The sequence below is a fragment of the Anoplolepis gracilipes genome, chromosome 3, assembly GCF_047496725.1.
Source record: "Anoplolepis gracilipes chromosome 3, ASM4749672v1, whole genome shotgun sequence".
In the NCBI taxonomy this organism is placed as follows: domain Eukaryota; kingdom Metazoa; phylum Arthropoda; class Insecta; order Hymenoptera; family Formicidae; genus Anoplolepis; species Anoplolepis gracilipes.
The window spans coordinates 12,920,735-13,042,630 of NC_132972.1; the positions used below are offsets into that span (position 1 = coordinate 12,920,735).

Genomic DNA, 121,896 nt, shown 5'->3' on the forward strand with positions numbered 1-121,896 from the left:
TCAGGATCTGGACATACCGGAGTTGAGGAACTTACTGTACAAGAGTCCGAGTATCGAGCGAAGTCTTTACGAAGTACAGGATCTCCTTTACGCCGATGGCATCGTTCCAGCCATCACCAAAAAAAAATCCATGTCTCTCGATTCAGATGAAGAAGAGGAGGAGGAAGACGAAGAAAATGAAGTCGAAGAGGAAGAAGTATGGGTAGGGCAAAATATAACAATCAAAGATAACGACGATCAAGACGGAAATGCGAGCGCGCCTCTGCTAACTGGCTCGAACGAAGAATCTTCGGATACAACCAACGTTGACGAACATAATCCCTCGAGATCGATCAGCGATCACCGCGTCGACTGGAACGACGAATCAAACGTTTTACGAGAAGAATCGAAAAATTTCCAGATATGTTCGGAAAAGACGATGAACTTTGTACCTAACAGTCTCAGCAAAACTTTACCTAGAAAAATCGTTCTGGATGAAGTTAAGGAAAACATTAGGCTATGTTCGTCGGAACCAGAAGAGTCTATGATTACAATCGATTACAATCTGAATAGCGCATGCGCCGAGAAAAAATCCCTCTTCCGTGACAAGTGGCACAGCAGAACAAATTCGTTAGACGAAAATTCGATTTTCCAGAATACGGAACCTGGCGACAAGGAGAACAAAAAATTCTCTTTGCAAGATATTTTTCTTGAAGCCACGGGGTCTCGTCGCTTGGCAATTAATGCGAAAGCACAATCAGAAGGCACGTTACAAACAGATCGACAGAAACGATGTGACAGAAGAGGTTCTCACGAGGAAATACTTCTGCAAGCCGTTGAAGCGACAGCGGAGGATTTTCGGAAGAAGCTCGAGAGTTTCGCATCACAGCGACGATCCATGCTGGACAGACAGAAGAAAACGACGCCGAAATTAACCAAGGAAATATCGGACAATACGGTATCGCGATCGCAAGAGAAGCGCGCGACAACGACCGCGTCTAAGATGCAGGATAAGGACAACAGTGTCGGGAAGAATCCTGGTTACGATAAGCGAAAGAAGAAGAAAACGTCGGGGAAAAATCAAAGTGTCTCGGAAAACGCTCTAGTACCCAGTAAACTGATTTCGCTCTCGTTATCGCTGCTTCTCGCGGCCCTGCTACAGGCTGTCAGATGCTTGACAGACCTCGTCGAGGATGCCTTCCGATCAGTCAGCTACGATAAAAGCGGATTGTTACAATAAGTATTGCAAAACTTTTCCAAGAAAAATATTCAAGTCGACAGTGCGACGAATATCTCGCTTTATATCGTAAATTCCATTGACGGATACATAATGAATGTATCATAGATGATCAACCACGTAAATAATCAATCTCGTAATTCAAGAGTTACATCCAATATCTGTGATATATACGCTATGCTTAGGATTCTCAATGAAATTGCGTTACTCTCTACTTCCAAAATACTACAACCAATCTCGAAATTTATCTCATTAAGAATGGAAAAATTTTAAACGATTTTTAAAAAAAGAACTTTAAAACTTAAGAAAAGATTATATTTGTTGTAAACGTAATTGACTGACGAGCAAATTAATTTCGACAATTGCAGTTTGAGGCTCTTCCGAAACGTAAGAATGATAAAAGTTACTTGACAGAGATAAAATAACACGAGATAAAATAAATTACGATAGTAATAAATCTGACGCGATAAATCTGGATAACTCATCGATGGTGCTGAATAAGGGCTAAGTACATATAAACAATTAATATTATGTATATATGACAAAAGTGCCTAAAAAACCATCGCGTATCACATACGAGATGTAGTACACGATACACTATAATATTAATAACGCTATTTATGTCTACCTATGTATAAATCTCCTTTTTCAAGATGTAAAAGCATTGAAAGAAAATAAAGCAAAGCAAAAGACGAGATGCTTGAAACGTAAAAGCATTCTCGCGCGTAAGTCACTATTCCCTGCTGTAACCATCCTCTTTACGATTCAAAGTACATAAATCTGGAAATGCTAATATTGTGCTTTTCAAGTGTTCGACTTGAGAGAAACCTCTTATTAAAGCAAGCGCAGATAAATCAATAGAATTCTATTATAAATTCATTATTTATCGGATAATGAGATAAAATGAAGATGTTCCTCGCAAATTATATTTTTGAATTCATCTAAAATTCGGTCAAAATATATTTACGGCAAAATATTGACTCGGGTTTTATTATAGCGTGAATAACAGCGTTGAATAACGTAACGAAAATAAATCGTTAATTTCAGTTTGCTGTCATTTCAATAGAAAAGCAGATATTTTCTTCTGTATTCTTTCAAAATTAAGGAATAAAAGATATATTTAAATTAAAAAATCGTATTACAATCATATAAATAATAATAAATTAACTTTCTACATCTATATTTCTAATTCACGAATTATGAATGACTGTTACATTACAATTACGTTGCTTCACAAATTTCTTTTTTGACGGTTTATTTATTTTTTGACGGGCGTTCTGCTCATTATCGATTTTCTGCCTCGTAAATCAATATAAGATAACTTATATGTTTACATTTTACGCACGAAATGTTATGTGAGGAATGAGAGCAGAATTCGGATCGATGTTCTGGGCTTGTCACGCATCAAAGGGGCGACATAGAGTAATGCGACACCGAATTATTCCGACAGAATTGTTCGTTTCGAATTTCTCACCTTACAATCAGTTAAACAAAGTCTCGAGTTTCCCAAGTCAATGTTATCGTTCACAAAGCTTGCTCCGAAGATAGTTACTTCCTTCTTCGTTTACATACCATCGATCACAATTGACATTTTGCCGTTAATAGAAAAAATTACATGTGAATAACGATATCCTTTTACAAGATCAAAGATTATTTAAAATAAAATAAAAAAAAATTTGAAAAGTTGCTTGTAATAGTTTAAAAATCTATGTCATTTGTGTAAATATATATACATCAAATGGAAAGTTTTTTATCTTTAATTTGAACAAAAATCTTTCGTAGGAGATCTCTCCTAGGACATTTTGAATAAAAATGAAAGTAAAAGAAATCGCGAAACGACGTTATTATTATTGCAACATTTATCACTATATAATAAACGCGAATAGATAGCGCGGTCGGGTAAGTTCACTTTCCAGTACATCAATCGTTTACGAACGACATTGCTCGTATTCTCCTCTACGGGAGAACCCGTTCGTCCAGCTAGCAATGCTAACATAAAAACGCCATTACGAAGATGGAGAGCTAGACATCGAGTGAGTCTTCGGAGACTTAATACTGAAATATACCCTCATGTGAAAACGAAATTCGAACGCTCGGTTAAATCGCGTCTGCTCCCGCCAAAAGAAAATGCTCTCGTCCTTCTTGAGAGACTCGAATTTCACGAATGTTCTTCAGCACTTCCCGTGGAATGCATCTTGAAGATACCGCGTCTCATTCCTTATAAATACTAACCGTCACGCGTTATACGAATAAACACCATAAAGGACCAACGCATACCGGTATGCAAAACATGTCGCTACTGCTACGTTAACGCGCATCAGAATGCGCTTCAATCTCTCCGTAATTCTAGTAAACACTGCCATGTCGTTATATTTATGCATTCCTAACTCCAACAGCAGAGAACTAATACAACTATTTCTCAACTAACACAACACACGCATAAATCTCATGCTATGAACAAAATGCGGGTAGAGCACTTCGTCAAAGTTTAGAGCCTTCTTAGAGTGAAATCTAAAATTTGATAATACCAAGCATGCCTGCAAAATAACTTTATATACGTGTATTTATGATAAAAAAAAAATAAAAATCTGAGATAAATAAACAAAAGAATTAAAAATTATTTATTATTGAAAGGCTCAAATATATATGTATATATCAGTTGGTAGTAAGAAAGGTCAAAGAGAATTAAAAACTATTGTAATCCAAAAATTTCTATAAAAAATCAACGTTATGTATTAATTTTCAAATCTGTTTAGTTTTTTTATTGTTTATCAAATTTATATTTTTTTATTATAACCTTGTTATAATTTTTAAATGTATTTTACAAGTAGCTATTTATTATTGTGTAACTTATTTTATACCAGTAATTTCTAAATTTTTGCTTTACGCTTTAAACTTCAAACGCTTTAAACAAACTGATAAAGCTACTATAAACGGAAATTCTCAGAATAATATGAATAAATTATGTGTATTTACGGAGTTAATATAATACATCTAGTTTCACCAGAAAGTATTTCCTGTTCTCTTTCATAGCTATCGTCTAAATAATATAATTATTATTCAACATTCTCATTTCTAGTATATTAAACAACGAGCATACTAACGAACAAGTTAATATAGTATTCTGTTAATTATAAAATTGACGAAATATCTCTTTCTTTTTTCTCTCTCTGTCTCTCTACAGAATATATTTTTGTTAGATTTACATTCTACTTAACGTTTTAACTTAGAAGCCTCATTTAACTTTCATAATCCTTTGAAGCGCAAGAAACTGATGATCTTGTTCTTCTAATTTTCCCCTTGTTACTTACGACACAAAGAACTGAATAAAAAAGTACATTACATACCTTGGAAAAACATACTATATATTTGCATCCTGCATTTCGCAATGTTTCGTCATGAGAGTAGATAGCTTTTATTTGATTTAATGGAAATTGTGAAATTTATTAAATCAACTAAAATTTTTTTAACAAACTAGGTAGGACTAATTGTCTCAATCTCTATTTAATTATGCAAACAAGCAAGGATGAGACAAAAACGCTAAAAACACACAGAAACAGTAAAATAAAAAATTAGCTTAATTTTATTAATTTTACATTTTACATTTAATTATTTAGTGAATAATGGAACGTAGAATACATATAACAGAAAAAATCGCTAAATTTAAATCATGAAACATTTATTTTGCACTTCCGCAGTTTTTAATAAAAAAAAAGCTAAAATGTGCGGAAAATTGTATGTAACTGCATGAAAAGCCCGAGTTCACGTAATTTCCGCAATTTTTGAATGCATTCGACGAATCGTGCAGTGAAAGCTTTAAAAGCTGAGACTGAGATAAAATATTTCGAATACGGTTTTTATAAAAATAATGACTAAAATTTCTTTCTATTGTTTTCGATTTCAAAAGATTTTTACTATGATTGAAACACAATTTGAATAGATTATTGTATACAATTACATGCTGTCCAATTGTATGCCCATTTGTCTCACAATCAAAAATTAAATCTTTGAAAAGAAATTTAAAAAAAAATATAATTAAAGTAAAAAGATTTTTCGAATGTACATTTAAAGTAAGAGTTATTATATTTTAATACCTAAAGAAAATAAATATGCTTACTATACCCAAATATACTTGATAATTTAATCATTAAATACCTACGTATACTTGCAAATTGCTATTCATTTTGTAATTATGTCTTCCATATGTTCCGGTAAATTAAAAATAACGATGTTACGCAATTTGTAGGAAATAAGATTACAGCTTTGCGACGGAATTCGCTTAGAAGTTAATAGAGAGAAAAATTGTCGAAGAGCAAAGTTTAAACTGTACCACGAGCGGTATCTGTAACCCGTGATAATCCTCGGTGGATCGTGGTAGATCACGATAAACGACGATAGAAGTTCGTTCTTGATGAATTTATTTTCCTCGTTGCTCCCGCCGAGCAGCGTCGTTTAATTTTTATAGCGCTATGAACTTCTTGGTTTATCTTTTTTTCGCGCCTGCCGTGACATAATAACGAAAATCTTCTAACAAATTTTCATCGATCACTGTAGAAACAAATGTTCTTTTTTTTTTGTAGACACGTTACTAGATTGGAAACGTGTTTGCGAGCAGATTCGAAACAAACATCTGTCGATTGACGCACATCAAGTTGATGTCGTCGCTTGCTATTTAATTTCGATCAACCTATATGTATTCACTTTTTCAATATTATGTCATTCAATATTCGATAGTTATTAATGTTATTTTTTTAAAGAAAAATTTTTATTTAAAAAGACACGTTTTCCAAGATTATTGAAACAAGAATGCTTTTTAAGCTTTTAGCATTATTTTATAATACAATTTTAAAATACAAAGTCTATTAGGAATGCGAACAAACAAAGAGATCGAATTTAATTTTCATAACAATTAGAGATAAAAATTTTATATTAAAAATTTAAAAAAAAAACTTAAAAAGAGATCAAATTAAGAGCGAACGCTCCACCAAATATGTCACATGTAATTAAAAAAGAAAGCAAAGCATATGGTATAACTGATAATATAATTTTCATTACGTAATAAAACAAACAATTAAAGTTAACAATCAAAGCGTCGCACCAGCCATCGTTGCAGGAAATTGAAATTTTCCACATAGCCGCATAAATCAATTTACCGGCTAAAGTTATAGCTGAATTTTAATTATGATATAAATTTTCGGAAGTTAACGCGAGGGAGAAAAACACGCAGTCCGATTAAAATAAATATTCGACGGATTTGTAATCCCATTTTCAGCGCCCAATACTCAATCGCGTCAACAATTGTTCGTTAATGAATCTCCGAAACTTTTTCCAATTATCTGTTCCAATTACCGCAAGCGTGACGAATAGGGCCGCCACTTTGCGCCAAGCATGATATGTGCATTACTCCTGGGATACTCTCGGTATACTCATGCACATTCATGGATATTGCGGCACCAACTGTGGCAATAATGAATACACGTCCGTACATATGTATGTAGATCGTGCATAGTTCTTGCAAAAGACAAATCTCATTTATAATAACATTCTACCCTACAGCTATACCATGTTCGACAAAACGAAATTCGAAAATTCCGTTTAATTAAAACACCTAACTATTCCTGTTTGAATAGAAAAATGAAAAAAATTATACACCTTTTATAGTTGATTTAAAAAAAGCAATAATCAACATGTATAAAATACGTATAAAATACATATAAAATACGTTATTTTCAATTAAATTTTCAATGCAACGAATTGTTATTTTGACTAAATTTAATTGCTATTCCATTTTCAGCTACAATATTGCTTTTAAACGCTTTTCTCATATGTAAATTTTGATTTTTAGTTGCAATTTTATCTTCGTATTTTTATAAACTAGTTTTATTTTAACAAATTCTTTTCAATAGGGCACTTTCCTTTAAAATATTATTTTTTTTTAAATTAAGATATAATTTAAATATATATATAATATATTAAATATATATATGTATAATATATATATATATATATATATATATATATATATATATATTATACAATATAATATATATATGGTTAAAAACATGGCAGTATTAATTTATTTCTTATAAAATTAATTTGTGAGTATGTGTGTTTACGCATTCAGCATATATTGGTATAGATACGTCACGAACTTAATGACAAAGAGTTCTGATTTCCACTTTCCAAAGAAAAATAGTTATTTTCAAAAACTATCTACTCTATGCCGGATGCCAGAGCATAAACAGAGTTGTATACGATTGACTTATATTGCCATTCGCGGTTAAACATATATGAAGTACTTGAAATATTAATATTATCTCTGGGAAACTTCTAGAAATAAAATCGATGCACATTCGTGATTCGAGAACGAGGTTAGATAAAAAATAAATCAACTTTTAATAACGTATTAATTGATAAATAAATTATAATCTAATTAAATTCTCTCTCTCTCTCTCTCTCTCCTCCCCTTTCTCTCTCTCTCTCTCTCTCCCCCTCTCTTCCTCTCTCTCTCTTTCTCTCTCTTCATATATATATATATGTTATATATATATATATATATATATATATATATATATGCATATATTAGTTTTACATCAGATTATGTTATGTTTTTTTATTTAAAAAGTTAATAAATATGAAAATTAAAAAATAATATGTATAATATGCATAAAATATTAAAAAATAAAAAGCCTTAATTTTTCCTTTTCTTTTAAATTATTATTTTAATAAAGAAATTCAATGAAGCTATTTAAATATGTTTAAAAATAAACACTATACATATAAAAAAAAGAGAAAAAGATTTATTTAACCAAAGCTAGCTTTAACAATAAGTAATGTTAGCATACTTCGGCTTTAACATTCATTTAAAAAAAGATTTTAACATATTATGAAATAAAATATCACTAGATGAGTTTAAATCTAATTTTGTAACTTGTAAACTAATATAACATAGGAAATAAATATCACATTTAGCCATATATCTCAGATGGAATATACCGTCATGATGGGGACGATAAATCTTGAATTTGCGTCACATTACGAAAGTTCGAAAGAGACATGTATATATCAAGGTGTACACGCATATATATATATATGCCAATCTGCAGGTACATGTACACGCGTAAACAGGCCAGAAAATGCATTTCAGTGAAATTTAATAATAGATATGGAATGTATTGGAAATCGTATGCATTGTATCAGCATTTTATTCGATCGTCAAAAATATATTTGAGGTAATATGACCATCGAAAGGATGATAGTTCGTGCAACTTCGTTAAATTCTTTCTGAATATTAGATGAATTTCAAATTTGCCGATGCGCATGGAAACACGACGCTCACCGGAAATTGAAACTAACTTGCGCAAGGAGAAATAATGCGACCTCGGTAGGACAGAATCAGCTTTATACAATGCGACCCATTAAAACTCAACTACGCGCAACGGAAATGAGAGATGTATGAGAAATGTGAAACGCAGCTTGAAATTGGAGCTACGATAAATTTTGTTGGATCAACAAAATAGAAATTTTATTCAATGTTAATAAATAAGTTTATATCAATGTCGCTTTAATTCATTGTTTGTAAAAAAAGATATAATTACCGAATCTCTAGTGATAACCAAATTAAATGGAAAATTAAGACACTAAAATTAAAAATTAAGACACTAAAAATTATTCTCGCTCGTAAAATTACGACCTTGCTACATTAATATTTGTGAAGTTACAAGTTTCTTGGCCAACTTTTCGTTGAAACTTCTCACTCTTGACTACACAGCGCGAACAAACTTTTCCGTGATAGATGTCCGACGGAGTAGAATATCTCACGATAGTTTGAAGAAATGAGAGTTAGCACGAGTTCAATAACGGATTGGTTCGAAAAAGAAGAGATGTATCAAGATGTTAGGTCATGGCGAATAAATGTGAGATTCTGGAGGGATCACTAATGCAAATGAATTCGTAAAGGACACTGACGCAATCGTCAGATGTTACGTAAAAGTGAGACTATACGTTTCATCGAGGAATTGCTCGACTTTCACGTTTAGACATGTCTTACAATATCTTACCTTGCCTTAAAATTAACATGCGAACATGTTTTCCCTTGAAAATATATCCGAATCTACCTTGAACTTATTTAATTAATATTGGCCCACATATCAACGGAAATAATTTAGTTGTTATCGTAACAAGTGAATAATTAATAAAACAAAGCTCAAAATTGGAAGCGATGAAATCACGATAAAATTCACTGTATTTTATTAAAGAGTTTATCTTGAATGCATAGTACTTTTTGATTGTTTTAGTAATTAGAGTCAAACAAAGGCATATTCATTCTAAAATTTATTTCACGCTATTCAACTCCCATAATATATTTCCCATAATTTCCAATAATGGCTTATAAATTTTAATCAACAAGTGGTATTTCGAAATTATGTGTGATTGATTAACATAACTATCGTGCTTGAAATAAATATTTGATTCTTTACAATTATATGTATTTTAATTAAAATTGATCTACCAATATTATTTTACGAAACAATAGTACAGTTGAAATACAAAACTTATAAAATTTTATTCTCATATAATATCAAATATCTACTTTTTTTTACAAAAAAGCTATGATTACAATTAATACACGGTTTTTTTTTACAATATTAATAATTAAAAATAATATTAAAATAATGTAGCATATAGATTATTGCATATTATAAACTCTAGATTACTATAATATATATAATCAAAATCACGTATAATTAATCAATCAATCTATATATATATATATATATATATATATATATCTGACAAATTTTATGTAATTTTATGTTATTCTATACCTATGTAACTATATCCTACATGATTACATATGTATACAGTTTTGCTAATAAATTTTGAGTAAATGTCTTCTTAAATACATCGCTAATTTTGAAATAATAAATTTATTTTCAATAATATAAAAAAAGAACTTTAAGTTTAACTTTAAATAGAGCAAGATAATGTTTATTTTTTGAAAAATGGATAAAATGGAAAGAAAGGACAAAGAAAGTGATAAAAGAAAGAGATTTGAAAAGAAATTTATCAGAAGACACTCTTATTTGCTCTATAGTTGCTCTGACACGGCAGAGATAGACACGCACTTGCGTCATCATCATCGATCATGGTTGAATACTCTAGAGAAAAATTTCTACTCAAGATATCCATTCAATGTATTCTACCCTATATCTCTACAATGCGTAAAATCTAGTGCTAAGAACTACGAACGACACAGGCTTAACGGATATTGAAGGAGAAAAAAATCATACAACAATCCGCGAACAAAACACAACAGTGAAATATCAATAATCGACAATATTCTGATATCGCAAATATATCCCCTTGTGCTTATTATCTCCCTCTTTCTTCCTCTTTCTTTCGCTTTCTTTAGCTTATACTTATAATCATTCCTGTGATGTTTTTTCAGCATTCTTTTTAGTTATTAACTTTATTATTCGCATATGGGTATATAAGTATTATGCGTACATATTGTCATTTCTCTCCCCTTTGCAAAGGGGATAATATGCATTTTGCTTAAAAAATAAGGACAATGCTTTGATTCAGTCTTTTATTCGTTTTGTTTTTAAACGAACTAAATATAATTATAAATCTGGGAAAGTGTGGCGATACGAGTCAGTCGTAGTTGGTGAGGCGCAAAAAATTTCTTTAATCAGTATTAAAATCAAACAAACAAATTTATATGTATTTAAATTTGTTTGTTTGGTTTTAATACTGATTAAAGAAATTTTTTGCGCCTCACCAACAGCGACTGACTCGTATCGCCACACTTTCCCAGATTTATAATTCTATTTTTAACGAGTCTTATTATTATTGTGATCGAACTAAATATTTTAGCGAGCCTGCATACCAAATAATGGAAAATTAATGGAATAATAGCACGTAATAGAAAAATATCCTTGTTTTGCAAGAATTTTAATTTATACATAGAATTTTGATTTATGATTTATTTATCGGAATATTTACTATATAATATTATACAATATTTAAAAGTCTGAAAAATATTAAAATTTAAACAAATTTTTAAAAATATTAACTTACTAATATAAACGAATCTGCATATGAAATGATGTTGATGTTTTATTCAAAATTATTTTATATAGAAATTTTATATAATAATTTCAAATTTCCTAATCTTCTACATCTTTCTGAGACTAAATGTCACGCATAAAACTCTTGGCGCGTAATGATATTATCTTGATTTGTACGCGAATTAATTGTATAAAATATGACAGGTTTCCTGTAACTTGGTCATTTCTAAACGATTTTAAGAATTGAATTGTTATTAAATTAGCTGTACACATACAACATAACACACACACAAATATATATACATATATATAATTTTTATTTATTTTATTATACCAAATAAATTATTCATATATATAATCATCATTAATTATCACCTCCATATCTCTTCATTAAGCTATATAAATACAGCTACAAATATAACATATAAATTCAAGAAAATTTTTATAATATAATAAAAATACGAGATTTTACAAATTCTACTCTCATAAAATATCAAACATACATCATATACGTTTATAAAAAAAGTCTGATCAATTCTGTTTGAATTTTTGCAATATAAAAATAAAACCAGCAAAATTTAACCGTAATGTTATTTCAATGAAATCACATATTATGATTATAAATAATATTGATAAATATAGTGGCTTTTGACTAATGTTGAAGTTTTCTTTTTTAGCAAATGTTTTACTTCATTATCGGCGGTTTTTTTATATTTCAAGAAAAAGTAGTAAGTTATCAAACACAAACAATATTCCGCTTAGGTTTTGTTAAAATAAAATGGCTTTGATTCTTTGCTGAATTAAATTTTACTATGCTCTGAATCATATTCCCTACCAAAACTCAATTATAATTCTGCCTGTTACCTCGTATATCGTTACTTTTGTTTTTATCTCTTTTGTGTTTAACCGCTTAGTTGTTTCGCATTCTATGCATACCAAGATAAAATATAGCTTTGGTGTTTTGCGACTGCCATTATACTGTTATTTATCTACAACTTCCCCCGAATCGTATAAGAAGAACGGAAACTCACCGCACGGGCGGTCACGTTCAGCAATGTAAAATGTAAGGAATGCCGCTGCGTGCATTATTTCGTGAACACATTCGCTCGCAGCATGTATTGTGTGAGACGCATTCGTTCTTCCCTCGTTCCCATTTCCCTGCTTTTCGCAAACAGGTGCATTTCCTGAAATACTTATTAGATCGTGCACTCCGCTACCGGAAAACGTCGTTCACCTACTAGACTATGTTAAATCGCGTTCCCCAAAATTCCGAAAATTCAGCACGGAGAACTGTCTTTTCCACGCTGAACAGTCGATCGTGCGATTCACTCTCCTAACCGAGACAACGACAAATAAAAGCACGCAAAACAAGGCGTCCGCCACAAAGAGAGTAATGCACGGGCGGTAATAGAACAACGCCGGCATTGCGTTAGAACTGTCTGCAGCAGAACGTTCCTTTACAATAGACCAATACAACCAGATTTAAATAATCACCGATGCAAAATTCATCAATCTCGTTATAGATAGTCGCGTTTTGGTTATTTAAACACTTTTTTCTAATTTAAAAAAAATAATGTTTAATTTGGTATAAAGAAACTAAGAAAGAGAGAGAAAGAAAGAAAGTTGCATATATCAAATTAATTATATCAAATTAATCCAAACTTGAAGCAAATATTATTTTTATAAAATTTGGTTAACTTTCAAATTATGAATATATATTAATAACAAATCTTTTGATACATCAATTTAAAAATAACAACATTAATAACAAATCTTCTAGTATATACAAAATATTAATTAAAACTTTTTTATATTAAGATGAGTAATATTTGAAAAAAGAAATATTTACAAGATTTGATATATCTTCTTTCTTTAAATACACTCTTTAAATGAAAGTACTGATAAATGCGCTAAAATTTAATTACGCGTTAGTATTTCTCAATATTGTCAGTAATTAAAACTTTGACGTATAAAACTAAGAAAATTATTTCATCTGTAACACGCATAGATCAAATAGATAATTTATACGAAGCCATTAACGAATAGCTAGAAATCAAAATTGCTAATTTATAAATAATATACGTATAATGCAAACTTAATATGCAAATAAACATGTTACAATACGTGAGAGAGAAAGAAAAATAAATATGTGTGTAATTTTCGGAAATAATTTTCAAAGAAAAAATATGTATATGATTAGTCTAATACATATTTAACAACTCTATGAACTAATTTTATTATCAAATTTTTAAAAGTTTAATGTTACTGGCTGAATTAATCGTAAATACTGATAACTATGAAAGAAATGCAAGAACAAATGAAAAATATCAGAATAATAAGTGTTGTATCGCCAAATTTTGCAACAATTTTCAGAATATTAATAATAAAAGAAGAAATGTAAAAGTAGAACTAAGCGATAAAACTAACTTGCGATAAAAATGATGGAATGCTTAATTAGTAAAGTTACGCAACTTCCTCGAGAAAAGTCTTTTTTCTTCGTTTACATCGGTCTTACTCTTTCAATCATTTCTGACAGGTCAAAAATTCCATTTTGTTATTTTATGCTCGTAAATCTATTGATACCATTCTGAAGTCTCCTTTTATGTCAGAAAGAAGGATCAATGTGCACTTTACGAACATCGAGAGCAAAAAAAAAATCACTAAAAAAGACTACTAAAAGATAGAGGGAAGCAAATGGAAAGATTCGCGATAATAGATGTAAAGAAACTGAATTTGACAGATGGATTTGATGAACCGAGCTGGCAAATGAGAACGTTCTTCTGAGATTATATATCCGTCTTTTCTGTAAAATTATATTTAATATATAGTATGTGCATATTTGTGCGTTTCTATATAAGATGAATCATTTATAATATATATATAATAAAAAATTATTAGTATTTTATATTTAAAAAAAAATATATTAAAAATTAGTACCTATGGAGTAATAGATGTATACATTAACATCTGCTTAAATATGTGCTTTTTATTACACTATTGTAAAATTTCATGTGTTGACGCATTTGCAAATGGCTAGATAATAATATATCATAAAAAAGATATTCTTAATCACAGGTAATATACGCACTTGATGTCATTGCAACGAAAGCATTGCATTAATTTATCTACTCTATGTTCTCGTCAATCATCTATCAAATCCTTCAGTTTATTCCGTGAAATACCGCTCATGTGATTAATCGCACCGATATTAGCTGTTTATAAAAAGATTACATAAATTTTCATAAATATAACTTTATATTAGTAATATTAAAAAGAAATCACATAATATAAAATCACCTAATATTATAAATAAAATCATTTTTTGAATAATTGACTAGATAATATATTTTAGCTTATTATTCACCTTTATTCTTTATAGATATTTAAGTAGTAATTATATCCAAAGTTTCAAATTATATAATTATATGTCAAATTTTATAATCGTACGTTATTTTTGCCAGACATAAATTTATTTGTTCTAAACTATAATTTATTTTTTTATTTTTAAATCAAATAATATTTTATATTTTATCTTACTTTACTTCAATAAAATTCTTATCAAATTATCTCTACGAATTGTAAGAATACTTAATTATGATCTCAACATGAAGAATGTAATTAATGAATAATTCTATGTCTTATTAACATTATCTTCGCGGAAAATAAAAATAATAAAATAACTGAAAAGATTCATTATCTCAGATGTGATTTTTTTCTTACTACAACTTTTAAAGAATATATAATAAGACACACACACACATACGTTCATTTTGAAAAAATATATCTTCTCTAAATTAGCGTACTTTTTAATTATACGTATCCCATATATTTTTTAATTTTCTGTACATATAAAACCTCAAAGGTTTATTGATTAATGTAGACCAACTAAGAAGCATGTTTCCGAATATATCAAAGGTAATTGGAAAATGCATCTCGCATTTACGAATGCATCATAAACTAAAGTAGGTCATCACAAATGCTTGCTTTTAAAAGTTCCCACTATTTTTTCTGCTATGTGCGCGTAGATGAATACCACAATGAATACTCACACAATGCCGTTTTCGCATTTGCCAAGAATGCGACGCACATACGATTTACTACAATAGATCGCACATCGCTATATGATGGTGAATGCACTAGCGTTTGCTTATAAAACGATGTAAAAATTGATTGTATTTCATATTTACATTGGTTTTACAGGTCTAGCTTTTTTGCTTCGACCATTTAAACTATCGATGATTACGTTCTTTTACAAACAACTTGTAACGAGTGTCATTTTAAAGCAAACGAGAAGATAATGGATATTACTCCTGCACGTAATTACTCTAAAATTGATTTTTTCACCAGTGCGTGCTTGTTCCCATCAGAATATTCACATTAAATTATCTCTGCTCTGATCATCCATTATTAAGTAACGTAGATAGAAAATGTAAACGTTAATAGTTGAAAATCTCAAAATACTTAAATTAAAATATTAAAATTTATAAATATATTTACATAAATTTGTTTATTTATTATTATAATTATTATAATTATTTTCTATTTTATGAATAGTGTCAATTTTAAAAAGAAAGATTATATTAAAAATCTAAAAACTTTTTAAAAATTATTTGTTATATGTTTTTTTATATTAAACAAAAAAGATTTTTTATTATAATATAAGATTAAAATTGTATATAATGTGTTTTTCTTCATTATTAGATTTTAAATAATACTATATATTTTATTTTATAAACGTCACTTAATTTTACTTTATTAGATAATGCGATACTAAAATTCGTTTTATGATTATATATCATGGTTGACAAGATAAATTAATATTAAAAATAAATTTCTTTTTTATTCACTGCGCTTAAAAATGTTTATAAATTTTTAACAAAACGAAAATATATTAGAAAAATATTTATGTATCATGTGTAAAACATTAATGTGACAATAATGTGAGTATTATCCGTTTATTGATTACGAGACCGCAATGTTTTAAACCATTATCCACAATATTGTATTGCATTATATTTTCTACTTACCATATGTAATTGTAAAAAAGTATCTGATTTAATGTATGATACGGAAAACACGCAACCACGCAATATACAACGTGCAAAAAAATTCATTGTTTAGATTGTAGTAAGAAACACCGATAACTTTGTTATTTTTAACGTATGAAATTAAACGTGCGGTTAACATAATAAAAATACCACGTAAGAATTAATTTTACGTGACATCATTAAGATTATCTAGCTTTATTGCCGATTCTTGAGGTTGTTATCGCGAAAATTAAACAAAGATTAACGGTACCTTTTATCGCACACAAACTTGAGTAAATTTGCTCAATAGACAATGAGCAAATTCATTAACCATTAATCATATTTCTCTTAAACTAATGTAAGCTTAGTCTTGTAATAAAACAATATGATAATTCAACTTGGATTTTTCTATAAATATTTTCAAAAAATTGTGTGTGTTTATACTGATATATTTAATATATATATATATTATATATATTTTGTCTTTTTATATTAGAAAAAATATTTCTGTATAGTTTTCATTGCAATATTAAGATTATATATAATGTCTTTCTTCATTATTAGATTTTAAATAATACGGTTAGTTTTATTTTACAAACGTCATTTAATTTTACTTTATTAGATAATGCGATACTAAAATTCGTTCTCTACTCGACATTCTTTCTTTATGTAATTCTAATCTGATAGTTATTATGACACGCAATATAAATCAATAAGGTAACAAAGGTACGAAAAAAGACTATTATAGTCCGTAATGGATGAAAATACTGTGATGGTTCCTGTGTAAACATGCCGACAGAAAGTTTCTCGTTTCAGAATAAAAAAATATATATAAAACGTACACGTTATTGAAAATCACAGGGGTTGGATTTTGCTTCGTTGGAGCGCAACACTGGCTTAAAGGTCGAGGGCGTGTGTTACACAAGGCTATCATCTTTTTATATATATCTCAAGGGAATTACGTACGTAGAGATAAATATGAAAAAGCAAGAAATTTAAGCCATAATGCCCCAATATAATGTTTCCAATTACCATGACAGAGTAATATAATAGATAAATCAGACGTATTTTCATTATATGAATGTATTGATTTTTCGTAACTATAAATAATAACTTCAAAAATATTCATCTAATGCGAGTATAATATTCATCAAAAACTGGATATGGTACGTACTAATCTGATTAAAGAAACTACAACAGAATAGCTGCAAAATTACCTCGTTGAGGTACTACTTGTGTATGTATGTATGATGTCGTTTCTCCAGTTAAGTTATTAAATTACAAAACATCATATATACTCTTATAAAATAATAAAATGTATGCAGAGAATATTATATAATTTATATCCATCCATGTAATGAGATTCGTTGACTAATTGTAGTTTTATTTTTAGAATTTAATTTAGAATCAACTTTCAGATTATAAAATTTAATACATCACATCTTTTACTCCGCAAAATTTTCAATATTTAATCACAATTAAGCTTAAATATTTAATCCAAAATTAAGCTTTACATTAACATTTTATGTAAAAATCCATTCAAACTTACGCAAGTAAGTAAGACTAATATTTTTTTGTTGAATAACATTGTGTTTTAAAAGCTTAAGTCAGAATAATTTTTTTATTTTAAAATGCTTATAATTTCAAAAACTATTACTGTTCGACAAACAAATAAATAAGAACTCTAAATCAATCAGTCGTATGTAAATATTGTGAATAAACATAGGACGGAAAATCTAGGACATGCATAAACATTTATGCTTAGCATTATATACATCTTTAAATGTAAATATTCGACACCAATGCAGATTTTCAGACTGCTCGTATAAACCGGAATTTTAATATCGAAAAACAATCGAGATACCGAATGGACAGATCCGCGGATCTGACGCGGGGCCAACGAGCAAAAATCCGGAAATTTCTGTTACTCCGAGATCGAAGCTCTAGCCCTTTCAACTCCGCTTCAGCCGAGCGCAGGATTACCCAAAGGGTCAACAGAGCGGAGAACGAATAATGCGAGATTGAATTCTGTGCATTTGATCGCGCGCAGGGTCGAAATACATTTGTTTGAGATAATTCAGCACTGATATAATCGTCACTTTAACACTTTGTCACCGATTTGTTGACTCCTATGTCATGAAATTTGAACAACACAATAAATGACCAATTATTTTTTACTATGTTAAATTTATCTGTAAATATTCTATATTTTCATACATGCATTACAAAAATGCGGTTAACATGTGTATAAAGTTTTGCACGCACATAATTCGATCTTAATTTTAATAATAAATAATCTCATAAAATTAAAAACATAATTTCTCTTTAGCAAAAATGTCAAGCGTCAACTGAATTTCTGACAAGTTATAAATGAATCAAAGAGAACTATTTGCCAAACATTAAAGCACAAACAGAACAAAATTAACTTTTCTTTAATTAATTACTCTTTAATTAATTGCAATATTTTGCTTTAATAGAATATTAATTAACATTTAGTTACACAGAATATTAAACATGCAAAAATTTTTAAATAAATATTTTTGTTGAAAAAAGATCGACTCCAGATTCCAGAGTCACAGCATCATTTCAATTGAGACCAGAAGTTATAGGACACGTATATTGACTGCATATATGATAATTTAGTAAAATTGAAAAGAATGTATAAGCAAAGAAGAAATAAACATTTGTTATCTGTTTTCCAATAAAAAATCGACAAAAAATATCAATGAAAATTTATGAGAAGTTGTATCGGAGGAAATTTTATTTGCATCATCTCTCGCGGGATCGCAAAATGGTACAGAATGCAATACGCAATGTCGACGACGAGACAAGCAGAAGAGAATCGCGCGACATGGTTGTAGTCGCATAGGATAACAAAACAAAACGTTATCTCTCGAACCAGTAATTTGATCCCGAAGACCATCGGGATCGTAAACCCGGAGCTTCGGTGATGAGAAAGGCTTATCATCCTAGAATGATCGAAGGTTCCCCTGTTGACACCGATACGATTACGCCCCGGATGATAAGTGCATTCCGTTTGACAAATACGTCATTTCTTCATTTTTCAAATGTATCGCTCGAATATCGATCAAAGTAACATGTATAATCTCATAACTTAATCCCTTTACTCTATCAAGAGGGATAATAAAGTTACTTTGATGGACCAGTTTTTCTATTACATTTTTTTAATAAATAATTTTTATAGCAAAAAAAAGGCTGAAAAAGATCTTTTTCTTATTATGTTTAAGATAAAAAGCAATAAAAAATTAAAAATATCATTCTTAAAGATTTGCGAATGAGAAAGCTTCAGTCCTTAATTGGCAGAATATCTTTTTTTCTTGAAACTTTTCTTGAAATATAATAGCCAATTAAAATGTATCACAGCGAGAAGAATCATCTTTCTTTCTACTATATATGTATACATCTTTTTAGACGCTTCTCTCAATCTGTTTTTCTTGCCATCTACCTGTTTCCGATCAGATGTGGACAGGAAAGCGAGAGAGCCTCGTGTTTCCATTTACCGAGGACGCCTGCGCGCTGCTTGTATTGATCAAACTGTGAGAACATTCAGTCCGGTTCGACCCATCGAACCAGACAGATCTGAGAATCCGAAATATGATTGTGAAATGTTCGTATCAATATTGATTTGTGACTGCGGTTCCTTTACCGGATCCTTATCAGAATTTTTCAATCCTGCGAGCGTAATTCTCGTGCACAGACATCTTGATTTTCCTTCTTCCCTTTTTCTTTATTTTAACAATAAAGCAAATAGTAGATCTGATTGAAATAATACAAACTTGAAGAAATGTACAATTCATTCTAGTAAACAAAATTTATAATAGCAATTCATGAGAGAAAAAGAAAGAAAAATGTCATTATTAATAGTTGAGATAGAACTGTTAGTTACAAATATGTCAATATGTACAAAAAAAAAATATATACTTGAAACTGATAATTTGCTACTTAAATTAATAATATTCAATATGATGTATATATTGTATAACGACAAATTAATGCTAAATAACTTTGCGCTCGTGATGACATATTTTAAATTAATAATATTCAATATAATGTATATATTGTATAACGACAAATTAATGCTAAATAACTTTGCGCTCGTGATGACATATTTTTTGTTAGATTATAGTTATTCAAATTAACAGTAATATTTATAAGAAGATAATTTTATACAACATTTTTTTTGCAAGAAAAGTAACATATTTTATATTAATTATTTTTAACGTATTTAAATGATTGCCAAAATCTAAATTTGATTGATATATTATCATGTATATCCGAGATAACAGAAAGCTCAAAATCAGATATTTACATTCAATCTTAAATACAAACATTCCGAATCAATCATGTTAATGCATGAGAGATATTGATTTTATCTGAAATAATTTCTATCCATTTCTAGAACACTGACTTGTATTATAATACCGGATATTAATTTCTTTACCAAGTGGGACTGCTTTCTATATTTATGCATTTCTAATATCAAAAAAGAATTATTTTAAATATATTTTTTATAGAAATAAAATAATATGTGTAAAAATATTATTCAAGAACTTTTTCTATATTGTACACGTAGTACATAATATATACTTTTTATAATCTATCAACTAAGAGAAAAAAATAAATTTAATATTCTTACAGGTATAAAAATATCTTGATATTGTTAGATTAAAGAGTAATAATTATAAAAAAAAACATGGATGAAGGATGTTAGAAAAAAAAATCCTTTCTGTGTGTGTGTGTGTGTGTGTCGTATAAAAAGTTACTATGGCGCAAAATAGAGATTTCAAAAAAATTTTAATTGTTTCCGATTCATTAGAGGCTTCCCGAGATCCCTCGCGGCTACTCATGATTGCTGCCGCAAACGACGTAACTCAATCTTGATCACTTACCGGGAAAATGCGGTCGCCGTGAGCGACGTCGTCGACGTCCGCGGAATCCACATCGAACGGCTCTCGAATACGAAATACTATTACGCGCACATCACGATAGAGCGATCATCCTTTATAACGGAGATATTCGAATAGAGCATTTTCAGAGGTATCGTCGTGATAAGCTTTATATTTACCTCTATAGTGAATTTCAAGAAGCAATTTATTTTTCCGAGTTTCTTATCATGTATAATTAAACTTTCCAATAAAAATATTCGAATAACATCATCAGATAGATTGTGAAACATTCATACATTTTACATACATATAATCTGGCAATGTAACGTTTTTCAAGGTTCAAAGCAACATTTATCATTTTGATGTAGCAATACAATTATGCCCTTAAAAAATAAAATAATCTTGTTTTGCAGTACATACAATACTGCGTAAAAAAATTGACTGTCACACAGAGATTTTGCGTGATAAAAAAAAAATAAAAACGAGTCTATCTCTAAATCTAAATTTCGCTGAATTTTTTTAGAAAAAAAACACATTTTTTTCGTTTGTGTAACAAAACTTCGTTTTCTATTGTAATTTAGTTGCTCACGCAACATGTATTCTAAACGTCATCGCGAATCTTTTTTCCCTGTGCATATTCCATCTGAAAATAAATTTCCGTGCAATATCCGTATAAAAAATAATAATACGAGATTACTTATATATATATATATATATGTGTATATATATGAATACATGTGCAAGAACTGTGCAAAATTATCAGCGACAAATCCAGGACAAGGACATCGTTTAAATAGCTCTTAATTTTCCTATATTCTGTAAAACCGCCTTTAAGAAAACTGTAATTTATGAGAAATTTTAATTATTATTTGATAGCTTGTTAATAATTTTCTGATAATTAAATACAAACTTATTTTCTCGCAAAAATCATGCTGATACAAGATTAATTTTGTATCTTTACTGATACAACATGGCGTTTTTCTTCACCTAATTAAATTGCTCGCACATAAAATACATAAATTACAATTACGCAAATATTGTTATTAAAATATCGCAGATACCTGAATACTGTTTATTATTCTTGAAGGATCTTAATCACATCTCCTGTTTAAAAAATCATGTTCAAATATTAATATATATTCTTCTACAAATTTCCCACACAATGTTTCCCCTCTTTCTTATTTTATTTTTAATGTAAACATGGGCGACTATATTATATCCCTCTTATCACGTTAAATTGAAATAGCTTACCATAGAAAAAAGGGATTTCTTTAATATAAAACTTTAGTTGAATTTTAATGGCTTCGAAGCCCTGTAAGACGTTATAACACGTTACTGTAATCTGAAACTGAGAAAAATTTTTTTTCTTCATGATCAAACTTTCTAGGCTTGTTTCGCGACTACCAAACTTTAGGATAACATATAAAAACTTTTTTGGGCAAGAAGTAACTTTTATCAATGTTTTAAAAAATAAATTTCAAATCTCGAGAAGAATATATCAAGATAAAATTGCTAAACACATCGTATAAATATAAATTTTTGCATTTTATGAAAAGCCTACAATACGTAGTAGATAATAGAATAAAACGTAGAAACAAACACACGAATAATGTTCCTTTTCGTATTAACTTAAACTTTCCATTAAGCAAAAATACATATTTTTTAAATATTTAATTACCCAATAAATATTTATTTTAAAATAAAAGGAGATTTGATACGCAGGAAAGAGTAAATATTCTCGTTACTTCATTAACAGCTTCTACAAGATGACCCCGTAGATCTTCATAAGGTGCCATAGTAAACAGTATTCAATGCGAGTCCCTATCTGAAAATTATATTCGTCGTCGGGGGAAATTGCTGGCACCTCGAGTATCCGAAATTCGCCAACGAGCACGAGATTGAAATTCTCACTCCGGCCACCGCTCCTCGTCGTCGTCGTCGTCGTCCTTCGAACCGCAGCACCGGCCGCAGTGTTATAATTATCCGATTCGATCGATGCCGGGACGAGAGACGCGGAGGCGGTGGAAACATAGGTCGAGAGAGATAATTATGAGTTAATCGGGAAAATTTGTACGGCAATGATAATACACGCAGCAAATGGAAATTCGAATAAACGGACGGCTTTGCACGAAAGCGACCATCGCTTTATTTGCACCGGAATGACACGACAAATGGCTCGAAAAATTGATAAACCGCCAAACGAAAGGCAGACTACAGAGCAATCTGAAAAAAATGCTGCAACTGAAATATTCAAACTTTAACTAGAAAATATGTTTTTCATGTTAATTCTTTTAACATATTTATTTTTTAACTACTTATTTAGTTACACTTTTTATTATAACTGTCGCTTATATATTTGTTTATTGTTATTTGCGTTTTTACATTTTTTTCTATATAAGGGAATTTAAAAATTCTGGATAAAAAATTTGAAAAATCTTATTTAAATTACTTCATCTAAGATTAAAATTTATACACTCATATATTTCACTATAAAAAAAATTCAATTAAATTAAATTAATTAATATTAATATTAATCTTTTTACTTAAACTAAATAAATTTATTTTTATTTTAAGTTTAGCCGCAATTGCTGGTACTTTATCTATATTAATAATTAAATAATTTTCTATTAATAAAAAATTTAAATATATGATAAATTAAAGTCTTAATAATAAATATAAATAATAAAATATAAAAACTTCAGTTCCAGATAGGATTATTATATTTGTATATTATATTGCAATTTGCAAAAAAAGAGACAATAAAATTAAAAGTTATAGAAGTTACATGATTTAATTCCAATATTTCACGAATATGAAAAATATGGATTATCAAATGCTATTTCCACAAAACAGAAAGAATTCTCTTACATATGATGAAATTGCTGCCTATCATTTTTATTTACTATGAATTAAAACAAAACAATAGATTTAAACATATAATAAACGTAACCAATAAACAAAAAAAAATTAAAGAAATATACGATTGATCACGATTACTAAATAACGATCATTTTAGCACTAGCGCGCTATTTATCTCGTGATTCACTCATCACTCCGGAAATTCATTTGATTCGTTTGATTCATTTTCGATGTTCAACAAACTCAATAAACACGAAACGACGATGTGCTGTCAGAAATGAAATATATAGGAAGTATATATACAATCAGAGTGAGATATCGAATTTTTTAATTGACAACAGAATAACTGTTTGTTTTGGTCGCGTGCAGTGTTCCTTTTTACATTTCAATTCCCAATTTGTGCACACTTTTAGATGAAGGTCAAATTACAGATCGATTTCTCACCTCAGATAAGAACACTGCATCTGTACAGCTTAATGTGTTTGCAATTCATACAAAAAATCACCCACACTTTTCACTTTTAAAAATATTCTCTTCCGTCTAAAGCTAAATTTATATCTGACATTTATCGTATAACATTTCTCATTAGCATATTCTTTATTGTTGTACAAGGAAATAATATTTCTCTGTTTAACAGAAATTTTTTTCTTGCATTTTGTATCTATACTATTCTCAGCTACATGCTAAACGTTACGTGTAAACCTAATTTTAAAAATGTAAAATATAGTATGTACAACGATAATCATGATAACTGTCTATTTCATATATAATAATATAAAAATACTTTAATCCAGTTAAGTAAAATTATGATAATGCAGCATTTATTATAATATATGATTATTATTTTAATATTGTAAATATATAATAGTGCTAAAAAAAGTAATAATAAGTAATAAGTAAAAATAATAAGTAATTTGCATTTATCTCTCAATATATTTTTGCATTTTATTTAATTTTATAGTATATATTTTATGATTATTTGCTCTATATTTTTTTCACAAATTATATATGAGCATTATTGTTTAATCTATTCGTCTAATATGATGTGAAATTTTCAAAATATTGCCAAAAAAAGAAAAATATGTAATATCATTTAATTTAACCTATTAATATTTTATGCTAGTGACACAAATATAAAATGTAAAATGTATTATTCAAATATTTGTTAGGAAAACAATTACAAATATAACTATATAAAAAATATATATTTGTCGAATTTACGTTTTATTCTAATTATATAGTCATTATATTTTTTGAATGAATCCGTAGTGTAACAATTATATAGGATTTAAATTAATTATACGTATAATATGCATTGTTGTCATATTATCCAATAGACATATAGCACAGCAATTATGCAGGATTTGTATAATTAATATAAATCCTGAATAATTGCTTCGCCTCTGCTTGATAATATGATACGATATAGAACGATACAAAATATAAATTCATGTGACGCAATAATAACGTGTCGTTATTAACATTATTAAGGTTATCGAAGTTGATAAATTAAACCTCGTATTTAGCTCGATGCTTGAAAAGTCAGAAGAAATGCTCAAGAATCTCGCTTTATTAAGAAAATTCAATAAAATCGATAGGAGAACTCACGTCGAATTTTATAGTAGAGATGATACACGTATAAATAAAACAAATAATATCTGATCTTTTGCTATAAGAATTTAAAAAAAAAATGTGAGATGTATCGAATACACGCCGCACTGCACATTATATATTGTTTCTTCCTGCACAATTTTCTTTAGATTCGGATGTCAAACTTTTTTAAATTAAATTAATCTTATTGTTAGTAAACACATGTTCTTAAAATAAGTCTTAAAAAATAACTTAAAAACGTTTTATTGCTTTTTATTTTTAAAATGTCATTCAGCTTTCTTGTACTGTCTGGAATGTTTGACGAGGGTGTATTTAATTTGGATTAATTGATTTTTATTTGAGCGAATATACGTACGCACGTAATAAATGTATATTAAAAACTGTAAAAAATAAAATTTAACTCAGGACCGTCTCAAATATTATTCTGGTCTTTTGTAATTTTGCATTCTGTATTAGATAAGGAAATTAAAATCTCGAATAGGAACATGTTATGTCGACTTACATGCAATAGTAAAAATAGAATATTTCCATAAAACAAAGAGAGGACAATAATACAACATAGTATAATAAAATGGCAAGATAAAAACTATAGTCCATAGTCAAGAAGAAAAAAAGATTGTATCATAAATAGCTCAGTTCAAATAAATATGTGAGGACAAAGAAGGATATAATAAAGTAAGTGCACCACTTTGTCAAATGGTAAATACTGCGAAAAATAATGTGCAAAATAAATGGAAAAAGATAAACATATATGTTGAAGGAAGAAAATACACAGAAATGTAAGAAGGTTTTTTAATTCAGTTAAAAGATCAATCAAAGTTAAAATCAAGTTGTAAATAAGAGTTAAATATTATAGCAAACTATTCATAGAAAACCAAAAAAAATATACAAATTTTATAAATGTACCTAAAATAAAAATCCTGAAGTAAAAATAAAGCTACTTATTTTTAAATTTAATTCACTTTGTATGTAATATTCAAAAAAATAAAACATGTAATATATTTTAAAAGATTATTGTTATTGTACATATACTCTCTTGTTCTTATTATGCCAGATTGTTAAAACAATTAATATTTTATGAAAAAATTATTTCTATTTTACACAACCGATATATATTGTTATACATATATTGTATATACACATATATATATATATATATATATATACTAACATACACATCGTTTTTTTCGGAAGTATATCCTTAAGCTCTACCTGCATTGCACATGCATCAAGGTGCTCCGGCACATATTTTCGCGAGAATAAACCGACATTTTTAGAATCCATAGAATATTTATACATACGGGAAAAAGGGAAATGCGCGCCTGACCAATAATCGATATTTCCTGCCAGAATGGCGTTATGAACAAAATCTCACTGTAAAGAGAAACGCCCTCAATGAAATTTTCTAACCGAAGAATTCCTTGATCTTTTTTTATCTATCCATATCTGAACAATCTAGCAAAAAAAATATTTTTCAATATTTAAAGTACAATATCTAGAATTAAAAATTCTTATATATAAGAATATAGAGTAAATACATTTATTTATTTTTTTAAATACTCTTTATAATAATAAATTTGTTAGTTTAATACGTTTATCAGTTTATTTGTCAAGAAGCTATGTGATTTAAAGTTAAAATAACGTATGATGTATGCGTACTTTCTTTCTTTTACATTGATTTCTATGAATAAATAAAACTTATTCATAAATTTATTCGATTATCATCAATTAATTATCATTGAACTAATTTCGAACTCATAAGTTGTAGTTTCGATCGATTAAAAATGTAATTATAAATTGCTCTTTTTATTATATTTATAACAATGTTTTCATAATTCTACATTTCTAAAATCTGTTTTTTTTTCTTCAAAATATTTCATAAATTATTTTATAGAAAACATCAAATCTTCCTTATTTCCATTAAAATCTTGCAACTATATAAAGAATATATATGTATGTATATATACATATAAATCTTTGAAACACTCCCTATCTGTATATAAATAATATTATCTCTTATAAGAAAAAAATTTTGTTCATAGGAGTGTTTTGCATATTATGTTGTCATCAAAAACTTCAAAGAAAATGATAAAAACAACGTCGCGTTATTCGCGTCTTCAACGAGGCGTTGTCGAAAAGGAACTCGACCTCGATTTTACTTACGTCTCGTTGATGACGTTTACTCTTTCTTTCTCGTTCTCTCGCTTTCCTCTATCGTTGGTGGATGAAAACTCAGCAACAGATTGCTCCCCTATGTAGCGCAGCTCCGCTACATCTCCAAGACGAGCTGGGCGTCCGCGTTCGTGTAAGTACGACAGTTCATTCAAATAGGCAATCGAGTTTGCATCCACCATCTTCCGACGCTTCGTTCGTTAACACGCAATCTCCTCCTCAACGGAGGAACTATCATGCGAGAAGAATCGCTTCTTCCTTTTCTCGATTGACAACAAAACGATCCCGTCTTGTTGCAATTAATTTGACATTGCATATTGCATCCGTTGTAATCTTTCCGAATATTTCCTCTGGAGTTAATGAAAATTTCATAGCCCGACATTTTTGGACCAACAACTTTCATCTCTAAGATATTCAAGATTCAAAATTATTTCGAATGACATTCATGTTAATGGCATAAAATTTGCCAAGATGAATTTTGCAGAAGAGCTATAATTTGAATATATCTCTTTTAAGAAGAGCTACAATTTGAATATATCTCATATTTATCTCAAAATAGTAAACCCATGAATAATAATTTAATAAAAACTACTAAATTTATAATATTTATAATTTTTATTATTTTAGAAAAAATATATAAATTTTAATAATGTTACTACAATTTTGTGTTTGTGCTACTTGTTATTTTTGTCATCAAAAACTAATTTTATTATCTCTAGTTTTTCACTTTAGTTTTTTTTTTAATTTCAAGCAATTAAGGATAAAACTGGAATGAATCAGCTATGTCAAAAGTTAATAAATTTAATACATTTCGAGATTCATGAATTTGACATTACGCAAAGCACTTTTAGTCTTTTAAAATATAAAATTAATAATTAATTTCTGAATTAAAGTAAACATTTGTTCTGTAAAATGTAATTTAATCTCAAAATTGTAAATATTATCATATATCGAATTAACTTTTTTATAGTGACTGCACGCGATTATAACTATACACAAAAATTTATGAAAATAAAAATTTTAATTTTACAGGGCAAATCTTTACTTTAACTGAAAAATTAATTATTAATATTATAGTATAAAAGGCTAAAAGTGTTTTGCGCAATATCAAATTTATGAATCTTGAAACTCGAAATATATTAGATTTAGTAACTTTTGACATAACTGATCCGTCTCGTTACTCCTTAATTTCATCTTATAGATTATCATCCCTTATGCATTTCAACGTAGAACGAAAATTAGACACTTTACTTGATTCACATACAGCAGAAAAACTATTCTGGAGTAATATCATTTCTTTCCTCCATAATGGAAAGCTTAAAGGGAAACGTGCGCTACTATCTCTACTAAATTTCGATAAGTCTAGAATATATTGTAGAGCAACGCAGAATGTAAAAAATGTTTTATATTTATATACGTGTTATTGCAGATTTAAATATTTTCTTTTAATAAGTCGATATATTTTAAAAGATTATGTATATAAAATATATGAAAAAAATTTGTTTTAACCAAAAGTTTTATGATATATAAAACTATTTTATATATTATATATATATATATTTATATATATAAACTATATTTAAGTTTCCCACAAATAGAAATTAAAATTACAAAAATTCTAAATTGTAAATTCTAAACATAACAACATTATATAATAAATAATATTATATAACATATTTTTATAATATATTTTTATTTTCAGTAGCAGTATTATTTATAAAATTAAGTAAAAATTAATCTTAATTTAAATTGTATATCAGGCAATATTATGATTTAATATCTCCTAAACAATAAATCTAGTAATACTTTCTTAAAAAAAAAAAAAAAAAAAAAAAAAAAAAAAAAAACTTTGAAAAATGGATCTTGTACAGAGTAAAGACATGAAAATTTTCATGGTTTTATAAATAAGGGGCGTAATATCGTAATTGCAACTTTACAGAAATATACGTATGTCAATTAAAAAAAAAATGAGATATTAAGGCATATGCCTTACATCTCAATAAAGCTGCGTACTAACTAATCTAATAATTATGAAAATAAATACAGAAATATTTATTTATTCCTGTGTATTAAATGCTAATTTTAAATCGTTTTTCTCATTTCTGTAAAGTTGCAATTTTGATATTACACCTTAATATTTCAGTTTTCAAAAAATTAGGAATACGTTATGAAACCGTTAACATATAACATTTAATCACCAATTCCATTAAAAAAATAACTTGAAAATGTACTTGTTTAGACCAAATAAAAGAGGACATTTATTAAAAAAGATAAATTTTCTAGATTGTGTTTTATAAATTCAGCTATAATATTCTATAATATTCTATAATGTTCATAGTATATAATGTATTCATTTGTATATGTGTGAATTTCCCTACTTGCCTAACTGGAATACAAAAGAAAAAAAAGTGTAGCAAAGAAAACTTAATATAAGGACCAAGATAGACCAGAAATCACGAGATATGTGGATCCAGGATTACCATAATCACATTCTTATATCATCTCATTCTTTTATTTCTCCTCTTTTTATACTTAGATATACGTATATACATATACAATAATTTCATATCGCGTCACAGTCTTACATGCTATCTAACACCGTTCAGATTCTACTCGTTAAATTCTCTCCAATAAACGGGTTCCGAGTCTCGAATATCGGAATCAAATGTTTCCGCAACGCGCGTTGCAACTTTTAGTCGAACTATTTCTCAAAGAATGTCAAACCATGTGCAATGCGCTGGAAAAAAACCTTTTTTCTCTCTCATCTCTCTCTCTCTTCAATCCATAAATATATGTATTATATATTAATACATAAAGTATTTTATACATATATATATATATACCTACATTCGATTGGTCAAGATGTCTCCTAATTGAATTAAAAGAAATACTTTGATAAATTACTTCATCGTTATAAATAGCACAAAGATGTCTTCTAATATATTATAGATATCATTTGAAAAGAAAATGATCAGATTATAAGCAACTACATATTATTTTTTCTACCTTGTGTTTCCTATACTCTCTATTATCTTACAAATAAAATTGGGAATGCCATCAACTTTAAACTTTTCTCCGGTATTTACAGAAACTTTATGTTAAAGAAAAAATTTCACAGAAAGTTTATAAGAAATATATTTAATTAAAATGAAAATGTTTTAATCAAGATTTGAAAAGTTCAAATCGTATACTGAACATAGTATAGCGAAGAAGAATTTGAAGATAATGTAAAATATTCTTCATTATTTTCTAGATATTTCATATAAACATTCATAGAAAACATTGAAGAATAGTGCTAACAGAAATAATACTGCTAATTGCTAAGCAAAGATATGTGAACAATCGAAAGATTTCGATAAAATTCGAAATTCTGCGTTAAAATCTGATAGAACTCAAAAAGCTTTGAGTTTTATCAAATTTATTCACTCGAGACTCGCTCCCTTTCGCGGCGAGTTATAGTACTGCTTCTAATTTACGAAATAGAGCCTCTATATCACGAATCATAATCGACATATCGTCGATCTCGATGTTCTCCACATAATACACTGGTGCAGGGAAATAAACAATCTTACACATATCCGAAAGTAATATATCTTCTAAGGCTCACAACACATAAGTACATTTTATATAATATTTGCATAAATAAATATACGCAAAAAAATATATATAAATGCAACTCAAAGAAAGATTTTGCGAAAACCTGAATATAATTAAAAAGAAACATATATCAATATATATAAATATTGATATTTCAAAGAGTTTAATATATTAACGCACATGTGTGAATATGTTTATATACCTTTTTACTGCATCTGAAAATCGATCCCAGTGTATCTTAGAAATCAATATATATTAATCAGAAAATAGTTTAATTCTATTTGACAGTATATAGACGAACGCATATGGTAATCAGTCATTGTAATGTTAACGACTACAAAGACTCAATGTGAAATAATGAATAACTTTTTCAATAATAACAACTTTTTTCAATAAACTTTATACATTGCAATAAATATTTGTTTGGGCTTAATTTTGCATGTATATTGTGAAATTAATATGAAATTACATCATAAATTGAGAAATTCGATAAATGGTTACGTTGAGTGTTTGTTAAATGAGAAAGTACATAAAAAATAAATATCTGAATTATATATATGTATACTTTGGAAAAGGATTAAAAATTTGTGCAATCGTAAAATAAGTTGAAAGTTTATAGTCGCTCTACGTGAGACTCTCTTAGATTAATATCTTGCAACATCCGTCTACTATCTTACAAGTTTGATTTACCTGAATGTCTTTATTTGTACAGAGTAAATGGAAGTAGGCGATTTACTAATGTAATCGCAAAACGATTACGGTACACACACCACCACCTCACATTAATGGAATCTCCCAGCTAGCAAGATTTGACACGCTGCTCATTGCAATCGTCATCATCGTGATCAGTTGCATATAATACTTCAAAGCTGGTCTTTCGTAAGAGGCAAATTTGAAAAAATCGAAAATGTCGTTCATTCGTTTCACTGTGATATATCATATGATATCTTCATTCAATACATGAAATATTATTTTAGGAATTTTAGCAATTAACACCATTTGTCTCAGTTACAAAAAATTAGCTGTTTCAATGAAAGACGCAATATAGATGAATTAAATTTTATCAAACACACATTGGGCTATCTCGTTACATTATATAACGCTTTATGCTGACACACATAATTTACACCCGAGAATATAACGTCATTATAAATCAATCTACTGTGGACGCAGATAGAATAACATATAACACACTAACAATAACAGTTACGATTCGCATCATCGCATCGCCCCAAAATTTTTTCCGACGGCCGTAAAGGAAAGGTATAAGCCATAAAGCGGTAAATTTTTATCTCTTGGAATTTCAACAGCAATAAATTTTCCCAATATATAATTTCAGTGCCTACTAAAAAGTTATAAAAGCGAAATGTGTGTGCTTTTTATTAAAGCTGAGAGCTAATTCATCATCTGTCTAATACTAATAAATGTCACCTCGTAACAATATTAAGAAAATCTGTTACGACATGAGAATTATAATATTGCGTTATCTCGATCATTCTCAAAAAAAAGTCTTCGACATTGTATACTTTCATGATAACGAAAAATTAATGCGCCGGCAAAACTCAATATCTATCTCGTCTGTTCAGTGCCGTCGGTACTCTTTCAGACAATCGCTAAACATTGTCCGTTACATGATAACCTGTTGCAACAAAGATTATAATCAAGATAAATTTCTCGAATCTTTCAACAATTGAATATGCAAATAATTATTATTAATATTAATAAAAAAACAAATAATTGTTGCGTGTGTGCGCATATATAATAATCGAAGAATTTAAAATCTAATAGTTTCTATTTTAAATAATTCTACTTACAGCATATAATAAAAAAGGTTAAAAAATTAATGCTTAATTATATAAAGTAAGTTAAACTTTAAATTCAAGTATGTGCGCACAGAAATTTTATTTAAAAGTAACAATAATTTAGTATTAATTTGTTTAGGTGTAATAAATATTTTCAAAGTTCTTTTATATCTTCCATTTCTTCCTTAAGAAAAATCTTTTTCTTTCTTTCTCTTGAAACTTTTTTTATCAGACATTTAGTCTTTTATTCAGCAAGAAACAATTATATATAGAAAAGAAAAATACTTGGGGTTTGCTCTTAGTTGAATAATTTTGCAAATGCATTTCTTTTGTAACTTACGAAATAGGACTCATTGTAAATTCATAACACTTTGCTTTCATCATATTTCAACGAATCTTTCTTTCCTTCTTTGGAAGTCGATAGATTGAAAACAATGCGAACTGGCTAGCATATTTACGCTGCACAAAAAATGCTTTACAAAAAAAAGAACACAAGAAAGAATTAAGAGAAAAAATTTAAGACACAAGAAAAAAATATTACCTTGTACGTGCTCTTAAGGACTTGATAAAGAATTGTTAGAAGAGACGAGTATCCAGCGTTCCGTTGTTTGAATAGCGCGTTTGACATCGTGTCGGGTTGTAAGTACACGCATTCAACAAGACTGTCCGGCCATCGAGAATAGAATTAGTAACCTGTTTAAGTTAAATTTGTCAAAAGGCTAATTCACCAAACTTTTGAATATTTATAGCATTCTCTTGAATATTTGCAAGAAAAATCACATTTTTTATGAATATTTTCTATTCCAAAAAATATCTGTTTCTTGTACACCGTTAATTAATTTGATCCAATTAGTGATGAACAAAATAAGTATTCGGTCTGGTCCATACTCTAGTAGTGACTACCTATTATTTTTATTCACTAATACTATTTACCAATTTATTTACAAATACTATTTGATAGTACTGGAGACTTTTTTTTTAAATAATCTCGATAATTGAAATTTTGTATTAATTTTCTTTTATGTCAGACGCGATAAGAAAGACGCAAAACGTTATTGTGGGTCATCTGCGCGTTCGATCTTTCTAATTTTAAGATACTCTCATTCGTCAAGTCTGTTTCCTTACATTTTATCGTCCGTCGCTTCCGACAATATTTATCACTGACATGTACTCTGACACTGTTGCCCTTTTAAATGGTCAAGTCGCGTACGTTCGCAGATATTTCAACATCACTAAGTCCTCGCCCCAATCCGCTTTCCTCCACCGCCTTTCATTCACCGTCTTCCTTTACGTCCACTACCAATGAAAAACGTCCGACATTGGCGTCTTTCATCTTGTGGATTTATGTGAGACTACTTTTTAATAAACGTCTCTTCCTTGCAACAACCTTTAAGAGTGAGTTAGATTTTTGTCAGGAACAGCAATTTTAGACGCTGCCGTCGGTACGTTCTGATTACAGAAAACATTAACACGTCGTGTTCAGAGTAATTTATGGCTCAATTTGTTCAATTGTTAATCAAATTCATATAGAATTAAATATTTAATTATATGTAAAAGGTATGTAAACGATATGATGAAATGAATTCAAATGAAATTTCATTGATTTAAAACATTTTCGGGCTGTTATAATTCGACTTGCTGTTCAAATTGTTAATTTTGTATTACGCAATTTTAACAAAATTATCAACATATGATATTTAAAAATCCAACATAATTGACGAGTTAATAATTATCTTTTAATATATTTTTAATTTCTCGTTATCATTATTAATAAAGCATCAATATTTCAAATAAGAATTCTAATTCAAAAATCTATCTTTGCCTTATCCTCCCTACTTTGATGAAAAAGCCGATTAAAGTGAAAAGATTTCAAGAATTAATGCTTCAGAAAAAGTTGAGAATGTTGATACTCTCGGAAATAGAAACGTCCCAAATTCCTAGTTATGTCGACATTGATTGATTATAATGTGATAACTTTGGGAAAATTTCTAACGAGACTAAATTAATTAAGAACCTCGCGAAACGAACGTTCGACGCTTTCGTACGAACTTTTGCTAAATCCGATATTATATATCGATCTCATCATGTATCCAATCAACGAGATAGTCTCATATTTATCGCGCATTATACTCTCACACGTTAAACACACGTGTTCTCACATTTCTTCATTTTCGCTTCTGCTCCTGAACCCTTTCAAGTACCTGAGGAAGTCTTTTTCTCTGTGTCCCTCTTCGCACGTTTAGAAGCTGCAAAGAAGTCATCGATGACAATCAGATCAGTAGTAGCCGAAGTACACTTTACTCGCGATTATCGGAAGATATTGGCCGCTAATGAAACTCTTTAATCGCGCACGAAGACGAATTCATTATAGTGATTCCAGCGATTCTCCTCGGAATCCACGCCAGGTTTCAGCTGGTCGGAGTTGCTGCCGGCAGTGCCAGAACCGCAACTACCCGCCAACCTGAAGCCCTGCTCCTGCAGCATGTCGAAGGCCTGCTCGATGACGCTGTGTTTCAGGAAGAAGCGCGACGTGTAACGATCGGACATGCCGTGGTCAGGATCGCGACTCTCGTTAAGCGTCTCGCCGAAGACGTCCCGGCAGAGTGCCACGCGGCCACATACGAGGATCCTCGAGAGCTTGCGAAACTTGACGTCGGCCAGGCCTTCGCGGCCGAAGGCGAAGCTGCCCCGGTAGCCGATAGTGATGTATCCTGGCGCGCGTTTGCTGACCGCGCCGCCGATTTGCCCGCCAGAATCGGTGTTCTCCACAATGGCCTTTTCTAAACCAGGAAGACCATAGAAATTAGCCTCCTGCTTGAGCCTCTCGCGTTCACGAAAGCCCTCGGGCAAGACCAACGCTTGATTGCGCAGGAAGTCCAAGACGTAACGGAAGAGCACACCGTCGCGATCCAGGAAGTATTTGCCCTTGGCGTCTTTTTCCACGGTGGATTTGCCCGTGAAGAGTGTCGCCAGATGCGAATCACTCTCACGAGTCAGCGTGGTCAAGGCAGTGGTATAGAAGACGCCGCCCACATTCAATTCCACCACGCTCGGTAGTGTTTCCTGTTGCTCCTGGTCCCCCATGCTGCTTCCGGTTAACGTGACGCAAGAGAGAAAGAGAGAGAGAAAGTGAGAGAGAGGGAGAGGAAAACTATGATCAATTGGTCGCGTGGACCAACGGGCACGAGTTGTCTTCACCGATGAAATGTTCAGAGTCGTGTGCGGAGGACACTAGCGGTTGGAAAATTTCCACGGAGGATTAAAAACAACAAAGAGGATCACGAGACGGAACTGCACTCCGCTCGATGAAACTCTACACGACACTCGCGCAAGACGACCACAGGTCGACGACCCAGCGAATCCCAGAGTCAATCGTGATACGTTGAAGAAGATCGCTCTCCGAGGATTTCGACTGACGAAAAGTAACAGATTTTAAAAGTCACTCGTGTGTATTCGCACGTGAGAACACCTTTGATGATGCTCTCTCAAAAGATGAACTGACCGAATCCTGGTTGCCTTAGAAGCACGTCGTTATTCGAGGCCGATTTGAGCACGATGTTGATACTCATTCGACTACTATTTGCTCGAAGAAATGAACGCGACGGCGAAGAGGGATAAACTGCGTCTACGTCGGAGCGATGACGAAAGCCGAGCTCGGTTCTCTCGGCTGCGCGCTTTCTCACCTAAGCGGTTGGCGCGCGTCAGGACGCACTCTCCGCTCGCTCCTCCGTGTCGCGAGGGTAACGTGATGGTAAATGCTGCGCTGCCGACGCAACGAGAGCCCGCGCCGTGTGTCAACGCGCAGCCACCGATATCGCGCAACAATCCCCTCGACACGCGCGCGCAACCCCCGAGAAGTCGCCACTCGATTCTCATCCTTGGAAGAGGCTACGTGTTGTGATAAGAGTTTTTCCAGGTTGTACTCACCTCCAAGTCTATCCAAGCCGAACTGCACTCCATATCGTTTCCGCGATTGGGTTTTCTGCAACTCCTTCCGACAACGTATCCCAGCATCCGGATTCCGCTGCAACCTAGATTACCTCCGATCCATATTCTGCTTTATGTCCTGATGCAACTCAAACTGGACCTAATCCAAATAATGAAATTTGTGATTCTAAATGTGTATTTCAGACGAAAACTATAAACTACAAATGTGATGGAAAAATTGGAGTGCATATTTAAGATTACATAATATTTAAGATTACCTCTTGTCCGGGTTTCCACGGATCGATGCTCCGTTACATTGCAACATACAGTCGGTCTCTTACTGCATTGTATCTCTCATCCGATATCTCATCGTTGTCTATCTGCAAATATTGAATAGGTAGCAATGTCAATGTACAATGCGATTAATGTTGGCGTATAGACAACTATACATTATTCAAACAATTGCACACTTGTTTTATTCTATTGTTAGAATTTACATACGGTTTATCTCTTTATATTATTATAAACATTGTTGATGATTTGAATTGAATAACATAACTTTGTCATATAGACGGAAAAGGATGTTTCTTATTTGACGTTCTGATTGTATAAAATCTTATTTTATTTCAGTTTATAAAATTCTCTTTTTATATTATATTTCATAAGTAAAAAAGAAAAAAGTTGATTTGTTTAAAAAAAATGTAAGTAAAGACAAACCAAACAAACACATTATGTAAGTAATTATAAAATAAAAAAATGTAATTATTGCATGAATTATCTGTGTGGTTACCGATTCATATTATATATAATATGAATCGAAAACTATACAGATAATCTTTGCAATAATTACATTTTTTATTTCATAATTACTCAACTTTTAGATTAGATCATATTTAATTTTTTATGTTAATACTCAAACTTTAAATTAAATTTTTATATTTATATTTTGATGATTATTCTGATTATTAATAAATCAGTTTTATTATTTTTGCGACAATGCATAAAAAAATATATAGAAAAGATAAAAAAAGATAAAAAATGTAGAAAAGATAAAATATAAAAACGATAAAAAAACACAAAAAAGTAAACTGTAGCTCATTTTCTTAGAAAGATGATAATATTAAGATTTTAACACCATTTTATTTATATTAAAAAAAAATATATATTTTACAAACTAAAGAAACATTTTCAAAACCAAGTTTAACAAATAAATTATAATTTTTCTTTTTAATTAAAAAGATATGTATCCTTTTCTTTCAATATATTTATTCATTTATATATTTTTATTATTCAAAAATATTTATTAAGAAATTATATTTATCACTACTTGTACTTTTTTCACAACGATGTTATTTATCTTTATCTTAAATAGTATTTTAAACGAGCAAATAAACAGATAAAAAATGCACAGAGTAAAATTATATAATACAAAACACAAATCTTTATAAAATGCCTTATTTTCTTTTATTGCGTAATATTGTAGTGCCGTGATATTTTTTCTTGAAAAATGCATTTTGTTGAAAAGTGCGTATATATCACAATAAGGTAGTACAAATCTTTACGAGAAGACACATTAAAAACGCATTATATCACGTTTAAGGGGATACCTACACTATAATATCTCGCCATAAGGATCAAACTCTAATAAAAAATGAAATGAATCATTAAATTCTTTCACGGAAAAATCTCAAATTGTTTAATGAAAATTAATGTAATATTTATCATAGCTCGGTCCCTTCTTGAATCCGTACTCGAAGCCGTAAATGAAATCAATTAACCAACATCCAATAAATGAAATCAATTATCGAAAAACAATATTGTTCAACCTATCTATTGTACCGATGTTACCGATTGTGAAAGAGATAAATTGTGAAAGAGAGAAAATTAAAAGAAACTATTAGAGAAGGAAAATATAAATAAAATCAAAGTAGATGTAAACTTACACTTGATGCCACGATGTCGATGTATGTCTTCACATTCAAAATGAAGTACTTCCGGAAAGTATCATGTTTATAGATTAGATATCGTATATATAGATTTTGTCATAGATAATGCATCATATCCAAAGTTATACCTATAACAATTTCAAAGCTCTATTTGATGATTGTAAATATTTATAAATACATATAAAACTTAAGAATAAAATAATTTATATACACGATACCAATTTTGAATATAATTTTATAATATATCGATACAATTAGTTTTCATCAGATAAGGACGCGCAAGTACATATAGCGATATCTGGAGGAATTTAATCGCGATCATCCTGACCACGTGACCTACCTCTTTACAGACTCGTGCAACGTAAAGAGTTTTTGGGGTCCACATAGATTTTTAAAATGCATACTTTCTTACATTAATAATATATAAAATATTATAATACTACACTTACATTTCTTATATTGAGCATATAGATAAATGTTAATAATTTATAATAATAATAAAACTTAATTTTTTAGAAATTATGTCTCTTATTTCTTTTCTACGATATGGTGGCCCTAAAAATACCATTTATTTCAATAAAATACGTACGCTGTTTAGAGTCACGTGATATTTGCTTACTACTGCGCATATGCCGTAGAATCCCTCCATCTGACGTCGTTCTACGTCACGTCTTCTAGCGTCATCATTCTTTTCTATCACTGACAGCCAATCGGTGACGCGCGTCGATCAGTCAAACTCGGTCTTTGCATCGAGGTGGATGGCATGCGATGGCTAATTTGGGATCGTCGCATCTGTTAATTACGTGCTACGCTCTGGTACGTGATATTTAAGGTTGTTTTGCACGTGTGGGGCAAAATATTATTTTCTTACGCATTGTTATACAGATCTACGCATGTGAACAGCTGGATGTTTCATTACCAGTCGGAGAGTGGGACGACAACGGCTCTGCAGGATAGAAAGCTGCTCGTTTGTTGACGTTTTTTATTTGAGCTCGCTTATCGATTCAGTGATATATCAGAATCTTAAAGAATGGAGGAAAGTCCAACACGTAAAAGAATCCACGAGGATACCTTTGTGGGAAATAAGCTACAAAACCACACCTGGAGCCACGGCGACGAGAGTGAGGAGGAAATCGCCAGCGAGAATGCGTTGCTGACCGAAGGCAACGAACCCAGGTTTGTGCATAAACGAGTGAGTTTATGTTGAAATTATTTGCCGATCGAAGATTATGCATACGCATAATTATCGCGAGAGCCGTTAAATCACGTCAATAATTAAACGAATCGCGCGCGTTTCTATTCTTGGTATCGTTATGTTTCTTTGTTGCGGTTCAACCGAGTGGACTCTGTTCGCTCATATTAAAATATATTGATAGCATTGCGCTCGACTGTTTCTGACGTTTCAATATAACATTTCATTCTGATAATCAGTAACGGTGACAGTAACGGTGCTTGATAGATAGCGTGCAGTTAATAAAAAACTCAAAAAAGATTATATGTTTCGCAACATTGATTAATTGAACAAAAGTCATCAATTTTATATAATTATCAATAAAAATATAAATGAATTTTTATATATATATATATATTCTTTTGTGATTATTATAACAGAATTTTACTTGTAATCCAAAATAATTAAATTCTAATATTATATTTAAAAAATTCTATGATAATAAAATAAAATATAAAATAATCTCTTGTGCATTATAGGCAATCTCATTCTACTCCAATGAGAAGAAAAACTTGCGTGATCACAACACTTGCGGAGGAAAAGATGCGTCGCAAACTGCGATTCTTCTTTATGAATCCAGTTGAGAAGTGGCAAGCAAAACGGCGTTTCCCATACAAATTTGTCGTCCAAGTCATCAAGATAATCCTTGTGACAGTGCAGCTTTGTTTATTCGCGCACAACAATTACATGCATGTAAATTACACTTGGGACAATCGAATTACATTCTCTCATCTCTTTTTAATGGGATGGGACTCTACTCAAGAGGTATATAGTTCGATCATATATAAATGATATTACTCAAAAAATGCTATAAAAATAGTATAATGAAAATAGTATATATATATATATATATATATAAAACTATACTTTAAGTATACAGCATGCATTAAACATTCTTATTTAAAAGTCATCTAAGTAATTACTGTGTTGCCTTTGCTTGCAAACTAACTTTTTGCATTTTAGTTTCTCATAAATGCTTTATTACTGCTACTGCAATTATGGTGTAATAAAAAAATAAATTCTTCACTTTGATAACTATTTCTCATGCTATAAATGGCATAATAATTTTAAATGACATTTCAGGTACCTGCATATCCGCCTGCTGCAGGACCATTGGCCATCTACAAACGAAGCAATTTCTACGATGCTATTGATTACGCTCTGCATGGTTTCTACAACGTCGACGACGCCATTGGTTCGTACTCTTATATCGCCGAGGACAATTCTATCGGACCTGTAGTTTTGTGTCTTTATCAATACAAAGAAGGCGTCATATTTGGCTTCAACGAGAGTTACGTATTCGACAGCGAGATTGTGGAAACCTGTGTAAACATCAGTCTTGAGATTTTCAACACATTTAATACGTCGCACAATTTTCTGCAGGATAGAAACATAAACGTTAAGTTTCCCGCGCTAGTACGCGCTCATCTCAAGTTTGCTTTAAAAACGGTAAATTTGAAAGCAGCTGGACCGATGACACCGCCCGATTGTTATCGTTTCAACATCAAAATCGACTTTGACAATCGCGATTTTGATGGACAGATGCTCCTCTCCTTAGACGCTGAGGCAAGAAAATTACAATGCAAGGGTGACACTCGCTATATCACGGATAATCGCATCGAATCGGCGCTAAGGACTCTGTTAAATTTGTTTGTCATACTAATTTGCGCGATTTCTTTGCTGTTGTGCTCGCGAGCAATATATAGGGCACAGATGCTAAAATTCGAGACGATTAACTTCTTCAAGAAGACATACGGTACAACGCTGAGTTTCGAAGGCAAACTAGAATTCTTAAATTTCTGGTACATTATGATAATCGTCAATGATCTATTAATTATTATTGGCACTATCATGAAAGAGCAAATTGAGCGGAAACATTCCGAGACTGATCATTGGAATATCTGCAGCATATTTCTCGGCACCGGCAATCTGCTGGTATGGTTTGGCGTGTTGCGTTATCTCGGCTTCTTCAAGACATATAACGTTGTCATTTTGACTCTGAAAAAGGCGACACCGAAAGTTGCAAGATTCCTTATATGCGCCATTCTCATTTATGCTGGCTTCACATTCTGTGGCTGGTTGGTGCTCGGTCCGTATAACATGAAATTTCGTTCCCTCGCGACTACCTCCGAGTGCTTGTTCGCGTTGATCAATGGCGATGATATGTTTGCCACGTTTTCTATCACGTCTTCCAAATCATCAGCAGTACTGTGGTGGTTCTCTAGAATCTATTTATATTCGTTCATTTCGTTGTATATTTATGTCGTTTTAAGTCTGTTCATTTCTGTGATAATGGATGCGTATGATACAATCAAGATCTATTATCGTGAGGGCTTCCCGAGAAACGACCTGCAGACATTTATTGCTCCATGTACGGAAGAAGCGTCGAGCGGTATTTTCAGGGATGACTCCGAAACTAGCGATCTGACGGAGTTGTTTGATCGATTCTGTTGTTGTCGAAAAAGGCCCTTTTATGGATCTTTCTCGGAATCAGTCACGGATCCCTCGACCAAGTCCGAACAAGTGTATGGTGGAGGCATCTGCATCTAGTGCATTAATGGAAAATACCTTGAGATGTTATGGTGCAACTATAGATACGCGGTATAACACTAGGATGATTACATCAACGTCTTTAGTTTAATAATCTCTTGGTCGATAATTTTTTTTTTTTCTCCTGAAGAAAGAAAAATTATATGCAATGTGATTTCATAGCTTAACACAATTCTTAGAAGTCTCTCCTTATGTAACTTATATAAGAAATTATGTTTCTAGAGTGAAAATTATAATTATGTTTTAAAGAAAACATTTTTCTTTAAAAGCAGAAAGGTGATCAATTTTTTATAATTAATTAAAGTATGATAAAAATAAAATAGCTTTTATATTGCTAATATATAATCATTTCTGCTAAAAAAAACAAGTTACCAAATAACAATCAGACAAAAATCTAATTGATGTTGGTGCAATCAAATACATTGTCAATGTATTTGTTCACTAATGTTGATTTGTAGCAAACATTTGTGCTACATGCATACAGTTACCGCGATATTTTTATTACTGCCATCTAAGCTTAGTTCCAATGTAACATTTTAGAAAAACCTTTATTTTATTACGTACAAAATGTATAAATTCATTTATTTTAATTCTTATAATACAAATCAAATAATTGGTTGCAGAGAAATGGCAACTTTATAATATAGTTAAACAGTTCTACTAAACATCTTCTAGTAATCCCTTTAACTTCCAACATGTTGATTAAACAGAGTCAATTTTTTCAGTGTATCAAGTACACTTATATATTATAAGCGTAACGCTATAATATATAAGTGTATATTTGCTATAAAATAGTAAATGCGATAAAAAAACGCATTTGGCAGAAAGCTTTAAATTGTTGACAGAACGAGATAAAACGCTAATATAATGCCAAGTTCTGTTGAAATATGACTACTATTTTATCAACATGTTGAAAACTTAAGTACAGTATTTTATTTTAACAATCACGTATACAATGTATATTTGTGTCTATTATAACATGCTATATATTTATTATTGTACTTCATAACTGTAAATATGTTTGTCTCTAACATGTCACAAAATTATAAAGATTACACTGCTTTTATACGTACACAATATCAAATAAGAAAGCAAAGCAAGTAGAAACCTTGTACAAGTGTTGCAGCTTCGTTGTTACATAAAACATGATGCAGTGTTATGTACCAAAGTTATTATATAAAAAATATGTATAATACATAACTAAAGAAAAAAATCTGAATTGATTGAACTATAATGTATTATAGTTTAGGCAATTGATTATATTAATGATGAATTGATTATATTAATCAAATGATCATATTAATTAATCAAATAATGTAAGCTATTGAAATTATGAATTACATAATTATAATACTCATAATTCTTCCTTTATGATGCATATTGTATTATATTAAAAAGCATGGTCTTTGTTTGGGATCTTATGTTTGTACATATATAGACCATGTACATTTTCATAGGACAAACCTGTACAAAAGCATTATATATCCAAAGAAATATATTTATATATTTACATTGAAGTACAATAAAAACGTCTTATACTTATTTATAATTATTCTGTACTCTGTATATTTAAATGTAATTTAAAAAATGAAACATTTTGTTTTAATTGTTCAAGTAAGAAATATTGTGCCATTAAATATAGTATTAATAAATATATGACTGTTTTGTAATTTAAAAAATTTTTTTAAATTAGATAAGAGCCTTGAAGGGGGTTGGGGAGGGAGCCTTTCTCGATAGTAATTTAATGTTTTCTAATACTCAAAACTTGGGCTACATATGTAACGCCCAATAGATAAATGACCTTATATTCTATGTTCCTTCAAAATACGTATAATTAATATCTCGATATAAAAAATATCAATACAGCATATATGTATTATATGGGAGAGAGGGGAGAGGAGTAAAGAGCAAGTTGAAGAGAGGGAGTTCGTGCGGTTTCGTGCGTTCTCGTATCCTCACAGCTGGCGGCTGTATACACTCGGCTCTTTGTTTATTTTCATGCGATGTACGGGTGTCAGACAGCGAACGATCTTGGCCAACTATTGCTGAGCGACTAGCAGTAGCCAGTAGCAGCATAGTAGGTAGTAGGTAGGTAGCATCAGTCAGTGCCGAGTGCACTGACCCATGGAATGAATAACGGTCATTGACCGTGATTGAGGATCTATTGTTTACATCTCAGGGCGCACTGGTATCCTGAAAAACGACGTCCCGTGTCTTTGGTGGTCCTTCCGATCGTTCTCGCGACGATCACGGATGAAAATGTCATCGTCGAAAGTAGCGGGAAGCTCTTCCGCGAAACCCACGAACAATAAAGGCGAACAACAGGAATTTTCGCTGGGCCTCGATAAGGACGCTAGCGAACATAGCATCTCCAGTATGATGTCGTGCGTATCCATTTCACCGAAGCATGCAGAGAGCAGCCTCCGGATGATGGAAAGTTATTTGCACAAGCAACAACTGACAGACGTTACGTTGATCGCAGGTGAGCGGATCGTGAACCGGACGCTTTGTTTAATGACAGCATGATATTGAGATATTGAGTGTTGATGCGTTAACTTTGCTAAGATGATTTAGATTCATGTAATAATAGTTAATAGTAAAATATATATCTTTATTAATAAGTAAGAGATATTATTATATTCATACTTTTTTTACTTTTTAATAGATTAATTTTTTTTAAGAATAAAAACTTTTATTGATACATATATGTATATACATATAATTGTTAAAAATTGGTAATAATTTAATTTTAATATTGTTGATAATTTGCAGCTATTGTTATTGTTGATGATACGTTCTAAATTTTTAATTAATACCAAAGGAGAAAAGCATATTTTATATGAAAAAATCCTTGATTTTATTTATGTTCTATTTGAAAATGCATTGAATATTTAATTTAAAATATTTCTTTAAAATTATAGTATTTTTTATTTTCTAATCTATGTTTTCTTTAGGAAATAAGCGGGTTCCGGCTCATCGATTAGTATTAAGTGCTGGTTCAGAATATTTTGCTGCCATGTTCACAAGCTCTTTACGAGAATCAGTACAAAATGAAATAGAATTAATGGATGTAGATGGAGATGCATTATGGGCTTTGGTTCTTTATTGTTACACAGGTAATTCTGTGTGATATACTCTTGTTCTAAAAGAACATTTTTTTAAGAATATTAATATTATATTGAAAAAAATATATATCTAAGAATTCTAATTTTTTTAAGCCATTTTTACTAATGTTAATATATTTTTATGTCTATATACAGGTTGCATAGAATTACAGGAAGATAGTGTAGAGACCCTTCTTGCAACTGCATGCTTGTTACAATTAAACCCTGTTATTAAAGCATGCTGCCAATTTCTTGTCAAACAGCTTCATCCAAGTAATTGCCTTGGCATACGAATGTTTGCTAATACACAGGGTTGTACAGAATTATTTGAGCATGCACATGCATATACTACTAAACATTTCATGGAAGTTACAAGAAATCAAGAATTTTTACTCCTATCTGCTAATGAAGTCGCAAAATTACTCGAATCCGAGGATCTTAATGTTCCTTCAGAAGAAACTGTCTTCCATGTAAGATTGACCTTTATATAAACTACTTTATAATATATAATATTATAAATGCAAAACAATATCTTAAGAAAATGAATAAACTTTGAAATTTTGTGTAAAATATTAAAAAATATATATAATATTGATTGTAATTTAAGTATGCTTTTAATTATGTAGATATACTATAAGTAAACATCTCACTTTTCATGCAATTTAAATAGATAAGTTTCAATCTACAGAATAACTGTACAAACAACTATTATTACTATCACAATGTTATTTCAGGCTCTTATAATTTGGCTGGAACATGATCCAGAAAACAGGAGCAAAGACGCTAGTGAATTATTAGGTCTAGTCAAATTACCATTATTATCACCTGCGGTGAGTTCATCGACAGCTTAATCGTTTTACTCAATAAAACTATATTGTAGCTGAACTAATAAATTAAAACAGTTTATAGCTGACAATATTGAGAGCAATGAAATGTTCAAAGACCAAAGAATGGCGCAGGAATTAGTAATGGAAGCATTAAAGTATCATTTGTTGCCTGAACGAAGACCTCTACTTCAATCAGGAAGAACGAAACCGAGAAAAGCTACTGTGGGTACATTGTTAGCTGTCGGAGGAATGGACGCTAATAAAGGTAATTTGTGTTATATACAAAATCATTTATAATAATTTTGATTGTGATTAAAGTAAATGCAATATTATTATATATTTCAGTTATAGTATTTTAACAAAAATAACTTTCAGGTGCTACATCTATAGATGCATTTTCATTACGCGATAACGCTTGGAAATCTCTAGCTGCCATGAGTGGCAGAAGATTGCAGTTTGGTGCTGTAGTAGTCGATAAGAAATTAATCGTTGCAGGCGGTAGAGACGGTTTAAAAACGCTGAACACGGTGGAATGCTTCGATTTTTCCACTCTTACCTGGAGTACATTACCACCCATGAATGTGCATCGTCATGGCTTAGGTATACATTGATATAAAAGAATTTGCGAAACTGATATGCGTGATAATTATTCATAATTTGGCAAATAATATTTCTTATACAGGAGTGGCAGTCTTAGGTGGACCTTTGTATGCTGTTGGTGGACACGATGGTTGGAGTTTTCTCGATACAGTAGAGAGATGGGATCCAGCAACGCGTCAATGGAGTTCGATATGCCCTATGTCCATACAAAGATCTACAGTTGGTGTAGCTGTGTTAAATGATAAGTAAGTTTTTAACCTTTAGAAATTGAGAGCAACCTTTTTTTTTATTAAAAATTTTCAAATATATGCCAAAATAATATTTTAAAAAGAACTTTTAGAAAGATCAATCTAGAACCAGTTTATCGATTTTTAAAAGTTAATTTTACTGTTATATTTATTATTCAATGCAAATTTCATACAAATAATTATTTAAACTCAAAAATTCTTTTTAATAATCATATTTAATATTGTATATATATAAGATAAATTTTTAATGCAACTTTTAAACTTATGACATTTTGACAGATTATACGCTGTAGGAGGAAGGGATATCAGTTCTTGTTTAAATACTGTAGAATGCTACGATCCGCACACTAATAAATGGACACCATGTGCGCCTATGTCCAAGAGACGAGGAGGTGTAGGCGTGGGAGTAGTAAATGGTTGCCTTTACGCACTTGGTGGTCACGATGCTCCGGCCAGTAACCCTAACGCTAGCAGATTCGACTGTGTAGAGAGGTAAAGCTACTATTACATTGTATGTTAAATGCATTTAAAGTTTTCCAATTTGTAATAATGAAATGTGATATTAGATATGATCCTAAAACTGATACCTGGACAATGGTTGCGCCAATGAGTGTACCTCGGGATGCGGTTGGTGTATGTGTGCTAGGTGACAGACTTATAGCTGTGGGAGGCTATGACGGTCAGCAATATCTTACATTAGTAGAAGCCTATGATCCACATCTCAATGAATGGGAATCCGTAAGTGTACGAACTGTTCTTGTAATTTATTAAAAAAATAATTTTATATGTACACTTTATATATTATGAAATTTGAACATGTTTGTATATTTAAAGGTTGCTCCTCTTAAAGCTGGCCGCGCGGGACCTTGTGTTGTTGTCAAAAATTTAGCTACTGGCATTTAAATCATTTTTACTATCAACAATTAATAAGACTTATTTCTACATGACTCTATATTCGTAATTACATGAATTAGGCATTTCAGAACTATAACGCAATCTGCTCTCTTGTGATATTGTGTATATGTTAAATTAATTACAGTGTTATTTTTCTGAAATAATTTTATAGAAATAACTTTATTTATAAATATTAAATTTCTGGTTATTATATAAACAACTTTTATAGGATTTTTACACGTTTTTATATTATTATATTATATATTAAAGAAATTCCAATCATTCTAACTGCCATACGTTTATTTTCGAATTTGTACATATTACTGTGATTTTATATAAATTTTCAGTGTAATAATGATTTTGCTAATGACAATGATAGTAATTTGTATCTATTACATAATTAAAAATAAGCCAAGTTTTTTGATAAAATATGTAAATTATTCTCTCTCAAAGAGTATAACACAAGTAATACTGCTTCTCATAAATATTTAAAAATTGTTCTAAAATGTGTGTATGATAAATTATTGATTAATTTTTGCTATAAATAAGTGATATAAAATAAGTGCTGAGAGAAATGGAAAAATAAGTATTATAGATATAGATACTTCAATAATGTGTATATGTTGTGTATTAAATTACATTAATAACTTAATAGAAATTAAAATTTTGCAAGTTTAAATTTCGACAAATGAAAAAAATTTATATATATAAGAACAATTTTATTTTTCTCATCAAGCTAAATGTCTTTATTTACACATGTATGATGTATGTGTCTATATTTGATGATTATAACTTTTCTTGAAATAAATAAAATCGTCACATTAACTAATTAAGAAAAAACCCTTCACATCATTTAATAAGTTCACAGTACAATAGTTTTTTAATTATTTTCTTAACAAGCCGGAAAAGTCCTAAAATAATCATAACAACAAATTACACATCTTTTACAAATTATAAATAAAAATTTTTTAAATTATTAAAAATCTAAAAAATGTTTGCTTTATCTCTTCACAAATAATTTTACAAAAGATCTATCTATTAAATTCTAAATACGGAAAACAGAGAGTATATTTTGGCTTACCGTGGAAAATCCGAGGCTGGCTCTGCAAACTTATGTCTAACCATAAAAGTAGCAATAGCTTCTGCTACCTTATCTGGGACGTCTTCGTGAACAGCATGACCACATGCAGGTAATACTTGCATTTGGAATTTACCTATTTTTTAAATAAATAAATAACTTTATTAGAAAATACTAAAAGCTATGTCATAGTATACATATACCTTGCATTTGTCCGACAGTAAGTTCACGATCTAATCTATCGACTCCTGCTAATAACAACATTTTTGGAACTGGAACATTCAAAAATGCCGTTGATAAGCCTTTAAACCAGCCAAACCAGTGCTGTTCCGTCTTTGCCAAATCTATTCTCCACATATATTTTCTGTTAGGAAAGATAGCGGAAGACGTAGGTGGTGGTGGTGGCATATTGAATGACTCTTCCTCTTGGATAATATCATCTCGTGGTATAACTGGTTCTGATTCTGGATTAGATTCACATGTGTTGTATTGGGTTGGCAATGAGTCAATATCATGAGTTGCTAATTTGCTAGTTTCAATGCTGAAATGGCATATGTGTAGCACATAACTCGACTTATTTTAATATGAAGATATTAGAAAAGCTTAAATATTTTTAAAAACTCACTAACTTCTTTATCTGTCCAGGAACTGAAACTTTCGCAGACTGTATATTGCGAATTTGTCCACTACGAACACTGAAAAATGATGATTACTTAAATTTTATTTTTAAATTTTACTTAGATAGATAAGCAAAGCTGTATGAATTAATAATTACATTGTTATTTTTAAAGAACAAATTATAGAACATTTTTGTCATAATACAATGATTAATATATATAAAAGTACATTGGTTACTAACCACCATTCTATAGCTTGAGATATAGTGTTAAAACTAGAGGGCCGAGATCTTAAGAAACTCTGCATAGAAGCTAATGCATCCATTGCTGTACCCTCTACAACATCTATAACTCCTAATCCATATAAATTTGGAATTAATGAAGCTGCTTTCACAGCTACCGCGCCACCCATGCTATGGCCGACAAGAATTATTGGAGTATCATGTGCAAGTGTCTCTATAATAGCTGCAACATCCCTAGATAAAAAGATAAGTAATTCATTAAACATAAAAAAAGTTTCTTAAGATTTTATTTTATAATATTAATAGCATAACGTTTATAAAATGAATGAAATATTTAAACACTGTACTTTGTATAGTTTCCAATTGTAGATACATATAATCCCATGGTACTTTTTGCATTCATAGTAAAGAATTTTCAGTTTCATATAATCATTATCTTTCTTGTTTAAAAAATACAGATATATAAAAAGTCTATAATTAAAATAAATATGATACATTTCACTTACGATGCTAAAGTATCTGCGGATAAATCCTCATCATCTGTAGTATGAGTATCTCCGTGACCTCTGAGATCAATGGCCATGACGCTACACAATACCATTGTCATAATCGATTTCTAAAATTCATACCGTATATTAATTTTTTCTCTTTATGCGTGGAGTTAAAAATTTTGCAAGTGATGCCTACTGTAAGTTCTGCCCATGTTAAACCACTGTAACCACCACCATGTAATAAAACTAATAATGGCCCTTCAGTGCCTTTGATGTAAACATGAAATGTATTCTGTCCTATTGGCACATCCTTGGAATGATCAAAATATGGATTCCATTGCACTGGATCATAGTCTCTCTTTCGCTGGGATCTCTTAAGTCTAAAAAAAAAGATGTACTCTTGCATGATTTTGTAACAATGCAAAATGTATTTGACTCCATCTTTTAAATAATCAATCTTATACACAATTTCGCAGAAAACTACACAAACCTGGAATTCAATGCCGAAAAATTGACAGCAGATGGTGGCAACCTGGATTTCAAAATTGACTTTTGAAGAGCAGACATGTTGATGTATCGTATACGTCAGTGGCACTGTATCGGAAATGTTGCTTATGATTTATGATTTATGCTTGTAGTTACACAAATGCAAAAAACATACTCCGCAAGATATAGATTATGCGTACTGAGATAGCGGATAAAAACAGCGCGAAAAAATATATATGTATGACATTAACGAATACCACCGGCGAAAAGATTGTCAAGAATGTCAGACTCACGCACAAACTCCAAACTATCACACATCGACGATCGACGTGATGAGCCGCAAATAGCGTACACTATCGACTATCGACGTACAAACAGATGTTTTTTTTTATTATATATTATGCTTGTTTTTCTAATAGCAACAATGCAACGGTGCGAGAAAAGGAAAAATCTCAGTTTTCAGAGAAATATTGGAAATATTAAGAAATATTAGAATAAAATGCATAAGGAAAACAATATGGCGTAACCAATCAGATTTGTTATCTCATCCTACTTTCCATTTGAAAATATTATCTATGTATATTTATATATATATATATATATATATATAATATTAATAAAATTCATTTATAGTTTTATTTGAAAATATTATATATAATTTATTCTATACTCTAGTAATCTGATAAAAAATATATACTTAACGCGAGACGCTAGAACCGTCTCTTATATTGATATAAGTATAAATAATAAGTTAACAAGATAAACTATAAAGACAGACAAAAAAATTAAATTTCCGATCTAACAAATCTTAATATCCATTAAAACAATTTTTTTCTATTTTAGATATCGTACAGATTCGAAATATCAGGATAACAAAACAGAATTTCGTGATCATTATAAAAATAATGGGTAAAGCATATTATTTATTTATTTATTGAAGAAGAAACAACTCTAATTTATTTTAAGGCAACATTTACTTTAAAGTAATAAAAAACAATTAAAAAATAATTTTTATATAAATTAAATAATTTAGATTTTTTTGAAAAATAAATTTCTGCTATGTTTCAGAAGAAGCATAAACAAGCACAGATAATATATAAAGAACAATATACAGAAAGAGATGCACAAAAATACAGTACTGATTGTTCGTTAAAATAATCGGTAAAACCATTTGTTGATTCGTGTTCGTGCTAAATTCATAATTATATATATTCGTATATATTCATTTGTTCAACTGTGTATTGTTTAATATAACCAAATATATTTAAAGTTATGAAAACATAAAATACAATCGGTTTTATTGTTATATAATAATAAAATTATACAAAATAATTAAAGAAAAAACATTTTTTATAAAAACATGTGGGCTGGAGAAGTAAAGAAAGATGTTGTACCTTTGGTAGTTCATACATATCCATTGTGTAAAGTAAATTGAAATAATTTATAATATGATTTTATTTCAAATGTTACAATTTTAATCACAATAAAGATTTTTTTTCTAGTATAGCGACATGCCAGAGGAAATAAAACAAGAGGCTATAGAAACGTGCGTCACTGCTGTGGAAAAATATCCAGAAAATTATGAACATGCAGCTCGTATGATCAAAGATAATCTGGATAAAAAATTTGGACCACCTTTCCAAGTAATTGTTGGAGAAGCTTATGCATGTGCAATTACACATCAAGAGAAATCACTATTGTACTTGTTTATTGGAGGTAATACAGCAGTTTTTGTATGGAGGACAGTTACAGGTTTTTGATGTATTTTTGACTAAAAATCTAAATTATAATATACTCTATACACTATCATGTATATAAAATTTTTAAATATATATTTTACTTATATGTTCTTACAAAAGAATATACATCATTTCAATGTTGAATCTTTTTATATATACGATAGCATATACATATTAATTCTCCTATTATATAGTAATAACAAACATGATTCAATAAATACTAGAGGAAAGGAAATATTTAATATATTATAGTTCGATTAGTTTGTTATGTTTTATGCATCTAGATATATCTGCTTATAATGTTTCCAGTCTGTAATTTTATTTAATAATTATATGATTATTATTTATTTAATAATTATTATATAAATATTCAACGTAAATATTGATTGGACCCGGCATGTATTTATGAAACACAAAAAATATTCCTTTCTTATATATCGTTGTCATAGTTATATGTTAATACAAACACCTTTACACACATTTACAAATATTTCGAGTGAATTCACACATATATAATCTGCTAAAAATAAGTGTATTATAATTATCAAAGTTATTCTATGCAGATTTCCAAATGCATATCGCTAAATTACCGGCGCAATACATATAAAGAAGGTGTTTCAATTGATATGTTATTTCAAAACCATAGCCTTCTCCAACGACAGTATGCCATGATGCACCAAATTTCTTATCCATTGTTTCCTTAATCATTCGAGACACACTCTCATAGTTATCGGCATACTTCTCTGCTGCAGTCACGCATAATTCCATCGCTTCTTGCTTCATCTCATCTGACATATCACATTTCTGTAAATAAATGTCAAAATAAATATATAATCACAAAAACTAACATAATATACAGTAACATTTTATTTTATATAATAATAAATTATTTTATTAATTTTAATAATTTACATACAAATATATTTTATTTCAACTGGCTATATAATATAATTCATGCAATGTATATAGTTATAATTTTTCTCCAAAATATATGTATAACAATAAAATAATAGATTATTTTAAATTATGTATATAATATTAATAAAATAAATCTTTAAAAAAATTTAAAAGAAAATAATCTTAAATTTAAAGAGAAATAAAAAATGGTTTTTTAAATATTGATAAATGGTTTGCACGTATAATTTTTAAAATAATATACATATATATATACATATATATATATATATATTATGTTAAGTCAAATTTGATATATTGATTAACATGTATTTAATTATATATTTAAAAGTATTTATTTAGAAGTCGATAAAAAAAATCTATATACTTACTCTCAATGGGTTCAAATTCGATTAAACAAATACAAATATAATGTAGCAAAATGCTTCTCATCCTTTTATTGATCAATTATTGTCACATTCACATCTATATTTATTCAGGAAAATTTTTTGTAGAATAAATTAGAAACAAAAAATACATTTTACTTACTCTACAAAGTGGGTAGGTGTGAAGAATTTTTACAATATCGTCCTTTCTAACTTCGGTCATTATTGTTATTTTATAAGCGAATAGCACCCTTGATGATGCTTACACGAGTACTCCGCACAATGGAATGGTTGCGATGTCTCAGGCGCAAGTCAATGAGTCATATGGCATGTGGAATGGGAAGACAGATTGCGTTGATCAAAAATAAGGAGAAAAATCTTTCATATTAGAATTTGATGAAAATATTCCTTACTTTTTTTTGCTATATAAAAATTGTTATCATTATTTTTAGTGTATGTATCGTAATACAGAAAGTGTTCACTTATAGAGTTGTAAATTTTTTAATGAGTCATGTATGTGCCTCAAAAGTAATGAGGAGGTTATATACACAGTATTTTTGATTATAATGACATACATATTATGACATATTACACATTAAAATATTTATTACATATATAATACTAAGCATTTTTTGTCCTTTTTTTTAACATATGATTTTACAGAAAATAATATGTATGTACTATATAGATAGAGATATGTAATAATGTATCCATTATTATTCTTTTTAAATTTATTTTTTATATGGAAAAGTGATTCCTTGTAATATATCAGTTTTCTCTTCTATATAAATTATATCTTAACAGATAATATTTGCATAAGAGTCAAACTACAAGAAGTCAAATTTGAACAAAAATGGCATCACGATTTAGTGGAGCATTGCAGATTACAAATCTGGATGATTTTATCACTCCATCACAGGTACATAATAATTAATATCATCTTCTGGATTATCTACGATCAAATTATGCTGATTTAAGTTATGTTACATTGTTACAGGAATGTATTAAACCTATAGAAATGCAATCAAACAAAAGCAAAACAGGTGCAAAAATAAAAATACAATCTGATAATTTGGCGCTTAATGAAGTAAATATTCTTAACATTTATTTATTTATACTAAAAAGAAATTGTAACTTAGAACTATTTTATTAAAGTTTATTTTATAATGTAGATTAAACAGCCTGAAAAATTACAAAAAGTTGAAATCACACTCGCAGATTGTTTAGCATGCAGTGGTTGCATTACATCTGCTGAGAGTGTGTTAGTTACTCAACAAAGTCAAGAAGAACTGCTCAGAGTATTTCAAGAAAAGATAACTCAACAAGTGAGTAACAAATATGTATCATTATGACATGTAAATATTAAGTCAGGATTAGAGATAAATTTTTTTTTTAATATAAATATAATTTAACATTATAAAACCTTAGGAATATTTACAATATTGTCTTTTGATAGTAAAATAATAACATTATGGCCTATATGTTTAATTTGTGTTTTTTAATTATGATCTTTTGTATTTATGCAGAATATGGGAAATACAGATCTCAAATATATAGTAGTGAGCTTATCAGTGCAACCTGTATTGTCACTAGCACAACGTTATGAACTTACACCTGAGCAAACTCTCTGTAAATTAGCAGGTTTCTTCTATAAATTGGGAGCTGATACAGTACTAGATATGACTGTAGCTGATGATTTTGTTTTATTAGAAGCTGCAAAAGAATTCGTTGAACGTTATAAAGCTAATAAGGAGGGTGTAAAAAATCAATTACCAATGCTATCCTCTTCTTGTCCAGGTGAAACAAATGCTTTAATAAAAATACATATTGATCATTTCTAAAACTTTAAAAACTTTAATTTTTAAAACAGGTTGGGTATGTTATGCAGAGAAAACTCATGGAAATTTTATATTGCCATATATAAGTGTCACAAAATCACCTCAACAAGTTATGGGATCTTTAGTAAAATATTATTTAGCTGATAATATGGGTCTTTCACCAGAACAAATATATCATGTAACTCTAATGCCTTGTTATGACAAAAAATTGGAAGCTTCCAGGGAAGACTTTTATAATCAGCAAAGAAAAACGAGAGACGTAGATTGTGTTATAACGTCAAGTATGTATATATTAATTTCCAATTAATATCAAATTGTTTAGAAATTATATATATATATATATATATATATATATATATTTATATTTATAGTTTATATTATTTTTCAGTTGAATTGGAACAAATGTTCAGTGAAGATGGTTTAGTATTGAACGAAATAGACGAAGGTGAAATCAAACAACCATTTGGTTCCTATAGTAAAGAAATCGAGAACAAATTGTGGGGTCACAGTGGATCAGGATCAGGTGGTTACGCGGATTTTATTTTCCGTTATGCAGCAAAGAATCTTTTTGACGAGGAAGATGTTGTGGTAGATTTTAAAAATCTTAGAAATCCCGACTTCAAAGAAGCGGAACTGAAAAAAAATGATCAGGTGTTATTAAAGTTTGCTATCATTAATGGATTCAGAAATATACAAAATATAGTTCAGAAAATGAAAAGAGGCAAATGCGTTTACGATTATGTGGAAATTATGGCATGCCCATGTGGTAACTATCGCTTTATTTAAAACAGTTCGTTAATGTTGTGCATGTTAAATAATTCAAAATATCTTAATGCCAATGTTAGGTTGCTTAAATGGTGGAGCACAAATAAGACCTGAAGGAAATGTCCAACCACGAGAACTTGCGTCGATATTAGAAAATGCTTATCACAAACTTCCGCTGAGTAAACCCGAGGAAAACAAAGTGGTACAGAATTTGTATAAAACTTGGCTGGGAGGAGAACATACAGAGAAAGTAAGCGCATATTTCAGTACTCAATATCATGAAATACAAAAGATGAATACAGCGCTCGCAATAAAATGGTAACATAATAATAACAGTTATATGATTATGCTTTGTACAATGTGTATGTGTATTTTATATAATAGGTTTACATTAGCTAAGATTTTGACTTATTTTTACGACTGTATAATAATAAAAATAAAAATTAATTAGTGATCAAATTTTGGTATGGATGTTGATCCAATATTTGGAGTTTCATATAAAAACTAAGACTAAAACTTTCAGCAAATTCTTTTTTTTTTCAAGTCAAATAGTTGAACAGGATTTACTCTCTTGTATGTTATATCAGATTTTCTTATTAATTGCCTTATTAATTCAAGTTTTGATATTTTTTAGAGCTTAAGCTGATTTATCTTCTGTTTTCCCAAGTTTACTTATACAAAAAAATTATGAGAAAAAGAATATTCGCTTTGTTAGGTTGTTCAAAAGCATTGATAAAGGTTTTCAGATATACAAAAATGCAGAAAATTTATATCTGAACACATAAATATCGATCCTATATTACATGTCTCAGATAAAGTAAATAATTACTCAGAAATAATAGCAGTTATTTATTGTTAATCAATTATTAGAAAGATGCTTTCAAAATCATAATTTAATCATTCAAAATTATCTTAATTTAAATATACATAATATTGATAATAAAAATAAAAATTATGCTCTTATAAATAATAAAATCTACATATATAGATTAATATGATTTATTCTTTATGTGAATATATATAATATATATATAATATATATATATATATATATATATATATATATAGATACATACATATTGTATATAAAGAATAAATTACATTACAAAACAAATTATAAGCATATCCATTGTGTAAGAGTTGTATGATTGTACCTAAAATGTATCATAATAATTTTATATTATATAAGTGTGTTTATTTACACAAGCCATAAAATAACAGATACATGATTATCACAATAAATAATATCACGATACGTGTACATATAAATACTCTTTCACAATTCATGTAAATAGTTGTAATTTAAATGAGTTATTTTCTTATACACGTTACTTTTAATAAAGCAACATATTTTTCATTTTTAATAAATATCTAAACACTACCTATCTTACATGTTATTTTTTAAATTGCATTGTCTCACATAAAATGTGTTGTGTAAATACATGATACATCATGTGATATATACGCAATGTGATATATACGCGCCAATGACTTTCTTATGAAAAATAAATAAATAAAAGAAATTATATTTGCATTATGTGGAATGGAAATATTACTTTAAAACACTTTCAGTGAAACACTCAATATACATAATTTTCCTTATTTGCTTTTTTTTTTGTTGGCTTTATAATTCTGAGTCTTTGTAACAACTATAGCCACCTTTTACTTAAAATTGTAACAATGAATAAATAAACAATTAAGTGGAACATGATGGTTCCAATTATCTAGAATTTTTATTATCTAGAAATTCTTCGTTTTCATTCATCTCTTTGGATTCTGATTTCTTCAAGTCTAAATCTGGATATCCGTCCTCGATGTACCTAATGGAATCATGATCCATGTTATTGTCATCTTTGTTTTCACATGTATCTATTAACCAGCCTTGATTGCTATCAATTTCTCTAGAAACAACAAGGAATAGTTCCTTTTCCTTGCTATCTATCTGGTCCTTTAGATATATGAGTAAATCGTTGTCCTGATATAAGAAAATATATATATGTATATATATATATATATTTAATATATATATAATTAATATTATACATATGTATATATTTGTCTTGACAAAATTAATTTTGTATTTAATGACCTTTCCTATTAATTGTGGTGAGTCCAGTTTTGAATCAAGATTATAAAAGGCACCATGAATCTTTTTTAGAGCAATCCAGTGACGTCGTTTCAAAGGAAGTAACACAAAACCTAGTTTGTATTCAGTTGGAACATTAAGTATAAAACCCTCAATGTTGTCTAAACAAAGACACTTAGGGTCCCTAGAAAATAAAAATTCTTTAATGTTCATAATTGTAATCATATGTATATATATATATATATATATAATCATTTTCTGATACAAAAATACAGACCTACGTTTGTCAAACCAGACAGCCTCGCGTCCTCTTCTTTGAAGAGCAGCCATAATAACATTAATATCATAGTTGCCAAGTCCTAATAATGACTTATGGGGATTAATCCATACATCAGGACTTAAACTGTAACAAATCTGATCCAATTCTTGTTTGCTAAAGCCACGCTCTTGAAACAAATTGTTTAATGCGTGTAATGCACATAGCTCTTTCACCTATAATTTAATTTGTAATCTCATTTAAATTAATATGTATTTAATGCACACATATATATATATATATATATATATATATATATATATATAGATCAATTTTAAAAAAGTATTTGTTTCATAACTCTATTAATTTCTGTAAAAAACACTTTTTTACATATTTTTGATGTAACAATAATCTATAAAGAATATACAATAACATTCAAATCTTACTTGTCGCTCATGATATATGGATCCAGTCATATTAGTCGCTGTGCTTGCAACCATTGTAACTACATAATTCTTTCTATCCACTATAATATGTTGATACCCTTTTTTGCGTAGAAAAAATTAATAACGAATAAATGCAAATCGTTTGGCTGGAACCTAAATAACTCACGTCACTCTGCTGTTATGATTAACAATTTCATGTGTAAAGACTAAAGACGTGATAAATATCATTCAGATTTAGAAAAGCACAATAGTTGTGGAAAAACAGTGATAATGAATTTTGTATTAAAAATCTTAACTGATATGGTACCAGCATAAGTGCAGAGTATGTCTATCTCGATATTGGTCTCTAGCCATGAAAGCACGACAGGAAAGTGCGAAAATATTCTGAATAGAAACCCACAAGAATTTTGACAGAGAGAAGCCTGATAGAGGTCACAGCGCCATTTTCCATACAACGCTTTTTCCACGTTATATACTAGCGTCGCACACATCCATTTTATGGTTGAAACTACACACTTTTCAATGATGATAAAACAGTTATGGACGTAGCACGGACACGAACCAATCGGTTGTTTTACCATGGCACCGAAAAATTATAGATCTGACTCATGTAGTTCTGCCCGTTCTAAAATGGGTCCAGGTAGCGTTAGGGTACTAGAAAGAAAAAACATCGTATGAAAAACGACGTGGCCCCTCTCAGGTGATACAAACATCAAAATTGCGTCTCTGCGCATAAAACCTTGTGAGCCGTTGAATAGGCGAGAATATTTCCTGAACGTAAGTGGTACCAAGCGATACCAAAACTGACAGGATGGAGCTTGTACATTCTGACGAAGAGGAACTTCGCAAAAAAGATATCAAAGAGAGAGATAGCTTTGCTAACCGTCTTAGAGCTAAAGATGAAAGCAAAACACGCAAAATTGCCATGCCTAGTGGCTCTGGAGCCGGTAAGTTGCAAAGAGATTTTCTCATTTCTTTGCTTTTAATAATAATACAACTATTAGAAAGAGAAAGAGAGATGGTTAATATTATCTGCATATCTGCATTACAATGTTATATTACAGTAAAGAATATTTCTAAATTCTTTATTTTGAAATTTGTTTTCTGTTTTTATGTAGCTGAAGCAGCTAAGAGGCTCAAAATTATGGAGATTGATACAAAAGAGAAGCTGGTACCAAAATTGAGAATTGAGTCTCGTAGAAAATATTTAGAGAAACGTAAAGAGGATAAAGTTGCAGAATTGGAGGCTGACATTCTTGATGACGAATATTTATTTGACGAAGAAATGTAATTTATATATATAACTTATTCATATAATTAACTTTAAAAACATAATTATCTAATCATATACTTGTTTAACAGTTTAACAGAAAAGGAAAAACAAGAAAGAACTCGAAAGAAGCAACTATTGTATTTGGCAAAAGAGCATGAAAAGGCAAGAGAGCTCGAGCGTATTCAGCGTTATCATATGCCTCTTGAAAAGGATAAAATGGAACCAGAACCTGATATTGACAAAGAGCCACCACAGTCGGAACAAAGCAAATGGGAGTCAGATCAGATATCATCAGCTGTTTTTCATTTTGGTGCTAAAGATAGGAAAGGTATATATTGTTAATCATTAAAAAGCAAGTTGTTATTTGTGTAATATTTTCCCTTAACTTAAATAATCTCATAATTCTTTTCTTGTAGCTCAACAAGAATATAGTCTCCTCATGGAAGATGAGATGATAGAATTTGTTCAAGTATTACATATGCCAGGACATGATAGAGAGAAAAAACGTGAGGAAAGTCCACCCGCACATGTTAAAAGCTTGCAAACGATACAGGAAACAAAAAAGAGTTTGCCCATTTATCCTTTTAGAAAGGATTTAATACAAGCTATCAAGGATCATCAGGTAAATAAGTAGATAGTGGAACATTGTGAGTAAGAAATAATATAGAATACAAGAGGTATTATATTTTTGAATATCAGGTTTTGATAATAGAAGGAGAAACAGGATCGGGGAAAACTACACAGATTCCGCAATATTTGTACGAATCTGGATTTGCAGAAGACGGTAAAATTATCGGATGCACACAACCGCGACGAGTAGCAGCAATGTCGGTAGCTGCAAGAGTAGCGCACGAAATGGCCGTCAAACTGGGTAACGAAGTTGGCTATGCTATTCGTTTTGAAGATTGTACGTCGCATCGCACCCGTATCAAGTATATGACTGACGGTACATTGCACAGAGAGTTCCTCAGTGAACCTGATCTGGCGTCATATAGGTATCTATTTATAGACCGCTAATAGAATCAAATAAGAATGATTAAGATAAGATTATAATAAAGTTGAATAAAAAAATAAATAAAATAAAATAACAAAAAAAATAAGAAAAATTAAAAATAATTATGAGTAATGTTTAACAAATTAAGATTATCTATATTATTTAGAGAAACGTTGAATCAAATAGATTTACCGATAAATCATTATATATTGTTATTTTTTTGTATTTTTAGTGTAATGATAATTGATGAAGCACACGAACGGACTTTACATACCGACATATTATTTGGACTAGTGAAAGACATTGCGAGGTTTCGTCCCGATTTAAAACTGTTAATATCATCGGCTACGTTGGATGTTACAAAGTTTAGTGAATTTTTTGACGATGCACCTATATTTAGGATACCAGGACGCCGTTTTCCTGTCGATATTTATTATACAAAAGCACCGGAATCAGATTATATTGAGGCTTGTGTAGTTTCCATTCTTCAAATTCACACAACACAACCATCGGGTGATATATTGGTATTTTTGACTGGTAAGCATCAGTATGTTTAAAATATTGTTACAAATTATAGTAAAGAATATATTTTTGTACACAGGACAAGAGGAGATCGAGACGTGCCAGGAAATATTACAGGAGAGAGTGAGAAGACTGGGTAGTAAGTTGGCAGAACTTCTAATATTACCCGTCTATGCAAATTTACCAAGCGACATGCAAATCAAAATATTTCAACCAACTCCACCTGGTGCAAGAAAGGTAATATTTCTCTTGAAAAACTATACAATATTTTTTTTTTTTTTTTACTTATACATATATAAAATTTTATTTTTAAGGTGGTGTTAGCGACTAATATAGCAGAGACTTCATTGACCATAGACAACATAGTATATGTGATAGATCCTGGCTATGCAAAGCAAAATAATTTCAATCCACGCACTGGTATGGAGAGCCTAATAATTGTACCGATCAGTAAAGCATCCGCAAGTCAGGTAATATTTCTCTTGAAAAATTTTACAATTTTTTTAAATTATACATATAAAATTTCAACGAGAATGAAAATAAAATTTTAGAGAGCGGGACGTGCTGGTAGAGTAGCGCCCGGCAAGTGTTTCCGCCTGTATACAGCTTGGGCCTACCAACACGAACTTGAAGATAGCACTGTACCCGAAATTCAAAGAATTAATCTCGGTAAGCATTAACAAGAATAAACAAAATTATTGATTTATAAAAATGTTATTATATTTTTATGTTTTATATTTTTATATTCTTTACATTTAATTGCTCAAAATATTTTATTTACGTCTGTATAGGTAATGCAGTACTTACTCTGAAAGCTCTCGGGATTGATGATTTGATGCATTTTGATTTCTTGGATCCTCCGCCACCCGAAACATTGATCTTGGCGTTGGAGCAGCTTTATGCTTTGGGTGCGCTTAATCATCGTGGAGAACTAACAAAACTCGGACGTAGAATGGCTGAGTTTCCGCTGGACCCAATGATGGCAAAAATGCTATTAGCTAGTGAAAAATACCGTTGCTCGGAAGAGATAGCGACTATCGCGGCCATGCTCTCAGTAAATGGTGCTATTTTTTATAGACCAAAAGACAAAATTATACACGCAGATGCTGCGCGTAAAAATTTTTACGTACTCGGCGGTGATCATCTGACACTTCTCAATGTTTATAATCAATGGGCACAGAGTGATTTCAGTACACATTGGTGTTACGAAAATTTTATACAACACAGGTATATTAATTAGTGATTAGTAGCAGTGATATTAATAAAATTTCATAAAATAAGTTTCTTACGATTTGTTTTTCAGATCCATGAAACGAGCAAGAGACGTTAGAGAACAACTGGTAGGATTAATGCAACGTGTAGAGATGGAATTAGTCTCAGGAATCACAGAAACAATTAATATTAGAAAGGTATGTGTATGTAGATATGTATGTGTGTGTGTGTGTGTGTGCGTGTGTGTGTGTATGTATTTATATGTATATATATAACAAGTTGATATTATTTTATTTTGCAAAATATAATGTAAATATTTTTATTTAGGCTATTACAGCTGGTTATTTTTATCATGTGGCACGATTATCGAAAGGAGGACACTATAAGACTGCAAAGCATAATCAAACAGTTGCGATACATCCAAACAGCTCTTTATTCCAAGAGCTTCCACGCTGGCTTCTTTATCACGAACTTGTCTTTACTACTAAGGAATTTATGCGTCAGGTATATATACAAATATAATTAATTTGCTTACATTCAAATATATTTATAAGTTTAAGAGAATTTATATTAATATTCAAAAAAACGTATGTTGAATAGGTAACAGAAATTGAAAGTAAATGGCTGTTGGAAGTGGCCCCTCATTATTATAAGCCTAAAGAGATAGAAGACTCAACAAACAAGAAAATGCCTAAAGTTACGGGCAGAGCACGACCAGATGGTACAAATTAAATATAATTCCGTACTATTATTAACTGTGATATTAAATTACACTTTGTACAGTGTACACATAAAAAATAATATCATCGTGCATTGGATTCAATTGTCAAGTGTTTTCTGCAACAAGGTTGGCTTTATTTCACATACATGTTTTGTAGAACTTTTTATTTGAGAATTGAAATATATAAAGAGAGGTGTGATAGAGACATCTCTGAAAGACATCTCTAATTAACATGTTAACATTAGTTAACATTCTTACGTAAATCGAATTCAATCAATTTTATCACAATTTATTTCAAAGACATAAAAAATTTGACCGCAAAGCATTGTCTGACCAATAAAATAATTAAAATAACGTTTAATAAGCATAAGTTTTCGAATAAATATCAGTAAACACAATACTTGATATTAATTTCACAAGATATACTGGGAGTTGAATTGTATATTATCTATTTATATATCAGTAAATCATTATATGTGTGTGCTTTTCATTCATGACTTGCAACAAATGACCTTAAAAATTTTTTTAAGTAATATTAAATATTAAAATACAAGCATATAGATTAGTATATTATTTTTCTTTTTTTTATAGGACAGTTCAAAATATTATAATAAATTCTAAAATATTGTAGACTCTTACTCTATTCTGGAGTTTTTTCTACTTTTTGGATTTTTGTTCCATTAAGGACACAGTATTGCAATTTAAGCTTATAGATTCCATTCTGGAACAACTGTTTTTCTGTAAATTGAAATTCTTTCTTGTACATACTATTTTCTTAATACATAATTACACATAACCATATGAACCAAGCAAATGTGAATAGATGCAAAAGATAGATTACATTTTTATTTCTCAAGTATACCATTAAAATCTGGTAAAAAAATAACAGAAGAGTGTAATCTATTCAAATATTCAGAAGTAGAGAGAAATACTAAAATATGTATATAAAACTTCATTTTAATTATTTATCTAGAGAAATAGTATTTTTTCTGTTTCAGTTATTATTTTTTTCTCAGTCCTCATTTCAATCTTAATTCTTATTCTTATTCTAATAGCATATGTGCAAGTATTATTGCATAATCTATTTTCCACTGACTTATATAGGGTGTCCGATAATTATCGCCCTACCTCTCTAGGGCTGATAGAGCAAGTCGAATTGAACATAAAAGTCCTCTACCATTTTGCAATTTTCTCAATAATTATTAAAATATTAATTAAAAACGCTCAGCATATGCTGAGTACTATATACGGCGCACGCTCATACGCTGAGCATTTTTAATTAATATTTTAATAGTTATTGCGCAAAATGGACTTTTATGTTCAGTTTGACCTGCTCTATCTGTTCTAGAGAGGTGGGGCGATTATTACCGGACACCCTGTATAGTCAGATGGAAGATGTGAATACAGTGGAATACTGAATCATGTTGTACATACAATCATAGTATAAATAGTTTAGATTGTGAAGAATTATACTGTTTTTAAAAAAGAATAAGAAGGTAAAAAAATGTGCCCCAAGAAAATCTGTAAAAAATATACTTTTTTAACTTAAGAATCCATTTCACATTGTCTGTTTACAAAATGCATAGTATTAATTATAATATAAATCAGAATATATGTATATATAAAGAATTTAAATAACATTATAGATGCTTCTAATTGTTATACAGAGAAGGTATATTTTAGATTTATACTTCTATATATTAAATTTATAAATGTGTATATATACGTACACATATAATTATGATGTGCATATATAAATTAAGACTAAAATATCTTATAAAGATATAATATATAATTTAAATATATAATTATAAAGTTAAAATAAAAAATAACTACAAATTAAAAGAAAAATAAACATAAGACAGAATAAAAGATATAATAATATAAAATCTGTATATATCATTTTTATTATTAATTAATTAAAATCTAGCTTATATTAAATAAAAAATAATATTAATAAATTGAAATTTTGGATGATATTGCCAGCGATGAAGTAATTCAGGAGATGCAGTGGTTAGGCGACCAAACTTGCATAACTTAGCTTTTATTCAGTTAAACAAGCTTATAATTAACATTGTCGCTGTAAATCGTTGTAATGATAAGCTTGTTTAATTGAATAAAAGCTAAGTTATGCCAGTTTAGTCGCCTAACCACTGCATCTCCTGAAAAATAACATTCTTGAAAGTTCTATTTTCCTTGACAGTAAAAATCTCTATATAATATTTGCAAAACATCAATCCTTTATATTATTTGGATATGACTTTCGTTTAAGTATAGTCTCTTTCCTTCTCTAAACGTTTTGTGACAAATCTTTATTCAAAGAAAATAGAAAATGGATGTAACCTACATGTGTTGCACATGTTCAATGGCAAGAAATTGTTATTTTAGTTTCACTAGCTATTTTAATCCAACTCTCATAAAGAGAACATTAATGTTAAGCTTGATTTCTTATGATGTTCAAAGAGGCTTCCTCTTTGAAAATCAATTCTGAACATATTTTCTTATTTATCATTCATAGAATATAGTTTGTTATTGGATCTTTACAATCTGTATAATAGATTTCATATGTCTTTGCTTCTTATTTGCCTAATCTTACAATCTTGAAGTTAGATTAATCAGTTGAATAATTTGTGATTTTTTTCTCTTCATTAATTCCATATGATTCAATATGGTTATAAAATATGATGAGCATAAAGACTATATTCCACTTTTAAAATGGACCATATCCTGTAAAAGTTGTATCATATTATATATGGATATAGAATGCATATAATATATATCTTATACAATATTATTTATGAAAAGTGTAGAAATGTGTAAACCCCTTAATATTTTGAAAAATATATTTCAAGCAAAAGTTATCTTAAAAAGGGCTATAGAAATATGCAATAAAAAATAAAGATTTCTATTTAAAAAATTTAAGGTGACCTTATTCTGCTCTTAATAATGTTACCTATAGTCAAACTGCCATTAAATGTATCTTTTTTCTTATAATTTTTATAAGAAACATTTTTTTTCAAAAACGCATATTTTTTTTAATATTAAAGGGTTTATTTTTCATAAACTCTGTATATATACTACATTTATATAATATTTATATTTACTTGGGTTTGGAGGTGGAGGTCCCAATCTATATATATCCGGAGGAATAAATCGTGGGGGGAATGGTCTGACTGGTGCCATTAAAGAATGTCGGCCTCTTCCCATAGGAGGAACTTGTCCTCTGGGAAATGGAACCATAGGACTTACTACAATTGGTCTCGGAGGTAGATTCTAGAAATGATTACGAAATAAATCGAATTAAGAGATTATAGACATTTGTCTGCATAGAGATTTGTTAGATCGGAAATTTATATTGCATTTATATGCATTTACATAATCACTTACATAATAGATAGGCACATGTATTGGTGGTTCGATGTAATGCGGTGCTACATCTCTTCGTTCTCTGGATCTATCTCTATCTCTATCTTTATCTCTATCTCTGTCTCTTCTTTCACGAGAACGTTCATTGGATCTGTCACGATACCTATCGCGATAAGATCTTTCTTCCATAAGTGATCTATAACAATAGCAATAAAAATAATTATAATAAAAAAATAACTTCTCATATTTTCAATGAAAGAATGGTATCTTTTTTGCTCTCTTTTTTTACAAGTTCAAAGCAATTACTTCAAATAGTCTAATAATATATTTAATAAATATTTAAAAAAATGTAAATAATAATCTTTTTACAATAGGATGTAAAATAAAGAGATGACACAAGCGTCAGGAATATATATAAGGGAGCAGAGAAAATATAGTGGTTTAGGGTGGCGTGTAGTTCAGTAGTGTAGTGGTAAAGTGACCAGCTGGGAGAAAGATCTTAGGATCGAATTCTAATAGAACCCTTATATTTTTTTTCTGCTAAGAAGATTCTTACAATAATGTGAAATTAAGTATTAATGATAACGCAACGAAATTAACAATAACAAATAATGTTATTAACCTAATTCCATACCTAGAATGTGACTTGCGCGAATCCCGTTCTCTAGAACGTGAACGATCAGTCTTGTATTTATGTGGATCTCTTTCTATATATTTTTCTTTATATTCTCTGTGCTTCTCTATGCTGCTTCTTCTGAAACGTAGTAGAAATCTATTTTTCAAAACATCTAAAATTATTAATTTTTTTATCATGTAACATACATTTGTTTTTTATTACTTTAAAGTAAATGTTGCCTTAAAATAAATTAGAGTTGTTTTTTCATAAATAAATAAATAAATAAATAAATAAATAAATAAATAAATAAATAATACACCGCTTTACCCATTATTTTTATGATGATCACGAAATTCTGTCCTATTATCCTGATGCTTCGAATCTGTACGATATCTAAAATAGAAAAAAAAATGTTTAAATGTATATTAAATGTATATTAAATGTATATTTAAACGAGTATATTATCATTTAGAATTAAACAAACCTTGACGAATGGGAAGATAAATATCCGCTATATATAGGACTCAATGATGAAGAATGTTTCTTTGAAGTTTGCAGCTTACTGGTTGAACCTGTAATATTGTTATGTTAAAGTATGGAGATTTTAAATATATTATTAAATTAATATTTAGGATTTATAAAATGTCAAAACTTAAAAACTAAAATATTAATTTACGATTAATATACAAGTATTATTAACTTAAATTAACCAAAGATAATAAATCTATAAATGAAACCAGTATACAGCTATATAGTTAAGCTTGACATTCTATGTACAACAAATAAATACACACAGAAAACTCCGGTTTCTTATATTTTTTTAGGGAATTTAGAGTAGTCTAAGAAAAATTAAACGCAATTTTATACATTTAATTTGTAATGAAATCAAAACAAAAATTTTAACATTTGCAATGTATGGCAAAAATAAATGTCCTCCACACAATCATATTCATTTCATTAAGCATTATACGAGTATTTTAACATGTGTATCATCGGCGGTACAACGTCGCGACCGTGTTAAATTTAAATAAGAATTTAAGTTTAACGGATTTAGTATTTATTTCTATAATGCATACCTGACTGCTCTCCACTTATAGCTACAACCGTACGTCGCTCCTCCACTTCATTAATATTATCAGCTTTTTTTATTTCTTCTCTGTCGAATATTGGTTTGCTTCCTTCTCCTGTGTAGTTTATTACATCTTTTAATAATATAATTCTATGATATGCATTAAGACAGTTTAGTTATTAATTTAATTTTTTTCTATTATCCAAAACAGGCGATAGCTTTTAAATTATCTTATATTTGTTATTTTTAACTATTATTGTAGCAATAATGGATATGTGCTTTCAATGATAAAGATATTTACAATTTTAGTAGCTAATATTAGCGAATAAAATTACAATCAAATAAAGTAATTTATACTCAATTATTAAAAGTATTTATCTTTTAAATAAATGCAAAAGATTTAAATATAAAGAATGTATAATAAAAAATATATTGCAGTAATAAAACGTTTATAACGAATAAAATTTCGTTATTATAATAAGATTTTGAAAAAGATAATGGAATTTTTTTTGCCTATCATATTAAAATAATGAAATATGAATTATTATGTGCACAATGCACATTTTTTATATAAATTAAAATAAAAAATTATGCTAACTAAATTAGTGAATTATTGCACTTAATATGCTGCTCTTATATTTCAATGATTTTCAAATTAATTTCATAAGCAGAAATAAAAATAATTTAAAAAATTCAGAAAGTGATTGTTAAAACTTGTATATTAATTAGCAATTAAACATCGAAAAACGTTTATATTCTGTAAAGCATAAACTTTTGAACTATATTTTCTGTGCAACAATTCACTAAAACCTGATCTTTAAAACTGATCTGATTAAAACCATTTTATAATTTGGTATATGTTATTTATATAAGATTAATCAAATGACAGTAAAGTATATCTTCAGGGAAGGATAATATCAATGTCATCATCTTCCAGAAAATATATCTTCCGCTGCAATTTTGCAAAATACATATCTAATATTTTTAATTTTTTAAATTACGATATTCTTTTTTTATTTTTATAAAAATTAATTAGTTAATTATATTTTAACTAGCTATACTTTTTTTTAAATCCAGTGATTCCATATCAGCTTCTGTCATTCTTCAATTAGGTGTTAATTAGTCTGATTTTCCAGTGGCCTATATCTTGAGTGTTAATTGGTCTGGTCTTCCAGTGGTCTGTATCTAAAATCAACTAAATCATTCGTATTAATTACTGGTTCTTTTCATATTGGCATTCTCATCTTCGTCTTAAAATTCCTTTATTATTTTTCTTAAAAATAAAGAATGTATACTTAATAATTATATGTCACATTAAATTATATTATTAAATTAGACTTAGAAAGTGTAAAAACATAAAAAAATAATTGTATAATTGACTTTTAACCATTACATTTAGAAGCATATTATATGTATATAAATTGGACAATATTTACTTCACAGAAAATGTTGTATATCATTTTTATAAGCTCAAGTCCTTTTTCACATAAGTAAAAATTTTAAAAATTATTAAATACAAAATGACTGTTTTCGAATATCTTCATTTGTTGTGTTTTGTAGTGCATTAGTTTTGAAGAATTTAATTTTATTTTCATTGTGTGTACATTAACTTTTTTCAATTAATTTCATTTCTTTTCATATCCTTTATCAATGATAATAACATTTTCTGTGAAGTAAATATTGTTCAATTTATATACATATAATATGCTTCTAAATGTAATGGTTAAAAGTCAATTATACAATTATTTTTTTATGTTTTTATACTTTCTAAGTCTAATTTAATAATATAATTTAATGTGACATATAATTATTAAGTATCAAAAGACACTTATATAATTTCCATAAAATATCCACTATGTTTAACTAAATATATATTTATAAATAATAAATTGATAAATGTATTATTTTTATAATTTTCCATATAAATTAATTATATTAATTTGACTAAATGAGTTATATAATATGTAAAATCTTCAATCAGAAATATCTAATATCATAATAATAATTCTAATCACCTGGCAACAAATATTACATATATATTCTAATGTAATACCTCTCAATTATAAAATTATATTTTATACATTGTATTTATCAATACATTTTCTTCTTATTGTTAGATTTATGTTTTGAGTAATTAAACATCGAAAATCACAATTTTACAAAATACATATCTAGAGTATTGTATTCTTTTAATTTTTATATCAAACATGCATACTGATATTCTTCTTAGATATGAATAATAATTATTGATTTGAATTAATGATACTTTAACTGATGAAGATTTATGTGATTATATAACATTCTGATAAGATCAGTAAATAGATGAAAATACAAACTCCAAAACTTAAAATATTAGAGAGAATTACTAAATATTTATATGTATAAAAGTTAATCATAAAAAACAGGTATATCACTATGTTGTGTATACACCTGTACATTATTGTTTAACAAAAAAAAAATTTAATTTAATATTTATACACATAAGAAAAACTAACTTAAAAAATTATATATTTTACTTTTACAGTCGGACCTCTTATCCTACGACCCTCTTATGCTACGAAACCTCTTATCCTACGACAAAAAATCCTCTCATGTTTCGACCGCGAAAAGGGAATTATACCCCTACTCTCAAATTTTTGTCGTAGGATCAGAGGTTTAAGGGAAGATTCCGGACCGAAAATGTCGTAGGATAAGAGGTTCGACTGTATTGTGTTTAATCAAATTGAATATGAATAAGTCTCTACAAGTGGAAAAGTTTCCATAGTTGTTTTCATATTTGTTATTTTCTCTATTTCTTGCTTTTCTTAATATTGATCATAAAAATATAATTTTGTCTTTCTTTATTTATATTTTCCAAATAGTCATATACAATCAAACAAATAATACTCACTTTTGGCAGATGGACTTCGACACGTGAACGCTGGGAGATAAGTTGTTTCATGATCTTTGTTTTGTATTCAACTTGTCTTTATATAATCTTGCTTCATTATAAACTTTTTTCAATTTGTTATATTCTTCTAATATTGCTACGTAACATAACTTGTAAAAAATAATATAACATTTTCTATGAAAACTGTGGATCAAAAACTGTGGACTTCTTTCAAGAAAGCAGTTTTTCTCGTCTTCTTTCCTTTCTTCCATAGCCCTCATGTTGAAGTCCTCAAGCCTGCTGAAAGAAAAACTTCTAGAGTAAAGAAGAGTATATTGCGATACAAGTGCGGGAAGTTGGCTATTGCCCACGAGTGCGGGGTTGGACGCACGAGCCGAAGGCGAGTACGATCACCCGCACAAGTAAAAAAATAATTTAACAGCTCTTCGTAAGATGTTCCTCTTCAAGTTGTTAATCACCCTTAACACTGCAAGATGTTTCTCCTCAAATTGTTGATTAACTCTTTAGCACTACGTTTGAAAATAATCCCTCAGAAATAGATACAATAAATATCAATTATTATCAAAAATAGTTTTACAGATAAAACACAAAGAACTCGATAATATATATATATATATGAACATATATATTTTTAAAAATAATATATATTAACTGTAGTCATTTTTCGAATTTCTAAAAGAAGATTGATATAATTCTTTATATAAGAATATAATATTTACTGTTGTACTTAAGATCAATCATGTGCTTAACTCAATTCGTAGCTCAAACACATGGCACTCATGTTCGGATTCGTGAGTAAATTAAAGAAATATTATTTACCAAACAAATTGAATATTTAATTATTTATTAATAAACTACAAAAAGAGTAAATAATGATTAATGTAAGTTTACGAATAAAAAGCAAAGCTGATCAATTGCGTGGATCAACAATTCCGGGAATTAAACTCTTTCTTCATTATTATTTCGTTGCTTCCGTTGGTGTTTTTCTTGCTTTTCTTGTAGTCTTTATTTGATTTCGTAAATTCTTTATAGAAGTAAAATTATCAATATTTATAAGATATCTTTTTTTAATTGTCTTTACATGTATATATAATCAAGATACATGTATATATAATCTAGAGAAAATATAAAAATGGATCCTCTTTCTTTTTCATTGATAGAAACATCACAATGTATTTTTTTTATTTATTCTAAGTTGCTACAGTTACAGAGTTGTATTATTTTGTGATGTCTTCTAGACTCTTTTCGGTATTTGAGAAGTTGTTATCAATCGATTTTTTTCTCAAGAATTATATATTTACCAATTATTCATTTTACTTCTTAAAATTTTAATTATAACGTTTCAATTGTTGTTTGGAAAGCGTTTTTTTAATATTCTAACAAAAAAAATTATTTAGTAATTCTAATAAAATAATTTAGTAATTCTAATAAAAAAGGAATAAGAGAATAATTGACATCTGTAGCTTATCATCTTCAGACTTTGGATGTACTCTTGTTGCTCTTGCATATAAGTAATAAACAGACAAATGATTATTCATATATATTTATGTTCTTTTCCGAGTTCCATTTCATATAAGGAGTATCCAAGAGTTTTTTACATTTTCTAGCATTTTTAGTTATCGCCGAGAAAATCAGATTAATATTCATGACAAAAATAATTTCTCTCTTTTTTTATATAGATTTCTTAAATACAACTTTCAGATATTTTCAATTTTTCATTGAAGTTTATGGTCTTTCTTTTATGGATTATAATTTATAATCTAGAGAATCAAAACTTTGCAAAAAATTATATAGGTAGTTAACTGTTCCTTTCTTTTTCCAAAATATCTTTTTCAGAACGTATCAATTTCACATTCTATCAAAACTTATTGTAATAATTTAACGAGCTGTATTATTTCTTGATCATTTTTTTTGCAGATTAATTTTATTTTCTTCAAAAAAATTTTTATAATAAATATCAATAATCGGCTTTCTTAACTCCCTGTGATAGGAATATTTCTTTTATTTTTTATTGGATATATATATATATATATATATATATTCTTTCTCCATTCATTCTAGGTGTCTTAGAATGAATGGAGAATAGCTATATCAATTTCAAATGCTTTAACTATAAATTTTGATATTTTTGGATATAAGAAAAACTCACTTTTAAAAATTTATTATCTTTATATAAGAACTCTCTCAGTTTTTTTCCTGCTCACTTGCCTTATTTTATCTTATTCCATGGATAACTATCTAATTTATATATATAATTTAATTATTAAAAATGGTCATTTCTATTTGTTGTTATTTCATGGAGCTCAGCACTGATACACATATATAAATTTTTCATAAAGTAAATCTATTGATCAATTTGACATATGCAACAAAATTTTTATATATATATATATATGATTAATATTTTAAGAATTTATTTATATTTCATTGATTATTATTATCCTGACTTGGCTATGATTGGATTCTTCGCATGTTGTAATACTAGGATGTCTACTCAAATCTTTAAAAAAATTCCTTTATCTTTTCCAAGTATTTTTATTAAAAATACTTGGAAAAGATAGAGTTTTCTCCAAATTAGAATTTTTATATCTAACTTTATAATAAAGTTTTTTTCATTTCGTTTTCATTGTTTTTAATTTTTTTTCGTACATATAAAAAATGTAGATCCACTTAAATTTCAATTAGATATTCTTATTAGATTTAAAAATATACTATAAAGAATTGAATGACTTTTCTAAAATAAGTATAAAATATATAAATATATAAACAGAGATATATATTTATAATATTTCTAAAACATATTTAATTCACACTTTAGCCCATCGGCGATTTGTAAAAACGCTAATAATATAAGAACAAAATTATCAAAGAGAATTTTTAAACAATTTCCTAAGTCATAAAATTCTCTAAGAATTCCCGATTTTTCTAAGAAATTCCTAATAAATCTCAAGTTTTTGAAGTTTTTTTAGCAAAAATAGATACCATGAGTACCAAATAATAATTTCTAAAAGATTTAAAAATTTAGAGAAATGTAAAATTTCAGAAAATATCAATATTTTACCCTCTCTTCTTTTGAGGACCACATCTTCGGGATCAAGTATACTTCGTTGTAATTCGGAAATAGGTCCTTTTATAGGAATATTTCTGTGAATATCAACTTTAATTCGACGTAGTTCCGTAGTACTAATCTGTATGCCCTCAGGACCTTTAAACAAAGGTCCTGCTCCACTTGCAGAACCATCTGATCTGAAGAAAATTGAATCGTAATGTATTAAATTAATGTAATGTATTTATTAATTATAACTGTCAAACTTTTTACTTTGAAATAATTATAAATTTCTTCAGGATAAGATCTCCAAAAAGATAATTCTACTTTTTTTCTTGCTGATGAAAATTATGTTTTGCTTTTATTTTAATATAATTTTATTTATTTTTCTACTGTGCTAATAAAATATTGTGCATTTTTATATTAAAAGTGTTTGTCATTGTCATTTGATTTTATTCTTTAGGATGACAAATAACATATGACATATGTATTAATTAAGTAATCTATTTATGACTGAATAAGATTGCTATGACGATAAATATTAATAATTTATATTATATTACAATTTTTGTTATAAATTATTTTGTATTATCTCCACTATTTTTATCAATTTTATGTCTCTTATTGTTAATTAAAAAACCTTCAGATATTTATATATTTTTCTCTATAATCATTATACTTTATAAAGTATCAGTCAATCAGAAAAAATGTATGTACATATATGACTATGTATATTCTTAAAACTTACTTTTCAAACAGGGTACAGGGTTTAGAAGCACTTATCGTAGATTGTTCTCTATGTCGGTAACGCGAAGGAGACTTGCTACTGCTCTTGCTTCGACTACGATAGGACGATTTTGGTTCAGGATATCCTAAAGCTTGAGCACGTTTTCTTTCATACTCTAAAATCTTTTGCTGTTTCAATCTTTCATGTTGTCTTTCACGCTCTTGCTGCCGTTGCCACTCACGTCTACGTCTTTGTTTTTCTTCTTCGGTCCTTGAACGTAAAACTGAATTAGCATCATGGTCTTCATTACGACATCTTGAGTCCTCATGTCGCCGAACATTGGTTGATCGTGTTGGATTCATTGGTGGAAATATGATGTAAAGCAGAATCCAGTGCTAAAATCATAAATAAAAATCTCAGCTTCAATTTTCTAATAAAATGAATATCTTTAGACAATTTCATTATAATAGAAGCATTGCAATTAATAGATTAGATAAAGTAAAGTAACTTATACTTGAAGCTTACAGCATTATCTTAGTAAATTAATTTCTATATACTTATATCTGAATAATTTCTACACTGATATTTATGTTGAATGTATGTAAAATTAGTGAAAAAGTATTTTTGTCATAGGATAAGAGGTTTTGTAGCATAAGAGGGTCGTAGGATAAGAGGTCCAACTGTATAAGGGAAATTTTTGGAATATCCTTCCTATATATTTGAATATATATTTTACGCTATGGAAGAAAGTATTCAGAAATATTTGTCTGTAAAATTATTATATAAGACTTAAAAATATTTTGACGTTAAGAAATTACAATTATGTACTTCTTTTTCACTCAATAAAATGATAAAAAAATGAATTTTTCTTCAAAATTGAATAGAGGCTTTTAACCTATCTATATCTAATATGATTTACGGACTGTACTTATAGTCTGCTTATATTTAAGATTGTCTTAAGATCCCATTCAATTAAATAATGCTTTGTGACCATTTCACAGTTAAGTAGGATCTTAAGACGACCTCAAATATAAGATTCGACTATGAATGCCGTCTTATATGTGTCTATATTTGTCCTTATTACTGACCTCAATGAGTTTATTGATATTAAGAAAGGCTGATTAGACTGATTAAAACTAAATCTTACTGCGTTTGTGCAGAAGACAATGGAAGAATTAATTTCCAGTTAAAATAGATGATTTTCTAAATAAATTAATATTAATTTCTTCAGAAAAAAATTCAACCAAATAATTAAAATTTATTTGATCTTATTGTAGCTTCTCACGTAGCACTATATCGAACCACAATATCACAAAATCATTAACAGTAATCAAGTAATATTCTCCATTTTACGTTAGCCATCATAAACTTGATGCAAGCAGCATATAGACTGGCAATATACGACAAATTTGTCAGACGTAGCGATTGGTTGTCAAGGTTAGATTAAGGGCGCGTTCGGGGAGCCTTAAGGCCGCCGCACACACTTTTACATAACGCATAATGCATATACATAAGGAATTCGATTGGTTGAATTCCTTATGCATGTGTTTATAGACCAATCAGTTTTCTTATGTATGTGCATTATGCGTTATGTAAAAGTGTGTGCGGCGGCCTTTAATATATACATTACTAGATATCTCTATATTGCGCTGCGCATGCGCGAGAAAAAGCGACCCCGAGAACCACCCTTTCCCAAGTTGGTAACAGTGACGCTAAAATTTCTCATCGGTTCTGTCGACTCTTAATATAATAAAAATACGTGATATTTAATAAAATCATAATGAAGAGATTAGGTATGAACATTGAAATTATCTGTTAGTTTTATATTTTTTTCATATTATACATTTTGCGAAACTATAAATGATATATATATATATAAAAATCATAGATTCTGAATTAAGTTAGGTTACACAAATTAAATCATGTGCATATTATAATAAAAAAATATGTAATAAATTTATAGAATGCCAACTTTTTTATATTATTATTAAAAATATGTTTAATATTGAAATAAAAGAGAGATGACTACTTGTTTTACAAATAATAATTTTGTAAAATCTAGATAATATGATTTAGAATACTAAAATTTATCATTATGTAAATTGTAAATATTAAGATAATTGTAAATTGCTGAGTTAAATTATGTTTATTTCATTTTTAGCTGATAGGAATTATCAAGGAAAGAGGCTAATTGATAAAAAATTTCTTAAAAAGGTACCAATTGATAAACAAATATTAGCAAAATATTCTAAAGGTCCTGGACTTGATTTCAAAAGAAAAACAAGTGCGATTAAAAATAAAGTTGTTAGGAAGAAACTACAACGAAAAGAACAAATTATAGAAGAACAAGTAGAAGCTTCTGCTCGAGCGGAATTACTACTGACAGAAACACATGGCTACTTAGAAGCTGATGATGGAGAAACTACTACTGAATATCGGCAAAAGCAAATTGCAGACAATGTGGATATAACAAGCGCAACCAAACGATTCAAATTGGACTTACAATTTGGCCCATATTGTTTTAGATATACCAGAAATGGCAGACATCTACTTTTAGGTGGAAAACAAGGTCATGTAGCAGCTTTTGACTGGGTAACAAAGAAGCTGGCTTGTGAAATTAATGTGATGGAATCTGTACATGATGTTACATGGCTTCATTTAGAAACTATGTTTGCTGTAGCGCAAAAAGATTGGGTTTATATATATGACAATCAGGGAATAGAGTTGCATTGTTTGAAAAGAATGAATGGTGTAACAAGATTGGAATTTTTGCCATATCACTTTTTACTTGCCAGTGGATCAAAAGACGGTCATATGGCTTGGTTGGATGTGTCTATAGGCAAGCTTGTCGCTCGTTATAACTCACATTTGGGGAGAATATCTGTAAATTTCATGAAAAATTATGTTTATTAATTTTTTTAAGCGACTTGTGATTATATCTTATTTATTTGTATAATTATTAATTTGTAATAGGTAATGACACAGAATCCAAGTAATGCAGTGTTATGTGTGGGTGATTCGAAAGGAATAGTGTCTATGTGGTCTCCAAACTCTACTAAACCATTAGCAAAAATGCTCTGCCACCATCAGTCAATTATGACATGTGCTATTCATCCATATGGGACTTACATGGCAACCAGTTGTGTTGATAAATCTGTGAAGATATGGGATGTGAGACAGTTGACAGGGCCAGTAAGTCACATACATCTTTTTTCTCCCGCTCATCGTATGTCTTATAGTCAACGTGGTTTGCTCGCACTTAGTATGGGCAATGTGGTAGAAGTTTTCAGGTAATTTGCTAATGAAATGAATGTTTAATATAATCAACGAGCCATGTGTATTATCGTCTAAATTTATTTTTATCAGGGAAACATCTGGTGATTTTAAGCCATATTTGCGACACAAAACTGCTCGTAATGTAGGTTGTGTGAAATTTTGTCCATATGAAGACGTATTGGGAATTTCTACAGCAAATGAATTTTCGTCTCTCCTAGTGCCAGGAAGTGCGGAAGCAAATTATGATGCACACGAAATTAATCCATTCCAAACCAAAAATCAAAGACGAGAGGCGGAAGTAAAAGCACTTTTGGAAAAAATACAACCAGAATTAATTACTCTCGATTCGACTGAGATACTCGAAGTTGATGTGCCTTCTTATAAAGAGAAAATGGAATCAAAGAAAAAACTTTTGGTAAATGAAAAGCACAAATATTTTATAAATATAGATTATTTTATAGTTTTATAATTATGTTATTGAATGTTTTAACAATTAATGTTCTTTTCAGTATGTTAAACCAAAACCAATAAACTTTGAACCTCGACGAACGAAAGCTAAGGGTAAAGGCGGCACCGCGAAAATAATAAAAACTAAAAAGATACTGAAAGAATTAAGTCGTCGGGTAAGAGATTTTTATATATTTTGAATTGTTTTCGATTTAATATTAATTTAATAACAATAATATTAATTGTTAATATTTTTAGGAAATGGTTGAAACATTTCGCGAAACACATAAGGAAGTGATGTCGAAAAAGACCGATAATCAAAACAAAGATTATGGTGTATTAAATAGATTTCTATCAAAAAAATAAAATAAATTTTGATAAAATGTAATTTTAAATAAATATAATATTTATAAATATACAATATATAAAACTCTTTTTTTCTCTTACATATATTTTATAATATAAAAAATATTTAATGTCTAATATACTTTACAATTTCTCTCTCTCTCTCTCTCTCTCTCTCTCTCTCTCTCTCTATGTATATATATCTTTTAATTTATAATACGATTTGATGTTACATATAAAAATTGAAAATGTGTGAGAACGTTTATATATGAAAATATTCTGTGCCAATTTTTTAAGGAGCAATTCGATTTTCTATTTAGATTAAAATAAATAGGGTTATATATATAACCCTATTATATATATATATATGTATATAATTTTGATAAAAGTTATGTACACACAACGTACTGCGTAACCGACAGTTAACTCATGTTTTTTTGACCGAACTATAATAAGTTAAAAAATTATATAATTATTTTTATAACTTATAAGATTATCTAATTAAAGTTTATTTGTCTATATATATATATATAATATTGTAAAAATTTTACATAAATAATGGTTTTATTTTCTTGATAAGAAAATAGTAAATACATTGAATTAAAATGTATTGCAATACATAGTAAAAAAGCTATACTGAATATTTCAGAATATTTCAATTTTAACGACATATATTTCTTTTTTGAGCAAACCGCTTTTTTAATAAATAAAATATTAAGATAATAATTAATATCTTAATATTTTATTTAATTAAAAAGCGGTTTTATTCAAAAAAGAAATATATGTCATTAAAATTGAAATATTAAGTTAATATCAATAAAAAACAGGAATTTTAATTTAATAACGATATTTCTTCAAATTTTTCTCGAAATAAAATATGACGTAAAATTTATTAAAAATTTCATTATTAAAAGTAATATAGATATAAAAGTGACATCAGAAATTTTGAAATATTTTGCATGAAAATTTTGATCTGTTTGATACGGTCCAATATATTATTATTATTAATACTGATTATATCAAATTTCTTTCTTTATTCCCACAAAAGAGATAACTGCCTTAAAAAGAATTGATAAGAATTCATTTTATGAAATTAAATTTTTTTATACATCCAAGATTAATTTAAAAGTATATTTGAATTTCTCTCTTCTTTCCCGGGAAAAAAAAGTCCATATAAAATTGGCCATATATGGATTTTGTCAATATCTGAGCATATCTTACCAAATATATAGTTATATATGATAATATGATAATTAAGTAAAATCATGTATGATATATGATTTTATTTAATTATCATGTAATATTATATATGACAATACATATATATATATATATATATATATATATATATATATATATATATATATATATATATATGTATATATAACTATATAACAATAATAAATAAATAGAAACAGATTAAATTATTTTCAATATAGTAAAAGTTTTGTCATAAATTTTCTTATGCAATTATTAAGCTCTGTTTTTTGAAGTGATGCTAATGACTAATAGCTTTTCGCTTTATCTAACTGCATGTAAAAGACATATAAAGAGGATTAGAAATAAATGCATATAGATTAAAAGGGGTAGAGAGTTTTGGAATTTATCATATTTGTCGCAATTTATTGCAATAGCAGTTTATTGGTAGGAACAAAAAGATAATATTTATATATATAAATTATTTACGACATATGCCTTGACAAGAAATATATATTATCAGAATTTGAACCTAAGATATCTTTTACATGCAACTCTACATTTACATATCTTCAGAAGTATATAAAAGGGAAATATATCTGACTTCGTCGTACATTCCGCAGAAATGTGTTTCCTATATCAGCCGATTCTCTTCTGCATGATATTAATCTATTATAGTAAGAAATTTTGATTTATCATATTAACATCATTTGTATCATATGCACGACTCTTTTGCGGCTTATTTAGTTGTTTTGAAAGTTCTAGCACATCTAATTTTAATTAAAAGTTGAGATGACTTATTATTCAAAATAATACTTGATATTGTTTAAAATTTATTTTATTTTTTTCTTTACTCATTCGTTTTCAGTTTAAGAGTAGAAATTATTCATCAATAATAAATTATTCTCTTATAATGCGTTGCATGTATAGTGGAATTTTTACATACACTTGTCTATAAGAAAATATAAAATAAATATAAACATTTGTAAAATAATATTTCTCTTGATGGCTATGTTTTATGGGTCTGAAGAGAAATATTATTTCACAGATGTTTATATTTATTAAAAAAATAAAATAAATTTTAAACAAATTTATCACAATATATGTATGTATATATGTATATATATGAACATATTGTTAATCTTGTATAACGAATTCCATCGAGGAGATTGAGATACATATGTATGTTATTAATATTAAATTATTACATGAATTAATAATAGAAAGCGAGATTGTTGATTAGTTGCAGGGATACAATCGCAAATCGAAGATAGTGCGATCCTGGTCAAAAATACAATATCGATTGAAGACACGATACCAATCAAAAGTTCTGAGTCTTCGGCCGAGATTTTTACTGATACTTTACCGAGATGTAAAATAATCGCAGGAGTTGATGACGAAAGAAAAGAAATAAAAAAAAATTGTTGGATTAAAGTGTACACACCCAGACTTCCCAAATTATCAAGCCCTCTTGAATGCGCGCGTACATGCAATGATAATAAGGTACCTAAGATTTGTTATTATCGCTTCGAAGCAGAGATATATTCTTCACTTACCAAGTAAGTAGTGTTTATTAATTATTTATTAATGGTACAATATTCTTAATAATAAATTAACAGAATTATTATTATTACGATTATTACATATTACATATAGAAAATTGTATTTAAAACATTCATTATATGTATACATGTATGCATGTATGCTTCTAATCTTTAAATTTATAATTTATCTTATCTTCATATTATTTATTTTATATTATAGTTAAGCTTATACAATTAATTAAAAAATATAAATATATAAATAATTATACTATAATTTATTTTAAATTTATCTTATTTGCAACTTTTTTATATAATTATTTATAGAATAACACAAATATAATATTTTTATATGTGTACATATTTACATATTTACATATTTGTTTAAGTAACATATTAGAGAATGATAACTCGCAATGAATACTTTTTGTTATTTCAAATTCAATTCTTGATATTAATATACATATACAGGATGTCCTGTAATTGGTAAAAAACCTGGTAATCGCAGATTCTTGAGATCATTTGGAGTCGATTTTTCCTCAGCGAAAATCTCGAGGGATGTCATCATTTTTTGCATATTTCCAATTTTTCTCATTATATATTTTTGTAATTAATGCCTTAAATTAAAATTCTATTACAGTAAACTCTATCTAAAATTAATTGAAGAATGTAATTTTGGTAATTTTTTAACTTCAAAAAGTTTAGTTTGCGTCTTTTTTTCAATCGTTTATAACTCGGAAATTATTGACGCTTCGACATTTTCGCTAAGGAACAATTGTCTTCAAATGATCTCAAGAATCTGCTATTAACAGGTTTTTCACCAATACAAGACACTCTATATATATATATATGCCTATACATATTTATATTATTGTATATGTTTGCATAACAAATAATTCATATATGTATGTATACATGTATATTAATTGGATATAGCATCTATTATATGTATAAATCTTTACTATTTTCAAATATATGTGAAAATATACTTTAGTACTAAAATAAGTAGTGTGTATCACAATTCATATCTTACATTTCAGAGCTTGTGACTACTGTAAACTGAATTCAACCAACACCTTCTGCAATAATTGTCAATGTGTACCTGTCGACGGAGTGGAACGACCTATTTTGACAATAAATCGTATGATACCTGGACCTTCTATCGATGTGTGCGAAGGTGATAAAATAGTGGTTGATGTCATTAATAACATGGATGGTGAGGGACTTACAATTCATTGGCATGGAGTATTTCAAAAAGGCTCGCAATATTATGACGGTCCGCTCCTTGTGACTCAATGTCCTATTCCTGCAAGAAGTATATTCAGGTAATTACTTAATAAATAATATTGAATTGATTTTAATATTATGTTTAAAATAAATATGAATTGTGTTTGTGTGTAATTATACCATACAAATGCTGACATTGTATCTGTAGATTTCTTTGCGAAAGAATGGACAGTTCTCGAGATTGGAAACATAGCACTGTTAGTGTGATACATTTTTTTCTTGTTAATAATTGTAATTGTTATAATTATGTATTTTTTAATAAGCAGTGGAGTTCAATAAAATTAATAGATTGAGATAGAAAACTCTTTGCTGAGATATAATATAAAAATATATGTTTTATTTGAGGCTATTCCAATTTTTAGTGACACTATTACATAAATAACTTATCTTCGTGAGTATAGTACATACATACATATATATATATATATATATATATATATATGTTATCTTAACATTCTATTTTAAGATATTGCATAATAAATATTTTAATTAATTCTGCCATACTTTTTGCATTATATAAAACAGCATAATATTGCATAAAAGATAGAAAATTTCGATAGGCATTGTATGTATGTAAAGAAAACATGTAAAAAAATGTAAATATATAGAATTTTTTGTAAAATATTTCTTTAGATATCAGTTTAATGCGGCTAACGCGGGTACACACTTCTGGCATGCTCATGCCGGATTACAAAAGATGGATGGTATCTTTGGAAGCTTGACTATACGTCAGTCAGCAAAACGCGATGTAAACAGTCACTTGTACGATTATGATTTATCCCGTCATAGTATTGTTATTAGCGATTGGATGCACGAACTAGCTTCATCACGTTCGCCTGGTAGTCTTCATAACACAAAATTTCAAAATCCAGATTCGTTTCTGATTAACGGCAAAGGTCGCTACCAGGTAATACTTATTTCTATCTTCTATATATATAAAACTGTATAACTATTTTTAATAAGAACAAATAATTTACAATGCTAATTACAATTTCAATTATTTTCAAATTAGAAAAAATTAATTTAAATTTTTATATTTTCTTGCAAGATATTTTAGTAATATGTATTGATATATTTAGTAATATTGTATTGATAGTAATATTATATTAATCCTATAAAAATCCGACAAATTTATTATAAACGTAATATGTGCAGGATCCAGGAAGTGATACTGTAATCAACATGAAAATATTCCGTATAAAACGTAATTATCGTTATCGATTTCGCATGGTAAATACGTTTTGCACGACTTGTTCATCACTTTTAACTGTCGAGGGCCATAATCTTACTATTATAGCTGCAGATGGTGTCCCGGTTAAACCTAGAAGAGTGAATTCTATAATCAGTGTTTCAGGTATATGTTAAATTCAAGATTATTTATGCAATCAATCTAATCAATTGAACTAGGAGATAATTAATTATAAAAAAATTAATTAATACAATTAGTAAATTAATCTATTATTCTGTGCTGTATCAACTGAGATTTTTTAAACAATTTTATTAATAAGATATTGAACAATTAATATGTAGTCATATTTGATATCGACATTTGTCAAAAGTATGCATGTGAAATACAAATGACATCTATACATATATAGGTATATCTATATATCTATCAATATAAGTAGTAATAAAATATCCGTGCAAAAGATATTTTATACATTTAAACTAATATAAAAAGATAATGACAAAGAACTGGACAAAGAGCGATCTTCATTCAAAATGTCTTTTCAAAAACATTATTTTTTTCTTTCCGTTGGAATTAAATCAATCAATTATCTTTGACAATAAATTATATTTATAAATCAATAATCTCTGATGATTAATCATAAAAGATGTAAATATCCAGGATATAAAAAAATAATTATTCGTAAATATAAGATAAATTATATATTACCTATTATATGTATTTGTGTGTGTGTGTGTGTGTGTGTGTGTGTGTGTGTGTACATATACATATGTATAAATATATGTGTAAAGAGTTATTATTATTTTTATCTTTGATAAAACATATGTATTCAATGAAATGATACTGTTTTGTATATTTTATCAGATATTCTGCCATTAGATTAAACTGATGCTTTAGATAAAAAATTAAAAAACATTATTTACTAAATAAACATGCAAATATTATGCTAAATAAACTAAATAACCGTGCAAACATTATGATAAATATTGCTACAATAATCTTCTAATAGCGTTTTCGAATAAAGCAAAATTTGATTGATCTAAAAGTGATTAATTACGTCCATAAACTCCATCTCGAGTTACTAGAAAAAAGGTACTATTTGGATTATTTCTTAGATTATTCAATGATTATTAGATTCATCAATGAAATACTTCGAGTAAGCGTCTAATTGATTAATCAGAACAAAGAATTTTGTCCTTTAAAACCAAAATAACGTTAAATGAATGTACTTTATATTATTTATATTATTAATGTATTATTTATATTAATCAGATTCAAAATCAATTTTCGATCGAATATATGTTCATGGAAAATTAGATTTTAAAATTTTTTTAGAGCAATCAAATCTGCTTCACTTGAAGACACAAAAAATCGATTTTAATTCGCGATTTAGTTTATTAATTGTATATAATTATAATTTATAATTTTAATTGATAAATATTTTATTAGTTTTTTTAAATATAATTGGATTTATATATCTTGTACTATACTAGAATGTTAAATTTCATAATAATTTAAGACTTCAAAATAATGAAATAGACTAAATAAATTTTTTTATTTAATAGATTAAATATCTAATATTCGAATGGTTTTTAGCGGAACGTTATGACTTTGTTATAAATACTATCAATCGAGTTGATTCTTATTGGATTCAACTTCGTGCAGTCGGATCATGCCAAAATACAGGTATTCAACAATTGGCTATATTACAATATGATGGTGCATCAGATGTACCTACAACACCTCCGCCTACCTTTAATGTTCCACTTCCTACAGGAATCGTAAGTAGCATACGAATGTATTCATACAGATTTTTATAATGCAAGCACATTTTCGTGCAAAATCAATATCATAACCTGTTATTTTCTATAGAAATTTATTTTAACAGGTGTACGTCTTCTATTTATCTCCTTTTTCTGAATCAATTAAAATAATATATTTGTGCCAAAAAAATCATAAATTTTATTTATACATAAATTATTATTTACTATTATTTATTTAATTATTTAAGTATAATTACTTTGTAAGTATATTCACGTTGAATCAATTTGGTTCAAAAATTTTCTTTGTACCCTTTTTTCTGTAGCTAACAAAAGAAGTTAATCTTATTGTTAGGAATTTTCATTAATATAATTTACAGTATTATTATATATACATATATATATTATATATATATATATATATATAATCTTATTGTTAGGAATTTTCATTAATATAATTTACAGTATTATTATATATACATATATATATTATATATATATATATATATATATATTTATTTATTTATTTATTTTCGCTGAGGAAAAGTCTCCAAGGTCTCAAGAATCTGCCATTAACAGGTTTTTCACAAATTACAGGACATCCTGTATATATGTATATATACATATATATATATATATATATATATATATATAACCTGTGAAAAACCTGTTAATGGCAGATTCTTGAGATCACTTGGAGATTTTTCCTCAGCGAAAATGTCGTATCAATAATTTCCGAGTTATAAGCTATTAGAAAAAAGGTGCTTTTCGCAAACTAAACTTCTTGGAGTTAAAAAATGACCAAAATTATATTCTTCAGTTAATTTCAGCTAGAGTTTACTGTAATAGAATTTTAATTTAAGGCTTAATTACAAAGATATATAATGAAAAATTAGAAACTTGCAAAAAATGATAACGTTCCTCGATATTTTCGCTGAGGAAAAATCAACTCCAAATGATTTCAAGAATCTGCCATTAGCAGGTTTTTCACCAATTACAGAACACTCTGTATATATATATATATATATATATATATATATATATATATAATTAACTTTTTTAAATTGAATATTAAATGTGTGGGAAGGAAAGAAAAAATATATATAATTGATTTATGTATTTCTATATATTTATTATATATTTATATTTATATTTTTATATTTATATATTTATTATATATTTATATTTATATTATAGTTATATATTTTTTCAGAATGAAATATCCAAAGATTAATGACTAATCATTTACTTAATTACTTTTTTGGCATATCCGTTTTTAAAATTAAAATTTATCTTTGACAATGAAATGGCTGTGTTATTTTTTATTGTATGGTTATTTTAGGTACTAAATCCACTTGATGATAAGTGTGATCGTTCAAGAATCGATGCGATTTGCGTGAGCGATATGCATAGCGCAATTCAAGTCGATGAAGGCATTTTTACAAAAAAGCCAGATGCTAAATTCTATTTATCATTCAAATTTTATCAATACGACCTGCACAATCTTTTTGCGCCAAACCATTTCTACAAATTTATAGGTAAACTTTATTTTACAAATCCTTTCATGAAACTTTTACATTGCAACAGACCAGATAAATTAAGATTTTTGGAAAAAATTATACAAAAATATTTCAATTATAAAAAATTATAAAAAAGGACTGGCAATATCTAAATCAAACTGTTCTTAAGAAAAATTTGACTTTGAAATTAACTTTGAAGTTAACAAATTTAATTGCAATTAAAGCATTTCTTACAATATGATAAATCTAACAAAAAATATCTTACAATTATATTTTATAATTGCATACTTGTCTGTTACTACAGTTGCGCCTGGTCCTACGCATGTAGCTGCTGTTATCAACGATATTATGTATCAAAATCCATCATCACCGCCACTCTCGCAATTGACAGATATTCGACCTGATACAATCTGTAACGAAACTCACAAACCACATAACTGTAAGGATATATGTAGCTGTACGCATATCATAGAACTTCCATATAATGGTATCATCGAACTAATCATAATCGATGAAAGTAAGCATTTTTCATAATTTTCATATACATACGCTACTTACAATTATGTGATATATCACATATACATATATGTAAATTACATATATATTTGTCTATACTGTATTATAGATAAATAATAAATCGATATTTTAATGTGTAGTTTTTATCTTGGTCCTTATTTTATTTACATTATTTTATATAAATTATGTCTTAATTAATTTAAAATGATTTATATTATATATTAAAAACGTAATGTTTAATTGCTTACATGGTCTTTTAAATTTTTAATCATTGCACACTAAGAAAATGCAATTACATGGACATTTGTTTTGCAAAAAATATTCCCAACACAAAATTATATTTTATTCTGCATAATCATTGCTTATTGTCAACATAGGAAGTTATAATATTATTATATTCTGTCTTTTAGCTAAAATTCGCAATTTACATTATCCATTCCATTTACATGGCTACGCTTTTAATATAATGTCCGTGGGTGCTCCAAATAATGGAACTGGAACTACTGTAGAGGAAATAAAAATATTAGATAAAAAAGGGCTTCTACGCAGAAGGAAATTCTCGCCTCCATTTAAGGATACTATTGCTGTGCCAAATAACGGTTACGCAATTATACGCTTTCGCGCGAATAATCCCGGTAAGTGCTTTTGTGTTTTATTTCATTTATACATGTATGGCTTTAAACACTTTTATTATATACTTTTATTTACTTAACATTAGAAGTACTGAGCGATTTTTCTGATTGTTTCTATTTTTTAGTAACTTATTTCTTGTGTAAAAAATATGATTCTGAAATTTTATAACTTTTCAATTATTTCCTTTAGTAAATGATTGATGAATAGTCATAAAATTTTAGAATTTTATCTTTTACACAAGAAATAAGATATTAATCTAAAAAATAGAAACGGACAGAAGTGATCACTCGGTACTTCTAGTGTTAAATTAAAAGTTGAAATAATATACGATATTTCCGTTTGATTATTCCTACTTTAGGCATGTATATATATAATACATATCTTATTTATATATTACATGATTGCACATACAGTACGCATTTATGTAGCGTATATATAAGAAAAATGCTTTTATAAATTATTTATAATTAATTTAATTTTTATAACCTAAGAATACAAGTAAAAACTAAAATTTTCTACATAAATAATTTACAATAATTATTATATATATTATGCTTCTATGTCACAATAGATAACTGTAAAGAAATCATTAATTTAACTTAATTTATAAAAAAAAAATTGTCTTTAATAGTCAGTTAAATTTTAATCAGATATTTTATTTACAGGTTATTGGTTTTTCCATTGTCATTTTATTTATCATCAAACACTAGGTATGGCTAATATATTCCACGTTGGAGAACCATCAGATCTTCCACCTATCCCGCAACATTTCCCGAAATGTGGGAATTTTATACCGTTTATATCTTAGTATTAAGTAAACAATTAATGTTACTTACATGATATTATATTAAAATTAATACTTATTATTTAACTATTTTATAATTATTATCAGAATAATCATGATAATTCTTGAAAGTGTAGCGTCTTTCTTACAAAGATATTCTTTCAATTAAAAATTGAATATTAAAATCATTATTTATATCTAATTTAAATATGATGATTTTATAAATTATTATCTTTTGGATAATTAATAACTATTAATATATCTAATATCAATGACATAGTATACACAATTGATTAAGAATTCTGTGTAGTTTATCCTTTTCTGTACTTTGATAAGATTGTTCTCATTTCGCATTTGTCAAAATATATAATGCTCAAGCTTTAATAATATTTTGCATAAGCACTGGTGGAACATATTTCACAGTATTGATCGTTAGGAAGATATTAAAGCAAATCGAAGTTTTATTGTGTTTTTTTCTGTATTTGTGTTTATCAAAACGTGAGTAAATTAAATTATAGTACTTCATGTTTTACAATACATACATATATAAGAGCGTTCAATATGTCACTCAATTACAATCTTTCCAATCTAGGTATTCTAAATTTCTATACGTATCAGCGCAATAACTAAAATGAATCTGGAGTATTTTTTTGCTAATTATAGTTTTTTAATAGCTTTAGAGATATATGTATATCTTTGGAGATTTAATAAATTTGGAAAGATATCTTTCTCTTTTATTTATTTAACATTTGATAAATTTGAACTTACATTTTTTGAATTTTTATACTTTTATACAATCATAAATTAAATCTACATTAAAATAAAATTCTGAAATTAACTGACAAATTAAATTTTTATTTCTGCTGCTAAACTAACAAGTTTTAGAACTTAATTCATGTTTTAACCGCTAATTTTCAAGTACACAACTTTAAATAACTATTTTTATTATTTAACATAATATTTTTTACGTATTTATGTGTACATACAGGATGATTCAGAACAAGAGAAAAATTTTTTAACAGACTGTTTGGAAAGTCATTCGGAATAAAAAATATCATTTAAACATAGATTCTGTACTCAATACTTACAATTAGTTACAGAAGTTAAAAATTTTGCAGCTATTATAGTAAAAGCATTAGTTCATATTCTGAGCACACAACTGATATAGTATATCCTTTTGTTTTCATTTTTTAAAAGTCACCGTCACTATTACAAAAGCATGTAATTTTATTACAATAATAGCAAATATATATACATATACATATTTTTTTGCAACAGATATGTAAACATTATGTGTATGTATATGAATCGCAAGCATTAGTTAATTTTACTTCTTTCCTTGATTAACTGAGGGAAACATCTGATAAATATTCATATCTGATAATATCCAATGTGAATGAACATCCGGATTTCGAGATAAGAAGTCCGGAAACATTTTTTATTCATATGCAGTGTATAAACTTTATTCCAAATTAGTCAATTACTTTGAAAAATAACACATCTTTTATTAATAGTTATTTAAAGTGTTGAAAAAGAATCGATAAATAATAAATAATAAATTAAGAAAAAATAACTTACATTATATTTATTCATGCACACTTCAATTTTAACTTCAATAGAATATTAGCTTTGTTAAATAAGGCTTTTAGTTTCTAAAATTTTTATTTCAAGATTCTTTATTCCTAAAAATTTATTGATATTATTTGATTATATAGCTAAAAATTAAAAAGTGGTTATTAAGTAAAACTATTATATTGACTTATTTTATTAAACGAAATGAACATAAGTATAGTACATAAAATATAAAGAGAAAATATGTAATAGAAATCTTATGTACATAATAAAGAGATATTTATTTATACAATAAAAAATTTTTATTTATAATGAAAAATATTTTGTTATATTTAAAAATATTTTTTAATAATCATTCAATGGTGCAATTGTCTATGTTAACAGATGAACGCACCTAATAATCTTGTTAAACAATCTGACATGCAATGTTTAAATAATAAAGTATCATTCTCAGCCCGCTATGATATGTACTCAGCTGTATTATGCATGTGTGTTCACATTATTTGATAATAAAACACGCGTACAGAAACGTCATATAAAAGCTGTATTACTATATTGAAGTGCCGATAAATTACATTGATCGCGATGCAACTCGTAACGGAGGTGATTTTACTGTATCTATCAGTTGTGTTTTGTGGTACGCTCTTTTTCGCAATCTAAAGTTAATAATAATTAATCGAAATTTAATAGATTTACCTTTCCAATCAGACAGATTAAGTTTTTTGTTGTAAATTTTTTCAGCATCTTTGAAAGCGTATACTTGTCAGGGAAATTGCGTATATGATGCTCAATATTAACACATTACATTTTTATAACAAAAACAATTAACAAGAATATTTTGATTAATATGTCTCCGAAGAAAAAAATGATTGTGATAAATGAAATTTGATATTTTACTGCAGATGAATCAGGAAATGGATATTGGCCACACTTAGATCAGATCATAGAACCTCCCTATTACGTCGACAGATTATTGCAAGTTCAAAAAGATAAAAATTATAATAATGTGCCAAGTGCTCCGTATAATATCGGCACGCAACTGCAAAATCAGGGAAGTGAAGATTACTCTCAGAAGAATGGGCCAAAAGTTCCGTATTACGACAACTCTCAATCGAAATATACAGAAAGTACACCACTTACTCCGTTTGAAGATCGGGAAGGCAATCCTGATAATCTCACGTTTCGGCACAGTCAAAAGTCAAAGCAACCCCTTGTTGCTGGACTGGATAATTTGAGACCTATCGATCAAAGATTCTGCCTGAACGACGTACTTCGCGAGAATTCTTCACTGTCGAGTCCCGTCGAGTGCGCTCGCACCTGTCGAAAAGGTGATCGCAGAATCTGCTATTACAAGTTTACGGTGGAGTATTATACAATTAACGGAATGTAAGTATTATATATGTCTTCTGTTATTTCAATGTTATATTAGACACAATGTATTACTTGAATATTCTTTCTATTAATATATATGAAATTTTTCTTTCTCTACATCTTATTTAAAATGTGTTTATATTAATATTATCATATATTAATATTAAACATAAATTTTTTAATGTACTATCTTTTTTATCTCTTAAATATATAATTGCAAAAGCGGTACGAATTCTTAAGAATTTATTAAGAATTGTGCTGATATATATATCATGTATCAAAAATTTAATACAAGATCAAGAAAAGGTATATTTTAATTTATTATTTTCTTAGTTAAAATAATAAAGTAATAAAATATTTAATATAAGTTTTTTATAACATTCTTTACATAATATATTTAAAAAATTACTATATTAATTTTATTATCCAAATTTAATTATAGCAGAAACTTATTCTGCATCTTTGAAACACTCAATTTATATATATTTTATTGTAATTTAGAAAGAATTAACAAATATAAATGCATTTTTAATGTTTTTAAAGGGCATGCAGATTGTGTATCCCCAATGCGACTAATGCTTTCTGCAGCAATTGTCAGTGCATACCTGCTGATGGTGTCGAACGCTCGGCACAGATTGTAAATAGGCAGCTGCCAGGACCGGCTATCGAGGTATGCGAAGGTGATCACGTAGTAATTGATGTGACAAATCATATGGCCGGTTCTGAGTTGACGATTCACTGGCATGGATTATTTCAAAAAGAATTTCAATACTATGATGGCGTGCCGCATATAACACAGTGTCCTATTGCGAATGATAATACCTTTAGGTAATTAATAAATTAATTCTGCACATTATACAACCTAATGTTAAGTTTAAATCTATATACATAATAAAGTACACTAATTATCTGATTATTATATTTATGTGAATATAAAAGTAAAATAGAATTCAGTTTTAGTTATCAAACTTGTATTAGTGTGAGGATAGTAGTTTTAATTTTTAAAAACGCGCATGATAATTAATTCAAAGTGTAATTTCTATTAGTCTGTTAAACCATTAAAAATTGTCGAATGATATTACATTATTTTTACATTAATGTAGGTATCAATTTGGTGCTAATAACGCGGGAACACATTTCTGGCATGCACATAGCGGTTTTCAAAAAATGGACGGTGTTTTCGGTAGTCTTATCGTACGCCAACCTCCCGAATATGATCCTCATAGTCATTTATACGATTACGATCTCTCCACTCATGTTGTAGTCATTAATGATTGGATGCACCAGCAAGCCGTAGATCGTTTTCCTGGCCAACGTTTCAGTCGGGTCGGCCAGAATCCAGACTCAATACTCATAAATGGCAAAGGAAGATACACGGTATGTTTGACGTTGTCAGAAATGATTATTCTTATAATCCATAAATTTGTAATACTTGCAAATTTTTATACGTTATTTGTTTTTTTAAATATGTAATCTATAATCAAGTATTGCGATAACTATAATTAATTATTTATTTGCTTTAATATAAAAATTATTGATTTTCTATCTTGATCTAAAATTTATATACATGCTTTTTTATTATATATTTCACTATATATATTTTTATTTAGATGAAATTGCGATGGTTAATGAATTTAATTTTTTACAGGATAAAATTACCGGAAACACTACAAACACTACATTGGAAGTAATAGATGTGGAACCTGGTAAACGATATCGTATTCGTATAATTAATGCATTTTGTACGGTTTGCCCTGGTATGATCACCATACAAAATCATAATTTGAACGTTATTGCCACGGATGGAATAGATATCAAACCAAGAAGGGTAGATTCTATCACATCATTCGCAGGTACATCGCGTTTATCATTTTGTAATTTCATATAATTTTATAATAGGATAAATATTATTTTCGGTTATATCAAGCTATAATAATACATAAAAATTACATTCTAATACAAAGTTATTTTACTTTATTTATATAAATTTAATTACGTAGTTATATAAATTTAATTAAATAGTTATATTAAAATCTTGCAAAATCCAATCAAGTTTTGTGTGTAATATGTTTAAGATGTAATAACTTACTCATTATGCACAAACATTTCTTTACTGAATTTTATTATACTTTTATATTTTTAATTATTAATTACTGTCAAATTATGTTATATGTATACTTTTATTTTTTTGTTTAATTACTCAAAATCACTTATGTTTGAATTATGTAGATTTGATTGTGAGATAAAAATTTTGATTCCTTTTTACTAAAATAAAACTTTTAATATAATAATATTATTTCAGGTGAACGTTACGATATAGTTTTGCACGCCGATAAACCCATCGCCTCTTATTGGATACAAGTTCGTGGTATAGGAGAATGCGCGTCTCACGGTATACAACAATTAGCTATCTTGCGTTATAAAGGTGCACCGAGTAAACCACTATTGCAATCTCCTGGTTACTATGAAGGTCTTTCTCCAGGCGTCGTAAGTATAATTTAAATTTAATATTATATTATTTCATGACATAGTTAAAATATTAAAACTAATATTGTTTATATTTTGTTAATATTTTCTATTTTGAAATATATGTAAAAGATCTGACGTTTTTTCCCGTTTATATTCACTATAAATACAACTTTACTTTTTTCTGCTATCAATATTATTTCTGTAGATTTTAAACCCATTAAATGCAAATTGCAATGTACCATCGAACGACAAAATTTGCGTCAGCGAATTAGACAGTCTAGAACCAAAGATAGAGGAAGGTATACTTCGACCAGAACCCGACATAAAGTTCTATCTACCTGTTGGTTTTTACGCTTATACACTGCAGGAACTCTTTCAACCCAATCAGTACGATAGGTTTATGGGTAAGTATGATAGATATCTTGTAAAAAAAGATGTAACAAGAATAAAAGAGATAAATATCGAACAAAGTGTTGAAATATTCAAAAAGCAATTAACAAATATTGCAACTAAAAAGTATGCATAATAATAAGGATAATTATAAATACGAATAATAAAAGTATAATAATAAATATTATCTATATTTAAAACAATGTTGAATAAAATGTACTATAATATTTTTATTTCTCACATAGTGGCACTAGGTAGAATTGCTTTAGATGGTACAATCGACGGCATATCATTCAAATTTCCACCTTCTCCGCCACTTTCACAGCCTATGGATATCCCAAGCAACCAATATTGCAATAGAACCGCTTTACCGAAAAGTTGCAATAATGGTGTGTGCTCATGTACGCAAAAATTGGACATTCCGCTCAATGCAATTGTCGAGATACTGCTGGTAGATGAAGGTAAGTATCGCATTTTAAAATAGCGCTTCATCCTATTTAATAGATTTAATTTAATTTAATATTTCCACATGTATTAGATATATCATAAGTAAACATGTTCTCGATATGCCTAATTATTTCGGTTACTTGAATACATAAGATGTATTCAATACAATATGAGAATTTAATCAAATCTAGTTACAAATTAAATTATATCAAATTATCGTTTATGAAAGAATTAATATTTTACAAATATTGTTTAAGAAACATTTGCATTTTTTTGTTGCAGTACAAGCGACCAATCTGTCTCATCCGTTCCATATGCACGGACATGCATTCTACGTAATGGATATGGGAAACGCCAAAGCGGATAAAATTAACTGGCAAATTGTGCGGGAAATGGACAAGAAAAATGAAATTAAAAGATGTTTCAGTAATCCGGTTAAGAAAGATACTATTGCGATTCCGTTTAACGGCTACGTTGTATTACGTTTCGTGGCAGATAATCCTGGTAAACATTTTAAGAAAATTTTCTATTTTCAAAGAAGATATATAATAGTAAGCTAACTTTATTATAATATAATTTATATTAAACACCCACATACAGCGCGTGTCATCTTCATCAACATATATCTTGTAATTTTTTTATGTCAGTTTTTTTGTATTGTTTTATATGATATTATAGAAATATATAACGTAAGTATAATTACAAAATACAAACAAGTTTACTTTTACATCATTCTTCTTTGCTGCAAGAAAACACAAATAAAGAAAATTAACAAGTTACATATTTTCTTGTAGGTTACTGGTTGTTCCATTGTCATTTCATCTATCATCAAGTAGTCGGCATGGAAATGCTTTTAAAAGTAGGCAATCAGGAGGACGTTCCGCCAGTGCCAAGAAACTTTCCAAAGTGTGGCCAATATTTTTCAACTATTGGATACAATGCGTATCCTCCGTTCACTCAAAGCACACAAAAACCGCGATATCCATAATCACGATATATAATTAAAAAAAAAACTGTAGGTACAAAATACATACGTGTACGAAAAATCACACGTGGATGTAACAATATAATTATCATTCGCAAAACAATATAATTTTTTTTTATTGTAATATCTATCAATGATTAATTTTGGTTAACATGCAAATGTAACAATGAACATACGCAAAACTTAACGTACAAGTACATTATAAAAAATTCGAGAATTATGTTCAGATCATATCTTGGCATATCTCATGTAATGTCATCATTCAGATCCCTGTGTGGGAGGTGATCCACGTCCTGTAGTAAAATACCCTAGTGAACACGTCTGGAAAGCCGCTACCGCATGGAAGCATACCAAAGGATACAAGGCCAACCAGAACATCATCAGCAACGAGTGGGCTACCGGAATCACCCTATCGAAACATTATATTTAATATATCCTGTTGTCTCTCTGTCAACATTTTTCACATTGTTGTATAATGTTAATTTTAAGTATATTGTGTAATTGTAAGTGTACGAAATTAAAATTATTATATTTTTGTAAAAAAAAGTAATTATTTTTATCAAAAACAATTATAAAGGAAAGCTATTGACCAAAGTTTTTGTCTTTCTTTTTTAATTTTATTTTAGAGATAAGATAATTACTCTTTCTTGTAGACATTACAATGAAATATGCATATTTAATTTCTATATAATTTATTTTACGATGATACTTACGTTGCACATTCCTTCACCCTTTGTCGTAAGAGTACATATTTGTGTTTTTACAATACTATTTTGGTAATGTTTGTTGCATTTTTTTTGATAATATCCTTTCACCATAATCTCTTGCAAATGATTAGGATTTGGACCATCCGCCTAAGAAATTATTTTCAATTTAGCTGCTGTCTCATCTTACAGAAATTCTGTACTGGATTATTATAATTATTATAGAGCATTCGTAAAATAAATAAAAAATGTAAAAATTATTACATATAAACTCTTTTAGCCATTTTCTTCGACATATGTGCATTTTTAGAAATAAAAATAATTCAAAAACGAAGTATGCAAAAAGATATATAAAATATATTGATATCAGATTTTTAAGTAAACTTGAACAAAATTTGTTAAAATATTTATTAAAATAGTTTGTTAAAAATATGTTAAAATAATTAATAGGATCAAGCAAATGTATATACATGAGATTTCTTAAAATTATCTATTTAGAAGTTAATACTTATTACTAATAAACATTTCCAAAAAATTAAAGAAAACAATTATTTATATATAATTTATAAAATTCTTAAAATTATAATAATCATTATTATTCGAAAGTCATAGTATTATGTTTTTCTTTTCGTAAAATGTAACTTCTTTAAATATTTATTTTATGTTTTCTTTAAATAGGAAGATTCTAAAATAAAAATGATAAAAAGATCTGTATTGCTTTTGAGATTAAAATTGTATTCGTCAAACTTTAAATCTCTTGAATCATATAATAAATATTATATTTACCCAGAGTCTTCCCCAACCAGTAACTACAAGATAACGATCGTCATAATTAGAATCGGTAGTTGGCAAGGCAATCGGTTGGATATTCTTGTTAAATTTAATATCTTGCACTACATGAATTAAACCGATGTCGTTAATATGCAAGAAGTTGTCGAAGCCATTGTGTCGTATAAAATTTGCCACTTTATGCACAATATAAGGTGCATCAAGATAATTGCTTCCAACAGCAACAAGAACATCGGATGGATGGTTGAGACTAATAATCGATAAAAATTATAATTAATTATATAATAAATATTTAATTAAAGGATTAATAGAAAATATAAATGTCTAGAAGTAGAAAGAAATCTTTGTTAAATGAAATAAACTACATTTTTATAGTACATAGACGGATACATAATTATATTAGCAGTTATATTCTTCAAATTTTGCAATTATTGGCATAAAGTTTTTTTTAACTACATGTAATTAAAATTTCGTACTCGATTATAGCTATATAAATTTCGTTTAAAATTTGAATATTTTGAAAAGAAACAGAGTATATATACTTATTAAAACAGTGCGCTGCGGTAATAATATAACTTTTACTGATGATGGCTCCACCACAAAAATGCCTATTGTTCTTTGAATTTCTCAATGATGCCTGATAAGGATATAGGCCATTTGGAGCATCGTTGCCACCTATGATTTGTGAAATTGGTAAACCTATTTATTAAAGATAATTTTATTTTATTTTTGCATAATATATATTATTAAAATAATCAATTTCCGATTGATACAAATCATTCATTATTATAACAATATAAATTTAATTTTAAAATAAAATAAGCATCAAATGAGACATCTGTTTTAGCAAGATTTTTAATATCTTACACATACACACACACACACACACACACACGCGCGCGCGCGCGCACGCATGTGTGTGTGATTGTTTTTTGTACAATAAATGTTGAAAATGCATAATTTATCAAATATTTATTAGAATATTAACAAATATATAGAGTATAGAAGTCAAAAAAAGGAAATAAAATAAATTTGATATATAAAAAGATATACTATTTATTTGGAACAGATTATATGCGATTCAGTTCATAATAGGCAACCTTGTTACAATATAAGCTCAATTTTTGTATTTACTTTTGTTCTTTAATAAAAGTAATTAACTATTGTGCTTACCATAGGCTTTGAGCGCCAAAAACGTTATTATAAGACTGGTGATAGCATTCATAGTGATAAGCACTGTGGCAGATCGGACGTCGTCTTCAATTTATATAAGTCTCCTGCTGCGTTAATCGAAATCATCAGTTAACACATCTTGATTTAGGATGCGATTATCTTATTACGAAGGTAGAATATAAACCGTGTACTAGTAGAAATTGATGATAGTATTGATAACTTACATTACCGCTATCTATAAATGAAACATGTTAATAATAAGTGAGGCAATCAGGTAATAATATTATTCATATATATTTTGCTGAATTTTGAAATATATCATGCCTAAAGCTATATGTACGTTTTAATAAAATTCATAATCGTGTACTTTTATATATATTTATATATATAGAAGTACACGATTATGAATAGATATATATATATATATATATAAAATCTTTATAATATTCTCATTTTTTTCTCTTTTTTTTAGAGAAACTTTTTCATATGCACATAAATTTCATAACTTTATATATTATTTTAAAATAGAATCATAAGTATGTGATTCTATGATGTGTGTAATAAAGTTTTATTCAAATTAAATTTTGCTTATCACATTTATCCCTCTTATATATATTTTTATTATATATTGTCAGTACTTATAAGTAAGAATATTTCTTATAATTTTATTGCTAAATACAATTAATTTAAAGAATTAGTAATATTGATTCTCCGTTACATTCCTAGCGCTATATATTTTTACAAAATATACATTTTAATATAATTTTTAAATATACTTTTTTAATATATTTTTCCTTGTCATATAAAGTTCAAAATATTTTGCATTTGATGTACTATAGCTGTATCAATCTCAAAATTCTGATACAAATCAAATTATTTTGGAGTATGATAACTGTTGATGTTTAATCAATGATATCTTAAGTATCGAAAATATTTTGGGAAATTTTACAGGTGATGTATCATTTGATGCAAAATATTGATAATTAGTCCACAATGTGTAAACAATTTATAAATATATACGGAATTCTTAACGTTTTAAAAGCATGAACAATAATTCTATTATCTTAAGATAAGCACAACTTAAGGTCTCAAAGATATGCAAATACGTGAGATGCAATTAGTTTCTTAAAAAATCATAATTGTTAGAGACAAGACGACGGATAAAAAGTTTGGAGATGCTCTCAAATGTGGTTTCATATTGAAGTTGGCATGAAACGCTTAAATAATTTAATAATTAGAATTAAGAAAGAAAAGAAAAGAAATAAGATAAGAATGAACACCAGAATTCGCATACAACGAGAAAATCGACAAGAAGCAGCCAGTATCTATCACTCAACATACATATAAAGAACTCGAGTGATATATTGTGAGTATATTGTGAGTATATTGTGAGTTATCAATAATAATCGTGACCCTAACAAAATAAGAAGGGGAACAGAAATATACATATACTACATTTTTTATTTTTTTTTAAATAATTTTGAAAATTTATTTTAATTTTTTTGTGCAGAGATTTACATAAAATTATTTATTTTATTGCTAGAAACAATCATTGTATTGCATAAAAATAAGCGACTATATTATTTTTTATATACTGGAGACATTTTTTAACTTTTATTACATTTACAACATTTTTTATTAAAACAATAAATATTATAATTATCAAACAATATTTATAACTTTTATTTAAAATATTATTAGAAACAATAAGTGAGCGGGAACGCAAAACAATATCAATAAAATAAAATAAAATAAATTAAATAAATTTTGGATAACATTAAATAGGTATAGCGTATAATTCGATGTGTTTAGAAATACATATGAGAAAATTTACAAGCATTCAATAGTAATTTAAAACAAATTATGGTAAGAATGTGGCGAACATTTCGGACTCCTCTTTGAGCCTTCTTCAGCGCAATAAAACATGCAGTCGTAAACGAAAAAATCGATAAATTATTGTAGCATAAGTAATCTAACTAAAAATTCTTTTAAAAAATCCTTTTAAATAACCAAACAGAATCAGTCTAAACGGAACGCGATAAACCGTATGCAGATTTTCGAAGCGTTATTCAACTCGCACCAAAAAATATATTGCCGATGCATATGATCCTTCGTAGTTGGTGGGGCACGAAGAATAGATCAAATTATACTTTTTAGATTAGTGACTTAAATATAATACTACAGAAATCCTGTATAGAGTAGATGGATAAATAATGATTATCGATATATTAAGATGAAGGTGTTGGATGAGGAACCTTTTACAGTAAGAGATTGATTTCGGAAGTGCTTTTTATCAAAAAACAGAAGAATGGGTTAAACCTTCAAACGGATACCGAAAATTTACCGTTACTATTTAATGATTCGATAAACAAACTTCCCAAAATTTAAAAACAGAAGAATGGGTTAAACCTTCAAACGGATACCGAAAATTTACCGTTTCTATTTAATGACTTGATAAACAAGCTTCCCAAAATTTAAAAGTCAAAGATCTATATATATATATATATATATATATATATATATATATATCTTTGCTGTCATTATACAGTTATCATGAAAATCTTTTAAAAAACAAGTAAAGAAACGAGAATAAAGAAATATTCCGCTAGTACTAAATCTCTTTCTAATGTACAGTCAGTCTTTGCCAAAAAATACATACATATTATAATAAATATATTATAATAATTACAATTAAATGTACAAGAAGTAATCTGTAGGTACATAAATACGTATGTATGTATGTGTGTGTGTGTGTATGTGTTAATTAGGAGTATAATTTTTGTTAAAAACATATTCATCCTTGCACCCATACTTCATCGATCCTGATGATTATTACATGCGTACAAGAAACATATAAACACTATAAAATTTACATTATTTATAAATGTACGTGAGAATATATTAAAAATTGGAGACTAATATTTTATTAGAGAATATATTTTTATGCGACATCATCATTTATGAAACAGATCCGTTAGTATGAAAGTTAATCCACCATTTATAGTAAAATACTCTAGTAGACACATCTGGAAAACCTGCGCCACATGGAGAAAGACTATAGGATACAAGACCAACGAGAACCCCATCAGCAACGAGTGGATTGCCGGCATCATCCTAGAATGTATTTAATATATTAATGACAGAAAGATAGAGAAAGCGAGAGAGAGAAAGAGGGAGAATTAAAATTTAAAAATGTATATTATTATCTTGAATTTAATAATATAATTGTAATATTATTGCAAATTATTTTTCCATTACATATGATAATACAATATTAAAACTACTTTCATAAAAAGGAGTAACCTTCATAATAAAGAATGCTTATTAAAAACGTCGAGTTTTGAAAAATAATATAATAAATATACCAAGAATTTTAATTTTTATTCTTTGATATTAATTCATAGATTAGATCAATAATTGATTGTGTTATTTTTCAAATTATTATAAATTTGAACGTTATAACAGATACAAAAACGTTTTATCTGATACACGCAAACTATTTTATACGATATAATATTTTATATAATTACTTACTTGGCACATTCCTTCATCCAACTTTGTAAAAGTACATATATGAGTTTCCTTGAAGTCTTTGGAATTTCTGCCGCATGTTTCTTGAGAATATCCTTTCACTACAATCTCTTGTAAACGATTGGGGATTGGACCGTTGAACTAAAAAGAAATTCTATTTAATTTAACTAAAATTTCATTTTACAAAATATAAGCCGAATTATTATTATAGGTTTTATAGAGCATTGCTTTTATAATTTCTAATTTCTAATTTATATCTCATAATATCTATAAATTTTTTATTTTGATGATAGTACCTAAATTATTTTTCTTTATTTTTATCATTTGATATTATTATTATTAGATATTATTTTTAAAACTAATAAACAGTTAATATATTAACATATTTGTGCTTTTTAATTAATTAATTAATTTATTGAAATAGTCGTAAAAATGGAAAATAATAACAAAATAAGTTCTTTTTTTCATATTCAAAATCCAATATGTTCTGAAGTAAATAACATCCAACTTCTAATTTTCATTAAAAAATATTTACTTTAAATTCTATTTAAAATAAATATGTTTTTAAATTGAAATAATAAAAAACTATATATTTCTTAAAAGTCCTCAAAATTGTATTTATTGAAGCGTGAATATTGTTTAGATTTTCATGTATTTCTTGTTTTTTTTTACCCAGAGTCTTCCCCAGCCAGTAATTAAAAGAGGATAATTGTCATAATTCCGATCGGCAGTTGGCAAGGTAATCGGCTGGACATTCTGGATAGCTTCCGATATATAGATTAGACCAATATCATTAAGATTTAACAACTTATTGTAACCAGCGTGTACTATGAGCTTTGATGCTTTATATAGCACATGTGTATCAAGGTAATTGCTTCCAACACCGACATTAATACTATATGGATTATTGATTCTCCTAAAATGTTAATAATAATTACTTTGCATTTTTAATTTCATATTTAATCGGAATAATATAAATGTTTAAAAGTACCACAGTATTAATTGCATATGAACTAAATAGGTTGCGTTTTTTAAAAGTGCCACAAATTATCATCACAAATATTTCTCAAAGTTTCTAACTTTTTATTCTTCCAGACAATAAGATTTTTAAATTAAATATAAAATTTATTTCATTAATTTTTATTACGTAAAATAGCATAATTAACAATAATATTACAGAATTAAATATACGAGGACTGTTCTATCACAGTTGTTTGACAACTTAAAAAGCATTATTTTCAGCTGCTATTACACACATACAGAATTTTTAAGTAATCATCATATTGATAGAACAATGACGAAATATACAAGAGTAAAATTACAAACATTGGTACATCTTTTTACAAAATAAGGTTTCATAGCACTGAGTTTGTCAATTCTCACTGTATTTATTAAATGGTATTACATATTAATTTATATTAATGTTGTTTATTTTGATCTTTATTGAATTATTTGAATAAGGATTAACCAATTAAATATTAAGAAATTAAAATCTTAGAATATTTTGAAAGAGAAGAAATACATACTCAGTAAGACATTGCGCAGTAGTAATGACGTAATGCGCACTGATAATGGCCCCACTACAAAAATATTTATTGTTATTTAATGAATCTCTCAATGATGCCTGATAAAGATATAAATTATCCAGAGCATCCCTGCCGCCAATAATCTGCAAACTCGGCAAACCTATTAATTGTAAATAAATAATCTATTAAATAATTATTGAGATATAAATGTTTTTAAACTTAAAATTGAAAATTAAAAAATATAAGAAGTAAATTTAATATACATTAAGAGTATATCCTTTACAATTTATTCGAAATGTGTCAGATGCGCGATAAAAAGATTACACATCATGTGATATTAATACATACATTAATAAAATCCCGAATTCTTCTTTGATAAGATTGTACGTGAATAAACTTACCGTAGGCGTTGAACGCCAAACACAAGACTATAAGAACAGCGAGAGCACTCATAGCGATAAATACTGTGGCATATTGAACATGTTATCTTCAATTTATATAAGAATCCACATGATGTCGATTGAAATCATTAATTGACACGTATCTATATTTAAGTAACGTTTATCTTGGCATACAGTATAAAATGTGTGTGCACAAATTATCGAGTAATTACAATGTTGTCATTTATTGTACAATTGCTGTATAAATGATTTGAAGCAAACACCAAAATATTTAACAATCACACATAATAATATATTATACAATTTTCAATTAAATTTTGCAATAACACATGTAGTAGTTAATTTGTAAATATAAATTATAAAAATTATAAAACTATAAAATTTTAAAACTATTTACGTATTTTCTTATATCTTCATAACAGGAAGATGTTTTATCTTATATAGCTTATATGTAAATTTGCATCAAATAATCATGTTTTAACTTGCGAATTGTGCTTATTATTCCTACAATTATTTTATATTAAATTAAATGTGTTAGCATAAATTTTTGTTTCATGATGATCAAGCCATGTGCTTTTAATTTAATTTATTATCATTAAATCGCGACGTTTAGATAAAAATTAAATTATCTTTTTATAAAAAATAAGCTGATATAAAGTAATATCTTTATCACTGAAAATATTCTAAGAAATAAACAAGTGTGAGAGATTATGACATCATTTCATATAATAAATATATACTAACATAATATAAATATATACTAACATAAACCAGTATATATATATATATATATATATATATATATATATATATATAAAATATCAATTTATTTAAATTTGTCCTATTCTCATATTGAATTTGCAGATACGTGGTCAAAAAATTTTTATAACACTCTTTTATAGGCGATAAGATAATCAAACAATTGCATTTATCACTGCATTTAAACAATTGTTTTATTTGGTAATAATAAAAAAAATTAATTAACAAATGTTTTTAAAAACAAGATTATTAGTTTATAATTATAAATTATTAGCCAATAAAATAAATAAGTTAAAATATGATATTTGATTAATTTGTATTCTTAAGAAGCATTATAGTTACAATTTGATTTATGATTAATGATCAATTAATAATTTAAAATATATGAAAAAATTGTGTTAATAATACTTTGCAGATAGTGCTTATCTTTTTTCAATATTAAAAATCTTTGTGTTATTTTAGTTAATGAATTTATTCTACGATACCTTTGTCTTAAATTTAATAAAGTCATACAAGAGGTATATTATTTGTTATTGCATTATATAAAAATAATGTTTTAAGTATTTTTTTATTTATTAAATCAGTATATAATTTAAATTATTTTATTATTATTCGGTTCAAGACGTGTTCTCCGAGCCAATTTTTAAAAGTATATATTCTTGTATATACATTTGGAAATCCAATTGCGCATGATCGAACAAATGAGGCAAGTCCAATCTGAACACCATTGGCAACAAGTGGACTATCGGAATCACTCTAAAAAAGACATTAGTTAGAAATAAAAGCGATTTGACGCCGAAATCATCTCTAAGCGACTTATTATAAAATTTAGAAAAATCAAAATAAAATTTTTAAGTTATGTCAAAACAAGGGAGAATAAAAAGAACAAAATAGATAATAGTTAATTACAATTACATTAACTTTAATTGTAATTCAGAGCCTTGAATTATAATTGAGTTTTACAGTTTCGTAAAACTATGTTAACTATCATTTAACAGCATATGCTAAAATTATTTATTTAATTAAATTAAAATTAATTATTAATACTTATGTGACATGCTCCCTGGCCATATTTTGAAAATGCGCAAATGTGACTATCCCGTACATTCCAGAATGAGATTTTGCATTTTGTCTGCGATTAAACTTTCAAATCGAGTTTTTGAAGCTTGTCAGGTATTTTGCCTAAATACTGAAATTAATTAAAGAAATATAAAAGATGCATAAAAAATTATCATTTAAAGAGATGTAAATGCTGAAAGATTTAGATATAATTTGATATAAAATATAAAGAAAAACCTGAGTAATTGATTATCCCTTTCATGATGATGCTTATTTAATTCGCTGCTTCTTACTTTAAGTGTTCCCCATCCAGTCAAAAAACAAGAATCGCCAATTAGAACGGAATTTGTGGTGTCGACCGAAATCGGTTGCACCACATTATTGAATACACTATGTCTGTTTTCAGATAAAGCAAGCCGATATCATTACGAATTAAAAGTAGATTAAATTTAAGACGGATAGTGACTTTTTCAACATTGTAGACATCGCCAGCTTCCTTCAAGAAGTTTATGCCAGCATAAACTGTTACATTTTTTAGAGTCTTAAGATCAGTAAATCTAAATTATGTGAATTAATTAAATTATATATATTTGGTACTTGAATAATTATTGAATAATTAAAATCATTAAATTAATATTATAATAGATATTAGAAAATAAAGAAGTCAAGAAACAGTAAAATTAAAATATTCGAATATTGAAAGATTAAAATATGCAGAAAATCATTCAAGTCAGAATAGTTAAATATTAAATAGCGATGGATTAAAAATTTTTTTTTAAATTATGCGCAAAATAAGAACATAGTAATGTACTTCATAAGATAATGAGCTGCGGTGAGAATGTGACGTTTAGCAATGATAGATCCACCGCAGAAATGATTATTGTTACGTCTCAAAGACACCATGTAAAGATGACCACCGAATAAAGCATCTGTTCCGCCGACGATGAAAGAACCTGACAATTCTATTCAAAATTCAGATGAAGAATAAAGATAAATATTATTAAACAAAGATAACAAAAATATATTACTAGTTAATAAATTTAACGATGATTATTTTTCATTTTTATTACGCTCAAAACTTTACGCTTGGCTCATATTAGCTTGTTCTATCCTTAACTTATTATTAGATAAATATTATGAAAATATGTACTTGAGTTTAAAACATTGACTTTAAAAATATTTTAAATTTGTAGTGTTACAAGATTAATAATCATGGATGATATTAGTATTAACTTTGCAGTTGTAGAATTAAATAGTAATAACTTTTGCAGTTATACCAATTCTTTGTGCAATGTAATATATTTGTAAAATAAATGTTAAATAGCTGTGGCCGGACATGGTAAGTGAAAACGTCATAAAATTATATATACATAATTAAAATGGGATGTCCTATACGTATATATCTTCCTAATTGCATTTTTTTCAATAATATATATTGAAAAAAAGATTTACCATATTAAAAAGAAGGGAAAAGAATTAATGATGCAATATCGATTTTTAAGATTGTAGAGCGCAGAATAGTACAAGTTTAATTTTGTAATTAGTACAAGTTTAAACAAGATAAAATTTCAACATTTAAAAATATATAGAAACGTATATCTTATGTTCTTTTATTGCTATCAGACTCGTATTCATAAATCGTTTTTGTAGCAGTGAAATCTAGATCGCCATTTTTCATTAATTATGAGTTATTATATACATTCTATTGTATATAAAATTTTATGATGTTTTCACTTACCATGTCCGGCCACAGCTGTACAAATAATCAAGAGAGTAAAGAATAAATGCATTGTAAGACAAACAAATTACTATTAAAGAGGAAGCTACTTCATATACATATATATATATATATATATATATATATATATACATATATATACATATACTTTTAAGTAATGTGAAAACATGTATACGCAATATTATTGATACGTAAAAATCAGAAAAATTTGATTAAACATTCGATCACGATTTTGAGAGGTGACAAATGTTACTAATCAAAAGTGTAGCTAAAAATTTTATTTATGTAACTGAAGTGACAATAAAATCATTTTTTTGTAACTCTTTATGCGTTATACATATATACTCGGAAATTTATTTAAAAATTGTAAACACAAATATTTTTATTCTCTCCGTTTCTCTGATGATTAGAATATATCTAATATACAAAAAAAATATTTTATAATAAACAGAACCTTTTAAAATCAATTGATATAAATATGTAAAAATATATCTTTTGAGTGAAATCAATTAATGAAAAAAATATTTAATATTGTTAGTTATGATTTTTACTTATATTTCAGAAGTATCAAATTTGTCAAATACGCTTCTGTATAATATTATATAGATTCAGAAATTTTAATTTTTACAATAATAAATCCATAATACACGAAATATATTGTAAATCAAGAGGCAACAATTATTGTAAATAAAAACATTGTTTTTATTTTGTACAAAAGACATAAAGACGTTTCAATAAATTTATTAATTTATTAATTAGTCTACCGTATTGACAATTTATTTGATTGAGAAGTAAATGTAATACATTTCTTTCAAATATAATTCACACAAATTATGTTTAATTGAATTACGAATCATACACATACATAAATAGATCATCTATAATAAACCAATTAAATAATTTTCTATATCTTCATAGTCTCAATAATCCAAGGTATAAAACTGCTCACTCTTGTGTATACATCTGGATGTCCAATTGCGCACGGTTGACCGAAAGAAACAATTCCAACTTGACGTCCATTGGCTACTAAAGGACCACCGGAATCACCCTGAAATAATGTTATGATTAATAACACATCAATATTACAATTACTTATTATTGTAAATCATAATTATAAGTCATTATTGAGATAAGAATTCAATTAATATATATAATTAGAGATTTAATATGAAACATTTTTTTTTTTTTTTAAATATGTATTGTTATTTTTTTCATAACAATGGTATATGTATAACGACTTACATGGCACGCTCCTTCTCCTGCTTCAGTCAAAGTGCAAATATGGCTATCTATCACATTTGAGTATACAGACTTACATAATTGTTGAGAATAAATTATTAACTCAATTTCTTGCAAACTATTCGGAGGAGTTCCACCCAGCTAAAAGGATAAATGCATTGTTATTTGTCAAAAATAATGTTGAAACGAATAATTTATGATAGAAATTTTCTCACACTATTTGTTACATATAGAAAAAATGAATTGTTATATATCTTCTAAAAATATTGACATTTTTTATATACAGGGTGTCCGGTAATTCGTAAAAAATATCTCATATACAGGTAGAGCGGATTAAACTGAGCAAAAAAGTTCTATATTATTTTGCGACTTTCACAATAATTATTGAGAAATTAATTAAAAATTGTCGACTAATTCGTGTGAGTATTAGCACGTGGCGAGAAAAGCCAACCCTGTCACGCGGTTGCTAGTCGCATGCATAATAACCGTGTAACAGTGGGCTGTTTCTTCTCGCTGTATTCCTAGCGACCGCGGACATCCTATATATGTACTGACGGTGTATAAAAGTTCTCTAAATTAAATAATCAAAAAATAATACATGAAAATAAGATGTGGGGAGCTAGTTGTTGCATTAGAAATTAAAAATCAAAAATTAAAATATAAAATGTAAATATAAAAAATACATAACGTTTATTAGTAAATAATATCATAAGAAATATCATGGAGAATATCATGAGAAAGTTCGCTTCTCAATGCATTTTCTCATGACATTCTCCATGATATTTCTTATGATATTATTTACTAATAAACGTTATGTATTTTTTATATTTACATTTTATATTTTAATTTCTGATTTTTAATTTCTAATGCAACAAGTAGCTCTCCACACCTTATTTTCATGTCCTATATATGTATATGAGTTTTTTTTAGAAATATTTATATATTATGAATTTAATTACCCTAGTAGTTCCCCATCCGGATAACGTACAAGGCTTGCCTTCAAGATCCTTATCATTTGTCGAAAGCTTTATCGGCTGCACTAATGCATTAAATTTCATAAAAGTTTTAAGTCTAATTAAAGCGACGTCATTAGTGAGCTCAGATCTATTGTAATTTTTATGAATAGTATAACTCTGTACTCTATAAACATCTCCTGTTTGGTTCAAATAATTTGTGCCGGCGTGGATCGATAAAAATGGTAATAGAGCTTTAGATATCCTAATAATGAGAAAACGTATGTGATAATGAAATAATATTATGTTTAATTAATATTAAATTTTATTATTAAAAGAATTCAATAGAACTCTTGATTATAGTTAAATTATTAGGATTGAGATAATGTATCAAAAAATAATATATTGCTCAATATATATAGAAAAAGAATAAAAAACATAGTAATTACAGTAATTCTCCAGCTGTAATAATTCTAGAAAAAATTATTATTTTTCTTATATGTGAATCACAGTTATTTTATTTATAATAATTTAGAATAGTGTATTTTTTTAGAATATTTTTATGAATCCTTATTTTATAATTATTTATAGATCCATTAAAAATATTTTAAATTTATTTTTATAATTCTTATTGAAACCAGTATGAGAGAGATTTAAAAGGATTGTAACTTTATTACACGAAAATAACTTTTTTAATCATTGATTATTTCGTATGTCTTATGTATATTTGATATACATATTAACAAGTTAATTAAGAATTTCAATAACAACACGCTAACATAAAAATTCAAATAGTATTTCAAAATATATATGCATATATAGTATTTCAAGTACCCTTCGACACAATGTGCTGCGGTAAGAACGTTATTAGCATTTATGATCGAACCACCACACATGTGTGAGTTATCAAATCTCAATGATACTTGATACGGAAATTTGCCGACAGGAGCATCCTTGCCTCCGACGATGCGAGGAGACGGGGCCCCTTTTGATAAAGATAAATAAATTATATTTTAGTATCATAAAGAAACATACAATATTTATGTCGCTGTACATATATACTTTTAATAACAATATCAAGTAAGTGGCATCACACATGTTAACAAAATCTAATAATTTTGCATCTGCATGAACTGTTTAAGAAAATTACAGATTTGATAAATTTACAATCGAACCTTTTTTAATAACAATTTTATTGATTAAATTAATTTTCAATAATTATTTATGGATTAATATACCTTGTACGGCGTATGTCAGAGCGACAAATAGAAGACAAACGAGTGGATGCATCTTTTATGGCAGATTTGTTGATACTGAATGAAGCGGACATGCATTCATAGGTTTATATATGTTCCTAAAGTACGTGTAGCAAAGATATTGAATCACGTGTATGAGGCATTTCTTAATATTCTTTATTATGATATCGCGTATGATAAAATGCACTCAATATTGTGTTATTTATATGCTATATACTTCGAACATGTGTAATATAAATTGTAATAAAAGTGCTAGAGAACTTTAATTAAGTTTACATTTATCATTGTTATACGTTTTTTTTTAAGAATTGGAAATTACGTTCATTATCTAAAAATTACATAGGTACACAGCTAATCTATCGATTATTATATCTAGAACATTGCATTTTATGATAACGTAATAGAAAGATAATGCCAAGTTCTTCAATTCATTCTAGTTTTGATATTATAACATCAACAGAGTTGGATAAATTTATAAATAAGAAATAATATAGAAATTGTATAAGAAATAAAATTTTATTCATCAACAGAAAGTAATTCCTTATTTGAATAAATAAAAAGTTATTTGTGACAATTAGAATTATTAAAAATAAAGAAGAAGAATTAATAATAAATTTTTTATTTAAATAAAATTTTTATTTGAATATTATGTTTATTTGAAAATGTATGCTATGTTTAAAAATGTATATGTGATTATAATAATTACAGTATTATATAATAAAAAATAAACAATTTTCAGTTTACAAATAAACTTTCTCTAATTTGAATCATCTACATACAATTAATACTTCAAAAGTGAATGTTTTTTATGATAAATAAATTATAAATTAAATATTTCTTGTTTGTTTATTTTATTATTATACATATTGTATGTAAATTAAGTAATATATTATATAAAAACAAAAAAGACTAATATATTGAATATAAAAAGTCAGGAAGGAGTAGAGGCATAAAGAAGCGAGTGCAGTAAATAAATGCACTTATATTTTGCGTCAAAAATTATTATTTTGGTTTTTCTGTCACACCATCTTAAACACACATACAAAAGTAAATAGCATACTCTCAGTTTTCCTATAAAGACGATAAAGAAATATCACAGTAGGTATATGTTTTAAGATTCCTTTACTAGGCTTTTCTTTTTGTTTTCAAGATACTGTTTGCTCTCAAAATACGTGAGTCTTTTTTAACACCCTCTATATGTATATATATTGTATGTATGTCTTGTGTGGTAATCTTTTTATTCGGAAATCGTACGGAATATTCACGACAGACAGCATTAGCATTTCCATTACAAGAATCATACACGAATACCGTATTGACATGTTTACTATTAGAATAAAAGCGAGACATAATGATGCGCTTGTTCGCAAAAGCGTTGAACAAACTGAGAAATGTCACTGACAAGAAAGTTTCTCAGTGATGATAGTATATATTGTGTTTGTATGTACTGTTTTTATAATATTTTTATAATATCAATTTTTATAATATATTTATAATCTTGACATGTACAATTACGGAAACAAGTTCGTAAATAATTCTTTAGTCATAAATAACTCTATCATTCTTATTCGTAACTTTAGATGTCAATGTCTCTTAAAACAAAGTGTTGACGCGAGTATACCTTTAGAAAATTTTTTTTGTTTTCTAAATTCATATTTTAAGTTAATACATTTAACTCTGACACTTGTATTACATATTAAAATTATTACAAATATTAATTTTATATAATTCACTCAAATTAAATTAATAGAATATATTAAGATATAATATTGATTATCGCATTTCATCGCATTATTACTCTATTATTAGTTTTATTACGTATTATAGGTTGTGTAAGTATTAGTTGAAAATAAAAAGATTATTAGATAGAAAAAGTGTAAAATACATCTTAAGATAAGATGTATTTTACACTTATATATCTAAGTGTAAAATACATCTTATTTTATTTTACTTATATGTCACCAACAACATTTTCTTTAACCCATTCTCTGAAAGCGGATACTCTAGTATATACATCAGGAGCTCCTTGAGCGCATGGTACGCCAAAAGAAACAATACCAATCTGAACATCTTTAGCAACAAGAGGACTACCGGAATCACCCTGAAAATTAAAAAATAATAACAATTTGCTTTAATCGATTTATATCATTTATAATACATGATTTATGCCGTACATCGAAAAATATGATTTTGTAGATATATTTATATTTAATATTTATATATATATATATATATATATATATATATATATATATATATCTTTATTTCTTCAGCTTCTGACAAGAAGGGACTTAGTTGGTGGTTACAAAAATTTTTCATATTTATATTTAATATGTTTAACTCAATTCTGATAAAAAATTTATGATATAATTGTGAAATAAATAGTATAAAATATATCGTAAAAAAATTCGTAATTTTTATACTTGAAGTTATATTTCAGTCGATAAAATATTTAATGTTTACAAAATGTATATATAGATTTTTAAAGTATTCTGAAATACTCTGCATTAAACAAATTATATTGTACTTTCTCATTTATTGCATGCGTGTCTCTCTTGTGCAACAATATTTTAAATAATTAAGTGTTTGAGGAACCAGTACTTACATAGCACGCGCCTTCGCCTGATTTTGTTAGTGTACAAATGTGAGTAGGTTGTAAAGTCGAGTGTTGTTCTTTACATTTATCTTGATCATAAACGTTCAAATCGATTTGTTGTAACTTATCAGGAATCAGATCATCAAGCTAGATAATAAATTATAAAATTAATATATTATAATATATTACAAAATAATGTGATATCTTTAAGATAATTTTAAAAATATATAATTAATTTTGTTGTATATGCATATTAAGTTTTTACGTAAGCTCTCAAAAAACTATTTATTAGCCTATCTTAATTCTATTCCATCCATTTTTTATATTAAAAACAATAACTTGAAATATTACAAAAGGTACATATTATATTTTAGTATCGGCGATATTGTATATGTATATATATGTGTGTATATACATATATATATATGTAGCACAATTATTTCATCGTTTTATGCATGCAATTTATTATTTCTTTTTACTTGTTATAAATTTTATTTAACTATATAAAACTGAAATAACGTAATTATATTTTTTACTATTGATACCATTTTAAGATTAACAACTATTTCAAGAAACAAAAATTTCTATAGCAATTTCCTAACGAATTTAATTTGTTAAATATTAAGATAATTGATAGAATATTAAATAAAGTCAAAATTGTGTATGTACTTTTAATATGTAAAAGAAATATTTAATTTTAAACTGTTACTTTATTTTATTTAATGATCTTACCGATGTCATTCCCCATCCAGATAAGACGACGGGAGAACCAGCGGGAGCAATGTCATCTGTTGCAAGTAATATGGGCTGTACCAGTGGCTTAAATTCTACAGCAGTTGACAGAATAAGTAAACCAATGTCATTGGTTAGTTGATAAGGATTGAAATTCTTGTGAACAATAGCTCGACTTGCTGTGTAAACGACACCAGACTCGCTTAAAAGATTTGTACCAGCATGGATGGTTAGATCTTCCAAAGCCGCTGGATTGTTAGTGTAACTGTTAAACAAACGCAGTTTAATTATTGATCGTTTTTCGCTTCTTAGATTCTAAATTTTGCATTTCGGGAACATAAAAAACCTACTTTGTGTTGTTATATTACGCACATATATATGCATATAATATACAACAAAAATGAAAAATACAAACCTTACTATACAATGAGCAGCAGTGAGAACAGTCTGCCTGCTGATGATGGATCCACCGCAACTGTGAGTTCCAAATCTTCTCAACGACACTTGATACGGATACTTGCCGGCCGGAGCATCTTCTCCGCCAACAATTTGACCATTTGGGTAGCCTACGTAACCATATGAATAGATATGTAAAATAGAACAGAATGTTTAATAATTAATAATTAATAATAATAAGATTTTTGACCCAATGGCTTTTATCATAAAAAAATGCCAATAATGTAAAATATTTGCAATTTCATAAATTGTTATTTATCAAGTGCACAAAAGTCTCCCAAATTGTTATTTTTAATAAACGTATTATTGTATATATAACAATATTCTTTCTTTAGTATCGAAGAATTGAAATATACATATATTTTATCCTACCTATATTTTATTCAACTATTGAATTATTGCTGACTTAAACAAAGAGAATTAAAATTTTCTAAGAACACTAAATGTGAATCAAAGAACTTGATGATTTTCAAAATTAAATAAAAAAATGAAATATAATAATTTAAATATTTATTTTTTGTCAGATAAAAATAGTATATGGAGTGCCATTTGAAGATATTACTTTATTTTATTCATTTTTTTAAATTAAAAAAAATTTTACATTTACCAAATGTTAGCCGCATTTATCCTACATTGCTCTAGTCTACATCGGTCGCATCGCTGTTTGCACCATATTGTCTGGTATAACTATAATTTTTCTGTATATTAATAAACTCAAAAATAATATACAAGAAAAAAATTACAGTTATTACAGATAACATAGTGCAAACTACAATGCGAATCGTTATAATCTATTGTTATCTAACAAGAAATAAATATTTAAATTATATTGTATTTTTTTAATTTAATTTTAAAAATCGTCAGATTTCTTTGACTCACCCTATATTATTCAGCAATTATTAAAATAATTTAAAATAATGCAGTCACAACATCAATTCTGATATAAAAAGTAATATCATTATTAAGTACGAATAATTATATTATATGAAATGATTAAAATAGAGATTTCATGGTTTAATTTTATATAATCATTACAAAAATGTTAAGTTTAATAAGTTCATTTGTTTGTCAATTTTTTTAAATTTATATACATATATTGCTCAGAAAGACTAAATCAATCTTTTAAGAATAATTGTGTTTAATAAATTTATTTTAATTTTTGCTTTTGTGTTCTTTGTCTGTTTCTCTTTTTTCTTTTCTTTCTTACCGTGAGCGGCTACTGCTAAACAGGCGACTACGAAGGCAAAAAACGCGTACATAGTGATACCGTGGTACTGATAATAATAAAGCTTTTGGTAGATATATATACATTTTCTGAGCTTTCCACTACATCGGAAAGTGTTTTAGAATATGTACATATATGATGTACATGTATGATAAAAATGATATTTCTTCTTAATCTTTGACAGATTTAATCATTAGACGATATTATTACTTGATATCGTAATAATCTCGATTTTTTGTGCTAAATCATTAGACATAAAGCCAAATTACGTATCTGTGAAGATCTTTATCTATTTTCAAACGAAGCTTCAAATTTTTTATCTTCGAAATACGTGATACGATAATCGAAATATTTCTACTTAAAATCTTTTTTTATTAAACTACTTGTTACGATTTTTCGAATATCGTATATTGTAAAAAGCCAATTCTAAATTTATTAGAAATTATAACTAAAAAGGGATTTCTGATAGATCTTTAGATATTCCATATAATAATTCAGTTAGATAATCAGAGTTATGACGGAACTTATTTTAATATAAGATTCTAATATATCTTTTATATTGTGATACAATTTAATAACGGTTTACAAAAAAATTTTAGACAGTTTATTAACCATTGATTGTTTAAACCAGGAAAAGAATTTTATTCAGTATATAATGAATGGTTGATAAGTGAGTGACTTACACATACACACTCACACACACATTATTATTATATTATTGTTATTATTGTTGTTTTTGTTATGTTATTATGTTTTTGTTGTGTTATTATTAAAAGTGTCTTTATATATAAAAGTAAGAGGCTAGATACCATAGAACAGTGAATATTATATAAATTAATTGTAGTAATTGTTATAATTTGAACACTGAAATGGATTGTGTATAATGAATGATTGCTTTGGTTATCAATATTAGGGTGGGTATACATTAGCGAACGAACGCGGAAACGAACAGTGAATGTTTGGATATTCGCGTTCGCGTTCATAAGTTGTTTGTTCCTTTTCTTGATTGCACCGAATACTAGCATTCGACCAGATTCGATGTTCGCTACAGTATGTCGAGATTTTAATACAATACATAAAAAAAGTAATTAGAATTTACGTTCGCTGTTCGTTCGCTAGGTGTATATCCAGCCTTACTTTATAATTCCTTTATCGTGATTATCTTGTCTATTAATATAAATATCAAAAGATTTTAACGCAACAAAAAATATTTTTATTTCTATGTTTATGGATCTACTCGAGAAATAATCAGTTTTAAGCACAAGAAATTGTATTTTGTGGTTTAACTTGTAATATTATTAATATTACTCATTTTTTTCTTTAAATAAATAATTCTGTACATATATTTTTTAAATATATTTGTTAATCTAGCATATATTTTTATATAATAAGTTTGTAAATTTTTTAAATTTATTTTATAGTAATTTTGCATATTTCTATTCATAGAGCGTAACAAAATTAATATAAAACATGTGTTATTTTTACTAATAATAAAATGTAATTTCTTTAAATATCCTTGATTTCTATACGTTCTATACGTATTTTCTCAAAAAAATCAATTAATTTTTAATTGTATTTAAAATAAAATAAAACATTAAGAATTAGCAAAAAGTATGTGTCTATCAATATATTATATAAGTTATTTTTTTTTTGTTTTTAGTGCTTTGCATATGATTATGAAAATGAATCAATCATTTATGTATACATTTATGTATATACTCAGTAATTAGATATCAAAAATATTAGATACAAAAATATTTTGATAAATAATATTATTAAGTGCATCTTTAATATCACAAGATTGTTAATATTTATTATCTAAAGCTATAATCAAATGGATTTTCCAACACATTATCTAGAAAAGAATTTAATCAGTCTTTGAGAAATCGTGTGTGAGATTTGATGTTATCTACGAGTTATTTTTATCGTTTGATATCGTAATCGTAAGATAATTGTTTGAGTTATCACAGAGAAGAATGAATAAAATGACATATGATTAATTATAAGCTCCATAATTTGTGTTAAATCTATCTTATGATTACATAATAAAATATAAATAAATATAATATTAAAAAGCATTAAAAAACAGTATTTATAATATTTTACATGTTAGTATTTCATAATTATGCAAACTGAAAAATTAGTTACAATCTCAAATATAGAGATTTAATTTAATTTATATTACTTGGTATGAGAGACCAAGAAATTTTTTGTGCCCTGTGTACAAGTGATCGATTTCATAGAAAATTTTATTTCCCATGAAACCGATGCACTATCATTATAACTAAAATTATTGTAAGAAGTGATTTTATTTTTCCAGTTATTAAAAAAAATATTTTAAATATATAAATATAAACTACAGTAGAACCGTAATAGTATAATGTACGCTCTGATCCACTATAACAAGATTACTCTCATTCCCATCAAATTTAAGAACGTAAGACTTGCATGAATATGTTCTTTAAAGTACACTGCCAGAATATTGTATTTTCCACAGATCTACGCGCTTAGATTGCTGTTATTCTTGTAAAGCCAGAAGTTAGTCCAGCACGTATGGAAGGCATGCTTCCGCTATACATATCAGGGTTCCTGTATTATGTATTACGCGACTTTTTCAGCTGAAATCATAGAATAAAAATCAAATTTGATGTCGATAACATATCTTAAGATATGATCAACAAATTAGAATGATTCTTCCCCTGGTAGAAAAATAAATGTTTATAATAAGATAATCAGATTGAATCGTTTGGATCTTGACATATATTGTCAAGATCATTATCCTTAGTAATCATAAAAAAATTGTAGCTCGTTATTTATTAAAAAGTTACAAATAAAAAAAGCTTCACAAATTACATATAATTTTCGGACATTAATTTTTTCAATACAAACATTAAATTAGGAATAATTTAAAATTATTTTTTTTGCTAAATAAATGTTTATCAAGTTAACGCTATACAAAAACAATTATAAAATCAATTTGCCTCTTTCTCCTCTTCATTGTAATCTAAACGTTTACCGGTAGAAAAGAAACTTTATCGAGCAAAATAATACATAAACATGGTACATTTTAACCTTGATATGGTACATATCCTCCAAAGTTACTATCACGTTTCCTGTATGCTAGACGAAAAGATAATTTATCTTCTCAAGAGATGGCGCCATTTTGTATCAGTCTGCCTTTATTATATATAACAAAGGTACAATATTCAATAAAAAGTATAACAGATAAAAATATACTAATATGAAAAATACAACAGTAAACAATATTAAAAATACATTATAAAAGAAATAACGTAAGTATCTATGATATTATTGTTTTCTGTTGTAGTCTTTTATATTATTATGTTTCTTTTTTTATTATATAACATTATATATAATTACGCATAATTTATGATTTATATAATCTCTTCAAATTACAATATATATTCTGTAATTATTATATAAATTAAATTTTATATTATGTAATATAAAAAATAATAAGATAAATTTCATTATAAACTAAAAGAAATGGAAATATTGCAATAAGAAAAAGAATGTTTTATTTGTATTGTTTTAAAATGTAAAAGTATTAAAGTATTAATATTAATATTAAACAGTTTTATGTTTAATATACATATACATATGTAATAGTAATTAAGCCTACACCCTATACTTTGAATCGCTGTCAATCACTATGATT

At 27.8% G+C, this 121,896-nt stretch overlaps 16 protein-coding genes across 25 annotated transcripts; 8 read left to right on the top strand and 8 right to left on the bottom strand.

Moving 5' to 3' along the window:
• Positions 1 to 30,363: 30,363 nt before the first annotated feature.
• Ktl (BTB/POZ domain-containing protein Ktl) lies at positions 30,364 to 37,133 on the bottom strand. 4 transcript variants are annotated; one of them, XM_072887567.1, is made up of 3 exons: positions 34,390 to 37,133; positions 33,806 to 33,957; positions 30,364 to 33,723 (listed from the first exon to the last, which is right to left on the bottom strand). In XM_072887567.1, exon 1 carries the CDS (start codon positions 36,346 to 36,348, stop codon positions 35,605 to 35,607), a length of 744 nt encoding a protein of 247 aa, XP_072743668.1. In that variant the 5' UTR covers positions 36,349 to 37,133; the 3' UTR covers positions 30,364 to 33,723; positions 33,806 to 33,957; positions 34,390 to 35,604. The 4 variants fall into 4 exon arrangements, with proteins under 4 accessions (XP_072743668.1, XP_072743669.1, XP_072743670.1 ...); XM_072887568.1 differs by having other exon boundaries at positions 30,364 to 33,101; positions 33,605 to 33,723; positions 33,806 to 37,133; XM_072887569.1 differs by having other exon boundaries at positions 30,364 to 33,101; positions 33,806 to 37,133.
• A 2,673-nt stretch (positions 37,134 to 39,806) lies between these two features.
• LOC140663418 (mucolipin-3) lies at positions 39,807 to 44,588 on the top strand. Of its 2 annotated transcripts, XM_072887558.1 has the most exons (4): positions 39,807 to 39,953; positions 40,023 to 40,313; positions 40,848 to 41,133; positions 41,452 to 44,569. In XM_072887558.1, the coding sequence occupies exons 2-4, from the start codon at positions 40,168 to 40,170 to the stop codon at positions 42,916 to 42,918; spliced, it is 1,899 nt and encodes a 632-aa protein (XP_072743659.1). In that variant the 5' UTR covers positions 39,807 to 39,953; positions 40,023 to 40,167; the 3' UTR covers positions 42,919 to 44,569. The 2 variants fall into 2 exon arrangements, with proteins under 2 accessions (XP_072743659.1, XP_072743660.1); XM_072887559.1 differs by lacking the exon at positions 39,807 to 39,953 and having other exon boundaries at positions 40,211 to 40,329; positions 41,452 to 44,588.
• A 260-nt stretch (positions 44,589 to 44,848) lies between these two features.
• LOC140663419 (kelch-like protein 5) lies at positions 44,849 to 48,774 on the top strand. 4 transcript variants are annotated; one of them, XM_072887561.1, is made up of 11 exons: positions 44,849 to 45,006; positions 45,098 to 45,400; positions 45,873 to 46,034; positions 46,179 to 46,492; positions 46,757 to 46,852; positions 46,925 to 47,114; positions 47,225 to 47,449; positions 47,532 to 47,694; positions 47,977 to 48,189; positions 48,264 to 48,441; positions 48,532 to 48,774. In XM_072887561.1, exons 2-11 carry the CDS (start codon positions 45,172 to 45,174, stop codon positions 48,598 to 48,600), a joined length of 1,839 nt encoding a protein of 612 aa, XP_072743662.1. In that variant the 5' UTR covers positions 44,849 to 45,006; positions 45,098 to 45,171; the 3' UTR covers positions 48,601 to 48,774. The 4 variants fall into 4 exon arrangements, with proteins under 4 accessions (XP_072743662.1, XP_072743665.1, XP_072743664.1 ...); XM_072887564.1 differs by having other exon boundaries at positions 48,264 to 48,435; XM_072887563.1 differs by having other exon boundaries at positions 44,875 to 44,995.
• A 515-nt stretch (positions 48,775 to 49,289) lies between these two features.
• LOC140663420 (protein phosphatase methylesterase 1) lies at positions 49,290 to 51,884 on the bottom strand. Its single transcript, XM_072887565.1, has 8 exons — positions 51,510 to 51,884; positions 51,216 to 51,399; positions 51,035 to 51,144; positions 50,529 to 50,762; positions 50,299 to 50,364; positions 49,873 to 50,210; positions 49,673 to 49,805; positions 49,290 to 49,502 (listed from the first exon to the last, which is right to left on the bottom strand). The coding sequence occupies exons 1-8, from the start codon at positions 51,584 to 51,586 to the stop codon at positions 49,484 to 49,486; spliced, it is 1,161 nt and encodes a 386-aa protein (XP_072743666.1). The 5' UTR covers positions 51,587 to 51,884; the 3' UTR covers positions 49,290 to 49,483.
• Positions 51,885 to 52,865: 981 nt separating this feature from the next.
• Positions 52,866 to 53,265, top strand: LOC140663965 (dynein axonemal light chain 4-like). Its single transcript, XM_072888589.1, has 2 exons — positions 52,866 to 52,931; positions 53,008 to 53,265. Exons 1-2 carry the CDS (start codon positions 52,866 to 52,868, stop codon positions 53,263 to 53,265), a joined length of 324 nt encoding a protein of 107 aa, XP_072744690.1.
• Positions 53,215 to 54,804, bottom strand: LOC140663964 (dynein axonemal light chain 4-like). The gene is made up of 2 exons (XM_072888588.1): positions 54,688 to 54,804; positions 53,215 to 54,048 (listed from the first exon to the last, which is right to left on the bottom strand). The coding sequence occupies exons 1-2, from the start codon at positions 54,745 to 54,747 to the stop codon at positions 53,800 to 53,802; spliced, it is 309 nt and encodes a 102-aa protein (XP_072744689.1). The 5' UTR covers positions 54,748 to 54,804; the 3' UTR covers positions 53,215 to 53,799.
• A 21-nt stretch (positions 54,805 to 54,825) lies between these two features.
• LOC140663963 (probable cytosolic Fe-S cluster assembly factor AGAP009023) lies at positions 54,826 to 57,990 on the top strand. The gene is made up of 8 exons (XM_072888587.1): positions 54,826 to 54,977; positions 55,329 to 55,443; positions 55,522 to 55,611; positions 55,697 to 55,849; positions 56,051 to 56,321; positions 56,395 to 56,643; positions 56,751 to 57,128; positions 57,208 to 57,990. The coding sequence occupies exons 2-8, from the start codon at positions 55,378 to 55,380 to the stop codon at positions 57,447 to 57,449; spliced, it is 1,449 nt and encodes a 482-aa protein (XP_072744688.1). The 5' UTR covers positions 54,826 to 54,977; positions 55,329 to 55,377; the 3' UTR covers positions 57,450 to 57,990.
• Positions 57,991 to 58,248: 258 nt separating this feature from the next.
• Positions 58,249 to 60,376, bottom strand: Josd (Josephin domain containing). The gene is made up of 4 exons (XM_072887405.1): positions 59,916 to 60,376; positions 59,491 to 59,705; positions 59,217 to 59,397; positions 58,249 to 59,102 (listed from the first exon to the last, which is right to left on the bottom strand). The coding sequence occupies exons 1-4, from the start codon at positions 59,967 to 59,969 to the stop codon at positions 58,848 to 58,850; spliced, it is 705 nt and encodes a 234-aa protein (XP_072743506.1). The 5' UTR covers positions 59,970 to 60,376; the 3' UTR covers positions 58,249 to 58,847.
• Positions 60,377 to 60,651: 275 nt separating this feature from the next.
• Positions 60,652 to 64,901, top strand: L(2)37cb (DEAH-box helicase 16 lethal (2) 37Cb). The gene is made up of 13 exons (XM_072887400.1): positions 60,652 to 60,862; positions 61,034 to 61,202; positions 61,278 to 61,516; positions 61,605 to 61,810; positions 61,888 to 62,183; positions 62,415 to 62,719; positions 62,784 to 62,941; positions 63,019 to 63,174; positions 63,256 to 63,373; positions 63,496 to 63,931; positions 64,008 to 64,113; positions 64,244 to 64,420; positions 64,517 to 64,901. Exons 1-13 carry the CDS (start codon positions 60,727 to 60,729, stop codon positions 64,646 to 64,648), a joined length of 2,634 nt encoding a protein of 877 aa, XP_072743501.1. The 5' UTR covers positions 60,652 to 60,726; the 3' UTR covers positions 64,649 to 64,901.
• Positions 64,902 to 67,182: 2,281 nt separating this feature from the next.
• Positions 67,183 to 77,718, bottom strand: Fem (feminizer). 3 transcript variants are annotated; one of them, XM_072887404.1, is made up of 10 exons: positions 77,440 to 77,718; positions 76,373 to 76,746; positions 75,640 to 75,824; positions 69,696 to 69,803; positions 69,104 to 69,191; positions 68,947 to 69,012; positions 68,638 to 68,754; positions 68,025 to 68,199; positions 67,742 to 67,910; positions 67,183 to 67,364 (listed from the first exon to the last, which is right to left on the bottom strand). In XM_072887404.1, exons 2-10 carry the CDS (start codon positions 76,711 to 76,713, stop codon positions 67,348 to 67,350), a joined length of 1,266 nt encoding a protein of 421 aa, XP_072743505.1. In that variant the 5' UTR covers positions 76,714 to 76,746; positions 77,440 to 77,718; the 3' UTR covers positions 67,183 to 67,347. The 3 variants fall into 3 exon arrangements, with proteins under 3 accessions (XP_072743505.1, XP_072743504.1, XP_072743503.1); XM_072887403.1 differs by having other exon boundaries at positions 68,638 to 68,757; positions 77,499 to 77,717; XM_072887402.1 differs by having other exon boundaries at positions 68,638 to 68,757; positions 77,440 to 77,717.
• Positions 77,719 to 78,044: 326 nt separating this feature from the next.
• On the top strand, positions 78,045 to 80,458 carry LOC140663339 (WD repeat-containing protein 46). Its single transcript, XM_072887401.1, has 6 exons — positions 78,045 to 78,144; positions 78,513 to 79,234; positions 79,325 to 79,641; positions 79,718 to 80,042; positions 80,137 to 80,250; positions 80,333 to 80,458. Exons 1-6 carry the CDS (start codon positions 78,132 to 78,134, stop codon positions 80,438 to 80,440), a joined length of 1,599 nt encoding a protein of 532 aa, XP_072743502.1. The 5' UTR covers positions 78,045 to 78,131; the 3' UTR covers positions 80,441 to 80,458.
• A 1,655-nt stretch (positions 80,459 to 82,113) lies between these two features.
• LOC140663342 (uncharacterized) lies at positions 82,114 to 90,870 on the top strand. Its single transcript, XM_072887406.1, has 10 exons — positions 82,114 to 82,293; positions 82,860 to 83,175; positions 84,198 to 84,482; positions 85,078 to 85,351; positions 85,600 to 85,798; positions 87,230 to 87,414; positions 88,736 to 88,931; positions 89,218 to 89,430; positions 89,840 to 90,064; positions 90,728 to 90,870. The coding sequence occupies exons 1-10, from the start codon at positions 82,242 to 82,244 to the stop codon at positions 90,868 to 90,870; spliced, it is 2,088 nt and encodes a 695-aa protein (XP_072743507.1). The 5' UTR covers positions 82,114 to 82,241.
• A 2,133-nt stretch (positions 90,871 to 93,003) lies between these two features.
• LOC140663579 (uncharacterized) lies at positions 93,004 to 98,083 on the top strand. Its single transcript, XM_072887833.1, has 10 exons — positions 93,004 to 93,055; positions 93,321 to 93,804; positions 94,333 to 94,617; positions 94,893 to 95,166; positions 95,438 to 95,642; positions 96,092 to 96,276; positions 96,464 to 96,662; positions 96,894 to 97,109; positions 97,378 to 97,599; positions 97,890 to 98,083. The coding sequence occupies exons 1-10, from the start codon at positions 93,004 to 93,006 to the stop codon at positions 98,081 to 98,083; spliced, it is 2,316 nt and encodes a 771-aa protein (XP_072743934.1).
• Positions 98,084 to 98,342: 259 nt separating this feature from the next.
• LOC140663580 (chymotrypsin-2-like) lies at positions 98,343 to 100,798 on the bottom strand. The gene is made up of 5 exons (XM_072887835.1): positions 100,747 to 100,798; positions 100,116 to 100,272; positions 99,571 to 99,823; positions 98,794 to 98,934; positions 98,343 to 98,489 (listed from the first exon to the last, which is right to left on the bottom strand). The coding sequence occupies exons 1-5, from the start codon at positions 100,796 to 100,798 to the stop codon at positions 98,343 to 98,345; spliced, it is 750 nt and encodes a 249-aa protein (XP_072743936.1).
• Positions 100,799 to 103,353: 2,555 nt separating this feature from the next.
• Positions 103,354 to 106,302, bottom strand: LOC140663784 (chymotrypsin-2-like). The gene is made up of 5 exons (XM_072888248.1): positions 106,205 to 106,302; positions 105,804 to 105,963; positions 104,950 to 105,193; positions 104,281 to 104,418; positions 103,354 to 103,860 (listed from the first exon to the last, which is right to left on the bottom strand). The coding sequence occupies exons 1-5, from the start codon at positions 106,254 to 106,256 to the stop codon at positions 103,705 to 103,707; spliced, it is 750 nt and encodes a 249-aa protein (XP_072744349.1). The 5' UTR covers positions 106,257 to 106,302; the 3' UTR covers positions 103,354 to 103,704.
• A 4,183-nt stretch (positions 106,303 to 110,485) lies between these two features.
• LOC140663581 (transmembrane protease serine 9-like) lies at positions 110,486 to 118,305 on the bottom strand. Its single transcript, XM_072887836.1, has 9 exons — positions 118,200 to 118,305; positions 116,952 to 117,102; positions 116,537 to 116,801; positions 115,814 to 115,951; positions 115,162 to 115,309; positions 112,787 to 112,937; positions 111,959 to 112,217; positions 111,003 to 111,140; positions 110,486 to 110,808 (listed from the first exon to the last, which is right to left on the bottom strand). The coding sequence occupies exons 1-9, from the start codon at positions 118,249 to 118,251 to the stop codon at positions 110,665 to 110,667; spliced, it is 1,446 nt and encodes a 481-aa protein (XP_072743937.1). The 5' UTR covers positions 118,252 to 118,305; the 3' UTR covers positions 110,486 to 110,664.
• Between the last annotated feature and the right edge of the window lie 3,591 nt (positions 118,306 to 121,896).

What these genes read in the sequence shown, in the direction of transcription:
- LOC140663963 (XM_072888587.1), top strand. Translation starts at nt 55,378, where the DNA reads ATGGCATCACGATTTAGTGGAGCATTGCAGATTACAAATCTGGATGAT. An exon ending in AGATTGTGTTATAACGTCAA is followed by an intron (nt 56,644 to 56,750) that starts GTATGTATATAT and finishes ATTATTTTTCAG; the next exon opens with TTGAATTGGAACAAATGTTC. An exon ending in AATTATGGCATGCCCATGTG is followed by an intron (nt 57,129 to 57,207) that starts GTAACTATCGCT and finishes TGCCAATGTTAG; the next exon opens with GTTGCTTAAATGGTGGAGCA.
- LOC140663420 (XM_072887565.1), bottom strand. Translation starts at nt 51,586, where the DNA reads ATGTCTGCTCTTCAAAAGTCAATTTTGAAATCCAGGTTGCCACCATCT. An exon ending in TCTCAAGCTATAGAATGGTG is followed by an intron (nt 50,365 to 50,528) that starts GTTAGTAACCAA and finishes ATCATTTTTCAG; the next exon opens with TGTTCGTAGTGGACAAATTC. An exon ending in TACTGTCGGACAAATGCAAG is followed by an intron (nt 49,806 to 49,872) that starts GTATATGTATAC and finishes TTTAAAAAATAG; the next exon opens with GTAAATTCCAAATGCAAGTA.
- LOC140663579 (XM_072887833.1), top strand. Translation starts at nt 93,004, where the DNA reads ATGCAACTCGTAACGGAGGTGATTTTACTGTATCTATCAGTTGTGTTT. An exon ending in TCAGTACGATAGGTTTATGG is followed by an intron (nt 96,663 to 96,893) that starts GTAAGTATGATA and finishes TTTCTCACATAG; the next exon opens with TGGCACTAGGTAGAATTGCT. An exon ending in GATACTGCTGGTAGATGAAG is followed by an intron (nt 97,110 to 97,377) that starts GTAAGTATCGCA and finishes TTTTTGTTGCAG; the next exon opens with TACAAGCGACCAATCTGTCT.
- LOC140663784 (XM_072888248.1), bottom strand. Translation starts at nt 106,256, where the DNA reads ATGAGTGCTCTCGCTGTTCTTATAGTCTTGTGTTTGGCGTTCAACGCC. An exon ending in CTGGCTGGGGAAGACTCTGG is followed by an intron (nt 104,419 to 104,949) that starts GTAAAAAAAAAC and finishes ATTTCTTTTTAG; the next exon opens with TTCAACGGTCCAATCCCCAA. An exon ending in TGGATGAAGGAATGTGCCAA is followed by an intron (nt 103,861 to 104,280) that starts GTAAGTAATTAT and finishes AATACATTCTAG; the next exon opens with GATGATGCCGGCAATCCACT.
- Josd (XM_072887405.1), bottom strand. Translation starts at nt 59,969, where the DNA reads ATGGTTGCAAGCACAGCGACTAATATGACTGGATCCATATATCATGAG. An exon ending in GTCTGGTTTGACAAACGTAG is followed by an intron (nt 59,398 to 59,490) that starts GTCTGTATTTTT and finishes TTTATTTTCTAG; the next exon opens with GGACCCTAAGTGTCTTTGTT. An exon ending in CACCACAATTAATAGGAAAG is followed by an intron (nt 59,103 to 59,216) that starts GTCATTAAATAC and finishes TTCTTATATCAG; the next exon opens with GACAACGATTTACTCATATA.
- Fem (XM_072887403.1), bottom strand. Translation starts at nt 76,713, where the DNA reads ATGAATCCAACACGATCAACCAATGTTCGGCGACATGAGGACTCAAGA. An exon ending in TATAAGTGGAGAGCAGTCAG is followed by an intron (nt 69,192 to 69,695) that starts GTATGCATTATA and finishes ACAATATTACAG; the next exon opens with GTTCAACCAGTAAGCTGCAA. An exon ending in TTATCTTCCCATTCGTCAAG is followed by an intron (nt 69,013 to 69,103) that starts GTTTGTTTAATT and finishes TTTCTATTTTAG; the next exon opens with ATATCGTACAGATTCGAAGC.
- LOC140663342 (XM_072887406.1), top strand. Translation starts at nt 82,242, where the DNA reads ATGTGTTTCCTATATCAGCCGATTCTCTTCTGCATGATATTAATCTAT. An exon ending in CATGATATTAATCTATTATA is followed by an intron (nt 82,294 to 82,859) that starts GTAAGAAATTTT and finishes ATTGTTGATTAG; the next exon opens with TTGCAGGGATACAATCGCAA. An exon ending in ATATATTCTTCACTTACCAA is followed by an intron (nt 83,176 to 84,197) that starts GTAAGTAGTGTT and finishes CTTACATTTCAG; the next exon opens with AGCTTGTGACTACTGTAAAC.
- LOC140663419 (XM_072887561.1), top strand. Translation starts at nt 45,172, where the DNA reads ATGAAAATGTCATCGTCGAAAGTAGCGGGAAGCTCTTCCGCGAAACCC. An exon ending in CAGAAGAAACTGTCTTCCAT is followed by an intron (nt 46,493 to 46,756) that starts GTAAGATTGACC and finishes ATGTTATTTCAG; the next exon opens with GCTCTTATAATTTGGCTGGA. An exon ending in TACCATTATTATCACCTGCG is followed by an intron (nt 46,853 to 46,924) that starts GTGAGTTCATCG and finishes AAATTAAAACAG; the next exon opens with TTTATAGCTGACAATATTGA.
- LOC140663581 (XM_072887836.1), bottom strand. Translation starts at nt 118,251, where the DNA reads ATGTACGCGTTTTTTGCCTTCGTAGTCGCCTGTTTAGCAGTAGCCGCT. An exon ending in TTTAGCAGTAGCCGCTCACG is followed by an intron (nt 117,103 to 118,199) that starts GTAAGAAAGAAA and finishes ATGGTTACGTAG; the next exon opens with GCTACCCAAATGGTCAAATT. An exon ending in CAGGCGAAGGCGCGTGCTAT is followed by an intron (nt 115,310 to 115,813) that starts GTAAGTACTGGT and finishes TTTAATTTTCAG; the next exon opens with GGTGATTCCGGTAGTCCTCT.
- LOC140663580 (XM_072887835.1), bottom strand. Translation starts at nt 100,798, where the DNA reads ATGAATGCTATCACCAGTCTTATAATAACGTTTTTGGCGCTCAAAGCC. An exon ending in TTTGGCGCTCAAAGCCTATG is followed by an intron (nt 100,273 to 100,746) that starts GTAAGCACAATA and finishes TTTAATAAATAG; the next exon opens with GTTTACCAATTTCACAAATC. An exon ending in AGGGTGAAGGAATGTGCAAC is followed by an intron (nt 98,490 to 98,793) that starts GTAAGTATCATC and finishes ATGTTTCGATAG; the next exon opens with GGTGATTCCGGTAGCCCACT.
- LOC140663964 (XM_072888588.1), bottom strand. Translation starts at nt 54,747, where the DNA reads ATGACCGAAGTTAGAAAGGACGATATTGTAAAAATTCTTCACACCTAC. An exon ending in ACACCTACCCACTTTGTAGA is followed by an intron (nt 54,049 to 54,687) that starts GTAAGTAAAATG and finishes ATTTATTTACAG; the next exon opens with AAATGTGATATGTCAGATGA.
- LOC140663418 (XM_072887558.1), top strand. Translation starts at nt 40,168, where the DNA reads ATGGAGGAAAGTCCAACACGTAAAAGAATCCACGAGGATACCTTTGTG. An exon ending in ACCGAAGGCAACGAACCCAG is followed by an intron (nt 40,314 to 40,847) that starts GTTTGTGCATAA and finishes TGTGCATTATAG; the next exon opens with GCAATCTCATTCTACTCCAA. An exon ending in GATGGGACTCTACTCAAGAG is followed by an intron (nt 41,134 to 41,451) that starts GTATATAGTTCG and finishes ATGACATTTCAG; the next exon opens with GTACCTGCATATCCGCCTGC.
- LOC140663965 (XM_072888589.1), top strand. Translation starts at nt 52,866, where the DNA reads ATGTGGGCTGGAGAAGTAAAGAAAGATGTTGTACCTTTGGTAGTTCAT. An exon ending in ATACATATCCATTGTGTAAA is followed by an intron (nt 52,932 to 53,007) that starts GTAAATTGAAAT and finishes TTTTTTTTCTAG; the next exon opens with TATAGCGACATGCCAGAGGA.
- Ktl (XM_072887567.1), bottom strand. Translation starts at nt 36,348, where the DNA reads ATGGGGGACCAGGAGCAACAGGAAACACTACCGAGCGTGGTGGAATTG.
- LOC140663339 (XM_072887401.1), top strand. An exon ending in CACATTTGGGGAGAATATCT is followed by an intron (nt 79,235 to 79,324) that starts GTAAATTTCATG and finishes AATTTGTAATAG; the next exon opens with GTAATGACACAGAATCCAAG. An exon ending in AATCAAAGAAAAAACTTTTG is followed by an intron (nt 80,043 to 80,136) that starts GTAAATGAAAAG and finishes TGTTCTTTTCAG; the next exon opens with TATGTTAAACCAAAACCAAT.